The 144179-nt window shown below is 41.0% G+C and overlaps 6 protein-coding genes across 12 annotated transcripts; all 6 read right to left on the bottom strand.

Moving 5' to 3' along the window:
• Positions 1 to 29341: 29341 nt before the first annotated feature.
• On the bottom strand, positions 29342 to 46832 carry LOC131354494 (E3 ubiquitin-protein ligase TRIM35-like). 3 transcript variants are annotated; one of them, XR_009204759.1, is made up of 8 exons: positions 46253 to 46832; positions 45418 to 45513; positions 45098 to 45328; positions 44947 to 44969; positions 44742 to 44860; positions 43857 to 44144; positions 30480 to 35187; positions 29342 to 29509 (listed from the first exon to the last, which is right to left on the bottom strand). XR_009204759.1 is itself a non-coding variant. In XM_058392219.1 (7 exons), exons 1-7 carry the CDS (start codon positions 46649 to 46651, stop codon positions 35087 to 35089), a joined length of 1257 nt encoding a protein of 418 aa, XP_058248202.1. In that variant the 5' UTR covers positions 46652 to 46832; the 3' UTR covers positions 29342 to 35086. The 3 variants fall into 3 exon arrangements, 2 of the variants coding, with proteins under 2 accessions (XP_058248202.1, XP_058248201.1); XM_058392219.1 differs by having other exon boundaries at positions 29342 to 35187; XM_058392218.1 differs by lacking the exons at positions 29342 to 29509; positions 30480 to 35187 and having other exon boundaries at positions 43439 to 44144.
• Positions 46833 to 62280: 15448 nt separating this feature from the next.
• LOC131354496 (E3 ubiquitin-protein ligase TRIM35-like) lies at positions 62281 to 66457 on the bottom strand. Of its 4 annotated transcripts, none has more exons than XM_058392224.1 (8): positions 65825 to 66457; positions 65308 to 65403; positions 64988 to 65218; positions 64837 to 64859; positions 64632 to 64750; positions 63772 to 64059; positions 62520 to 62570; positions 62281 to 62368 (listed from the first exon to the last, which is right to left on the bottom strand). In XM_058392224.1, exons 1-7 carry the CDS (start codon positions 66221 to 66223, stop codon positions 62539 to 62541), a joined length of 1188 nt encoding a protein of 395 aa, XP_058248207.1. In that variant the 5' UTR covers positions 66224 to 66457; the 3' UTR covers positions 62281 to 62368; positions 62520 to 62538. The 4 variants fall into 4 exon arrangements, with proteins under 4 accessions (XP_058248207.1, XP_058248206.1, XP_058248205.1 ...); XM_058392223.1 differs by having other exon boundaries at positions 63792 to 64059; XM_058392222.1 differs by lacking the exon at positions 62281 to 62368 and having other exon boundaries at positions 62387 to 62570; positions 63792 to 64059.
• Positions 66458 to 78267: 11810 nt separating this feature from the next.
• LOC131354497 (E3 ubiquitin-protein ligase TRIM35-like) lies at positions 78268 to 83105 on the bottom strand. Its single transcript, XM_058392225.1, has 6 exons — positions 82518 to 83105; positions 80845 to 80940; positions 80528 to 80755; positions 80377 to 80399; positions 80172 to 80290; positions 78268 to 79642 (listed from the first exon to the last, which is right to left on the bottom strand). The coding sequence occupies exons 1-6, from the start codon at positions 82521 to 82523 to the stop codon at positions 79401 to 79403; spliced, it is 714 nt and encodes a 237-aa protein (XP_058248208.1). The 5' UTR covers positions 82524 to 83105; the 3' UTR covers positions 78268 to 79400.
• A 1295-nt stretch (positions 83106 to 84400) lies between these two features.
• On the bottom strand, positions 84401 to 90006 carry LOC131354498 (eukaryotic translation initiation factor 4 gamma 1-like). 2 transcript variants are annotated; one of them, XM_058392228.1, is made up of 6 exons: positions 89847 to 90006; positions 87065 to 88214; positions 86826 to 86923; positions 86122 to 86425; positions 85768 to 85908; positions 84401 to 85392 (listed from the first exon to the last, which is right to left on the bottom strand). In XM_058392228.1, exons 3-6 carry the CDS (start codon positions 86853 to 86855, stop codon positions 85337 to 85339), a joined length of 531 nt encoding a protein of 176 aa, XP_058248211.1. In that variant the 5' UTR covers positions 86856 to 86923; positions 87065 to 88214; positions 89847 to 90006; the 3' UTR covers positions 84401 to 85336. The 2 variants fall into 2 exon arrangements, with proteins under 2 accessions (XP_058248211.1, XP_058248209.1); XM_058392226.1 differs by having other exon boundaries at positions 86122 to 86923; positions 87065 to 87277; positions 88041 to 88214.
• LOC131354989 (eukaryotic translation initiation factor 4 gamma 1-like) lies at positions 87008 to 92154 on the bottom strand. Its single transcript, XM_058393139.1, has 4 exons — positions 91817 to 92154; positions 91533 to 91676; positions 90938 to 91275; positions 87008 to 87230 (listed from the first exon to the last, which is right to left on the bottom strand). The coding sequence occupies exons 1-4, from the start codon at positions 91865 to 91867 to the stop codon at positions 87008 to 87010; spliced, it is 756 nt and encodes a 251-aa protein (XP_058249122.1). The 5' UTR covers positions 91868 to 92154.
• A 33972-nt stretch (positions 92155 to 126126) lies between these two features.
• LOC131355099 (E3 ubiquitin-protein ligase TRIM35-like) lies at positions 126127 to 133640 on the bottom strand. The gene is made up of 6 exons (XM_058393333.1): positions 132971 to 133640; positions 132467 to 132562; positions 132147 to 132377; positions 131996 to 132018; positions 131791 to 131909; positions 126127 to 127694 (listed from the first exon to the last, which is right to left on the bottom strand). Exons 1-6 carry the CDS (start codon positions 133367 to 133369, stop codon positions 127150 to 127152), a joined length of 1413 nt encoding a protein of 470 aa, XP_058249316.1. The 5' UTR covers positions 133370 to 133640; the 3' UTR covers positions 126127 to 127149.
• Positions 133641 to 144179: the final 10539 nt, after the last annotated feature.

Below are 144179 nucleotides of genomic sequence, written 5' to 3'. Positions count from 1 at the left end.
TGTAGCAGTACTGTGTTGTGTAAAATAAAATTGAAAGGGAAAAATAGGCTGTGCAAAAGTCTGGCCACCCTCTCATTGGTGTGGATTTGAATACATGTAGTCACTTAATACTTGATACTAATTGATTGCAGTAGAAAGGAAAAAAAGAAACAGGTGAAATCAATGATGGAAAAAAGATATTTAAGGTAGCTGATTGGTAGTTGTGCTTTTCCTTCATCTCTGTGGAAAGGTAGCAACATGGGAACCTCAAAAGAACACTCTAATGACCTAAAAACGAGGATAATTCATCAACATAAATTAGGAGAAGGATACAAAAAGTTGTCACAAAGGTTTAAAGTGTCTGTCTCCACAGTTAGAAATATAGTTAGGAAATGGAAGGCCACAGGAACAGTCATTGTGAAGATGAGGCAGACCAAGAAAGATATCTGAAAGGTAAAGTCGAAGAATGCTTAGAATGGTCACGGTCAAACCACAAACCACCTCCAAAGAGCTCCAAGAACATCCTGCTGCTGACAATGTCATTGTACATACATCGTTCTACAGTCCAGCAAACTTTGCACAAGGAACAGCTCAATGGAAGAGTGATGCGGAAAAAGCCTTTTCTGCGTACTGCTAACAAGAGTTTAAGTTATGCAAAGGCTCATCTGGACAAGCCAGAATTGTTTTGGAATAATGTCCTCTGAACAGATGAAACCAAGATTGAGTTATTTGGTCACAACCAGAGGCGCTTTGCATGGCGGAAAAAGAACACTGATACTAACACAAGATACTGTCTAATACTGTTGGGACTGTCTAATACTGTCTAATACTGTTGGGACTGTCTAATACTGTCTAATACTGTTGGGACTGTCTAATACTGTCTAATACTGTTGGGACTGTCTGATACTGTCTAATACTGTTGGGACTGTCTAATACTGTCTAATACTGTTGGGACTGTCTGATACTGTCTAATACTGTTGGGACTGTCTAATACTGTCTAATACTGTTGGGACTGTCTGATACTGTCTAATACTGTTGGGACTGTCTGATACTGTCTAATACTGTTGGGACTGTCTGATACTGTCTAATACTGTTGGGACTGTGTGGGAACCAGTTCTTTTAAGTGATTATTGTCGTGTTTGTGTGTGTGTGTGTTTGTGTTAGGCGCACATTTTTTTAATTGTATATTGCCAAATAAAACAAGTCCAAATAAAATGTCCTTGAGAGAACAATAAAGTATCTTATCTTTTGATCCCTCCATACAACATTTGAACCAATAACAATCCGCATATTATAGTTAAATATTAGAGAGGTTGGAGACACATACTGAAAATTTGAAGCTAGAAAAATGTCTGTGGTTAATTTGAGACTTTCCTGATAACTTGGTTGAACAGGAAGTAAAAAATGCCCCGATTTTAAATAGAGATGTGATATTGCACAGTATAGAAACTGTTTAGACCAGTGGGTGAAGTGTTGAAGGTGTCCGGTGTTATGTAAGTGACCGAAATAATGAGATATCAAAATGTTATAGAATAAAGTTAGACAGCAAATAAACAACAAAACAAATTTTATGTTCTAAACAAAATTAAGAATACAGAGAATGCAGAGACAAAAATATATCCCCCAACACACACACACACAACTGTTACACTAAGGTAAGTCTCAGTGGCAAGCAATTTGTCCGTAAATTACCGTAAATTGTAAAATATTGAGAAATATATAGGCTTCATATTGTGGAGTATGTGATCATTTAATGCAAGGTTCAAAGTAATGCATAACATCTGAACAAGACTGAAAGTAACCTCTTATTAAATTTTAGACTATATTGCCCAAAGTTTTGGGACACCTCGCCAAATCAATGAATTCAGGTGTTGTTTTTCAGGGGTTCACTCATCTATGTCTTTATGGAGCTTGCTTTGGTCACTGGTGTGCAGTCATGTTGGAACAGGAAGGGGTCATCCCCAAACTGTTCCCACAAAGTTGGGAGCATGAAATTGTCCAAAATGTCTTGGTATGAAGCTGAAACATTAAGAGTCCTTTCACTGGAACTAAGGGGCCGAGTCCAACCCCTGAAAAACAACACCTGAACTCAATGATTTAGAGGTGTGTCCCAAAACTTGACAATATAGTGTATATTAAATGTAAATAATACAGTGTACACTTTATTCATGTAGCACATTTTATAAGCTATTTGCACTTGTAAAGCTGTGACATGACAAGCTGCGTTTTTGAACTTAAAATTTTCAGACAGAGAAATATAACAAATGATTATAGCTGTTATAATGTCAGTCACCTAAGTGATCACTGGCGGCGAAGGCGTGGCTGAGTGACGGTTTGTTAATGGAGGGCGGAGTCAGGGGGAACAGACGGTAAGGATCACTCACCTTGTTATTAATCATGCTAATGATGAACAGTGAACACCGGCAAGAGGAGAGAGAGAGAGAGAGAGAGAGAGAGAGAGAGAAACAGAGAGGGAAACAGAGAGAGAGAGAGAGTGAGAGAGAGAGAAAGAGAGAGAGAGAGAGAAACAGAGAGGGAAACAGAGAGAGAGAGAGAGAGTGAGAGAGAGAGAGAAAGAGAGAGAGAGAGAGAGAGAGAGAGAGAGAGAGAGAGACAGAGAGGGAAACAGAGAGAGAGAGAGAGAGAGAGAGAGAGAGAGAGATATTAATACGAAGAATACAAAAAATATTTCAGCAAAATGGCACTTAGGGTGCACCAAACCTGTTTAGCTTGTACAAACACACACACACACACACACACACAGGACAGGTTCTGCATACATTGCATGAATGTCTCTAATGAACTTGTCTGACTTCTAGAGTTTTTTTTCCTGAAAACATTACCCTTGGAGAAATTTGGAGTGAAGTAACTTCAGCAGGTTGTCAGGAACAATAACTTTACTGCAATACAATAACTTTACAGCCGTGTACAACTTCAACAACAGAAACAACATTATGTTTCACAGGAATTAACCTTTACCTTCCTTAGGATAAAGGTCCATCATTAAACTACACTAAAATAGAGAACAGCCTCACCGTAACACTAACAGAGATGAAAGGAAGTCCTTTGGTGCGGTTAATGTGTCTAGCCAAGGGGAAATCCCAAATAATTCCAGATGACATTCTGACATTTGTCTGGCAAAGGGTCAGTAATCTGCTGTTGTTTGACTTCTGAGAAGACATTTAACACAGACATGGCTCTTGGTAGTCTGTGGTCCTTGCCAGTGATAATAATTCTAATAATAATGAGAACAGTAATAATAGGTGGCGTATGAATTTGTGATTTATCTTGGTCCTTCCTGACTCCTTGTGCCTCCTCCTGTTCTGTAGTTTTTTAAAAGCAAAATGTTACTGATTATTATTATTATTATTATTATTATTATTATTATTATTATTATTATTATTAATAATAATAATAACAAGAATAAGAAGAAGAGAAAGAAGGCTTTGTATTTATATAGCACCTTTCTCCAGCTCAAGGACATTCCCAGATAATAGTCCTAGTGGAGAACACTAGTAAAGATCACTACAGTCAGACAGTAACTGAACTAAACCACAGAGGAAGACTAATATAAACAAAAGAGCAATGATAGAAATATTTTAGGTCTTAGGGAAAGAGCCAAAGCAGTGATAAGCAGTGAGGAGACTGAAAGCTAAAGAGCACCTCCCTCTGTAACTGGATACTGGACATCCTGAAGGGAAGACTGTATAGTCAGGATCAGCATTCCTCAGGGCTCAGTGCTTAGAACAGCAGCACACCAGTGTTCCCAGGATAGGCTATGGATTCATCTATGGAAAAATGGATGGATGGATGGATGGATGGATAGTTGGATGGTTGGATGAATGAATGAATGAATGAACAGACTTTGATCTTGATAAGGTTCACTAGTTGGAAATTCTTGTGGTAACCAGCAGAGGGCAACAGAACGAAAGTGAGAGCAGCTGAGAACTCAGTTACCCAGAATTTTCCAGACTGATAAACCTGGCTTGCCTGCACCTGTCAGCTAGGATACTTAAGATCAACTTTTTTTTCCTCATTCTCTATATCTGCTCTTATATATTCTTCTCTTCCAATTAAAATTTCTTCGTATGTTAAAAATTCTGTTGTATTTAACACTTTAAAAATCTGGTATCAATTTAGGAAATGTTTCAAGTTTGTAACTGCTTCTCCTTTAGGTCCATTATGTAACAACCATCTTTTTTCTCCTTCTTGTCTGGATCCTTTTTTTTACACGTGGTATAGCAAAGGTCTACACTGTTTTCTTGACTTGTACTCAGAGGGATTTTTGTAATTTATTGTCATTGTATGGGCTACCTGCCAACCACCTCTTTAGATTTTTTCAAGTTAGGCATTTCGTCCAAAAATGTTTTCCTGCCTTTCCCTCATCTCCTCCTCTCCAACAGTGGGAAAGTTTGCTTACTTTTAAATCACAACAAAAAGGTGCTGTTTCTGAGATCTATAAACATATTCTGGATTTTTGTGATCAAACTTCCTCCAAAACAAAGGCTGCATGGGAGGGGGAACTGGGACTTCAGCTTGGGCTGTGGTGGGATAGTGTTGTGAGTGGTTTATGTCTCATGTGCTCAGCTTGCACTTATCCAGGTTAAGGTCATTTACAGGGTACATTTTTCAAAATATAGACTGTCTCAAATTTACCCAGATGTTGAGGACATCTGTGACAGATGCTCTAACTCACAATGTCACCTGAGTCATATGTTTTTTTCCTGTCCACGACTATATAATTATTGGTCAGGTTATTTTGGTACAATGTCCACTATTCTGGGAGTACATTTGCAACCCTGCCCATTGATTGCTATTTTTGGACTTCCAGATGAAGCATCTCAGTTAAACTGAGGAAAAGGTAGGAAAGAAGTTATTAGTTTCACATCATTGTTGGCCAGACGTAGCCTTCTTCTTCAGTGGAAGTCCTCTGTCCCACCATCTCACTCACAATGGCTAAAAGATACAGCAGTTTTCCTTAAGCTTGAGAAAATTAAATATACAATACGGGGTAATACTTCCAGGTCTTTCCATGAATGGCAACCGTTTATTTCATATTTTACAGGCCTTCAGCTTCTGCTGGATTAGGTTCTCTTCTCTTTTGTAAAATTAAAATGTATGTGTGTTTTATATTTGTCAGTTGGAAACGGCCAGGACCCCCTTGTGGGTTGTTTGTTTGTTTATTTTTTCTCTTTACTTCTTTCTTTTTTATTTTATTTTATTTTATTTTATTTTATTTTATTTTATTTTATTTTATTTTATTTTATTTTATTTTATTTTATTTTATTTTATTTTATTTTATTTTTATTGTCCGATCATCGTTAATCTAGCCATGGGGTCACAGTCCAGTGACTTCTGTGCCGGTTCCAAGCCCAGATAAATAGAGATGGTTGCATCAGGAAGGGCATCCGGCGTAAAACATTGCCAAATTTAACCATGCGAATCGTCAGCACACTGAATTTCATACTGGAACGGTCGAGGCCCAGGTTAACAACGACCGCCATCAGTGACATTGACCTACAGGGCATTGGTGGAAATTGGGCTACTGTTGGTCGAAGAAGTAGAGGAGGGAGGAGAGTGTGCAGACAGAGACAGAAGGGGAAAGGTAAGAGTGTAGGAATGAGAATAGGAACTCTGTATGTTGGTACTATGACAGAGAAAGGTAGAGAGCTGGCTGATATGATGGAGAGAAGGAAGGTGGATATACTGTTTGTACAGGAGACCAAGTGGAAGGGTAGCAAGGCTCGTAATATAGGAGCAGGATTCAAGCTGTTTTATTATGGTGTGGATAGTAAGAGAAATGGGGTAGGTGTGGTCCTGAAGGAGGAGTTTGTGAGGAATGTTCTGGAGGTGAAGAGAGTGTCAGACAGGGTGATGAGTCTGAAGTTGGAGATTGAAGGGATGATGTTGAATGTTGTTAGTGGTTATACCCCACAGGTAGGTTGTGAGTTAGAGGAGAAAGAGAGATTCTGGAGAGAATTAGATGAGGTGATAGAGAGTATTCCCACGGGTGAGAGAGTGGTGATAGGAGCAGATTTTAATGGACATGTTGGTGAGGGGAACACAGGTGATGAGGAGGTGATGGGCAAGTTTGGAGTTAAGGAAAGGAACCTTGAAGGCCAGATGGTAGTGGACTTTGCTAAGAGGATGGACATGGCTGTGGTTAACACTTATTTTCAGAAGAGGGAGGAGCATAGAGTGACTTACAAGAGTGGAGGTAGGAGCACACAGGTAGACTACATCCTATGTAGAAGAGGCAATCTGAAAGAGATTAGTGACTGTAAAGTAGTGGGAGAGAGTGTAGCCAGACAGCATAGGATGGTGGTGTGTAGGATGACTTTGATGGTCTGTAAGAAGAGGTCAAAGATAGAGATAGAGAAGAAAACCAAGTGGTGGAAGCTGAAAAAGGAGGAATGTTGTGAAAAATTTAGACAGAAGTTGAGGCAGGCTCTGGTCAGGTAGTGCTGCCAGATGACTGGGAAACTACAGCAGAAGTGATCAGGGAGACAGGATGAAAGGTGCTGGGTGTGTCATCTGGAAGGAGGAAAGAAGATAAGGAGGCTTGGTGGTGGAATGAGGAAGTTCAGGATAGTATTCAGAGAAAGAGGTTAGCCAAGAAGAAGTGGGACATGGACAGGACTGAAGAGAATAGACAGGAATACAAGGAGTTACAGCACAGAGTGAAGAGGGAGGTGTCTAAAGCCAAGCAGAAGGAGTATGATGAGTTGTACACTAGGTTAGACACTAAAGACGGAGAGAAGGACTTGTACAGGTTAGCTAGGCAGAGGGATCGAGATGGGAAGGATGTGCAGCAAGTTAGACTTATTAAAGATAGAGATGGAAAGGTGCTCACAAATGAGGAGAGTGTACAGAGGAGATGGAAGGAGTACTTTGAAGAGCTGATGAATGAGGAAAATGAGAGGGAAAAAAGAGTAGAAGGGGTGAACTCTGGAACAGAAAGTAGATAAGATTAGAGAGGATGAAGTCAGGAAGGCTTTGAAGAGGATGAAAAGTGGAAAGGCAGTTGGTCCTGACGACATCCCAGTGGAGGTCTGGAAGTGTCTAGGAGAGGCAGCAGTGGAATTTTTAACTAGTCTGTTTAACAGGGTTTTAGAGAGTGAGAAGATGCCTGAGGAATGGTGAAGAAGTGTATTAGTGCCAAGCTTTAATAATAAGGGTGATGTGCAGAGTTGCAGCAACTATAGGGGGATAAAGTTGATGAGCCATGCAATGAAGCTATGGGAAAGAGTAGTGGAAGCTAGGTTAAGGAAGGTAGTGGAAATCTGTCAGCAGCAGTATGGCTTCATGCCCAGAAAGAGCACAACATTTGCAATTTTTGCTCTGAGAATGTTGATGGAGAAGTATAGGGATGGTCAGAGAGTTACGCTGTGTGTTTGTAGACTTGGAGAAAGCGTATGACAGGGTGCCAAGAGAAGAGCTGTGGTACTGTATGAGGAAGTCAGGAGAAGCAGAGAAGTATGTCAGAGTGGTGCAGGACATGTATGAGAGGAGCAGGACAGTGGTGAGGTGTGCTGTAGGTCAGACTGAGGAGTTCAAAGTGGAGGTGGGACTGCATCAGGGATTGGCTTTGAGCCCCTTCCTGTTTGCTGGAAGATGATGATGATGGACCAGTTGTCAGAGGAGGTCAGACAGGAGTCTCCTTGGACAATGATGTTTGCAGATGACATTGTGATCTGTAGTGAGAACAGGGAGCAGGTGGAGGAAAACCTGGAGAGGTGGAGGTTTGCGTTGGAGAGAAGAGGAATGAAAGTCAGTGGTAGTAAGACTGGGTACATGGGGTTAGGGTTAGGGTTAGGAGAAAACTGAGAAACTGACATGCAACATGAAAAAAACTGAGCTAAAGAGCAACTTAAATATAGAAGAAATTAAAACACAGAAGGCTGTAATGAAACAATGAACAATCAGAACAGGGACTTGACATGCGGAACAATGTGGACCTCTAGTGGCAAGAAACGAAATAACAAGCCCAGAATCCTGCCGCCTTCAATGCAGCGTACACGGTACTGTATTAGAAACACCTGTTAAAGCAGTTTCTGAAATACTCAACACCAACATCCATCCTATGATTAAAGTCACAAAGATCAGACTTCATTCTTCCTTCATTCTGATGTTTGATGTGAACATCAGCTGTATGATTTTGTACATTGTGCTTCTGCCACAAGACTGGCTGATTAGATAACTGTATGGATGTACTGGTGTTCCTAACAATGTGGACAGCAAGTGTATAGAAAGAAATTTCAGTCAAATAAACAAGATAAGAATAATGGCTGAGTTTAATATGGACATGCCATCAATAAGGAGCAAGACTGCATTGTCAACTGAACGATTCGGTTGATTTGATAGATAGATAGATAGATAGATAGACAGACAGACAGACAGACAGACAGACAGATAGATAGTCTACAAACCCCTGTTAAGATGGCATGTTTTTGTGATATAAAAAAATTAAACCAAGATAAATCCCGTCAGAACATTTTTTTCACCTTTATTGTAAAACTGCAAACTTTCTATTAAAGTGAAAAACAATAAGAACTATTTTAGGTATAAAAATACGGTACAGTATGTAAATAAACAATATGTTGTACATCACTGTGCTGTGAATGCATCCATTTTCTGTAATTAAAGAGAGCCTGGAGTCTATCGCAGGGCACAATCACACACTCACACAGTTTAGAGATGCTAAACAGACACAATACAACAGAGTACCCAGAGAAAACCCCTAAAATACAGAGATTACTTTCCAATTATCAACACTGTTAGTCAGTGTCATTTTTATTTTGTAAGGACATCAATCATTAAATATTCGTAATTTGGGATTATGCTTCATGCATATATTTAAAACTTCTCTAAAGAGCTACACATCATGGCTCCGCCTCTTTCTTCTCTAGTTGAACCAGTAAAGTTCACATCTGAAATCTTTCAGTTTGATATCGTCCAAGTTTGATCATTTCGTTCACAGACTAGCTCTATGGTGTCAAATCCGCGCCATAAGTATCATACTCGTAAAATAATATCGTACTCGTAAAAAATATCGTACTCGTAGAAAAAAATATCGTACTTGTAAAATAATATTGTGCTCGTAAAAATGAATAAAACACGTGAATCACAAGGATGCTAGTTCGTTCTTTCCAGCATGCTAGTGTTTGTTAATCCAAAAATCACGTGTAGAGTTTTATGCAGATTAGGGGGCAGGATAAAAGTCCCCATTGGTCCACTGCTTCTCAACCTTTGCCCTTCTCTAGCCAATCAGTAAAGTGACGTCACTGATGCGCGACTCTGCGGGTTAGTGTTTGAACCTGTCTTAAGCAAGTGAGAAGATGGGCAATTAGACATTACTACATGTAATTGATATCAATGTATACGTTAGTTAGATGCCCTCGTTGTCCAAGGAATCAGGTGTAATATGTCTAAAATGGTTGTTAAATGACCCCAGTTGTTTTGTGTAGGTGTGGAGGACATGGTGCTTTCTTTCTAGAGGAGCAGAGTACTGGGGTTGTGCTTACAGAGACTGAGTGGACGCTGTGACCACAGGCACAGTTTAGGACACTCACTGACCCAAACTCCCCATCCTGAGACTTTGGAAGAGATCTGTATTTATTAGTTTTAAACTATGTGCAGCAAATTGTGGAATAAATGTGTTTTAATTACATTTATAGCATCACATTGCAATGCATTTAACCCCAAACCCTGCAGCTTTTATGGTGGCATGCAACTCCATAATGATGTTGATCTGTCTCTAACACACAGACAGAAATAATTTCTAATTTAAAGACTTATTTTGAGCTTGACTCTGACAAGAAGCCATCGTTATAATATGAATAAACAGCTCTCTCTCTCTCTCTCTCTCTTTTCCAGATGCGCTGAACGACTTCTACGCTTGGTTTGAGGCACAGAACAACACAACAGCGAGGAAGACCATCCCTCCTCCTAATGACCCAGTGCTCTGTCTCACCACGGCTGACGTGAGGAGAACTCTATGCAGAGCTAACCCACGGATGTCTGCTGGACCAGACAACATTCCTGGCAGAGTTCTCAGGGAGTGTGCAGAGCAGCTAGCAGATGTCTTCACTGACATCTTCAACATCTCGCTGAGCAGCTCCATCATCCCTACGTGCCTCAAGACAACGACCATCGTCCCTGTGCCAAAGAAGTCTACGGTTTCCTGCCTCAGTGACTACCGTCCCGTTGCACTCACACCAATCGTGATGAAATGCTTCGAGAGGCTCGTCATGAGGCACATCAAGTCATAGCTACCACCCTCGCTGGACCCCTTGCAGTTTGCGTATCGTCCTAACCGTTCCACGGACGACACCATCACCACAACCCTCCATCTGGCCCTCACACACCTGGACTGTAAGGACTCCTACGTTCGAATGCTGTTCATAGATTTCAGTTCAGCATTCAACACAATCATCCCTCAGCAGCTGATTGAGAAGCTGAGTCTCCTGGGCCTGAACACCTCTGAACACTGGATCCTGGATTTCCTGACTGGGAGACCTCAGTCAGTCCGGATCGGGAACAGTATCTCCAGCACCACCACACTGAGCACTGGAGCGCCTCAGGGCTGTGTGCTCAGTCCATTGCTGTTCACTCTGCTGACTCACGACTGTGCAGCAATGCACAGCTCCAACCACATCGTCAAGTTCGCCAATGACACGACCGTGGTGGGTCTCATCAGCAAGAACGACGAGTCAGCATACAGAGAGGAGGTGCAACATCTAACAGCCTGGTGCAGAGCCAACAACCTCTCCCTGAATGTCGACAAGACCAAAGAGATGGTTGTTGACTTCAGGAGAGCACAGAGTGACCACTCTCCGCTGTCCATCGACGGATCCTCGGTGGAGATCGTCAAGAGCATCAAATTCCTTGGTGTCCATCTGGCGGAGAACTTCACCTGGTCGCTCAACACCAGCTCCATCACCAAGAAAGCCCAGCAGCGCCTCTACTTCCTGAGGAGGCTGAGGAAAGCCCATCTCCCTCCCCCCATCCTGACTGTGTTCTACAGAGGGACCATCGAGAGCATCCTGAGCAGCTGCATCACTGCCTGGTTTGGGAACTGCACCGTCTCGGATCGTAAGACCCTTCAGCGGATAGTGAGGACAGCTGAGAAGATCATCGGAGTCTCTCTCCCCTCTATCACAGACATTTACACCACACGCTGCATCCGCAAAGCCAACAGCATTGTGGATGACCCCACACACCCCTCACACACACTCTTACACACCCCACACACCCCTCACACACACTCTTCACCCTCTCGCCATCTGGAAAGAGGTACCGGAGCATTCGGGCCTCACAACCAGACTGTGTAACAGTTTCTTTCCTCAAGCCATCAGGCTCCTCAACACCCGGGACTGAACTGTTCTACACTCTCTCACACACACACACACACACACTCACTCAGGATTGAACTGTATATTAACTCTCTGTCTCTCTCTCACACAGATACACACACACTCTCTCTTGACTGTGTGGACGCACACACACACGCACACACATAATTTATATTGTTCATTACTTACTGCACTACCTCGACCTGTCATCCGCTGCTATAGTTATATTTATGTTTATTCTATTTGCACTACCTCAACTGCTGCTGTGTATTTTTGCACAATACTTTTTTTTTTACATCATTTTGCTTTATCATATTTCATTTCACTTACATTCCATTACACATGTTCTTTTCTTTCTTTTCGGCGCTAAGTGTCCTGTGTTCTTTTGTGTTGTCTTTCTTGTATTTATTGTCTTATTGTCTTTTGCACTGTCTTGTCTATGCTCTGTTTGCACCTAGCTGCACACTGTGCACTTTACGTGGCTAAGACAATCTTCTGTCCTAGCTTTGTGGTGTTGTTTTTGTGTTGAACTTGTTGTTGTATGTTTATGTAGCACCAGGTCCTGGAGAAACGTTGTTTCATTTCACTATGTACTGCGTCAGCTATATGTGGTTGAAATGACAATAAAGCTTCTTGAATCTCTCTCTCTCTCTCTCTCTCTCTCTCTCTCTCTGGCCTTAATATGAAACAGTAACACTCACTGCTTTATTAGGGCCTGAGCACCGAAGGAGCAAGGCCAGTGGCGGAAGCCCTATTGTTTTTGTTAGAATTTTATATTTATTTATTTATTTTTTATTTTATTATTTTTTTCTCAAACTTTCGGGGCATTTTAGACCCCTTAACATGCTCAAAAACTCTTGAAAATCAGCAGGCCGGTTGGAATCTGCGGCCATTAGGACATCACTATGGCTCGGCCCTGGGCGTGGCACACATCTGTTACAGCGCCCCCTGGAACATCTTGCTGCATAGCTGATACACACTTACATGTATCCATGTACAACTTGGTACACACTTAGATCTCATTGAACTGAACAACTTTCACACTGCATGTCATTAAGTCTAATCCACAGGAAGTGAGTTATTTTGAGTTGTTTGCAAAACACACCCAATGGAATTTGAAATACTCCTCCTAGGGAATTGATACAACCGCCACCAAACCCAGGCTAATATGATCTCAAGACATTGATACAACCGCCACCAAACCCAGGCTAATATGATCTCAAGACACTGATACAACCGCCACCAAACCCAGGCTAATATGATCTCAAGACACTGATACAACCGCCACCAAACCCAGGCTAATATGATCTCAAGACATTGATAATGCAAAATTGATGAGGGTTAGGGTTAGGGTTAGGTTAGATTTTTGATATCTCAAACGGTTCAGCCGTGAGAAGCCCTTAAACTTATGGCGAATAAAACGAAACAGGAAGTGGCTAATAACTTCTGTGTACGTGATCTACATGTAATCTTAGGATTATGTTAAGCAGTATGTTGATCACACTGATATGACAACTGTGAGTCTCGGTCATAGCGCCACCAACTGGCAGCAGGAAGTGTGTCACTTTTTGAAAACTCCCTTTTTCTCCCTTACTTTCACCTGATTTGGTTCAAAATCAGTCAGGATAATGACAAGAGATGGCTGATGTGAAACTGTGAAGGAATTTTAGATGCCTTGAATCATGTTACTATGGCAATGATTTACATGAGAACATAATAGAAGAAAATGAATCTTCTCATATCTTATGAAAGGCCTAATGTTCCAAAATATTTCACATAGAGAGTGTAAATGGGTATGAGAAAGTCCAGTGTGGCTGGTCCCCGGGCGTGGCACAGGGCTGTCACAGCGCCCCCTGGAACTTTGTCAGAAGTTGAATAGAAGTAGAGAAGAAGTATAGCTGCACAGCTCATCTTCCCTTGCACGTATATGCATGAGACCCGGTATACATTTAGATCTGCTTAACATGAAGTCAGTTATTTTGGGATGTTTGAAAAACACACCCAATGTAATTTGACATACTCCTCCTAGGGGATTTGTATGATTTTGACCAAACAAGGTCCAATATGATCTGAAGACATTGAGGATCTAAAGTTGATGAGGGATTTCTGATATCTCAAACGGTTCAGCCGTGAGGAGCCCTTAAACTTATGGCGAATAAAAGGAAACAGGAAGTGGCTAATAACTTCGATGTATATTGTGTCATGTACATCAAACCTCAAATTTATGTTAAGAGAAGAAAGCTGATCACATGGACATGACTATTGTCAGTGCCAGTCATAGCGCCACCAACTGGCAGCAGGAAGTGTGTCACTTTTAGAAATCTCTAATGTTGTCCCTTACTTTCACCTGATTTGGTTGAGAATCAGTCAGAATAATGGCAGGAAATGGCTGATGTGAAACTGTGAAGGAATTTGTGATATTTTCAATGATGTTGCTATAGTGAGGACATAATGTAAAAAAATAATGAAAAATAATGAAAAAATAATGTTCTTATATCTTAACAGTGGAAAACCCTAATGTTTCAAAAAAATTTTACATAGAAAGAACAACTGGTTCTGAGTAATTCTGCTTAGTTTCATGATTTTGTGATGCTCTAACGGCTCACAACAAATTTTTACATTTATCAGTCCACTGACTGGGCATGGTTTTGGCCTGACTCCTGCAGTACTAGACTATGTCCACTAGAGGATCTTTCCACTTTATTTTTATTTTTTTAAATATGGCTTCATGTTCACAATTTATATATACAGAGTCAGCCAAAAAAATGTATATACACTTCAGGAAAAGAAAAAGTAGACATTTTTTCCTGGGTGACTCTCTCTCTATATATATAAACTGATATAGAATTATAGTTTAGAGGGAGAGTCATTGTCCCTTTTGACATCACTGGACATTGCTATGATCTGTTTCATTACACCCAAACTGTCACTTTTGCCCTTATATAGTTTAGATGGAGAGTTAGTTTTCTTGTTGCCATCAGTGGACATTGCTGTGATCACTTTCATTAGACCCAAATTGTCACTCTTGTCCTTTTGGTATTTCCCATTTTAATGCATGTACCCACTGTGCTCACTGTGTCTGGTGCGCCTGGACGGTGATGGCACCGTGTAGTGATGGCCCATAGTGGGAGGGCCCGTCATTGCTGCTTGCAGCTATATTTAAAAATTAATTTTCTTTCTTTCTTTTTTCAACATAGGACAGAACTAGCAGTAACAGCCCTTGACACAGAATTATAAAAACTTAAAAAAAACTTATTATAAAACTACTGCAGTGGGCAGAAACAGAAGTGCCAAGTCAAATACTTTAAATGCTGTAATGGCAGCCCTGAACATTCAGACTAAAGCTTTTATCTTTCCTGGGTTCTGGAACAGTGTTTATTCTTCTTTTTCCACAGGCAGTCTGCCTCCTGAAAATATCGGGGAAAGAACCAAAATCTGATAAAGAGAAATGCAGCAGACTTTCATATCCTCATATAAAACGGAATATCTAGCTTTTAACGCTCATCTTGAAAACATTGCATGGGGAATCTATGCTTCATTACAGCACCAGCATGGACTTGGCCATGTCCTGATCAGTGCATGTGTCTGTCTCTGATCCTGCAGCCCCTGACCCTGTATCTGACTGACCTGAGCCTGTATCTGACCCTGTATCTGACTGACCTGAGCCTTCTGACCCTGACACTGTATCTGACTGACCTGAGCCTGTGGACATGGTGATACAGGACTCTGATTAAGAGTTAGAGATCAGAGTAAACACAAAATGAATGACATTACTTTAAAGCTATACATTTCATCATGATGAAACTGAACACATGAGCTTAGCGCTGCTAGCGGACTATACTGTTTGAGCAACAATAACGCTAGACTATGATGCTAATGATTGTACAAGGATACACTTGTCCAGTTCATTAAAATACTCTTTAGCATAATAACAGGAAGTTTGATACGATACTACAATAGACACACATATAAGAAACTTTAAACATATTAATTAAATCTTCTCACTTGCTTAAGACAGATTAAAACACTAACCGGCAGAGTCGCGCATCAGTGACGTCACTTTACTGATTGGCTAGAGAAGGGCAGTAGATTGAGAAGCAGTGGACCAATGGGGACTTTTATCCCGCCCCCTAATTTGCATAAAACTCTAGACTACGTGATTTTTGGAATAACAAACACTAGCATGCTGGAAAGAACAAACTAGCATCCTTGTGATTCACGTGTTTTATTTATTTTTACGAGCACAATAATTTTTTTTACGAGTACGATATTTATGGCGCGGATTTGATGCCATATAGTTCCTTCAGTTTGTTCTGAACCACATGTCCCAGTTTGTACAGAATCAGTACCGCTCTCAACCAGTCTCCACACCAAGTCTTATTCAGTAACAAGTGAATTCTTTCAGTATGTCCAACCAATGGACATATAACAATCACATGTTTTACACATGGCCGGTACAAAATTAAAAGATTCATTCATAAACAATGATTCATTTACTTTGAAGATTTGTTCAAATTCACTGATTCATTTACTTTGAAGATTCATTCAACATCAATGATTTATTTACTTTGAAAAATCGTTCAAAAACACTGATTCATTTACTTTGAAGATTCGTTCAAAATCACTGATTCATTTACTTTGAAGATTCGTTCAAAATCACTGATTCATTTACTTTGAAGAACCATTTAAAATCACTGATTTATTTAATTTATAGAATCATTAAAAATCATTGATTCATTTCCATTGAAGATTTGTTCAAAATCACTGATTCATTTACTTTGAAGATTCGTTCAGAATCACTGATTCATTTATTTGTTCAGAAAAAAATTAATTCATTCAAAATCAATGATTCATTTATGTACTTCGATGTACTTCTTTCCTCCCGTGTTACTAATGGCGTACACTCATGTCGGTTTCCTCTGTACAACCTCAGAAGGATTTGGCTATTTTTATCCACACAGGCTACTCAGGTGCTTGTTCAGTCTCTGGTCATTTCGAGACTGGGCTACTGCAGCTCTCTACACTCAGGCACTGCTTGACTGGTCCATCACCTCTCAGTGTAAGACAGGGGCGGACTGGTCATCGGGAGCACCGGACATTTCCCGGTGGCCTGACGGTCGTTCTGGTCGTTCTATCACCTTGACATGCGATAGGCTGGTATGCAGATATGAATGAATTGACAAACCTCTCAATTTACGAATTAGGAAATCAAGGAGTGTAAATGATCACCACAATACCCAACGTCAGCGACGCACTACCTAATTGGCTATTTCCAGAGGCAGGTGTGTTCGAGTTGAAGAGGTGCAATTCAGACAGATCGGTATATGAGGTCAAAGTACCACGAGAGTGAGTTAAGAGTGTACGCTCGAATATGCGCTAAAATCGCTCTCGCGATACTTTTGGTGTCTTCATTTGGCAGATGGACGCTTTCATCCAAAGCAACTTACAATAGATAAAATCAAACCAACAAACGAGCCACATGTAAGTGCTGTGACAAGTCTCGTGTAGTCTAATGCAGTACATATAGCATGTTTTTTTATAATAAATAAAAAGTAGATAGAATAGAGAGTGCTAGTGTTAGTAGGTCAAGATTTTTATATAATAAATAAAAGAAATCAAAGAAGTTGAATAGAGAGTGTAAGTGTTAGAGCGTGAAGATTTTTTTTTTTAATAAATAAAAATTAATTACCTGCACACACGCACATCTACAGCATGGCCAACTGTCGCGTAAGAAGGCCAATTTGTCCAAGCTAATGGTGTTCACAAAACCTATTTTTAAAAAATACATAGCAATAGAAGTTTTAAAAGAGCACGTTGCAACATGTTAGGAAATGACAAACTAGCACACTGTTTTAGAGATGGGGATAGAGAATTTTCTAGTGCCAAATTTGACCAGAAATTTCAGTATGGTTTATGAGATGATCAGTAGTAGGACTGTAATCATGGGGACATACAATTGATGGCGGCACAATTAATATAAGTTTAGATTATTGAATGTGTTTATTTCATATTGCAGAACAACTAGATGTGCAGTGTGTGTGTGTGTGTGTGTGTGTGTGTGTGAGAGAGAGAGAGAGAGAGATTCAGGGAAAGATAAAAGAGACAGTGAAAGCCCTGATAATCCATTTGATTGTTTTGCCAGTCCTCAGTCCAAGCATTTCATTTTATTTACTAGTGCTAATTACTGACTGTTTACTCTTACTGGTCTGTTCTTATGCCATTGAGTTAACATTGTTATCTGTTACTTACACTGTTATAGCTTTTGTTAAGTTTATGTTTGTGTTTCTGATCATTTTGATATACTGTACTCGATCACTGGAAATACATAAAATATATATTTCAGCAGTTGAATGTGTACCTCTTATTATCCCTTTTTAAAATTGTATATTTGTCTGTGGTGTGGTGGTATAGATTTATGTATGTATAGATGTTTTCCTAGTGAGTCTTTGAGGGTTCATTTAGGCCTATTTATTCATTTATAATTTGTCTGGTATAGTCTACCTGTCAACTAATAGGGTTAGCCTACAAGATTAGCAGTCTGCTGGGTTACATGAATAGGGTGGTGGTGACGGCAGCAGCAAAGGTGGCCTGGGATGGAGTCAAATTCCCGGCCTGAATTATTGTCCCAGTCCGCCACTGTCTGGAGGGCATTGTTCCAGTTGAATTGACCTTGTGCTTGAAGGCACTTATAATCAAGGGATACTTTTCACTTGATACCCTTAATCTGGCTATTAAACACTTTCCCTACAACTCAACTCATCACAAAAAAACTTTTCCTCCAAAGAACTGGAGGAAATGGTCACGAAATTGGACACTTCTCCGACTACTGCCATTACTGATTGGTCATCACATTCCTGAGGGGGATGAAAGTTGGGAGGTTTTAATGAACGTAAAAGATGTAGTGGAATTGTCAGTGTCTGCAGGCTTTACAGAGGAAACTGTGTACTTCTTTGAATGCAAGATTGCAGGATATAGATATGGATTTCAGAAAGTTTTCCCAAATCAAAAACTTAGGCCAAAGCACCATCTCATTGAGCACTACCCTCAGGTAATTCAGAAGTTTGGTCCATCATCAGATGTGTGGACAATGCGTTTTGAAAGAAAACAAAACTTTTAGAAAAATTTCAAGAATGTAACTCCTTTTTTAAATCAGCTGTTGAAATGAATCAAGTAAAGTCCGTGATGGTTAGATCATTTCTTGGGAATGTGCAGAACTTTATCCATCACAGTAATGCAAAGCAGAACACAGTTCTTGTGGCATCTTCTGTCTGCATAGATAGCATTAGGTACAGTGCTGATGTGGTCATTTTGGTAGGGTCATGTTCAGGCCTGCCAGATTTCAGACAATTAAGCAAAGATTGTCGTGATCAATGCTAACATACTATTTGTCTGATTGCATGGTATGATGAGCATCTTGAACATGGTTGAACGGTAACCAGTGCTCCTTACAGAGGTACAGGTAAGCAACTATTATTGTCTTAAACAGTGCCTTAACTGCCAATCAAAATGGTGATACCAGAAATCTCAGCGTAGAAGATGGAACATTAACACAGATTCTATTCAGGTTTGAGTATTTGGTTCCACACTCCATGTTTTTTCAGGTGTTTGCTGAGTTTAATAGAATTCCCAGTAAGAATCTTGAGACTTCTTTGAAGCCCTGGACCAGCGCACACTCCGTTTCATTGGAATTGCTAGTCAGAAACTGTCCGAGTTAATGGAGTAAATCACTTGGATGGTATTTTATTAATTTTTAAGGAATCTTTGGTGTCCATTGTAGGATAAAAATGCAATTTTCATAGTTGATGCAGCAACCATTCCTTATTCCAGTAAAGAACAGTTACAAAGAAAATTATTTTCACTACACTTCCAGCTTTTGTTTGTGCCTTGTGTCTCTTAACTGAGATTTCATTAGACACCAGATGTGACTGCCCGGTGCTCTCTTGTTCTTAAAGGCATTCCCATTGTACTTGGTGTTGACTCCAGTGAATTCTACCAAACATGCTTTGTAAGTACTTGTATAAAAAAACTGATTTGTTCTGATTTAAAAAGATATCATTTCCAGTACTTAAATAGATGTTGATCAAAGCTGTAACTCTGTCTATACAGTATTACTGTATAGACAGAGAGTACTATACAGTGAGTTAGGGATGCATGAATACAGTCTCCAATATTATTGGTATTGTGTATAGCGGAATTGTGGAATTGCTACTGGGTCATGTCTGATTGCACATTTTGACGAATTGCTGATTAATTGTTTGATTACTTGCTATTTTCTTCTGGTAGAAATATGGCCTTATTAAGTACTCATACTTTATTTTGACAAATACACAAAAAAGTTCTCATATTCAATCTGAAAAAGTGATACCAGTGCATCCAGAGTCCTCAAAATTGATCTCATTAAGTTTGTAAAAGCCTGTAATTAAAATCACACAGATATTAGGACTAAGCTGACAAATAAATCTTATGCATGAATTTCAGAAAGAGGAGTCTTGATTGAAATGTCAGTCTATAGAAATGTACAGATCTCGTGGATACTTCCTAAGATTTGGGTTATTCGTATATTGCTGTTTTGTGCATTACAATGCACTACCATTTTGTATTTAGATCTTTATTCTCAAGCATTTGCTAACACAAACAAATGTTCATAAAAATAACAAATCCAGTTGGTAGCAAACAAAACATGCTAATGTGTACGTCTTTGCAGGATTCAGCTAGAGATAGGTCCTAGTATCCATCACAGTTGATGTGCTGACTGTGGTCAGTGAAGATGGAGGACACAGTCTTCAACCAGCTCCAAGTTCAGTGCCCCTCCAGCCCATCGGTAATGCCATTATACTTGAGGGAGGGATTGTCATGGACAATATTAGATATTTTCCTCAGGCAGTCTGCCTGTTATTTGGGCTTACATATGCGTTACATTTGGATTACCCAAAGTGCATGGCTAATACACTCAGATTCATACAAACTGTAATGCTTGGACAAGGAAACAAGGCTTGTTGTGTTATTGTAGAGTATATCACAGTTCAGTATGATTTCAGTGTTTAAAATGTCTTTCGTTTCATGAAGTGAACCTGGAACTGAAAGAATAAAACCCTATATTAAGACACGGTTATATGATTTAAATATCATTGAAATTTAGAGATTTTAATATTTCTGTTTGTGGAAAAACTCAGTGAAGTTACAGTTCAGGTAAGTTGTACTGGTTATTAATAATTTTCAATGGATTTTGGACAATCAGAATAAATCAGTTACTCTAACTTACCAGCTTTAATTCTGCTTTCTGACTTTTTTAAGGCAATGAGTGATTTTTTAAAGAAAAGCCAATTTATTACATTTCTCTGTGGACAATCTTCATATGAAGGATGGGGTCAGTCAGTTTGTGCTTGATGAGACACAGTAGAAAATACCTTTTTTATATATATATATATATATATATAAATAAATGGTCACTTGGTGTCAGGTCCAGGTGCCCCTGCCCTGTGCAGGGCTCGAACCCGAACCTTTGTGGTAGCGCGTTCACTTGCACGCCAGGAGAAGACAGACCCACACGCAGGATACAGCAAAGCACTGCTTTTATTTAAACACAAACACAAGACATGGGAACGACAAACCTTAACTCGCGACATAGCGTGGTTGGCCAAAACAAAACCAAGACTTAACTAAACATGAACTTGACTAAACATGAACTTGACTAAACATGAACTTGACTAAACATGAACCTAAACTTGACTAAACAAAACAAAACCAAACTTGACATAACCATGCGACCTCTCCAGGCCTGGCAGGGAACTGTCCAGCTGTTCCTGACACTTGGTGGTCACCATGGTGTTAGAACTGGAATCAGAATACTAATACTAAAATAATCAGAATTAAACGTCATAAAGCAGAATCCTGGGTTTGTTGCCAAGGCAAAGATCAACACTACAATGACCAACAACGAGAGAGAGAGTGAGAGATCATTTTGTGGAAGAAAAGAGCGACGAAGTCATAATTTTGTGGAGAGACGATTTTCTAAGAGAAAATCAGCGAACAAGAGACAATTTCAACTTCTCTTGCTTGTGTAAAAAGGTATTTTAACAGTCCAGCTTGTAACAGATACAACTCGTGTTTTAAAACAAACCGAAAGATTAACGTTTTTTTAATGTTCTTGTCTGTTTTCAGGTCATTAATTTCATTCGTTCTGATATCGATAAATACAGAGAGAGAGATAATGGTTGGTATGTTTCATTAAACTAAATTTTGACAGGTCTGACAGCCAATCAGAATTGTCTGTCACAATGTTCCGCCCCCTTTCAACCAATCAGATTTCATCTACATCATAACGTCCCACCCCTTTGATCCAATCAGAACTCGTCTACATCACAATGTCCTGCCCCTTATCATCCAATGAGGATGATCAACGTTTATCACCTAAAAGTTACATAATAACCCCACCTATTTCTATTGATTAAACATAGAAGTTGGACGTTTATCTCCTGAAGGTTACATAATGCAGCATTCCCAGACCCCCACAATCACCCCCCTAACCCTTACCTTGAGAAACACACGCATACCTGACACACCCCCACAAACCCCTTGCACGTGGAAACACACACATAAGCCAAAGTTTAACTCCTGAAGGTCTCACACAGTCACACCTCTGAATTCCTATGGAAGTTTTGTCCTTGAAGGGGTCGTAAACCATCAACACCCACAATCACCCCACACACACGTAGTGTGCGTTATACTGTATAACTGCGTTATACTGTATAATGTGCTCTGGCCAGAGTTGTACCATGTGCCACCTGGTGGGAATTCTGTGAAGTACCGACTCGCGGCAAACTGCGGGCGGAATCGCGGCATGCCGCGGGAAAAAGCGCGCATTTTTAAATGCCACATCTGTACATCACGACTAATCATAGCTCTATTAGAGAAGGAAGCAGTGTGTACGTGATTTCAGGAACTGTGTTGTTCAGAGACACACTCACATGCTGCTGTACTGCTTCCACTGTTTAGAAAAGATAATGTCATATTTTTAGGTAGATAACATGAACTCACTGTGTGTGTGTGTAGAGAGGTGACAAAGCCATTGCTGCCAATTGGAAAAGCTACTGTGCTGCTGGTTCACATCCTCAACCGACTGGTATGTGTCTCTCTCTCTCTCTCTCTCTCTCTCTCTCTGCCTCCCTAAATCACCCCCCTCTCTCAGTTACTCCCTCATATGAAATGGTCAGTTCTGTTCCTGCCCTGGTTACTGCTGACTCTACACGGGTCTAAAGTCACATGTGAGGCGTCTAGAATGTGAATGGAAAGTTAATATTTTGTCTTGGTTTTATTTTTAGAGTCACAGTAAAGCTGCTGCCTTGTGGATTGATGCTGGACTCAACTGGAAGGACTTCCTAGCTGAGAATGAGGATATCAAGAAGTTTGTTACAGAGCAGGTAACGAGACTGCTTTTATATACCTGTGTGTGTGTGTGTGTCTGTGTGTGTGTGTGTGTGTGTGGGTGTGGGTGTGTGTGTGTGGGTGTGTTGCAGCTTTGTTAAGCTGGTCTTAAAAAGAGAAAATAATCTTTGTGTAAAATGTATTTAGCTTGTGTCTATAATTAGCTAATGATGTTTATTTAGAGCTTCCCTCAGACACTGGTCTGTTTTCACACTGAACCCCCAAATAACAAACAGTTCTTTTATCCAAGCAAAATTCCAATCTGATTCTGAATGAACTTTGTTTGCAGAAAGTGGAGTTTACGCTGGAGAGGAGCCAGAGAAGCCGAGGGAGAAGCAGCTGAGTGCAGAGGAGCTGAGCGATAATATTTAAGCACTTCTCCTTAGTAGAGGATCTGACAATAAAAGAAACATGGAATGAAACATTAAAGAGATTGTGTGGAGAAATGGATGGCCATGTGCTTGTTTTTACTCCATAGACTTGACTTAGAAGTTGAATCGCTCATAAGACCTGTCATGTGCTAACAGTTGTTGGTATGTGAAGAGATAAACTCCATTTCCCACAATGCACCACGGCCTACAAGCATGGCTGCACCAGACTCCGACACCCACAACAACACGGCCTCCTTCATTTTGATCACTTTCTCATAAGGACTTTCACATCATCTTTTCCAGGCACTCTCCTCCTGCAGAAGACTGTGGTCCATCAAGACAAAAACCTCACTCCATAAAAACATTTTCTTTCCCTCAGCAACTGACCTCATGGACAACATGCAGGACCCACCTTGGTCTCTTATCCACCTACTTGGACACACCCCCTTTGTTTTGTTCTTCACATTAACACACACCACTCAGACAGCGATACTGCACCTGCACCTTATTTTACCTTCCTACCTCAAACTCTGACTTTTACACTGGTCCACTAATGTCCACTTAATGTCCACTTAATGTCTCCATCTGCACTGACCGAATGCTAGCACTGGGTCACTTTTTTATACAATATAATACTGCACTATTACACACTTCATATTTCCTCTTGCTGAAAGTCTTCGATTTTTCTTGATATTTTTTCTCTGTATATTTTTATTGTTGTGCTCCAATACACCAAGGCTAATTCCTTGTACATGTAAAAGCAGCAGTACTCCACAATGAAGCTGATTCTGATCGTGAGTCACGTGTGTTTTTAAAGGGACAGGCACACAGGCTGCTGCTATGACAATGAATGACTATTGGGAAGTGGACAGGATTGTGTCCATCATTGACTAGAGCTGCAATCTTTGTGCACATGCTGTACAGGGGATTTCTATCACACTTGCTTTGTTGTGCAGCATAACATGTTTATTGATTGCATCACCACAGGAACACTGTTAAAGAGATACTGCACAGTTTAGTGTCAGGGATGTCCCGACATCATGCTGACTGAATTGACCTGTAACGGAACGTGCAGATCCCGAACACCAGAGGGAACCCTCACCAGAGTTTCATGAACTGACTTCTGCTGCCAGGGTATTTAAACAGCTATCAGCCCTTTAATCCCTGCGAAGTATCAACCTCTCTAAGAGCATACTGAGCGTTTCCACAGATTGTCTTGACTTATTGTGTATGATCCCTGCCTGTTCCTATTCGACTTAGTCTTTCGATTCTGTGATTCGGTTTTGGTTTTTGAGTGTTTTGTTTACTGGCTTTTGACCCTTTTGCTTCCCGTATCGACTACGAGTATTTGCCTGCTGTTTATGAATAAAGTTCTGCAAATGGATTTAGATCAACCCGCCTTGAGTGCGTCCTTACATGACCTTGAATCAGCAGTGGACTATATGAAAGATCTTCTAACACTATGCTATTTGACATTGGATGGAACATTAGACATGTTTGTAGGCTCAAGAACGTTAGCACTATTAGCTTTGATCCCTGGCCATTATTAACAATAAGATAAGAACATGGGAAGATGATATTGGTGAGAGGTCAAGATGTGACCGAAAGCCATAAGGTTTGTTACTCTATAAGAAGCTGGTTCACTACAGTGAAGGGAGATCATCTGAGTTTTGGCATCCTAAACCCTTTTCTTTAGAATTTTAATTAGCAAGACTTTCCATGAAAAGTATTGTCGTATAGCAGCATTTTGGAGGGCACCATTTCCCCTTTGGTTGTCAGGCAGCTAGAGAAACTTTAGAGGAATTCCATAATTAGCCCTTGATCAACAACAGTCCTCTAGTGTAGAGTCCAGCAGCTCATTCTGAATGACTCAGCTCCAGGTAGCGTTATTAACCAGGTTTCAGCAAAACGCCCAGACTAAATACATCTTAAAACTAATCCAAAAAAAAAAAGTTTCTTCTTTTTCTCTGCCTCTGAGTTGAAACATGAAGTTCTGATGTTCAGACATTATTCAGAGAAATATGACAGAAACTCCAAATCTTGCTGAGTGGAAATGGTTTTCACTTCTTGAGATGGTGGTTTAAAACACTAAAACACCAACAGCACACACACACACACACATCAAACATCACACAGAAAACTACACAGCGAATTTACATTGAGGAAAAAAACAAGCCTGTAACAAGCCTTAATAATCCCATAAAACACCAATAACAACAGATTTACAAGAAAAAGCTCCTCCAAGGTCTGTGTGTGTGTGTGTGTGTGTGTCATCTTCTCCTGTGAACATATGTGACATGTCCTCTGTATCCTCCTCAATCACAAGCCCTTTTTGACCTGTTTTCCTTTCTCGAATTTACTAGAAACATGGACATGTGGTCATTATGTATACTATTTTAAGCTACTTCTAGTTAACTTTTGCCATAGCTGATAACTCATAATTATATTGCTTAAGCACAGATAAAGATAAGTGAGATTAATATATGTAAATCAAAATAAGTAAAGATTAAAATTAAAGTCCACTCTGGATTATGGATTAGATTTAATTTAGTTTACCTGAGTAAATTTAATGATTAAAAATGATATTTTGATTTAATGATTAAAGTACATTAGCTTTGCTTTAATGATTGAAGTTGACTGGACTTAGATTTATGGAAAAGGATAATTTTCAGAAAGATTTCAACACTGTCTAGGAAGGAGACTAGGTCTGTGAACCAAACTCGAGCCGGCCAACAAGGAGCCACTAGAAGAAAGTTGACTCGATCGTGGCTAGGACTTCTGGGAGCAGAACTACCGGGGAAAAGGTGTACCGAATGGCATAAAGCGTAAGGACATTCTCAGTATGTCTAGAGCGGGGAAGTAATATTCAGCTGAAATTTGGTAGATTTCATATTTGGCCTAATCTGTAATTGGATCTTCGTTGATGACCTGAGTGCTTAAGAACTTTAGCCAATCAGCACAAAGCACTGCTATCAGAATCTTATTCATATTTGCCACTGGTGCTGCTATTCATATTTGTGCACACAAAAAATATCTATTGGAAAAACATGAGGTGTACCATGAAAATGATTTGTTTTATTGTAGATCAGTGTATCTCACTACTCTTATTAAAGAGAACAAAAATACTCAGATTTTTATTTACATTTCTGGCATTTGGCAGACGCCCTATCCAGAGCGACTTGCATTTTACTTCATTTTATACAACTGAGTAACTGAGGGTTTAGGGCCTTCCTCAAGGACCCGGCAGTGGATAGAATTGAGGACTGTTTGTATGGATCTAGACAAAGTTGTAAGCATCTTCAAGCAAATGTTATGAGGAAATGTGCATAGCCTGGGGCAGAGGTGTCAACAGGGGGTGGAGTAAAGTTTAAATATCTGTTTCTCTGAAACAGAAAGGTGCTGAATTCCTCTGCTGGTCTGAACTGCACCAGATTATTAATTTTCATTTCTTACAATTACAATTAACATGTCATACAATTTCAGAGATTTCATTAGTCTTATCTTTATTATTCTATGTAACATAGAACACAATGCAATGCAATACAATGTTGATAAAAATCACGCAATGCAATACAATGTTGATAAAAATCACGCAATGACAGTGATGTGTTTATGAGTGGATGTGGAAGAGAAACATAAGCACTATATCTTAAGTTCATCTGGTGACTTAAGATTAATGCAAATTAATTTTAAAAAGTAGCTTTGTGCATCAGATTTCCTATTCAAATGTGTCACATCACAGGCACAAGAACAAAGAGAGTCTCTTAGGAAAAATGTAATCTTAGCTTTCCATTTTATAACATTAGCTTTTTAGTTTGTTTTTTCCTATAAATTACTGAAAACCCAACCACCATACATTTCCTCATGAATACATAATGATCTAACATGAATTTATTCTAGAAAAACCAACCCCTATACATTTATTCACAGGTACATGTTTAACATATTATTATTAAAATCAGAAATGTATATAATTAAACAGGTGCTCTAATTTTCAATAAACCAAAATTATTTGTTATATTAAGGCTTAAAATGGATGCTCACAGGGTAATCATACTACATAATATTGAGAATATTCTGAATGATTTATTGAAGAATGCTTCTTGAGGGAGAAATTCTTCTTATTCCAGAGAAGACTGTAGAAGATTTCTCTTTAGGAAAAGAAGAAAATACAATTTTTAACATATTCTGGTTGATGGTGAAAGTGAAGTAGGAAGTGAATGTTATGTAAACCTTTAGTGTTGGTCTTAAAATTCTAGTAATTATTGTCATTATGGCATTAATATTCAAACTAACACAATGCTGGTTAATGTTCTGGATGTTTATTACTCACCTTCAGTAATAGCAGAGGAAATTAAGTTCTTCATTGCAGTCTCTGTTCTCCCAGACTGATGAGTCAAAGTTGTAGGCACCACAGCGATAGGGCTGGATTGGGCATTGAGGCAGTGTTACCAAGCTCCCCAGCAGAGTCCCGTTCACCCAGAACCATTTTCCATCAAGGAAACGCAGGCCTGTCCACACACTGGCTGTTTGCATCTCTATATTAAACAATGTCTCATAATATTTAAGTACTTTTTCTGAATTCACAAAAGCCAAACCAGAGTAGTGGGTCCTGCAGTACTGAAGAGCCTCTTCCCATGTTTTTTTCTCTTTCACCAACATGAAACTCATAGAACAAATGGAAAACATATTTAACTCACAATTAATATCATGCCAGCCATTTAGACTCAGAAAAACACAGTTTTCTCCTTTAGGAGCTATATCATTAGGCTCGCCAAGGGACCACTTTGTGAAATTTGTTTTTTCTCCATCAGTCCACTGCCAGGTGTTTTCATGTGGTGTAGTTCTGATCAGCCCAATCCAAGACCAGTATGCTCTTGTGATCATTACAGCTTTCTGGTGTTCCTCTTCAGTAGTGGTGGTAGCCAAATTCCCATAGTGTTGTCTGCAATATTTCTGAGCTGTTTTCCAGTTCATTATCTGAGAAACTAAAAAGTATTCTCTTATCAGACTTACAGTCATCTGATAAAGGACCAACAGTTGACAAATAAAAAAGAGAGATTTCATCTTTGGTGTTTTGAGTCTAAGCTCTGTAAAACTTTACTTGTTTCTCTGCCAGCTCAGCTTACAGCTTTGTGTCTTCAGCTTGAGATAATTCATTTAAAGCACATGCAAAAAGACATAATAGCGTCATCAGCAATTCAACAAATCCCAATGTGTTTAAGGTTTCGAGAAAGTGATTCTTAAATCCTGAATATCAACTAGACTGATTAACTCTTCATTCATTAATGTTCTGTAAAAATTTGAAGCTTGAACTTCACTCTATTATTTTGCAGTGGTTTTGGAAACAAAATATGTAAATTATTCTTTTTCATTTACTTCTTTTAAAAATCAAGTTTAATGTTGATGTCTTGGTGAAGTGCTGCAGTAATGTAAATGCTAAAATTAGAAGGAAATTATGAAAAATATGTGGAGCAAATTAATTATACCATGAAATATTTTAATCCTTCATAGATTCTGTAGTTCCTCGACCCTTAAAGATATTAGGTACAAGTGGTGGCTTGGGGAGGGGGGGGCAAACAAACTTAAAATCAGACTGTTAGTAATGCAGGACTGTTAATAGCCAATTATCAGGTGATTATGTATCATTACTGCTAAGATAAAATATTGAAAATGTGACTGTTAAAGTCAACTGTTAAAGCAATAAATGTACTATGAATCAGTGAATTTGAGTTCAATGTGGATTTATTATCAGTAATGAAGTAATGAAGGTAATCATTAAAAAAACACACACACAGGAAAGTTGCCTAATCACAGGCCAGTTGTAACGTTTGGGCCATGCAGACTCAAACCCGGATGTCCCTGATAACCATGTGCGCCCTGCATGCCATGGAAATCAGACCCATGTGCAGGATTAAAAGAAGTGCTGCTTAATTGGCAGGGGTAAGACAAGACTAAAACAGAATGTAAAACAAAATAAACCTCCACCTGGGTTGCTGAGCGGTGTCCTCCACGGAACTGGGATCCGATAAAAAGGGAAGTGCCCTCCACCAAACATGGAATCGAGCGATGGCCTCCACAGGACCATAATGTGGAGCAGCCTGTCCCTGAATGCTGAGAAAACAAAAGAGATGGTTATTGACTTCAGGAGAGTTCATTCTCCACTGAACATCGACGGATCCACCTTGTTGTTCACCTGGTGGAAGACCTCACCTGTTCACTCAACACCAGCTCAATCACCAAGAAAGCCCAGCAGCAGGAAGGCTCATCTTCCATCCACCTCCCATCCTGACCTCCTTCAACAGGGGGAGCATCGAGAGCCTCCTGAGTAGCTGCATCACTGCCTGGTTTGGGAACTGCACCGTCTCAGATCACAAGAGCCTGCAGAGGATAGTGAGGACAGTTGAAAAGATCATCTGTCTCTCTTCCCTCTATTATGGACATTTACTCCACATGCTGCATCTGTAAAGCAGACAACATTGTGGATGACTCCACACACCCCTCACACACACTCTTCACACTTCTGCCATCCAGAAAGAGGTACCGAAGTATTCAGACCCACACAGAGAACTGTTCTCAACAGAAAACTGAACTGTGCTGGACATGGACACACACACACACACACCCACACACACACACACATACACACACACATACACTTACACACAAATTTGTCTTGTTTACATGTATATGTCACTTTACATTGACCTTGTTTAAACGTGTCACATTAATATTTGTATCTCTTTGCACTCACTGTCAACACTATTATTTTGCACATGCCCTGTTCTATGTCCTGTTGGTCTGCACTGTCTTGTCATCCTGTGTACTTATGTTGTATGTTTAGGTTCTAAAGAACTGCACCTTAAGTATAGTTTAGCTCTATGTTTGTCTGTGTCACCTGTACTTTGTTTTGTACTGTATAGCACCTCTGGTCTAGGAGGAACGTTGTTTCACTTCGCTGTGTACTGCATCAGCTATATATGGTTGAAGTGACAATAAGGCTTCTTTGACTTTGACTAATTAGTACCTGTCCGTTCACTGACAACCTGCTGAGCAGTAATGAGACTTGTTGACAATGGTCCAATCACATGAGGCCAAATATATAAGAACAATATTGATTCGCTAACAACAAAAGTGGAAGGGTTCAGGGCACAGAGTGCTGCGCCCCAAGGACAATTTAAAAAAAGACAATCAGAACTCAGCCTCAAGTAACATGATTTTCAAAACTTTACAGACCTACATACACACTCGTTTATCCAGCACCCTGCACACCCCAGTGCCCCCTATTGACTGGCCGCCACTGTTACATCATCTTTTTATGCTCTCCTCTTTATCCTTGCCTTATTCTCACCTTTTACAAATATTTTGAAAATCCATAGAGTCTCCACTACCTCAGATGAGAGGCCTTCCTCTAGGAAATGGTCCCTCTAAGGGGTCAGATCCAGAGCTTCCACATCTCTGGGTTGAGGGTGTAGGATTATCCTCGACCTGCTACTGATCTTTCCTGACGGGACTCTCCCAAGAAGTGCTGTCTAGAAGGGAGACTAGGTCGGCAAACCAAACTCGAGCCACCCAACAAGGAGCCACTAGAAGAAGGTTGACTCAATCATGGCGTGCACTGGCTGGAACTTCTGGGAGCAGAGCTACTTGGGAAAAGGCGTACAGGCGGAGCCTCATCCATGTTTATACCAGAGCATCCTGGCCCAGAGGGGCCTGTTGAAAAAGGGAATACTATAGCAGACAGTGCCTCCTTCAAGGTGAACATATCCGCTTCTGCTTGGCTGGAAATTTGCCAAATGCGCCCCACTACCTGCCTCGACAGGCAGTCTGCATCTGCTTTATGTGCCCTTAAAATCAGCCTCAGCGAAAGAAACCTGATCTCTGCCCAGAACAGAATCTGCTCCTCCAATCTGAAGGATGTGAACACAGATAGACCTTATGACTGATAATGATAGGAAACTACTGATGTGCTGTCTGTGTGCACTAACACATGATAGCCCCCTGAGGTGTGGGAGAAAGTGTTTCAATGCTATAAACATGGACCACATCTCCAGGCAATTTATGTGCCATTTTTGCAACAATGATGTGATGATGAGGAACCCAACGTCAGGAACTGGAGTCTTTTATGCATAAGAAGGATACAATGCCCATGGCATGTAACCCTTATGACCCTAAGGGGGTTCCTATGGTGATGGTTTCCGGGACCCCTGAGCCATAGCTGAAATGGCATCATGTGAAGCAGACCCAAAGTATGCTTTGACCCCGAAAGCAAACCTGAGGAACTTCCTGTGCTCTGGCAGAATGCCTGTGTGAAAATAGCCATCTTTAAGGTCCATTGAGGTCCATTAAGGTCTATTGTCACAAATCAGTCCTCAGACCTGATCTCAGAATAAGTTTGAGTGTAAGCATTTTCAGTGCACATTTTAGAGCCCGCAGGTCCAAAATTAGATGCACCCCTTATTCAATTCAATTTTTTTGTATAGCGCAAAATGTCCTAGATGATGGACAAAATCATCCATAGTGAGCAAGCCTGACTGTGGCAAGAAAAAACTCCCTTAGATGGTATGAGGAAGAAACCTTGAGAGGAACCAGACTCAAAAAGTAAGAGTATGATATGAACAATGTCCTTTCTGCAATTATGTTCAGTCAGTTGTGTCATGCAGATACAGCATATGTAGAATGTTAGTGTGTGTATAAATTAGGCTGTTGTCATCCTCAAAGTCCACATAGGGTTGGCAGCCTTGCCTTGAATACCCAAATCCTCATGAAGCAGAACCCAGCTGGAGAACCCATCTCTGGATGCCTCAGAATCTTCATAGTGTTGGCCTCTGTCTACTGGAGCTGGCACAATTTCTAGATGCCTCAGGGTGGGTAGAAAAAGGAAAACAAGTGAAAGGAATTAGCATAGCTGCTGATCATAATATTAGCAAGCACTAGATGATAATGTGCATTTAATCAGATGTACTGGAGTACACGGTTATGGGCTGTATTACGTGCATGCCTGGCTAAAGAGATATGTCTTTAATCTACGTGTAAACTGGGAGACTGTGTCTGAGCCCTGAATACTGTCAGGAAGGCTATTTCAAAGTTTGGGAGCTAATTTCAAAAACGCTCTACCCCCTTTTGTAGATTTTTCTGGGAACTCTGGTTATATGTTCCCATATTTATATGTTCATATTTTCTTGACCTGGTAAGAACTCTGGCGGCTGCATTCTGGACTAACTGTAGCTTGTTTATTGAAGATGCAGGACAACCACCTAGGAATGCATTACAATAGTCCAGTCTGGAGGCCATGAATGCATGAACTAGCTTTTCTGCATCAGATACAGATAAAATGTTCCTATGCTTGGCAATATTTTTAAGGTGGAAGAAGGCTGTTTTTGTAATATTGGAAATATGATTTTCAAAGGACAAGTTGCTGTCTAATATTACACACAGGTCTTTCACTGTAGAGCTAGTAGTAATAGTACATCTTTCTAAATGCAAGGTGAATTGTGAGAGCTTTTGTGTACTGGTTTTTGGACCAATAAGTAATATCTCTGGATTTAGTTATACAAAATTATCGATGATCTAATATTTTATATCTTTGAACACACTCAGTTAACCTAGACAATTTAGATATTTCATCTTTCATCTTCTTGAAAAAACAAAACAAAATATCAGCTGCAAAAACCTGAGCCCCGATCTGGGCAGGGAACATGTTCTATGGCCTCTTTCCTAAAAAGCAAGAAAAGTTCCTCCTGGAGGAATGCTTGCCACAACAGTGGGCAACACACCCTGAGGACGAGAGGCAAATTGGATTCTGTACTCTTTTTCTACGTTATCTAGGACTCACTGAGACACACCTGGGTTTTCACATTGCCAGATTGTCTGAAAGAGGTGTTAGCCCTGTGCTGATCTCTTAGGTACCCTGAAACAGTGAGCTCCCAGGCTCTGACCCAGGGAACAGATTTGTGCAGGAAAAGGTAGTGAGGGCGGACCCTACTGACCCCAAAATGCCAGAGAGAGCAGAGCAGGAGGTAGGGGAAACCACCCTAGGGAGGACACTCCAGGGAACCCTAACCCCTTAGGTGTCTTGGCCCACCTGGCAGATATGACAGTCCTAAGGTCCTCACTTGCCTGATGGACCTGGGCCTGAGTACGCTACAGGCATCCGTAGACTTTGACAGGGGACATGGTCCACAACACTACCCTTCTTTCCGCTTGGAGTGAGCCGGGTGGTGGGTGAGGCTGGAAGACAGTCCAGGGGAGAGTACAAGAGAAAGCCAAGGACCCATCTCTTGTTCTGCTTCCAAAAACCTGTGAACCCCATGATCAAAGCTGTCACGCTGCCTCAGCGGACGGGGGATGTCAGAAGCTTGTTTGGAAAATACAGCCAATTTTTTAAAACAAGTCTAGGTTTTTTGGCTTGTGGAACATGCAAACTCCACACAGAAAGGCCCCTACCTGTTCAAACCCGGGATTCAAACCCAGTGCAACAAAGCAAAAATAGTTTGATGAGCACAACAAGTTTGAGGTGTTGACTTGGCCTTAAAATTCCCCACATCTCAATCCAATCAAGCATCTGTGGGATGTGCTGGACAAACAAGTCCAATCCACAGTGGCCCCATCTCACAACTTACAGGACTTAAAGGATCTGCTGCTAACATCTTGGGGCCAGATACTACAGCACACCTTCAGGGATCTAGTGGAGTCCATGTCTTGATGGATCAGAGCTGTTTTGGCAGCAAAAGGGGGACCAGCACAATAACAGGGTGAACATACAATACAAATAGATTCACAGTGACTAAAGCAGTAAATTTTCACTCTATTCTCCTCTTTTAACAACTTCTGAAAAGCAACTGTTGACTCAAGATCAATGCAAACTAATGTTAAAGTGTAGCTGGCTGCATCAGATTTCCTATTCAAATGTGTCATATGCAAAAGAACAGGTCTCTTAGGAGAAGAGAGTCTCTTCTCAACAGTGGCGGGCCATGCATTTCACACCTAGGCCTTCATTGGCCTTAATAGGGGTACACCCTGGACAGTCCATCACAGCGCCACATATAGACAGACAACCACACACACTCACTCCTATGGGCAATTTAGAATTACCAATCAACCTAATGTACATGTTTTTGGACTGTGGTAGGAAAGCGGAGTACCCAGAATAAACCCATGCAAGCATGGGGAGAACATGCAAACTCCACACAGAAAGGCCCCTGCCTGTTCAAACCCAAGATTCGAACCCAGGACCTTCTTGCTGTGAGGCAACACCACTAAGCCACCATGCTGTGCATATGTAACAATAATAATAATAATAATAATTTTTGTTGTTATTATTAATACACAGATCAACTATATTATGATGACCACTGACAGGTGAAGTGAATAACACTGATTATCACATCATGCCACCTGTTAGTGGGTGGGATATATTAGGCAGCAAGTTAACATTTTGTCCTCAAAGATGATGTGTTAGAAGCAGGAAAAATGGACAAGTGTAAGGATTTGAGTGAGTTTGACGAAGTGCCAAGTTGTGATGGCTAGACCACTGGATCAGAGCATCTCCAAAACTGCAGCTCTTGTGGGGTGTTCCCAGACTGCAGTGGTCAGTATCCATCAAAAGTGGTCAAAAGAATGAACAGTGGTGAACCAGCAACAGGTTCATGGGTGGCCAAGGCTCACTGATGCACGTGGGGAGTGAAGGCTGGCCTGTGTGATCCGATCCAACAGAAGAGCTACTGTTGCTCAAATTGCTGAAGAAGTTAATGCTGGTTCTTATAGAAAAGGGTCAGAATACACAGTGCAGGACAGTTTGTTGCATATGGGGCTGCAAAGCCGCAGACCAGTCAGGGTGCCCATGCTGACCCGTGTGCACCGCCAAAGGGTCCAACAATAGGCAAATGAGCATCAGAACTGGACCACGGAGCAATGGAAGAAGGTGGCCTGGTCTGATAAATCACGTTTTCTTTTACATCACATGGATGGCCGGGTGTGTGTGCGTCGCTTACCTGGGGAACACATGGCACCAGGATGCACTATGGGAAGAAGGCGAGCCAGAGGAGGCAGTGCCATGTCTACAATATAAATAGATTCACAGTGATTGAAACAGTGCATTTTCACTCTATTCTCCACTTTTAACAACTTCTGGAAAAAAATCATGCTAAAATCAAGTTATTCTCTTTACAATGATGTGTTAATGAGTGTATGTGTAAGTAAAATAAAAGCACTATAGCTTAAAAGCAACTGCTGACTCAAGATCAATGCAAACTAATGTTAAAGTGTAGCTGGCTGCATCGGATTTTCTATTCAAATGTGTCATATGCAAAAGAACAGGTCTTTTAGGAGAAGAGAGTCTCTTCTCAAAAGTGGTGGGCCGTGCATTTCACACCTAGGCCTTCACCAAATCGATTTCTTCGTTATTTTATTTAGTTTGTGCGGTTTGCTGCCTCTGACTATGCCAATTATCCAATCAGAGGACGGGAAATTGCTGACGTAATCGTATGCCTGCTAGATGGCCCCAGTGACGCCAACTTGAAATCTGATTGGTTAATGCATAGGTGTCAAACCGTATCCACAAAGGGTCGTGTGGGTGCAGGTTTTCATTCCAACCGAGCAGAAGAAAAAAAAAGAGAAAAGTTATGTAGAGAATAGACTATTGGGAATAATTTAATAAACATTCATGGAAAATATTAAATATATTAAATATATTAAAATGCAAGTCAGTAATAAAGATCTCTGCTGTTTAGGCCAGCAGAGAAGGCCTTTTTTTTCCAAAATATTTGGAAATAGTGAGAATAAGGCAAAGATAAAGAGGAGAGTGTGAAAAGAACAGGCCCTTAGGAGACATCAGGGCAGCTCAAAGCTTTTGTCCCTTTATTTTGTCTCTGATAGATTGCCTCTCTGTGGCAACCAAATGCAGTCATGAAACAGCCAATGGCATGGGCCATCTGCTTTGTGGGACAGAGGGCTAAGTCTGTGGCTTGGCGGAGTTCAGACCTCATTGATAAGATCCTCATCGCAGACAAGCTCCTTTAGCAGGTCAGCTACAGCACATGTGATCACCTCCAGGAGCTTTTCAAACACCACAGAAGTGGTGAGAATTCGACTGCTGCTTGCACCTTGTTGCTCACATTGAGTTCGATGTAGACAGCATTATATCTTCATCTACTGTAGGTTGGGAAAATAGTAAAGCAAGCTCCTGGAGCAGAAGCAGAGATATTAGAGTATAGATGAAAAATGTGTGGAAGAAAAATTTCAATCCTTCAAAGCTTCTGTAGTTCTTCAATTCAATTCAATTCAATTCAATTCAATTCAATTCAATTCAATTTGATTTGTATAGCGCTTTTAACAAAGAGCATTGTCTCAAAGCAGCGTTACATGAGAAACAATATAAGAAAACAACAAATATATAAACAGACAAACAGACAACCAGTCCTAGATGTTATCCCAAGTGAGCAAGCCTGAGGTGACTGAGGCCACTGTGGCAAGGAAAAACTCCCTTAGATGGTATGAGGAAGAAACCTTGAGAGGAACCAGACTCAAAAGGGAACCCATCCTCATTTGGGTACAGCATGTGTATAATGTTATGTAAATCAGTAAGGAGGTTGTTGTCCACAGTGCTGCTTTGAATATCCCAATCCTCACAAAGCAGAACCCGGCTGGAGCTGGTCCATCTCCGGATGCCACTGGAGCAGGCACAGTCTCTGTATGCCTCGGGATGGGTAGAAGAAGGGAAAACAATGGAACAGCATTAGTGTAGCTGCTGTTCATAATATTAGCAGTACTAGATGATAATGTGCATTTAATCAGATGTACTGGAGCACAAGGTTATGGAATATGTTAAATGTATGCCAGGCTAAAGAGATAAGTCTTTAGCCTACATTTAAACTGGGAGACTGTGTCTGAGCCTCGAACACTGTCAGGAAGACTATTCCAAAGTTTAGGAGCTAAATACAAAAACGCTCTACCCCCTTTTTTACCCCCCTTTTGGACTTTAATATCCTGGGAACTACTAGAAGTCCGGAATTTTGTGACCTTAAAGAGCATGGTGGATTGTAATGTGTTAGAAGACTGGTTAGATACGTGGGAGCTAAACCATTTAGAGCCTTGAATGTAAGTAGTGCTAATAGTCAATTCTAAATTTAACAGGTAGCCAATGCAGGGATGATAATATTGGGGTTATATGATCATATTTTCTTGACCTGGTAAGAACTCTGGCAGCTGCATTCTGGACTAACTGTAGCTTGTTTATTGAAGATGCAGGACAACCACCTAGTAATGCATTACAGTAGTCCAGTCTGGAGGTCATGAATACATGAACTAATTTTTCTGCATCAGATACAGATAAAATGTTCCTAAGCTTGGCAATATTTCTAAGATGGAAGAAGGCTGTTTTTGTAATATTGGAAATATGATTTTCAAAGGACAAGTTGCTGTCTAATATTACACCCAGGTCTTTCACTGTTGAGCTAGTAGTAACAGTACATCCTTCTAGATGCAAACTGAATTGTGAGAGCTTCTGTGTACTAGTTTTTGGTCTTATCAGAATTTAGTAATAGAAAATTATCGGTCATCCAATCTTTAATATCTTTAACACACTCAGTTAGTCTAGACAAATTAAATATTTCATCTGGTTTTGATGAAATATATAACTGGGTATCATCGGCATAGCAATGGAAACTAATCCCATGTCTTCTAATGATGTTACCCAATGGAAGCATGTATACCGAGAAAAGCAGAGGTCCTAAAACTGACCCTTGTGGGACCCCATATTTCACTGGCACTACACTGGACAGTTCTCCATTTAAATCTACAAAGTGGTATCGATCAGACAGGTAGGATCTAAACCATTTTAATGCCTGTCCCTGCATACCTATGTGATTTTGTAAGCGATCTATGAGAATGTTATGACCTATAGTGTTGAATGCAGCACTAAGATCAAGCAGGACTAAAATGTAGATGCAGCCTTGGTCTGAAGTTAAAAGCAAGTCATTTGTGATTTTAACTAGTGCAGTTTCTGTACTATGATGGGGCCTGAAACCTGACTGAAATTCTTCAAGGATATTGTTTTCCTGTAGGAAGGAGCATAATTGGGCTGACACCACTTTTTCTAGTATTTTTGATATAAACGGCAGGTTTGAAATAGGTCTGTAATTTGATATTTCATCAGGGTCTAGTTTTGGTTTCTTAAGAAGAGGCTTAATAACTGCTAACTTGAGAGATTTTGAGACATGACCTAGATATAATGAGGAGTTAATAATATTGAGAAGCGGCTCTCCAGCTGCATGTATCACTTCTTTCAGCAATCTAGTTGGAATTGGATCTAACAAACACGTTATTGATTTAGCCATGGTGATCAGTTTAAATAGCTCTTCCTGCCCTATACTGGTAAAGCATTGTAGCTTTAAATGTGGAGCTTTAGGCTGTTCTAGATCACTGGATGCTGTCAAAGGTTGAACATCCAATATTTTGTTCCTAATAAAATCAATTTTTTCAGTGAAGAAATTCATAAAGTCCTCACTACTAAACTGTGCTGAAATACTCTCTCCAGAAATCTGATGCTTTGTTAGTTTAGCCACTGTACTAAATAAGAATCTGGAATTTTTCTGGTTTATCAGTTTGCTCAGATGCTCGGCCCTAGCAGCTTTTAGAGCCTGTCTATAGTTGGACAGACTGTCTTTAAACGCAATTCTAAAAACTTCTAATTTGTTTTTTTCTCCACTTTCGCTCGAGGTTACGGGTTGCTCTCTTGAGGGTGTGGGTATGACTATTGTACCATGGTGCAGGTGTTTTCTCTCTGACCTTTTTTAGTCGGATGGGGGCAACAGTGTCTAGTGTGCTGGTAAAAATAGTGCTTATGCTGTTAGTTACATCATCTAAATCATCTGCATTTAGGGGTCTAGTAAGAAGTTGAGACAGATCTGGCAGATTGCTTGTAAATCTCTCTGTAGTGGTCGGAGTTATAGCTGATAACGTGGAGAGACTAATATGTTCTACAGGTAGAGTGTACACTAAGAGATGATGGTCTGTGATGTCATCGCTTTGAGGTAGAATGGTTATATCAATAACATCAGTCCCATGTGATATAACTAAGTCGTGTATGATTAAAACGATGAGTTGGTCTGTTAATGTTTTGTTTAACCCCAAAGGAATTTAGTAAATCTATAAATGCGAGTCCTAATGCATCGTTAGCATTGTCTACATGAATGTTAAAGCCTCCTACAATTAATACTTTGTCAAAACTAATCAAAAGATCTGAGAGTAAATGTGCGAACTCATTAAGAAAATCAGTGTAGGGCCCCGGGGGTCTGTACACGGTGGCCAGAGCAAGATATAGTAGGGATTTTTTATGTATGTCAGTGAGTCCAACATTAAGGATAAGCACTTCAAATGAGCTAAACCTGGGTCCTGTTTACTGAGTAACGATAAGAGAATTGTTATAGATGGTTGCAACACCACCACCACGACCTGTCTGACGGGGCTCATGCTTATAGGAATATCCTGACGGAGTAGACTCATTCAGACCAATGTATTCATTCATATTCCACCAGAATTTTTATGGCATTCATATGCATTTGCAATGGGAAATATTAAACAGTACTTTACTCGAAAACAACAGCTGCACTAACTAATAAGAGATGTCTACAGCTCATGCGTCCTCAATCTTTATGCAGCAGGATAGATTTATTCACCATTTTTACTTTGGCAGCATCGTAGCTTTATTCCTAACGCTTTCAAAAGCCCAGCGGCTTCCAAGTTGAATGGATCTGCCATGTGTTTTCTTTAACACAGTGAGGGGAATCAGAGAAAAAAACATCGAGGGAGAAATTCAAGAACATATTTAAGACTCACAGAGGCGTAAGCAAGAAGACCCAAGAAAAAAGACTTTATGTTTATGCTGTATGATGACCTGTATCATTAAATTCTATTTTAAAGTTACTAGTTTAAGGTAAATATTTTTCTTACTAAGCCACATTTGCTGTAGTAAATGGTGCCTCAGTTATGGGTCAGCAAGAATATGGATATTTTGAAGCTTCACACATTAAATCTGTTATTTTTTCTCCTTGTTCCAGAAACCTGACATATCTGTTGGAAAAAAGAAGAAACAACTTCTTGTGCCAGTCAACATTTGGGACAGTGACTCCTCATCAGATTAAACTGATGGGTGTATGTGGAGTAAAAACAAAAAATAAAAAAATTAACAAAACAAAAAAAGAGCAAGCTGGTCTTAATGTTGAAATTTCAAATGACTCAGGGGTGTGTGATGAATTGTCATTTGAGCCCTATCATTTGGGGATGGGGGGGGGGGGGTTGTGTAACTTCTTTTCTGTCACCCCACAACTTTGTACTGCAATGAATGTATATTTTGGTTCTTTTTTATCAAATAAACTGGGAGCGATTTTGATTCATAAAAACTTTCCTTTTATCTTAGAACAGACTGAACAGGATTCTGAAGTTGGATTTATTCTTATTACTGGTCACATTACAGGGAAACCCTTAATTGTCCTGAATGTCTATGCCCCAAATGAGGACAGACCTGACTTTATATCAAAGATGGTCCTATCATCAGTGTAATGGTCTGGGGATTATGGCTGGGGATTTCAATTGTCATGGACGATAGGTTGGACAGGATTCTAAAAATTCGAGCACACTTAAAAATATGTGTCATGCTTCAGGTTTGGTGGATATATGGAGGGAACTAGATCCAGGTGTTAAAGACTATACCTTCTACTCTTCTCCCCATAATTCTTATTCCTATTTATTTTTGCCTTCCAGGTACAATAACTATGTAAGATCCTGTGAAATTGTCCCTATTGCTCTTTCTGACCATAGCCCTGTGTACTTAGGTTTATCTGAATTTTTAACCCCAAAATCGTCTATTTGAAATTTAGTAGTTCTCTCATTAACGACAACTTTTTCCGCCAGTTCCTTAAAGAAAAAACATCCTATTACTGGCAGGGATGCAGCTAAGGTCACCTTAAGAGGCCACATTATCTTTTTTACTACCTGGCATAAAAACAAAAGTTGGAGAACAGGAAAAAAATTGGAAAAAGAGGTCTAAAGATCAACACCAACACATGAAGATCGTGAAGGACCTCAGCCACCCCAACAATTGACTTTTTTCTCTCTGTTGAGGTCAGGGAAGCACTTCCACACCCTGAAGAACAAAACAGAGAGACTGAGGAGAAGCTTCTTCCTGCAGGCTATACAGTCTCTCAACCAGAACTCCACATAGGACTCAACTGGACTTGCTATGTTTCCTTCACACGTGTTGGAACACACCAAACATTTGCACATTGCAGGACTGAAGTACACAATACATAAAACATATATTTTGCACATTTATGCTCCTGTTTACACATAAAGAGGACTATTGTGCACATCTGCACTTTAAGGATGGACAATAACACTGCTGCTCATCATTTCATTTCACTCCATGACCACCCCGAACTGCTGCTGTAGATTGTGCATTCACACACTTTATCTAGTTTGTTATTTATTACAGTTGTACTTTTTACATTTTTATACATATTTTACAGATTTCTACTTATATCTTACCTTATTTTCATATTCATTATTTTCAATTCATATTTTATTTATATTTTATTTTACCTACTGTAAAAATTTTCTAACTCTAGTTTTTATATTTTACTCTTCTTTAATTCTGTCCTTATTCCTTTTCCCTTTTCAATGGTCAGAACAGTCGTGTAAGTGTATTTCACTGCATATCATACTGTGTACGATGTGACAAATTTGAGTTTGATCTTGGCTTTTAGTAGACTCAGGTGTGGATTCTGCTCGGTTGGAATGAAAACCTGCACCCACACTGGCCATTAGTGGATAAGATTGGACACCCCTGATTTACAGAAATGAATAACATTAAGTAGGAAAAGGTTTTATCAATATGGAAATAAACCTAGTTATCTTTTAGCATATCAGAGCCACTGTGAATGAGCTGAAAGGTCCAGTACACCTCTATAAAATGTACCCAAATGTATTTCAGCGGTGTTTTAAATGTAGACCAGAAATAGGAACATGGATGCATTTATTCTGGGACTGTAAGAAAATGAATTCTTTTTGGTATGAGGTACATGAAATGGTTCAGAAAATATTGGATAGAAAATTCACTTTGTCTTCAACTATATATTTGTTAAATATCACTAGATCTTCCTCATAATTCACATTGTTTATTCAGTTACTTATCTGGCAAAGAAATATATACTTATCTTATGGTCATCATCTTGTGTACCAACTCGATGTGTTTGGCATTTCCCTTTGGAAAAACTTACATATGACTTATCGAACAAATCCGAACTATTCTGGTGGATATGGGCTCCTTTGTGGGATTTACTTGAACAATCAAGATCCTAGTCCTGACTATTTTTCCATTTTTTTTTTTTACTATTTTCGCCCTATATTTTTTCTTTCAATGTCTTGCCCATTGGCTTTTCCATGGTCACGCTTTCATACTAACAATATATTGTTTAACGTGTCTAAATGTTTGCTGTGGGTGTCGATTGTATATTGTATATTTGATGTGGTTCTGTTGTAATGGTGTTAATAAAAAACAATAAAAATATCTTTAAAAAAATTCAGATGACTCAAGAAATTTGAAGACAATTTAATTAAAATAGTTGAGATTTTCTAATTTATTAGCACCTTGGAGCAGTGCCCCAGCAGAGTGAAATCATCATCATAGATTCCTCCTTCACTAACCATATAGAAATAATAGCAGGAATAAGAACTTAAAACTAGCTTAAACCACACTCAGAACGAGACTTAACACACAATCTTTGATGACTGTTGTGTAAGAATGAGAACAAAATAAACATAAATCTCTACAATTAGTCTAAATATAAAAACGACTAATAGACAGTCAGACTATAATAATTCTCACTTGTGTTTAACTCTCACTCTTAGACATCTATTTCAACCCCACATCAAGATGCTCCAGTATCTCCACATCACCCAGTTTCTCTCAGTGATCACACCAGTTAATGGATGAACAAGATCAGTAGCTAAAGGAGATACACTCATGAATATCTATCTATCTATCTATCTATCTATCTATCTATCTATCTATCTATCTATCTATCTATCTATCTTAATGAGTCTCCTCCTGCCATCCTATAGTTATTTAAACTTAATATCATATTATCTTGATTTAATAACTCTTTATCTCAACAGAGTAGATCAGTATTTTAACTTAAATTCAACTTTTATATCATTTAATAACCTGAAATTTCAGAATATATTAAGATTCTACATATAATGTTTAGTAATCAGTATAAGATATTCTATCAATATTTCCAGTTTTCACATTATTTTGATTTCACTGACAAGGTGAGCTGAAATAACATCACAGCACTTCAATAAACTTTTCACAATGAACTGTTCAGTGCTTCTGTAAAAACAAACTTTCACAAAGAATATGAATCTTTTAATCTGCAATATTTCATGAATGATCTGGAATAAAACTATCAGCTCTAACTGATCAGATTCACTCTTACAGAGCACTGAAGTGGCAGGATCTTTAGAGGAGATTCTTTACCACCAACAGCTAGATATGGCAGTAATTTGTCAGTAAATGTGTGTGTGAAAGTGTGTAAGTGTGTGTTAGTGAGAGGGTCAGAGAATGACAGCTTTCCTCTGTCCCAGTCCAGTTTCACTCTGATCCCCTGGATTTTCTGTTCTACTGAGAGGTGAGTGAATGTCTGTGGTGTAGACCACGCCAAATATTTACCATCATAATACTCCACAAACCAGATTCCACTTTTGGAGATTATCTTCCCCTTCCTCTGAGCAGATTCTGTCATCACACCCACATTCCAGAATGTACAGTCTCCAACTTCAACATCCCAGCAGTGTGTCCCTGAGTTAAAGCCCTCAGAGCCCAGGATACACCGATATTCATCAATTCTCTCTGGATTATCAGGAAGTTTCTGTTTCTCATCACTGCATCTCACACTGGTCAGATCATCAGATACAATGAGATAACGAGAAACAGTGTTGGGGTCCAGAGTTACAGGTGCTGAAAACACACACACACACACACACGATGGAGCTAAGCTAACTTCAACATTACATTCTCAGGGAACTAGCTAACATTTACAGAAACCAAGAAATGATAACTGTAATTACAAAATTAACAACTTGCCTTATGCAGTTTTCAGAATGTGTTTAAATTAGAGATGTAACCAATCATTATAACAATTCTAATTCTATGATAACTCTAAAACTTTTATAAACCACTGAAACTCCATGTTTTCACTTAGACCCTCTGCTCACTCTTCAAACACTGAACAGTCTGACGGCAATAGAAGATAAATAAAAGTTCAAAATAAAAGTTCCCTAACATTTCACAAAAGTGATTCTAGTGATATTAATATTATAATAACACATTAATAATAAAATAATAATAATAATAATAATAATAATAATAATTATTATTATTATCATTATTATTATTATTATTATAACAATATCAGTAGAATCACTTTGATTTAACAAATGAAGGGGAAAAAACAGAAAAAAATTATTACTGATTAATAAACATGAACACACACTTTCTTAAAGAAAGAAAGAAAGAAAGAAAGAAAGAAAGAAAGAAAGAAAGAAAGACTCTTACTGTATTGGACAGTGTCCTGCATCTTCTCCCAGACTCTGAACTTCAGGTTGGCCAGATGTTTTGCCACATGGATCAGTGCTCCTGAAAGCTCCTCTGGATGCTGCAGTGTGCACTGGGCTCTGCAAAAACATTCAGGAGTCAGTGTTGCTGTGGCTTTGGATTCAGAAACACAGAGAACCAGAGAGACAGGAACCACATCATTCACCTTTTCACTGTGGCCTTGTAGTTCTGGAAAACAACAAAGCAAATATCAGTGGATATGATTTACATTTTTACACCACTGAAATGTGACGTTTCTGATGATGGAAAGAAGTTTGACTTTCTCACAGCATAAATACTGACTAAATGATCCTCACTTGTAAGAACAGGACGTCTTCAGCTCTCATCTCCTCTTCTATGGCTCTGATTGTGTCTGAAAGAGATGATATGTCTCTGCTCAGCTTCTCAATCTTCTCCTTCATCATCTGACTCTTCTGCTCCTCTTCCTCTCTCAGTGCAGTGATCCTGACTGCCTCTTCATCTCGTAGAAACTGGTGAAGCTTCTCAAACTGCTCCTTAATCTGACGCTCTGTGTGTTGGGCCTGAATCTGCAGTGAAGAGGAAATCAAATGAAATAGAACTGATTTTACAATGATGGAGAATAGAATTCTATCAAAACCATGTTATTGATTGTAACCTTTATATGTTCTGCAGTCTGACTCCAGTTCAGTTTACAGTCTTTAAAGATCTTCAGTTTCTCCTGTAGGGGCTTCAGTGCAGTTTTGAGCTCCTCCTGAAACAAATCAACACACTGCATGGAGACTCTGTGTTTCAGCTCTTATTGTACACATCATTAACTCAGACACTGTTTATTAAGAGGATTTAACTGTAAATATGTTCAATATGAGTTTATAAATAATCTGATAATATTAGCTACAGTATATTCTCCTTTAACAAGCACTGAATGAAGATTTTAAAATACACCAAATGCAAAAGAACATTTCATACATTATATATCTGCTCCTGTTTATGAAGGTGACACTTCAGATGGTCAAATTTGTATATGATGGAATGGCTGACTTATAGATTTGATAATTACATGAATAAACTGGGGCAGTACGGTGGCTTAGTGGTTAACACTGTTGCCTCACAGCAAGAAGGTCCTGGGTTCAAATCCTGTGTTGGCAGAGGCCTTTCTGTTTGCATGTTCTCCCCGTGCCAGTGTGGGCTTACTCCAGTTTCCTCCCAGAGGTTGACTGGTAATTGTAAATTACGTGTGTGTGATTGTCTATATGTGGCCCTGCGATAGACTGGTGACCTGTCCCTGCCGTTTGCCCTATGTGCACTGGGATAGGCTCCAGCAGACTCCCATGACCCTAATTAGGAATAAGTGGGTATAGACAATGTATGAATGATTGAATAAACTGTTCAAAAACCAAATGTAATACTGAACCTATAGATGTTGTTAGGTAATATAACCTTCTATCTTATTTTTTACATGATGCATGACCTCAGATGTTCATTTTATTTACCTTACAGTCTGTTACTGCCTCCTCAATGGGGCAGAATTTGTGGTTGGTGTGTTTTCTTGAGTCCCGACACACCCAGCACACCGGCTGTTGATCATCCAGACAGAAGAGTTTGAGTTTCTCACTGTGCAGACTGCAAACTGTTTCAGACCCTGATGAAGAGCTCTGATTTCTCTCCTGTAAGAAAGTCTCACACAGGTTCTTTAAGGCCAGATTAATGGGAGGTTCAGCCATAGATGACTTCCTCCTACATACAGGACATTCTTTGGATTCTTTGGCCTCCCAGAACTGCTGCAAACACACTTTACACACACTGTGAGTGCAATGCAGTAAAACAGGATCCTTGAAGAGTTCACAGCACACAGGACAGGAGAAATCCTGCTCTGAAAACTTAGAAGCCATTTTATTTTACTGCTGCTGTTGTTCTCTCCAGTCCGAACACTCAGAGTTTCACTTTCACTTTGAAAAAAATTAAACTCTCCCTTTGTAGGTCCAGGTAGTAATCACTTCCTTTCAAAGTTATAAAACTGAGACAGATTTCTCCATAAACTGAGAATAAACCTAATCTCACCAGAGCAGAACACTGCAGACTGTTTATGAAGGACTGCAGTCGTCTCAGACTCCACACTTCCTTAATAGGAGGAGTTTTACAGAGACATGTTATAACCTGTTACAGTCATCAGTTACATCAGAAACAGCACACAACACCTACTTAAAGGAGCAGTAGTCCATTTTTTATTCCTTATAGCCTGAAACTTATCTACAACGTGATTAAAATAACAGATTAAACAGATTAATGAATGGCTTTAGCACAAATGTATTAAATCACTGAGAAAACTGTTTTGGAAAACTGACTTTTGGTCTTGTTTGTGTTTTAATGTGCCTCCTGTCACTTATTTTATAGGCACTGTACTCTAGGTTCTGTGGGCGGAGCTTCATGAGCATGGGTTAAACCATTCAATTGTCAAACCCACTGATACCTAATCTTACCTAATGCACCTGTCAGAAATCACTGGGACAGTTCCCTGCCAGACCACTGGAGGGAGTGCTGGCAGGTGAAGTGGTGGAGTCTGCTTTTTCTGTTTGTATTCCCTTGTACTTTTTACCTTGATGTTTTGCCCTATATATATATATATATATATATATGAGCCCTTGTGTGCCTGTCTTTGCCAGTCATTGTTTGTTGTGTGTTTCCACGCTCGCCGGTCCGTATGAAGGACTGTTTATGTTTAGTTTACATTTTGTTCAGTACTGTTTTTCTCCTGTGAATAAAGCAGTGCTTCATTTCATCCACAGAGCTCCGGGTTTGAGCCCTGTGGGGTGCGAGTGGCCTGGATGTTACATCACCTTTAACCACTAACTACAGATGAATTAACAGCAATTTTGTTATAAATTAATGCAGTGATGAATCTGAGTTTTCTGATCTGAGAATAATGATTTATTTCATGCAATCTGTTAAATCTCTCTTACACTAGATCCAAAATATTCTAATTCCCAGTGGGATGAACTGGATCTCAGACAGAAGAGCCATTCTTTCCACATTTTACTGAGCATTAACACCTGATTAATTTTTTGTTCATTGTGTAAGTGAATTAAAAATCTATCAGTGTGTTTCTGACATAACTATCTGTAAAAAAGTATAAATTACACCAGGAATGCCCAGGGAGGTCACTGGGGTCATCATGTGTTAGTATTATCTTGATCTCTTATTTAAAATGATTTTGCATTCATACAGTAGAAACAGAGAGAGAGAGAGAGAGAGAGAGAGAGAGAGAGAGAGAGAGAGAGAGAGAGCGTTGGTCACATTATCTTTGTAGGTGCACCAGTGGCATTATAATTTAAGAATCGTATGCACAGAATTGCGGAAAGTTCTGGATCATACACACCACTTTATTAACATTATTAAGAGCTTCAGTAGCATTCAAACATCACCAGTGTTTATTACATAACTCTGTGTCTGGAACATTGTCTTCCAGTTTGGCTTCATGGCAAGGAGCAGTGTAGAGTAAGAGCTTCCAGACAAACATGTTATACTCCCTGAATTGAATTCATTATACTCGTTGAAAATAATTAGTGGGAGGGGGAGAATCAACAAAAGGCTAGAAGCAAATTATCAGGTGTTGGGCTACTGCTTGTAAGGTTGTGAGTTTAAATCCCAGGACACCATGCTGCTAGTGCTGGGCCCCTGAGTAAGGTTCTTGCCCTTCATTTGTATAATGGAGATAAACACAAGTTGCTCTGGATAAATATAATATATGATTTTAAAAGCTTCTCTGAGTTCTTGTTAAATGAAAATATACTGTAGTTAATATTGTCCCATTATGTATAAACCAGTGGTGGGTAAGTATCTTTTTCCAGGATCTGTCCTTTTCTAAATTTTTTTGGAGACTTTTTACTTTTACTCCACTACATTTTGAAGTAACATATTATAATTTCTACTCCTCTACATTATCTCACATCTCTCCTTACTTTTATTTAAAAAAAGAAAAGAAAAATAAATTGTCTAATTACAGCACAGCAAACCAAGATACAGTGTGCATTATTGTTGAATAAATCTTTTTTGATTTCATTAAATGCAGTGAGTGTAAACGGTTCAGTAGAGCATTAAAACTGCAGTGTCACAGAGTGTAATACTGTAGACTATGATGGCAGAAAACCCTGACCCCATCCCTCCACCTGCACACCCATGGCCTGTGGCCTGACCTGCAGGATTTGTTTTAAGTTGTAGAAAGGAAGAACGTCTTTAATATTCAGATTCTTGCTCTGCCTCCTCAGTAACATACGATTTCTTCTTACAAGAATTCAACATCATATTTGTGAAGATAGAGGTGAGCATGTCCTGTGGTCATCATAATGGCCATTTTCTATGCAACAGAATCAAATCTAATGTTAGCTCTCAACAGTGAAGGATTTTATTGTGTATGTGAATAAATCTGTCATAAATCTGTCATTCATAGCCAGTTAAGATTTAGTTAGCTTAGTAAGCTAACAATCAGTATCTCTTGAGTAGCATTCTATATTAACGTTACTAATGTTTTACAGCAACCCAATAACCAAATAGCTCAACTTTTATTGTTGATATTTGACCAGTCACTGAGTAAAATGTATTTTTCTTAGTTTTTTAATGTAAAGCAGAATAAAATTAGTGCACAAATACTGTAATTGCTCATCACTCAGCAAAGCATTACTTACTAAATACTGAAATATTGACTGTGCTGAATTTGAACTTTTTCCTCTTCTGGATCTGCAGAGCAGGGAGTTTCTGTTAAAGTGAATCTGCTTAGACCCTCGCTTGTCATATGTTTAAAACGGATTCCACAGGACAGAGGAGTGTCCAGCACACATTAATTATTCTATACGAGTTACCAAGTCAGACTGTCCCATTATAGTACTTAATATGTTCTACAGACCTCTATAGTACAGAGCTCTACAGAGCTGTACAGAGCTGTACAGAGCTGTACAGAGCTCTACACACACACACACACAAACACAAACACAAACAAATGTGTCATTTCAATATCTACATGGTAAAGGTTTTTATCAGGTTTTTATATGTTACTATCTTAAGTATAACACACGTCCTCAATCTTCATGCAGCAGGATAGATTTATTCACCGTTTTTACTTTGGCAGTGTCGTAGCTTTATTCCTAACGCTTTCAAAACCCCAGCAGCTTCCAAGTTGAATGGATCTGCCATGTGTTTTCTTTAACACAGTGTGGGAAATCAGTGTAGAAAACACTGTGGGAGAAATTCAAGAACATATTTAAGACTCATAGAGGTGTAAGCAAGAAAACTCAAGAAAAAAGACTTTATGTTTATGCTGTATGATGACCTGTATCATTAAATTCTATTTTAAAGTTACTAGTTTAAGGTAAATATTTTTCTTACTAAGCCACGTTTGCTGTAGTAAATGGTGCCTCAGTTATGGGTCAGCAAGAATATGGATATTTTGAAGCTTCATACATTAAATCTGTTATTTTTTTTCTCCTTCTTCCAGAAACCTGACATATCTGTTGGAAAAAAGAAGAAACAACTTCTTGTGCCAGTCAACATTTGGGACAGTGACTCCTCATCAGATTAAACTGATGGGTGTATGTGGAGTAAAAACAAAAAATAAAAAAATTAACAAAACAAAAAAAGTGCAAACTGGTCTTAATGTTGAAATTTCAAATGACTCAGGGGTGTGTGATGAATTGTCATTTGAGCCCTATCATTTGGGGATGGGGGGGGGTTGTGTAACTTCTTTTCTGTCACCCCACAGCATTCAAGTACTTTGTACTGCAATGAAACATGTCCAACCTGACTAGGGTGGTCACATGGAACATGAAGGGCATGGGCAATGCAGTTAAAAGAAGGAAAATTTTAACATTCTTGAAGAAGGAAAAGGAAACTCTTACAGGAGACACATTTATCAGAAATGGAACATATAAAGCTCAAAAAAAATTGGATTGGTCAGGGATATTTTAGTTCTTTTTTATGAAATAAACTGGGAGCGGTTTTGATTCATAAAAACGTTCCTTTTATCTTAGAACAGACTGAACAGGATTCTGAAGGTGGATTTATTTTCATTACTGGTCACATTTTGGGGAAACCCTTAACTGTCTTGAATGTCTATGCCCCAAATGAGGACAGACCTGACTTTATATCAAAGATGGTCCTATCATCAGTGTAATGGTCTGGGGATTATGGCTGGGGATTTCAACTGTGTCATGGACGATAGGTTGGACAGGTCATCTTCTAATGCCTCTAAATCGAGCACACTTAAAAATGTGTTGCTTCAGGTTTGGTGTATATATGGAGAGAACTATGGAGGGAAGACTATACCTTCTACTCTTCTCCCCATAATTCTTATTCCAGACTAGACTGTTTATTTTTGCCTTCCAGGTACATTAAACAGGTTAAAACCTGGCCAGCAGGAGCCATCTCTGCTGTTCAGGACTGTTTTGAGTGCACTGACTGGGACATGTTTAGGGAGGCTGCAACCAATGGCGACTCTATTGACTTGGATGACTACACGGCATCACTGACCGGCTACATCAGGAAGTGCATCGATGACGTGACCGTCTCCAAGTCCATCACCATTTGCTCCAACCAGAAGCCGTGGTTGACCGCAAAGGTGTGTGCGCTGCTAAGATCCAGAGACTCTGCCCTCAGAGCTGGAGACAAGGACGCCCTAAGAACAGCATGGGCTAAACTGTCTTGAGCCATTAGAGAGGCAAAGAGCGCCAAGTCCCAGAGAATCCACGGCCACTTCCAGAGCAGTGGCGACACTCGGCACATGTGGCAAGGCATCCAGTCCATCACCAACTACAGGCCAGCTCCACCTGCCTGTGACAGTAATGCCTCCCTTCCAGATGTGCTGAACAGCTTCTACACTCGGTTGAGGCACGTAATGACGTGACAGCGAGGAAGACCATCCTTTCTTCAGAGGACCAGGTGCTCTGTCTCACCACGGCTGACGTGAGGAAAACACTAAGCACAGTTAACCCACGAAAAGCTGCTGGACCAGACAACATTCCTGGCAGAGTGCTCAGGGAGTGTGCAGAACAGCTAGCGGATGTCTTCACAGACATCTTCAACATCTCCCTGAGCAGCACCGTCGTCCCAACGTACCTAAAGTCAACCACCATCATTCCCGTGCTGAAGAAGTCTCCAGTGTCCTGTCTCAATGACTACCGTCCCATTGCACTCACACCCATCATCATGAAGTGCTTCGAGAGGCTCGTCATGAGACACATTAAGAACCTGCTGCCACCTTCACTTGATCCCATGCAGTTTGCATATCGTCCAAATCGCTCCACAGACAATGCCATCAGCACAACCCTCCATCTGGCCCTCACACACCTGGACAATAAAGACACTTACCTACAAATGCTGTTTATTGACTTCAGTTCAGCATTCAATACGATCATTCCTCAGCACCTGATCGAGAAGCTGAGTCTGCTAGGTATCAACACCTCCCTCTGCAATTGGATCCTGGATTTCCTGACTGGGAGACCTCAGTCAGTCCGGATCGGGAACAGCATCTCCAGCACCACCACTCTGAACACTGGAGCTCCTCAGGGCTGTGTGCTCAGTCCACTGCTGTTCACTCTGCTGACTCATGACTGTGGTGGGTCTCATCAGCAAGAACGACAAGTTAGCATATAGAGAGGAGGTGCAACAACTAGCAGCCTGGTCTAAAGTTAATAACCTGTCTCTGAACATCGACAAGACTAAAGAGATGGTTGTTGACTTCAGGAGAGCAAAGAGTGACCATTCTCCACTGAACATCGATGGGTCCAGCGTGGAGATCGTCAAGAGCACCAAATTCCTTGGTGTTCACCTGGCGGAGGACCTCACCTGGTCACTCAACACCAGCTCCATCACCAGGAAAGCCCAGCAGCGTCTCTATTTCCTGCAAAGGCTAAGGAAGGCTCATCTTCCACCTCCCATCCTGACCATCTTCTACAGAGGGACCATTGAGAGCATCCTGAGCAGCTGCATCACTGCCTGGTTTCGGGAATTGCACCGTCTCGGACCGCAAGACAATTCAGCGTATAGTGAGGACAGCTGAAAAGATCATTGGAGTCTCTCTTCCCTCTATCACGGACATTTACTCCACACGCTGCATCCACAAAGCTAACAGCATTGTGGATGATCCCACACACCCCTCACACACACTCTTCACCCTGCTGCCATCTGGAAGGAGGAACCGAAGCATTCGGACCTGCACAACCAGACTCAAACAGTTTCTTCCCTCAGGCAATCAGGTATCTCAACAGAGAACTGAGCTGAACTGGACACACACACACACACACACACACGTACAACCAAGATCTGATCTCAAAGGAGAACTGAACTGTGCTGGACACGGACACACACACACAAATACATAACACACACGCACAAAAAAAGAACTGAACTGTGCTGGATATAGTCAGACACACACACACACTAAATTGTCCTGTTTGCATGCACATGTCACTTTACATTTATATATATTTATATTAATCCTGTTTACGTGTCACTTTAATATCTGCAATCACTGTATAAATTGTCTTGTTCATTGCACAAAGTCGGTCTATATGTTGTTTGTCTGCACTGTCTTGTCATGTCTTGTCTTCCTGTGTACTTCTGTTATATGTCTAGTTCTTAAAGACTGCACCTTAAGTATAGTTTAATTTTTTAGTTTAAATTTAATTTTTAAATTATAGCTTAATTTTATTATCTCTGTGTTATAGCTCTATGTTTGTCTGCGTTACTGTACTTTGTCTGTGTTATGTGTAGCACCTCTGGTCTAGGAAGAACGTTGTTTCACTTCACTGTGTTCTGCATCTGCTATATATGGTTGAAGTGACAATAAAGCTTCTTTGACTTTGACTGCAAAGTACCAAGCTCCCTGACCTGCACTCAATCTACAACAAGCGGTGCTGGACCAAGGCCAAGATGATCATGAAGGACCTCAGGTTTTATCAATATGGGAATAAACCTAGTTATCTTTTAGCATATCAGAGCCACTGTGAATGAGCTGAAAGGTCCAGTACACCTCCATAACATGTACCCAAATGTATCTCAGTGGTGTTTTAAATGTAGACCAGAAATAGGAACATGGATGCATTTATTCTGGGACTGGAAGAAAATTCATTCTTTTTGGTATGAGGTACATGAAATGGTTCAGAAAATATTGGATAGAAAATTCACTTTGTCTTCAACTATATATTTGTTATCATACATATCACTAGATCTTCCTCATAATTCACACTGTTTATTTAATTACTTATCTGGCAAAGAAATATATACTTATCTTATGGTCATCATCTCGTGTACTAACTCGATGTGTTTGACATTTCCCTTTGGAAAATCTTACATATGACTTATCGAACAAATCTGAACTATTCTGGTGGATATGGGCTCCTTTGTGGGATTTACTTGAACAATCAAGATCCTAGTCCTGACTATTTTTTAATTTTTTTAAACTTTTTTCCCCCCTATATTTTTTCTTTTAATGTCTTGCCCATTGGCTTTTCCATGGTCACGCTTTCATAATAACAATATATTATTTAACGTGTCTAAATGTTTGCTGTGGGTGTCGATTGTATATTGATGTGGCTCAGTAGTAATGGTGTTAAAAAAATCAATAAAAAAAAAAAAAAAAAAAAATTCAAATGTCTAAAGAAACTTGAAGACAATTTAATTAAAATAGTTGAGATTATCTAATTTATTAGCACCTTGAAGCAGTGCCCCTGCATAGATGGGCATAGATTCCTACTTCACTAACCATATAGAAATAATAGCAGGAATAAGAGCTTAAAACTAGCTTAAACCACACTCAGAACGAGACTTAACACACAATCTTTGATGACTGTTGTGTAAGAATGAAACAAAATAAACATAAATCTCTACAATTAGTCTAAATATAAAAACAGCTAATAGACAGTCAGACTATAACAATAATTCTCACTTGTGTTTAACTCTCACTCTTAGACATCTATTTCAACCCCACATCTAGATGCTCCAGTATCTCCACATCACCCAGTTTCTCTCAGTGATCACACCAGTTAATGGATGAACAAGATCAGTAGCTAAAGGAGATACACTCATGAATATTAATGAGTCTCCTCCTGCCATCCTATGGTTTGGAAATTTGTGTCAAATCCATCTGATGTTTGTAAAACCACAAAGTGCAGGTGGAGTGAAACAGAGCTTGAATTCTCCTCCACTGTACAGTTTCACACATAACACACACAGCCAGCTAAACATTTCACCCAAGATTAAAGCACGCCGCCACTGGACTCTAGAGCAGTGGAGACGGGTTCTCTGGAGTGACGAATCGCGCTTCTCCATCTGGCAATCTGATGGACGAGTCTGGGTTTGGCGGTTGCCAGGAGAACGGTACTTGTCTGACCGCATTGTGCCAAGTGTAAAGTTTGGTGGAGGGGGGATTATGGTGTGGGGTTGTTTTTCAGGAGCTGGGCTTGGCCCCTTAGTTCCAGTGAAAGGAACTCTGAATGCTTCAGCATACCAAGACATTTTGGACAATTCCATGCTCCCAACTTTGTGGGAACAGTTTGGAGCTGGCCCCTTCCTCTTCCAACATGACTGTACACCAGTGCACAAAGCCAAAGTCAAAGTCCATAAAGACATGGATGACAGAGTCTGGTGTGGATGAACTTGACTGGCCTGCACAGAGTCCTGACCTCAACCCGATAGAACACCTTTGGGATGAATTAGAGTGGAGACTGTGAGCCAGGCCTTCTCGTCCAACATCAGTGTGTGACCTCACAAATGCGCTTCTGGAAGAATGGTCAAAAATTCCCATAAACACACTCCTAAACCTTGTGGACAGCCTTCCCAGAAGAGTTGAAGCTGTTATAGCTGCAAAGGGTGGACCGACGTCATATTGAACCCTATGGATTAGGAATGGGATGTCACTTAAGTTCATATGTGAGTCAAGGCAGGTGAGTGAATACTTTTGGCAATATAGTGTATGTCATTTCCATACCCGTTACACTCACCCCCCTAGAATTACACAAAATTGTGAGAACATGGAAAAAAAAAGAAAAAAAAGCCCCTGAGCACAGGTCATAAGAATCACTTGGTCTACACTTCTTGGGGAAAAAAAAAAACGGTGCAGACTGACAGCATAGAAAGCTACCCAACCATGGGATACAAATATGAAAGAAGTTGGCCAAACCTCTACACGTGTTGTAGGCATAAACAAAGTGCCCATTACACTTTGAATAACTCAGACCATTTGCTTAAACAGAACCAATAAAACAATATACATGAGAGAATACAGGAACTGACACTGAGTATCAGACAATGCAAAACAATAAATAGACCTAAACATGAATAACAGGGGATCCAGGCTCTATACCAAGTAATTTCTCAAGTTGAACCATTGACTCAGTTAGCCTAAGTACAGGTCTAAGTACTCTACCAAACCTGGTAGTGTAGTGATCACTGGAGTCACCATTAACCACAGGATCATGTGAATGGTTAGAAGAAGGAACAGTAGGTGAAGAGGCACTGGCTATGGTGTCAAAGTCAACAACAGAAAAATCAAGTGCCTCAGAAACTGTTTGAGAAGAATGGGATGAGACCCAAGCAGCAACAGGATCATCATCACAAACAGCTACATGAGAAATGACAGACAGGGACTCCGCATGTGACAAATCATCAGGGACTGCTATTGCTGAACCTGCCAGATCACATACGGATTGAGAAGGTGTGGGAGATGGACCCTTATCAACACTTCCACAGATAGCGAAATCAAACTCAGTGGTGGGCAAAGGGAGAAAGTTAACTGGCAATAAGAGATTCCGATGCACTACTTTCTCACGACCAGATCTGTCACGGATCTTATAAATGTGCAAAGATGGGTTGGAAGAAACAACTGAATATATGGTGGGCTCCCATTTGTCAGCAAGCTTCCGTTTACCTCTACAGCCTTTGTTAGCAACAATAACATGACAGACCCCTGACTCTCTTATCGTATTGATCAGACTGATGTTTTTGTTCTGCAGTAGAGTTCTTTTGAGCCAGCACCATAGCAGATTGCAGATCACTGACAAGAGATTGAACATAATCATCATAGTCACAGATGGACTCGTCACGAAGTACACTTTGAAACATGAGGTCAACAGGTAATCTTGGCACCCTCCCAAACATCAGGTAAAAAGGGGCAAATCCAGTTGTTTCATGGGCAGTGCAGTTATACACGAATGTCAGTGTTTGCACTAACTGTGGCCACTTCAGTTTTGATCTAGGGGGAAGGGATCGTAGCATGTTACCCAAAGTTCTGTTGAACCTTTCAGTCCCACCATTCCCCATCGGATGGTATGGGGAAGTTCGTGACTTATCTACACCGGCGAGGTTGAGAAGCTCTGCTAGTAGCTCGCTCTCAAAATTGGCTCCATGATCTGAATGGAGACGCTGAGGAAAGCCATAGATGCAGAAGAAGACATCCCATAGTTTCTTAGCAACACTCTTAGCAGATTGGTTTTGGCAAGGAAAAGCATGTGCTAGCTTGGTGAAATGATTTGTGATTACCAAGACATCCACAGACTTATTGTCTATCTTCAGCAGCCCAAAAATCAATACAAACGAGCTCCACCGGGGCAGTGGTCTTGATGCTCTCCAAGGGTGCTCTTGCTGATGGCTCTGGAGTTTTACTCAGGACACAACGTGTACAAGTCCTGACGTAATCATGCACATCACGTTCCACACCAGACCAATAGAACTTCTGGCGAGCTAAGGACAGGGTACGCGGCTGACCTTGGTGACCAGCTAAGTCATGAATACCAGAAAGAGCCTGCTGTTTAAGGGAATCAGGCAGAATGAACTGAAACTTCTTATGCTTGGTGAGAGGATCTTTAATGGCTCTGTAGAGAATGCCATTAAGCAAAAACAATTTGTCCCACTGTTTTAACAATCTCAAAACATGCAAATCCTCATTCTCACGCTCCCACCTGGAAGGTCTGCGCTTTCTGTTGACGTAAAAGGCCACCGTTGAAATAACTGCATCACCATGCTGCTGACTCTGCAATTCGGACAATGAAAAAGCACGGGTTACATTTTGAAAATCAGGAATCAAGGAACTCAAATGATCAGCCAGTGATGTCGCTCTGGACACTGCTCCTGAATCCCAATCACCACAAGATGACAAGATAGACAACACATCCTCAGCAGTCATGGAAACATTCCCCTCAGAGCTTTGGTTCAGTTCAGCGTCACTTCTCTGTGTCTGACATGTAAGATGGAAAGTTTTCTGCACAGAATCATCTTCCAAACAGTGTGCATGTGTCAGCAGTTCAGAGTAATGTTCAGATAGAAGACGTTGACTCACCGGCTTGATGAACTGGTCACTTCTGAGTGCATCCGCCACAACATTCAGCCTTCCAGGGATGTACATGATCTCAAAATTGTACGGAGCAAGCTTTGAAACCCAGCGTTGCTCACATGCGTCTAGCTTAGGTTTGGACATGATATATGTGAGCAGGTTGTTATCAGTCCATACAGTGAACTCATGGCCTTTAAGCCAGTGACTGAACTCGTCACAAATGGACCACTTGAGAGCAAAGAACTCCAATCTATGCGCAGGGTAATTGACTTGGCTGCGGCTCAAAGACTTACTGGCGAAGGCTATGGGACGTGCTTTATTCTCACCACTGGGTATTTGAGAAAGCACTGCACCTAGGCCATCTAACGATGCATCAGTGCAGAGAATAAAGGGGCGCTCAAAGTCAGGGTGAGCGAGCACAACACTCTGGATAAGGGCTCTTTTCAACTCCTTAAAGGCAACATCACAAGCAGGACTCCAGTCTTGGGGAGACAACTCCCGGAAAGTGCCAGCTCTATTACGACTGCTTGTGCCTCTCGTCAAATGTTTTTGGCCAGCCGCCAAATTGAACAGTGGCTTTGCAAGTCGTGAACATCCAGGGATGAAGCTTTGGTAGTAAAGAACCATGCCCCAGAACGATCTTATTTTCTTTGGCGAAGGCGGGGAGCCATCCTCTTTCATGAGATCTTTCTTCTAAAAGGCAGAAATGACTGCTACCTTGTCTTCATCCACAGAAACTCCAAAACTGCTGATCACATGGCCCAAGAATTTGATGAGGTGCCTGAGAAAGTGACATTTTTTTTGAGCCAACTTCAGATTACTAGTTCTTAACCTTGAAAATACCACTTCCAAGTGTGTCAAGGCCTCCTGTTCGGAATGGGAAAAAAACATCAAATCGTCAAGATAGTAAAGGAGGCTAGAAAAATTAAGGTCTCCAAAAATGCTGAGCATCATGCGCATAAAGGATGCCGAACTGTTACACAGGCCCTGGGGAAGGCGGTTATAGTCATACAACCCCATGGGTGTCGTGAACGCTGTGTAATGCCGATCAGACACATGGAGAGGGATGTTATAAAATCCTGATGTTAAGTCCATCGAGCTGAAAAGAAGATTTCCACCAAGAGCAGCCAGGCAATCTGCCTGATGGGGCAAAGGATGAGGATCCTTTATAGTCCTTGTGTTAAGCCAGCGAAAGTCAGTACAGACTCTCAGAGATCCATTCTTCTTCCAAACCATGACCGAGGGAGATGCATATTCACTGACAGATTTACTAATAATGCCTTTCTCTTCCATTTCAGAAAGAACCTCTCTCAACTTTTGGTAGTGGGCAGGAGGGATTCGGCGATAGGGCAGGTGGAATGGGCACTCATCACACAAATGAATTTTGTGCACGAAGTCTTTCGCCTCTCCACAATCAAGTCTGTCTCTGGAGAAGACATCTTGATAGGACACTATAAGTCTCGCCAACTCCTCCTTCCATGACTCGGAGACTTCACACCCAATGATATCAATGTCCTCCAAACCATATTCATACAGCAACTGCACTGGGTCAACAGACCGAATGGGCTTGGGGAGGGCTGAATCAGTGATATCAGGTTTGCACATGCCTTGCAAGAGAGAAACATCTTCCACCGTCAAACAAGGGGACACATCCGCCAGCTTGGTGTTACGTCGAAGAGTTATTGGGGACTGGGTAGGATTCAGAATTTTCATCGGCACCCATTGATTACCCCACATAGGAGACACCACACATCCAACCAGGACATGGTGGGGTGCTGAACGTGAAGTAGTAGGTTCAATGATGACTGTGCTACCTGGGGAAATATGAGTGTTAGCAGGTAATTTTCCCCACACGAGGTGCTCACATCTGGGGAGCAAAGTGACTGCTTGGTAAAGCTTCACTGAGCCAAGTTTATCAGGCTGATGGGAATCAGACCAACGGGAAACACAGCTCAAAAGCTTGGGAAACTCTTCACACTCCGGGTTGCTGTTGTGACAGGAAATGAGCTCCCAGTACTTCTTTTCAGTCTTCATCCTCCGAAGCACACATTTGATAATGTTACTGCCTATAATGAACTTGTCCTTCTGCCCAGGTACTACTAAAGTAGGTACAATTAACTTAAATCCATAGACTTTGACTTCCAGGTCATATGTGCATTTAGGCTGAATAGTAAGACCACCACAGCCAACGAGGACCACATTATCAGGAATCACTGAGGATTGTGGGAGAACTCCATCTGCACGCAGCCTAGATTCACCTTCCGTACTCAGGGTGCAAGCCATGCTGCCTGAATCAAGTAAACCATTTAGTATGGACCGGCCACCAACAGTCACAGAGGCATAAAACAGATCACTAGCTCCAGCAATTTTCTGAGATCCCATATATAGCACTGTTTTGTTGGGTGGCAGCAACTTGCAACTATTTACAAAAATTTCTTGTGGGTCTAACTCATCCTTTAGGGGAAGTTCACCACAGCCCATGCTAACCCCCTCCACACATGGGCTTTTTAGTTTAACTGAGCAGTAGGAGAAAGTTGGTCAAGGCCTGCCGCCTCGGGACAATTACTCTTAAAGTGTCCAGGTTTGAGGCAGTTACGACAAAGCCTGTGGCGCATACAGTGAGCATATGTGGTGTGCGCTCTAGACTGACACACTGTACATGCTGGGCTCACACTGGATTTAGGACACAGGTAAGTAACGAGGAGTTCTAGCATAAGCTCTTTTTAGGTTTCTGCGGTGACAATCAAATCTCTCTTGAACCTCAGCAGCGCTCCACTGTTCAGCAGGCTTGAACTGAAAAGACAAAGCAAGGCCAGGATCTGGACAGTGAGAGACAAACATCATAACAGCTTCTGCTGCAGGGTCTTCGACGCACTTATTGTGCCTACGCAAACACTTATCAGCCACATCAATTGCCTTATTCAATCGTATCCAGTAGTCCATTGGACTCTCATCTGCCTTAGGGAGGGTGTTGTAAAAGTCAGCCATAGGCATGTTGGAATACGTCAACTCACTGAAGTTCCGTTTCAGAATGTCAAACACCGTGCCAGGGAGCACTGTAGCGGTCGGCCCTGGGAAACTGCGCAAGGACACTTTGACTACATCATTTGCTTTTCCTGCTAATCTACTCAAAATGAAATCAGAGGCTTCAGTATCATCAGTGCATTTCTTACTGTTTAAATAACATCATGTCTTCCCATTCATGCACGGTAAATGAATCACTTTGATCACCTCTAAAGAAAGGTGGAGGTGTAACATCATGCTGGACAATGACTTTCAAATTAGAAGAATCAACACATGTATTTGATTGCTTCACAACTGACTTAGACTGCATTTGGCTGGGCTGTTGTGCTAAACTGAGACCGGCCGAAATGCTTTGACCAATTTTCTGTGCCAAATCAGAAATAATAACCCCTAACGACTCAGCAGTAATGACATGATCAGCATTCGGACGTATAAACGGGGTAGAACAAGCAGCCGGGCTTCCTGAAGTACCAATTGCTGAATCAGACAAGTGTGCATGGTCAGCTGCATTAAAGTATGCCCTCCCTCTCCCAAAACACTGAGGTGAAACATCAGATATTTTGTCAGTGTACTGTACTCTAGGTCCACTACCCCTGCCTGCTGGGAACATTGCGCTGGGTTGTTGCACAGGACTAAGATTCTCCTGACTAACAGTGTCCTCAAACATGACTCAGTTAAATAGCAAACACAGAAAAACGTAATAACTGCCTCACAAAATGGCAACAGAAACACTTAAAATCACAAACTAGAATGCAGATAATATATATACTTTGAAGAGACGCTCAATAAGGCTCCTTGAAAACAAATCGGCATGAAAACAGAGTTCAGAAAGTTCAGTATGAAGAATACGATTCTCGACGGTCCTTATCATCAAGTCTCTCTCACGAGTAATACGCTTCGACGACGAACGAAAGTCTTCCGGAGAAAAAGTCAATGAGGAAGTAAATGCAGCTCTTTACCGTACCTTCAAAAAGCAACAGGCTGTCCCGCGATGACACGCGTTGTTTGTGTCACACACGCGCGCCCTCCTTGTGCGTGTGCACAAAGCTGCCACGGGCGACATCGTTGAAGAAGAACGGGAGAGGAGAGGCGAAGCAGGCGAGCCGTCACGCAACCACGGCGATCTGCGAGGCACTGATCTGATGACCCGAAATGGTCACGGCACCACGTGTAACTGGTGTTGTCTGCGTTGCATCTTTTTTCTTTTCTCTGACGGTTACCAGAATAACCATGCAGACATCAGTTGACGGTTCGACTCTTCCTTTATTTTCTGATAACACAGAAATAATTCAGATTAAGTGTATCCGCCCTTTTTTTGTTCCTCTCCCATGCAGAGACAGTGCAGAAAGGGCGAAGAGCAGAGGAGCAAAGGAGACAGTGAAGCAATGAAATTAATTTAACATTTTTAACAAACATCATACCTGATAACACAGAAATAATTCAGATTAAGTGCATCCGCCCTTTTTTTGTTCCTGTAAAATGAATGCAAAGTGCAATGCAATTAACATGTGCTTCAAGTTCACGGAGGACAGAAGTGAACAAACTTGATAAAAATACAAAAATCAAATATTCATGAAAAATAATATCACATATGTTTAAGATGACAGAATTAAATACAAAAGTAATTTAAAAAGGAAAAACATGCAACTGGATTGATCAGAGCTCATTTGAAACCCACTTCTCCCATGCAGAGACAGTGCAGAAAGGGAAGAGGAGGAGCAAAGACAGGAAATTAAAACCAACATTACAATCAGAAATTTAAAGGGAAAGGTACACACAGGCATATCAGGTGCACATTTGAACATTTTTTTGTGTAATTCTACATAAATATATGTAACTTCCATACCCGTTACACTAACAAGTACAAATACAGTAAAGACATGAGCTTTCAAAGTCTCAGTTTATTTCAAATGATTTAAAATACATCAATAAAATTAAATCATCTATTTCAGATTTCAAATTCTACATTTAAAACAGACTTATTATTTTAATTTCCTCCTGTGGTTTATTTGTGTGTTGAAGCCCTGAACTGAAAGCTGTGGAGGAAAAGGTTCTATGTAGTTATTTAAACTTAATGTCACATTATCCTGATTTAATAACTCTTCATTTCAACAGAGTAGATCATTATTTTAACTTAAAATCAACTTTTATATCATTTAATAACCTGAAATTTCAGAATATATCAAAATTCTACATATAATGTTTAATAATCAGTATAAGATATTCTATCAATATTTCCAGTTTTCACATTATTTTGATTTCATTGACAAGGTGAGCTGAAATAACGTCACAGCACTTCAATAAACTTTTCACAATGAACTGTTCAGTGCTTCTGTAAAAACAAACTTTCGCAAAGAATATGAATCTTTTAATCTGCAATAATTCATGAATGATCTGGAATAAAACAATATCAGCTCTAACTGATCTGATTCACTCTTACAGAGCACTGAAGTGGCAGGATCTTTAGAGGAGATTCTTTACCATTAACATATAGATATGGCAGTAATTTGTCAGTAAATGTGTGTGTGAAAGTGTGTAAGTGTGTGTTAGTGAGAGGGTCAGAGAATGACAGCTTTCCTCTGTCCCAGTCCAGTTTCACTCTGATCCTCTGGAGTTTCTGTGCTACTGAGAGGTGAGTGAATGTCTGTGGTGTAGAATGTGTTCCATATTCACCATCATAATACCACACACACCAGATTCCACTTCTGGAGATTATCTTCCCCTTCCTCTGAGCAGATTCTGTCATCACACCCACATTCCAGAATGTACAGTCTCCAACTTCAACATCCCAGCAGTGTGTCCCTGAGTTAAAGCCCTCAGAGCCCAGGATACACCGATATTCATCAAATCTCTCTGGATTATCAGGAAGTTTCTGTTTCTCATCACTGAATCTCACAGTGGTCAGATCATCAGATACAATGAGATAACGAGAAACAGTGTTGGGGTCCAGAGTTACAGGTGCTGAAAACACACACACACAAACACACACACACGATGGAGCTAAGCTAACTTCAACATTACATTCACATGGAACTAGCTAACATTTACAGAAACCAAGAAATGATAACTGTAATTACAAAATTAACAACTTGCCTTATGCAGTTTTCAGAATGTGTTTAAATTAGAGATGTAACCAATCATTATAACAATCCTAATTCTATGATAACTCTAAAACTTTTATAAACCACTGAAACTCTTCATGTTTTCCCTCAGACCCTCTGCTCACTCTTCAAACACTGAACAGTCTGATAGGAATAGAAGCATTTCAAAATAAAAGTTCCCTCACATTATAACATAAAAGTGATACTAGTGAATTTAATATGATAATAAGACATTAATAAAATAATAGTAATAATGATAATCGTATTATTTTTATTTTTATTTTATAATAATTATTATCATTATTATATCAATATCAGTAGAATCACTTTGATTTAACAAATGAAGGGGAAAAACAGAAAAAAATATTAATTATTAATAAACATGAACACACACTTTCTCAAAGAAAGAAAGAAAGAAAGAAAGACTCTTACTGTATTGGACAGTGTCCTGCATCTTCTCCCAGACTCTGAACTTCAGGTTGGCCAGATGTTTTGCCACATGGATCAGTGCTCCTGAAAGCTCCTCTGGATGCTGCAGTGTGCACTGGGCTCTGCACAAACATTCAGGAGTCAGTGTTGCTGTGGCTTTGGATTCAGAAACACAGAGAACCAGAGAGACAGGAACCACATCACCCACCTTTTCACTGTGGCCTTGTAGTTCTGGAAAACAACAAAGCAAATATCAGTGGATATGATTTACATTTTTACACCACTGAAATGTGACGTTTCTGATGATGGAAAGAAGTTTGACTTTCTCACAGTATAAATACTGACTAAATGATCCTCACTTGTAAGAACAGGATGTCTTCAGCTCTCATCTCCTCTTCTATGGCTCTGATTGTGTCTGAAAGAGATGATACGTCTCTGCTCAGCTTCTCAATCTTCTCCTTCATCATCTGACTCTTCTGCTCCTCTTCCTCTCTCAGTGCAGTGATCCTGACTGCCTCTTCATCTCGTAGAAACTGGTGAAGCTTCTCAAACTGCTCCTTAATCTGATGCTCTGTGTGTTGGGCCTGAATCTGCAGTGAAGAGGAAATCAAATGAAATAGAACTGATTTTACAATGATGGAGAATAGAATTCTATCAAAACCATGTTATTGATTGTAACCTTTATATGTCCTGCAGTCTGACTCCAGTTCAGTTTACAGTCTTTAAAGATCTTCAGTTTCTCCTGTAGGGGCTTCAGTACAGTTTTGAGCTCCTCCTGAAACAAATCAACACACTGCATGGAGACTCTGTGTTTCAGCTCTTATTGTACACTTCATTAACTCAGATCACTGTTTATTAAGAGGGTTTAACTGTAAATATGTTCAATATGAGTTTATAAATAATCTGATATTAGCTACAGTATATTCTCCTTTAACAAGCACTGAATGAAGATTTTAAAATACACCAAATGCAAAAGAACATTTTATACATTATATATCTGCTCCTGTTTATGAAGGTGACACTTCAGATGGTCAAATTTGTATATGATGGAATGGCTGACTTATAGATTTGATAATTACATGAATAAACTGTTCAAAAACCAAATGCAATACTGAACCTATAGATGTTGTTAGGTAATATAACCTTCTTTCTTATTTTTTACATGAAGCATGACCTCAGATATACATTTTATTTACCTTACAGTCTGTTACTGCCTCCTCAATGGGGTAGATATAGTGGTTGGCGTGTTTTCTTGAAGTCTGACACACCAAACACACCGGCTGTTGATGGTCCAGACAGAAGAGTTTGAGTTTCTCACTGTGCAGACTGCAGACTGTTTCAGACCCTGATGAAGAGCTCTGATTTCTCTCCTGTAAGAAAGTCTCACACAGGTTCTTTAAGACCAGATTAATGGGTGGGTGTTGTAGAGATGACTTCCTTCTACATACAGGACATTCTCTGGATCCTTTGGCCTCCCAGAACTTCTGCAAACACACTTTACACACACTGTGACTGCAATGCAGTAAAACAGGATCCTTGAAGATTTCACAGCACACAGGACAGGAGAAATCCTGCTCTGAAAACTTAGAAGCCATTTTATTTTACTGCTGCTGTTGTTCTCTCCAGTCTGAACACTCAGAGTTTCACTTTCACTTTGATAAAAATTAAACTCTACCTTTGTAAGTCAAGTTAGTAATCACTTCCTTTGAAAGTTATAAAAATAAGACTTTAAGAAGATTTCTCCATAAACTGAGGATAAACCTAATCTCACCAGAGCAGAACACTGCAGACTGTTTATGAAGGACTGCAGTCGTCTCAGACTCCACACTTCCTTAATAGGAGGAGTTTTACAGAGACACGTTATAACCTGTTACAGTCATCAGTTACATCAGAAACAGCACACAACACCTACTTAAAGGAGCAGTAGTCCATTTTTTATTCCTTATAGCCTGAAACTTATCTACAACGTGATAAAAACAATAACATATTAAACAGATTAATGAATGGCTTTAGCACAAATGTATTAAATCACTGAGAAAACTGTTTTGGAAAACTGACTTTTGGTCTTGTTTGTGTTTTAATGTGCCTCCTGTCACTTATTTTATAGGCACTGTACTCTAGGTTCTGTGGGCGGAGCTTCATGAGCATGGGTGAAACCATTCAATTGTCAAACTCACTGATACCTAATCTTACCTAATGCACCTGTCAGAAATCACTGGGACAGTTCCCTGCCAGACCACTGGAGGGGGTGCTGGCAGGTGAATTGGTGGAGTCTGCTTTTTCTGTTTGTATTCCCTTGTACTTTTTACCTTGATGTTTTGCCCTATATATATATATATATATATATATATATATATATATATATATATATATATATATATATATGAGCCCTTGTGTGCCTGTCTTTGCCAGTCATTGTTTGTTGTGTGTTTCCACGCTTGCCGGTCCGTATGAAGGACTGTTTATGTTTAGTTTTGTTTTACATTTTGTTCAGTACTGTTTTTCCCCTGTGAAAAAAGCAGTGTGTCATTTAATCCTGCACAAGGGTCTGATTACCATGGCATGAGGGCACGGTGTCCACGGAGCTCCGGGTTTGAGCCCCACAGGGTGCGGGCAGCCTGGACGTTACAGCACCTTTAACCACTAACTACAAATGAATTAACAGCAATTTTGTTATAAATTAATGCAGTGATGAATCTGAGTTTTCTGATCTGAGTATAATGATTTATTTCATACAATCTGTTAAATTCTCTCTTACACTAGATCCAAAATATTCTAATTCCCAGTGGGATGAACTGGATCTCAGACAGAAGAGCCATTCTTTCCACATTTTACTGTACATTAACACCTGATTAATTTTTAGTTCATTGTGTAAATGAATTAAAAATCTATCAGCGTGTTTCTGACATAACTATCTGTATAAACGTACAAATTACACCAGGAATGCCCAGGGAGGTCACTGGGGTCATCATGTGTTAGTATTATCTTGATCTCTTATTTAAAATGATTTTGCATTCATACAGTATGAATTTTGCATTTTATATTTATTGTCACGGGCTCGCCTACCTCAACCGCACCCCCGCGCTCACAGTCACCGGACTTTTAATCAGCACCACCTGCACACTATTTTCACTAGTCTATTTAAAGCACTCACTCGCCAAGGGCAGTGGCGAGTATTAAGACTGTTTAGTTCAAGTGCTGAAAGTGTGTATGTTCTGTTCCGTCTGCCTGCTTACCTGCCTTACCAATTGCCTTAGTTACGTTCTACCTGCCTATTTACTTTCTGAAAGGAAAGGGAAAAAAGGGAAAGTTTGGATTCTCTCTCTGCCTCCGAGTCTGGTTGTGACATTTATACAGTAGAAATAGAGAGAGAGAGAGAGAGAGAGAGAGAGAGAGAGAGATTATTCATTATATTGCAAATAATTAGTGGGAGGGGGAGAATCAACGAAAGTCTAGAAGCAAATTATCAGGTGTTGGGCTACTGCTTGTAAGGTTGTGAGTTTAAATCCCAGGACACCATGCTGCTAGTGCTGGGCCCCTGAGTAAGGCTCTTGCCCCTCATTTGTATAATGGAGATAAACACAAGTTGCTCTGGATAAATATAATATATGATTTTAAAAGCTTCTCTGTTAAGTTCTTGTTAAATGAAAATATACTGTAGTTAATATTGTCCCATTATGTATAAACCAGTGGTGGGTAAGTATCTTTTTCCAGGATCTGTCCTTTTCTAAATTTTTTTGGAGACTTTTTACTTTCACTCCACTACATTTTGAAGTAACATATTATAATTTCTACTCCTCTACATTATCCCACATCTCTCCTTACTTTTATTTAAAAAAAGAAAAGAAAAATAAATTGTCTAATTACAGCACAGCAAACCGAGATACAGCGTGCATTATTGTTGAACGAATCGTTTTTGATTTCATTAAATGCAGTGAGTGTAAACGGTTCAGTAGAGCATTAAAACTGCAGTGTCACAGAGTGTAATACTGTAGACTATGATGGCAGAAAACCCTGACCCCATCCCTCCACCTGCACACCCATGGCCTGTGGCCTGACCTGCAGGATTTGTTTTAAGTTGTAGAACAGAAGAAAGTCTTTAATATTCAGATTCTTGCTCTGCCTCCTCAGTAACATACGATTTCTTCTTACAAGAATTCAACATCATATTTGTGAAGATATAGAGGTGAGCATGTCCTGTGGTCATCATAATGGCCATTTCCTATGAAATAAAATGAAATCTAATGTTAGCTCTCAACAGTGAAGGATTTTATTGTGTATGTGAATAAATCTGTCATGATCTTAATTATGTCATTCATAGCCAGTTAAGATTTAGTTAGCTAAGTAAGCTAACATAATCAGTATCTCTTGAGCAGCATTCTATATTAACGTTACTAATGTTATACAGCAACCCAATAACCAAATAGCTCAACTTTTATTGTTGATATTTGACCAGTCACCGAGTAAAATGTATTTTTCTTAGTTTTTTAATGTAAAGCAGAATAAGATTACTGCACAAATACTGTAATTGCTCATCACTCACCAAAGCATTACTTACTAAATACTGAAATATTGACTGTGCTGAATTTGAACTTTTTCTCTTCTGGATCTGCAGAGCAGTGAGTTTCTGTTAAAGTGAATCTGCTTAGATCCTCGCTTGTCATTTGTTTAAAACGGATTCCACAGGACAGAGGAGTGTCCAGCACACATTAATTATTCAGTATGAGTTACCAAGTCAGACTGTTCTGTTATAGTACTTAATATGTTCTACAGACCTTGTCTTCATATAAGGGTCTTTTTCTCGTCTTCTTTACACACACACACACAAACAAATGTGTCATTTCAACATCTACATGGTAAAGGTTTTTATCAGGTTTTATTTTGTTACTATCTTAAGTATAACATAAATTTTAACAGGAAAACCTAATTGATCTCAAGTCCTGCTGTTTTCCAGCCCCATGTTCCCTTTGAGCTCCTTGACTTAGAATAATGTTAACTGACATCTGGATTATTTCTCAGACCTTGTATTAAAAGGCATATGTGAGTAGAGACAGATTCATCTCACATAAAATGAATAGTTAATTACAAAAAATGACAACATTAGAGCTAAGAGTAAATTTTTATACAAGTAGTTTTGTACGTTAACTCAAGCAGGAATTCAGATTCTCCCTATTTCCGATTTGGAAACATCTGGAGCTGTTCCAGGGTGGGGGGTGGGGTTCATCTGTAACATCCACTACTAGTGTTTCTTTTTGTTGTTAGGTTCAGTACTTCATTGCACGTCTGTTTAATGTTTATTTTGTTTGTTTTGTTTTGTTTGTCCTAGTCTAAGTTCAGTGTTTGGCATCCCCAGGGGCATTTCTAAAGTTTTAATGTATGGGGATTTAGCCCCAGACACTTCACTTAATGTTTTTAGCTTTCTAAAATGCCTGTTTTCATATTGGTGTCTTTCTGGATTAATCATAATGAAACCTTGAATGATGAATGAAAATCAGGATTAGCTGATACCGAAGAACAATAGTGAATCCTTTGGATTTCTCCCTGTGCTGGTTTCAGTCAGAAGGATGTTACACTGTAAAGGAACATTAATAAAAACATTTCTATAATAAAGATAAAACAATACAGTTGCCTAATGTGGAATAAAAATTCTACTCTACTCACTACAAAGATCTGACCCCAGCTCCACACTGACCCGACAGCTCAGTCTGAGCGAGACTCACAATTAATTAGGACTCCTAACTAAATAAGCCAATCAAGCAGACTAGATGAATGCAGATAAGAGATTTTATTTGTAATCAGCGCTGATACAAGAATTGAGATGCTCACGTATGAACGTCCCAACAACCTCTCCCAGGGGAACTCCAACCACAGCCTTTATATACATTCTCCTTATCTCTCCAAATGTAACACGTCACTGGTTCTTTGCTGAGACAATCCCACCTATTTTTCTTTTTTGGAACTTTAGGTTCTTTTATACACCATTATCTTTGAATTTACAATTTCTCGAATACCATTATAATTAAACTTTCCTGAATTATTATATTAAAAAATTGGGCGTTTCCAGCCCCACCAGTGGGATTGTCTTCAGCCTCACTCTCTCCAACACCTCATTCTTTCTCAGGAGACAGCATGGGTAAGTTCTCAGTTCTTCTGGGGCCAACACCCCTCTTTACTTTTTTTCCACATTACGCTCTACATTCCACAGCTTTATGATTTATCTGCTGTCTTCTACATATGTAATCTAGATATTTCACCTGGTACCACCATCACCATCCAGCACGCGCTGCGTTTACTTCATAATGAGATCCTTGCCGCTCAAGGTACCAGTGGAGCGAAGATGGGCCAAGATGATCTAGGGTGCATCTCTGCCATTGATTGGTCCAAATTTGGAAAGCCTGGTACCGCTGAGAAAGCTTGCCAGACTGACATCATTGATGCAGCTGCTTGTTCTCTAAAGCCCTTGCAGACTTTGCGCAAGCCCCACGACCGAGTCGCGTTAAACCCTATATTGTTCTGAAGCTCAAACGATCTGTCAGCACTCACTCATGCTGTCCCCTGGTTATTTCATATCAAGCACACTGCATACATATATCCTTAATTACAAAATTATCTCCCACACTACATACTATCTGTAGAATTCTTGTTCTTCCACAGGCCTAATAATAATGTGGAAAGCTGCTGTCTTGTCTGACTGCCATCTACATCTTGACCTGTCTAAAGAGAACAACAAGAAAATAAAAAGGCACAAATAATATTGAATATGGATTGTGTGTTAATATTTTGAAATATTAATACAGACCACATTTAAAGAATCTGTATTTAACTTAATAAAGCAATGTTCAGCATTTTACTATTTTACAGTACTGTGCTGCTGTGAGGACACAGTGTTTTGACAATTAGAAAACAGAAACAAAAAAACACATAAAACAGTTCAGTATTTCTGTAAGATTGTATTAGAGCACTTCTTACCACCTCAATGTGCACAAAGAATTTGCTCTACTCGACAATGTCTGATCTGAAAACATAGAGTTATTTAATAAACACTGATGAGGTTGTGAGAGGAGGTTGTCCCCTCCCTGAACCGCCACCTTATCCTAGGTGACGGGTCAGACTAAGAGCAGTTCAAATCCCCCTCATGAAGAAAAAGAAAGCAAGGACCTGGAGCCAGGCCTGGGGCTGGGGCACGCAGGCGAGCACCTGGTGGCCAAGTCTTCACCTATGGGACTCAGCTGGGCATAGCCCGAAAGAGCGACGTAGGCCCGTCTTCCTGTAGGCCCACCACCCGCAGGAAGGAGCATAAGGGGCTGGTGCGATGTGTTTTGGGTAGCAGTCATGGGCAGGGGCCTAGATGACCCAAACCTTGGTTAAAGAATCTGGCTCTTGGGACATGGAATGTCACTTCACTGGGGGGGGGGGGAGCCTGAGCTAGTGGGGGAGACTGAGCGGTACCGGCTAGAGATAGTCAGGCTCACCTCCACGCACAGCCTGGGCTCTGGAACCCAACTCCTTGAGAGAGGTTGGACCCTCTACTACTCTGGAGTGGCAGTGGGCTGGGGTGGGCCTGCTTATAGCCCCCCAGCTCAGCTGCCATGTGTTGGAGTTTTCCCCAGTAAACAAGAGGGTGGTTTCCCTGCGCCTTCGGGTGGGGGATAGGGGCCTCACTGTTGTTTCGGCTTATGGGCCGAACAGCAGTGTGGAGTACCCAACCTTCTTGGAGACTGTGGGAGATAATTTTGTAAATGAGGATATATGTATGAGGTGTGTGTTTGATGTAGTGTGAAATAATCAGGGGACAGCAGGAGTGAGTTCTCAGGTAAGATTTATTCGTTAGGTCGTTTGAGCTTGAGAACAATATAGGGTTTAACGCGGCATGTTGCTCTGTCACAGGCCTTGCATACAGGCTGCAAGGGCTTTGGAGAACAAACAGTTGTATCGATGATGTCAGTCTGACAGGCTTTCTCTGCGGTACCAGGCTTTCCAAACTTGGATCAATCAATGGCAGAGACGCACCCTAGATTATCATGGTCAATCTTCACTCCACTGGTATCTTGAGCGGCAGTGAAGAAGCGGCATCATGAAGTAAACGCAGCGCGTGCTGGATGGCAATGGTGGTACCAGGTGAAATATCTAGAGTACATATGTAGAAGACAGCGGATAAATCAGAAAAGCCGTGAAGTGTAGAGTGTAATGTAGAAAAATAAAAAGAAAGGGTGTTGGCCCCTGAAGGACTGAGAACTTACCCATGCTGTCTCCTGAGGAAGAATGAGGTGTTGGAGAGAGTGAGGCCGAAGACAATCCCACTGGTGGGGGCGGAAACGCCCAATTTTTAATATAATGATTTAGGAAAGTTTAATTATAATGGTATTCGAAAAGTTGTAAATTCAAAGATAATGGTGTAAAAAAAGAACCTAAAAGGTCCAAAAAAAGAAAAATGGGTGGGATTGTCTCGGCAAAGAACCAGTGACGTGTTACATTGGAGAGATAAGGGAAATGTATATAAAGGCTGTAGTTGGAGTTCCCCGAAGAGAGGTTGTTGGGACGTTCATGCGTGAGCATCTCAATTCTTGTGTCAGCGCTGATTACAAAATAAAATCTCTTATCTGCATTCATCTAGTCTGCTTGATTGGCTTATTTAGTTTGGAGGCCTTACTAACTGTGAGTCTCACTCAGACTGAGCTGTCGGGTCGGTGTGGAGCTGGAGTCAGATTTTAGTAGTGAGTACAGTAGAATTTTATTCCACAAGACCCTACGAGGGGTGTTGGAAGGTGCCCCGACTGGGGACTCCATAGTTATACTGGGGGACTTCAACGCCCATGTGGGTAACGACAGTGTTACCCAGAGGGGCGTGATTGGGAGAAACGGCCCCTCTGATCTGAACTCGAGTGGTGTTCTGTTATTGGACTTCTGTGCTAGTCACAGTCGCTTGCAGAGGAGGATGCCGGACAGACTTGGCAGACCCAAACGTATTGTGGGGGTCTGTTGGGAACGTCTGGCTGAACCCTCTGTTAGGGAGGTCTTCAACTCCCACCTCCGGGAGAGTTTCGACAAGACTCCGAGGGAGGTTGGGGACATTGAGTCTGAGTGGACCATGTTTTCCTCCTCCATTGTTGATGCAGCTACCAGGAGCTGTGGCCGTAAGGTCTCTGGTGCCTGTCATGGTGGCAATCCCCGAACCCAGTGGTGGACACTGGAAGTAAGGGATGCTGTCAAGCTGAAGAAAGAGTCCTATCGAGCCTGGTTGGCTCAGGCAACTCCATAGGCAGCTGATGAGTACTGGCAGGCCAAGCGAGCTGCAGCCAGGGTGGTTGTGGAAGCAAAAACTCGGGTCTGGGAGGAGTTCGGGGAGGCCATGGAGAAGGACTATCAGTCAGGCTCAGGGAAATTCTGGCAGACCGTCCGGCGCTTCAGAAGGAGTAAGCAGCTCTCTGCCAGCACTGTGTATGGTGCTGGTGGAGAGTTGCTGACCTTGACTGGGGATATTGTAGGAAGGTGGAAGGAATACTTCGAGGATCTCCTCAATCCTACTGACACACCTTCCGTAGAGGAAGCAGAGGCTGAGGACTCAGAGGTAGATTCATCCATTACCCAAGCTGAAGTCACTGAGGTAGTCCAGCAGCTCCTTGGTGGCAAGGCACCGGGAGTGGATGAGATTCACCCTGAGTACCTTAAGTCTCTGGATGTTGTGGGGCTGTCTTGGCTGACACATCTCTGAAACATAGTGTGGCAGTCAGGGACAGTGCCTCTGGACTGGGCGACCGGGGTGGTGGTCCCTCTTTTTAAGAAGGGGGATCGGAGGGTGTGTTCCAATTATAGGGGGATCACACTCCTCAGCCTCCCAGGGAAAGTCTATTCCAGGGTACTGGAGAGGAGAGTCTGACCTTTAGTCGAACCTCGGATTCAGGAGGGTTTCGTCCTAGTCATGGGACACTGGACCAGCTCTATACCCTTCACAGGGTGCTTGAGGGTTCATGGGAGTTGTGGAATAAAAATTCTACTGTACTCACTACTAAAATCTGACTCCAGCTCCACACTGACCCGACAGCTCAGTCTAAGTGAGACTCATAGTTAGTAAGGCCTCAAAACTAAATAAGCCAATCAAGCAGACTAGATGAATGCAGATAAGAGATTTTATTTTGTAATCAGCGCTGACACAAGAATTGAGATGCTCACGCATGAACGTCCCAACAACCTCTCTCCGGGGAACTCCAACTACAACCTTTATATACGTTTCCCTTATCTTCCCAATGCAACACGTCACTGGTTCTTTGCCTAGACAATCCCACCCATCTTTCTTTTTTTAGACCTTTTAGATTCTTTTTTACACCATTATCTTTGAATTTACGACTTTTCAAATACCATTATAATTAAAACTTCCCTAAATCATTATATTAAAAATTGGGCGTTTCCGCCCCCACCAGTGGGATTGTCTTCGGCCTCACTCTCGCCAACACCTCATTCTTCTTCAGGAGACAGCATGGGTAAGTTCTCAGTCCTTCAGGGGCCAACACCCTTTCTTTTATTACACTCTACACTTCACGGCTTTTCTGATTTATCCGCTGTCTTCTACGTATGTACTCTAGATATTTCGCCTGGTACCACCATTGCCATCCAGCACGCGCTGCGTTTACTTCATGATGAGATCACTGCCACTCCAGGTACCAGTGGAGCGAAGATTGACCATAATAATCTAGGGTGCATCTCTGCCATTGATTGGTCCAAGTTTGGAAAGCCTGGTACCGCAGAGAAGGCCTGCCAGACTGACATCATTGATACAACTATTTGTTCTTCAAAGCCCTTGCAGCCTGTGTGCAAGGCCCATGACAGGCCAACATGCCGTGTTAAACCTTATATTGTTCTTAAGCTCAAACGACCTAACGAATAAACCTTACCTGAGAACTCACTCCTGCTGTCCCCCGCTTATTTCACACTACATCAAACACACACCTCATACATATATCCTTATTTACAAAATTATCTCCCACAGAGTTCATATCCAACCAGTCCACATGTGTTTTGTGGACTTGGAGAAGGCATTCGACTGTCCCTCATGGCATCCTGTGGTAGGTGGTCTGGGAGTATGGGGTCCATGGCCCTCTGTTAAGGGCTGTTCGGTCTCTGTATGACCGGAGCAGGAGCTTGGTTTGCATTGCCGGCTGTAATTCAGATCTGTTCCCAGTGCATGTTTCATCTCTGCTTTTTGCAGATGATGATGTCCTGTTGGCTCCTTCGAGCCAGGACTTACAGCGTGCACTGGGACAGTTCACAGCCGAGTGCGAAGCGGCTGGGATGAGGATCAGCACCTCCAAATCCGTGGCCATGGTTCTCGACCGGAAAAAGGTGGTTTGTCCCCTCCGGTTTGGAGGGGTGTTCCTTCCTCGAGTGGAGGAATTTAAGTATCTCAGGGTTTTGTTTACAAGTGAGGGAAGGATGGCGCGTGTGATTGACAGACGGATTGGTGCAGCGGCAGCAGCAATGCAGTCCATGTACTGGTCTGTTGTGGTGAAGAAGGAGCTGAGCCAAAAGGCAAAGCTCTCGATTTACCAGTCAATCTATGTTCCTACTCTTACTTATGGTCATGAGCTTTGGGTCATGACCGAAAGGACAAGATCCTGGATACAGGCGGCCGAAATGAGTTTTCTTCGCAAGGTGGCGGGGCGTTCCCTTAGAGATAGGGTAAGGAGCTCTGTCACTCGGGAGGAGCTCAGAGTAGATCCGCTGCTCCTCCACATCGAAAGGGGCCAGTTGAGGTGGCTTGGGCATCTGTTTCGGATGCCTCCTGGACGTCTCCCAGGGGAGGTGTTCCGGGCATGCCCAACCGGGAAGAGACCCCGGGGAAGACCCAGGACATGCTAGAGGGACTATGTCTCTCGGCTGACCTGGGAACACCTTGGAATTCCCCCGGAAGAGCTGGAGGAAGTGGCTAGGGAGAAGGAAGTCTGTGCATCCCTGCTTAGACTGCTGCCCCCGCGATTGAATGAATGAATGGTAAGGTTGTTTGAAATCTACGGAAACTTTTAATAATGGTAATGATGTGGTGCATATGTAACAGAGTTAAAATAATCATTAGTTAAATCCTTACATAAATTTGGAAAACTGGCCATTGGTTGTTAATGCTTACTGCATTAGGGGGCAGGGCTATGTAATCAGCAGCAGACTTGTGAAGCCTTGCTGCTGGTAAGTTGCTTTGATGGGCACTCTGTCCTATTTACTGTTTTTGCATTGTTTTGAACACAAAACTGGACTCTTATGTTTCACAAATTGTTACCATTTTGTCTGTTAGCTCCTAGTCCTCTTATTTTTGAGTCAAGATAAAATTGTGTTGTAAAAAAAAAAAAGTGTGCTGCTTGTAAATGTCAGAACCCAGAGCCCCTCTCTGGGTGGACACTTCAGGGTGGCCTTGGAGCCTTTTTCAATTACCAATATTATCAAAAGTCTTACAGTTCAGATCAAAAAATGCAGGAGAAACAAAGAAATAAAGAACTCCTTCAGGCTTGGATGAGAACAAGCAACTGGTTTTATTTAGAAAAATATCACCGAAAAATGGCACTCAATTACACAGATTCACAGGTCAAGTGCGCCCCCTTTCACTAATCCCCCAGTATATATACCTTCTAGCCCAGATACCTAAACTTGCTGGGGTCAATTTTTTCTATGGATTGTTTTGACATTCACTAATTTTTCCCCTCAAAAACAGCCCCACCTTTCTGTGGCCTTCATACAGCCTATGCGTCACAAGTTTTCATTTTAACACGTATTAGTTGTTGATCTGTCTGGACTTCAGAACTTATTTAAACCAAAAACACATTTATTTCATTACACATTCATTTTACCACTTATATTTTAACCTACATAACCCACATGTTCCATATGTTTGTTGTTCCTGTGTGGTTCATGGTGATTGCCTGGCAATTACTTTGGGATTATGGGAATATGGATTTTTACCATAATGCTACCCTTATTTTACTTTAGTTTTCACTAGTTGCCTATGGGATAATGATAATATGGTGAAGGTAAAAGGGGTAAAATGTCTGCGGTCTTAGTTTAGTTTGATTTACGTTGAGTTTATTTATTTAGGTTAGGATTAGTCAGTTTATTTTAATTTAATTTAATTTTTAAATCTTCTCCATTGCCTCAAGCCCTTTAACCCTTTTAAATCTGTATTTTTCCATTACACTTATTCTGTGTTTTCTCCCTATGTTTATATTAATAATAATAATAATAATAATAATAATAATAATAATAATAATAATAATAATAATATTTTGCTTGCTGCTCCTGGCGCTTCAATAACATCTTCTCCAAACACACTTCTGTCTCGGCACCTGTTGTTTTGGTGATTTCGCAAAACTTGTCGGTGACTGAAAATCAGGGCTAAAATCGTGTAGTGTGAACTTGGCATATGGGAGATACTCTCATGAATATTAATGAGTCTCCTCCTGCCATCCTATGGTTTGGAAATTTGTGAGAATTCCATCTGATGTTTGTAAAACCACAAAGTGCAGGTGGAGTGAAACTGAGAGCTTGAATTCTCCTCCACTGTACAGTTTCACACATAACACACACAGCTAGCTAAACATTTCACCCAAGATTAACAGCATAGTGCTAACAAGTACAAATACAGTAAAGACATGAGCTTTCAAAGTCTCAGTTTATTTCAAATGATTTAATAAATACATCAATAAAATTAAATCATCTATTTCAGATTTCAAATTCTACATTTAAAACAGACTTATTATTTTAATTTCCTCCTGTGGTTTATTTGTGTTGAAGCCCTGAACTGAAAGCTGTGGAGGAAAAGGTTCTATGTAGTAATTTAAACTTAATATCACATTATCCTGATTTAATAACTCTTCATTTCAACAGAGTAGATCATTATTTTAACTTAAAATCAACTTTTATATCATTTAATAACCTGAAATTTCAGAATATATTAAGATTCTACATATAATTTTTAGTAATCAGTATAAGATATTCTATCAATATTTCCAGTTTTCACATTATTTTGATTTCATTGACAAGGTGAGCTGAAATAACATCACAGCACTTCAATAAACTTTTCACAATGAACTGTTCAGTGCTTCTGTAAAAACAAACTCTCACAAAGAATATGAATCTTTTAATCTGCAATATTTCATGAATGATCTGGAATAAAACAATATCAGCTCTAACTGATCTGATTCACTCTTACAGAGCACTGAAGTGGCAGGATCTTTAGAGGAGATTCTTTACCAGAAACATACAGAAATGGCAGTAATTTGTCAGTAAATGTGTGTGTGAAAGTGTGTATGTGTGTGTTAGTAAGAGGGTCAGAGAATGACAGCTTTCCTCTGTCCCAGTCCAGTTTCACTCTGATCCTCTGGAGTTTCTGCTCTACTGAGAGGAGAGTGTCTTTATGTGGTGTAGAACCTGCTCTATATTTACCATCATAATACCCCACTGTCACGGATCAGCAGGACCAGTGACGTCACCTCGCCCTAGTCACCTGAGTGCTGCCGATGCACCTGCAGATAATTAACATTAAGACTATTTAAGTGCAGTGCTCGCCAGAGACAGCGGCGAGTATCAGTTAGTGTCTTTGAGTGGTGTGTGTCTGATGTGCTCTGTTGTAGGCCTCCCGAGTTTCTTTAAGAGCGCATCTTCCGGAGTAGTTCTAGCTTTTTCAGTTCAGTTATATTTATGCCTGTGGGATAATAAACCCTATCTGTTGTGTTCCTAACCTGCTTCTCCTGGCTCTTCTCTCGACACCCACACACCAGATTCCACTTCTAGAGATTATCTTCCCCTTCCAGATTCTGTCATCACACCCACTAACCAGAATGTACAGTCTCCAACTTCAACATCCCAGCAGTGTGTCCCTGAGTTAAAGCCCTCAGAACCCAGGATACACCGATATTCATCAAATTTCTCTGGATTATCAGGAAGTTTCTGTTCCTCATCACTGCGTCTCACACTGGTCAGATCATCAGATACAATGAGATAACGAGAAACAGTGTTGGGGTCCAGAGTTACAGGTGCTGAAAACACACACACACAAACACACACACACGATGGAGCTAAGCTAACTTCAACATTACATTCACATGGAAGTAGCTAACATTTACAGAAACCAAGAAATGATAACTGTAATTACAAAATTAACAACTTGCCTTATGCAGTTTTCAGAGTGTGTTTAAATTAGAGATGTAACCAATCATTATAACAATTCTATTTCTATGATAACTCTAAAACTTTTATAAACCACTGAAACTCTTCATGTTTTCCCTCAGACCCTCTGCTCACTCTTCAAACACTGAACAGTCTGACGGCAATAGAGGCATTTCAAAATAAAAGTTCCCTCACGTTATAACAAGTGATTCTAGTGATATTAATATTATAATAACACATTAATAAAATAATAGTAATATTATAGTAGTAATAATAATAATAATAATAATAATAATAATAATGTCAGTAGAATCACTTTGATTTAACAAATGAAGGGGGAAAAATTATTAATTATTAATAAACATGAACACACTCAAAGAAAGAAAGACAGACTCTTACTATATTGGACAGTGTCCTGCATCTTCTCCCAGACTCTGAACTTCAGGTTGGCCAGATGTTTTGCCACATGGATCAGTGCTCCTGAAAGCTCCTCTGGATGCTGCAGTGTGCACTGGGCTCTGCACAAACATTCAGGAGTCAGTGTTGCTGTGGCTTTGGATTCAGAAACACAGAGAACCAGAGAGACAGGAACCACATCACTCACCTTTTCACTGTGGCCTTGTAGTTCTGGAAAACAACAAAGCAAATATCAGTGGATATGATTTACATTTTTACACCACTGAAATGTGACGTTTCTGATGATGGAAAGAAGTTTGACTTTCTCACAGTATAAATACTGACTAAATGATCCTCACTTGTAAGAACAGGATGTCTTCAGCTCTCATCTCCTCTTCTATGGCTCTGATTGTGTCTGAAAGAGATATGTCTCTGCTCAGCTTCTCAATCTTCTCCTTCATCATCTGACTCTTCTGCTCCTCTTCCTCTCTCAGTGCAGTGATCCTGACTGCCTCTTCATCTCGTAGAAACTGGTGAAGCTTCTCAAACTGCTCCTTAATCTGATGCTCTGTGTGTTGGGCCTGAATCTGCAGTGAAGAGGAAATCAAATGAAATAGAACTGATTTTACAATGATGGAGAATAGAATTCTATCAAAACCATGTTATTGATTGTAACCTTTATATGTTCTGCAGTCTGACTCCAGTTCAGTTTACAGTCTTTAAAGATCTTCAGTTTCTCCTGTAGGGGCTTCAGTGCAGTTTTGATCTCCTCCTGAAACAAATCAACACACTGCATGGAGACTCTGTGTTTCAGCTCTTATTGTACACATCATTAACTCAGCCACTTTTTTAAGTTTAAGTTTGTTTATTAAGAGGATTTAACTGTAAATATGTTCAATATGAGTTTATAAATAATCTGATAATATTAGCTACAGTATATTCTCCTTTAACAAGCACTGAATGAAGATTTTAAAATACACCAAATGCAAAAGAACATTTTATACATTATATATCTGCTCCTGTTTATGCAGGTGACACGTCAGATGGTCAAATTTGTATATGATGGAATGGCTGACTTATAGATTTGATAATTACATGAATAAACTGTTCAAAAACCAAATGTAATACTGAACCTATAGATATTGTGAGGTAATATTACATGTGAGGTAACCTGTTACATGACATGCGTGAACTGCAACTGAACAAAATAATGATAATAAATTAAACAAAACATACTTTATCTGTCTCAATTTTTCTTTATGCTTGCATGTGGATTTAATCTACCATTTCTTAGCAAATGGCTTTCTCTTGCCACTTGACTTCAGCCACCTCCCCACAGCTTCAGTATGGGGAGTTTGCTTCCAGTCATCTAATCCAAATTTTGACATTGAGGATTGAATGCAGTCAGTCACACCATCAGCATGAGCATGTGACAGCTCTGTGACAGAGACTAGATGATTTAGACATTTTCACTTTATTTGGCTCTGTATCCTGTAAATCTGTGGAAATATTTGAAATGAGTTCAGCGCAGCGGACATCATTATAATATGTTGGGGAAATGTCCAGGCCATTTTTTTTCTGCAGCATAATTAGTGGCTTCATCTGAGTCTCAATTCCTCCTTTGCAATATAATTTGCTGTATTCATTTTTACAGAAAGAAATCTCTCTGTGCTGTCACTTTTTAGTTGGAGTTTGAAACCCTTTTGCTATCACAGATTTCTCAGGGTCTTGGCTTGAAGCCATTATACTATCACGACAAGATGCATGTCATTTGCTGAGTGCACTGTGAGATTTTCACATTTGAAACTGCGCGACTCTGACACAAAGTCCGTTTTACCGGCTGAGCTCGGTTTTTTACTGCAGTATTTACATGTCATAACATTTTTCTCCTCATCATACAAAAGCCAATCAAAATCTGACAGTCACCGAGTCTGGAACTTTCGATTTTCCAATAAACCTTTTGATTCGGAATGCTCAAGCTTTCGCCGGTGCATTCACTGTCTAATATCTGCACAGAACTGGACTCTTTACTCTTCTTTGCACTTGAAAAAAAATCAAGCGTTTTCTGATCAGACTGGACTTTTCGCTTTTTGCATCCACAGTAAAGAAAGAACACGATATAATGCATCAATTCTCTTTACACAGCATGCGTGGCCTCTCTCTCTCACGTTGAGTGCGCGTATGACAGAAAGCAAAACAGAGCGCTTCATGTGGACTGAGCAGGCACCTCAATTATATCTGCGCTAAATGTATTTTTTGCATATAACAATCACAGGTGAGTAAAATCTTAACATTTACTATCCATTGGCTAATTAAGGCTATTTTTTAGTCACATAGAAGGAAATTTACTCGCATTGTAGAGGGTTGCAGATATAGTGGTTGATGTGTTTTCTTGAGTGACGACACACCACACACACCAGCTGTTGATGGTCCAGACAGAAGAGTTTGAGTTTCTCACTGTGCAGACTGCAGACTGTTTCAGACCCTGATGAAGAGCTCTGATTTCTCTCCTGTAAGAAAGTCTCACACAGGTTCTTTAAGGCCAGATTAATGGGTGGGTGTTGTAGAGATGACTTCCTCCTACATACAGGACATTCTCTGGATCCTTTGGCCTCCCAGAACTTCTGCAAACACACTTTACACACACTGTGACTGCAATGCAGTAAAACAGGATCCTTGAAGATTTCACAGCACACAGGACAGGAGAAATCCTCCTCTGAAAATTTAGAAGCCACTGCTGCTGTTGTTCTCTCCAGTCTGAACACTCAGAGTTTCACTTTGATAAAAATTAAACACTACCGTTGTAGGTCCAGTTAGTAATCACTTCCTTACAAAGTTATAAAATTGAGACAGATTTCTCCATAAACTGAGAATAAACCTAATCTCACCAGAGCAGAACACTGCAGACTGTTTATGAAGGACTGCAGTCGTCTCAGACTCCACACTTCCTTAATAGGAGGAGTTTTACAGAGACATGTTATAACCTGTTACAGTCATCAGTTACATCAGAAACAGCACACAACACCTACTTAAAGGAGCAGTAGTCCATTTTTTATTCCTTATAGCCTGAAACTTATCTACAATGTGATTAAAAAAAAAAAACAATAACAGATTAACAAATGGCTTTAGCACAAATGTATTAAATCACTGAGAAAACTGTTTTGGAAAACTGACTTTTGTTTGTGTTTTAATGTGCCTCCTGTCACTTATTTTATAGGCACTGTACTCTAGGTTCTGTGGGCGGAGCTTCATGAGCATGGGTGAAACCATTCAATTGTCAAAGCCACCGTTAGATACGTAATCACACCTAATGCACCTGTCAGAAATCACTGGGACAGTTCCCTGCCAGACCACTGGAGGGGGTGCTGGCAGGTGAAGTGGTGGAGTCTGCTTTTTCTGTTTGTATTCCCTTGTACTTTTTACCTTGATGTTTTGCCCTATATATATATATATATATGAGCCCTTGTGTGCCTGTCTTTGCCAGTCATTGTTGTGTTTCCCCACGCGTGCCGGTCCGTATGAAGGACTGTTTATGTTTGATTTACATTTTGTTCAGTACTGTTTTTCTCCTGTGAATAAAGCAGTGCTTCATTTAATCCTGCACAAGGGTCTGATTACCATGGCGTGAGGGCGCGGTGTCCACGGAGCTCCGGGTTTGAGCCCCACGCAGTGCGGGTGGCCTGGACGTTACATCACCTTTAACCACTAACTACAGATGAATTAACAGCAATTTTGTTATAAATTAATGCAGTGATGAATCTGAGAATAATGATTTATTTTATACAATCTGTTAAATTCTCTCTTACACTAGATCCAAAATATTCTAATTCCCAGTGGGATGAACTGGATCTCAGACAGAAGAGCCATTCTTTCCACATTTTACTGTACATTAACAACTGATTAATTTTTTGTTCATTGTGTAAGTGAATTAAAAATCTATCAGTGTGTTACATATGTCATGTCTGACATAACTATCTGTAAAAAAGTACAAATTACACCAGGAATGCCCAGGGAGGTCACTGGGGTCATCATGTGTTGTATTACCTTGATCTCTTATTTAAAATGATTTTGCATTCATACAGTAGAAACACAGACAGACAGACAGACAGAGAGAGAGAGAGAGAGAGAGAGAGCGCGCATTGGTCACATTATCTTTGTAGGTGCACCAGGGGCATTATAATTTAAGAATCGTATGCACTCATGAATTGCGGAAAGTTCTGGATCATACACACCACTTTATTAACATTATTAAGAGCTTCAGTAGCATTCAAACATCACCAGTGTTTATTACATAACTCTGTGTCTGGAACATTGTCTTCCAGTTTGGCTTCATGGCAAGGAGCAGTGTAGAGTAAGAGCTTCCAGACAAACGTGTTATACTCCCTGAATTGAATTCATTATACTCGTTGAAAATAATTAGTGGGAGGGGGAGAATCAACAAAAGGCTAGAAGCAAATTATCAGGTGTTGGACTACTGCTTGTAAGGTTGTGAGTTTAAATCCCAGGACACCATGCTGCTAGTGCTGGGCCCCTGAGTAAGGCTCTTGCCCCTCATTTGTATAATGGAGATAAACAAGTTGCTCTGGATAAATATAATATATGATTTTAAAAGCTTCTCTGAGTTTTTGTTAAATGAAAATATACTGTAGTTAATATTGTCACATTATGTATAAACCAGTGGTGGGTAAGTATCTTTTTCCAGGATCTGTCCTTTACTCAAATTTTTGAGTCTGAGAAACTTTACTTTCACTCCACTACATTTTGAAGTAACATTATAATTTCTACTCCTCTACATTATCCCACATCTCTCCTTACTTTTATTTAAAAAAAGAAAAATAAATAAAATAAAGAAAAATAAATTGTCTAATTACAGCACAGCAAACCGAGATACAGCGTGCATTATTGTTGAATGAATCGTTTTTGATTTCATTAAATGCAGTGAGTGTAAACGGTTCAGTAGAGCATTAAAACTGCAGTGTCACAGAGTGAAATACTGTAGACTATGATGGCAGAAAACCCTGACCCCATCCCTCCACCTGCACACCCATGGCCTGTGGCCTGACCTGCAGGATTTGTTTTAAGTTGTAGAAAGGAAGAAAGTCTTTAATATTCAGATTCTTGCTCTGCCTCCTCAGCAACATACGATTTCTTCTTACAAGAATTCAACATCATATTTGTGAAGATAGAGGTGAGCATGTCCTGTGGTCATCATAATGGCCATTTTCTATGAAATAGAATCAAATCTAATGTTAGCTCTCAACAGTGAAGGATTTTATTGTGTATGTGAATAAATCTGTCATGATCTTAATTATGTCATTCATAGCCAGTTACGCTTTAGTTAGGCAAGTAAGCTAACAAACAGTATCTCTTGAGCAGCATTCTGCAGTAGGATAGAGCAACTAAATAAAAAGACTTCAACTTTTGAACGAATTTAAAAGATAATTCAAACCATTTCATAAAGTTTAAATGAATTAAAATACGATTTTATAAAATGAATATTCCATATAAATTACTGATGAATTAATAGTAGCTTTAATACTAAGACATTGGTACTAACTTTACACTCAGTAATTAATGATGCACTTCAATCTGTTAATACCTTTCCTGTCCAGCCCTCGGTCTCGGTCCTGGGGATCTCTGTGCTTAGAGTCCAGTGAGGATGAGGAGGACGTGGATGAAGGGCCTGACTGCTGAAGAGCTGAGAATGGGTTCAGATTGCACATGGCCGGCCATCCTGCATCTTTAACAGTGAAAAAAATCAGCGTGAGATTCTCTGGTCTGAGAAACATGTATTTATATGAAGAATATAAAGAGAGAAATAATAAAAACAGTGTTGATTAGAACGCTGCTGTTAGGAAAGAGCTAAATGCGCAGCCAGTATAAAGCACTCGGGTTAGCAAGCACAGAAATGATCAAAACATGAAATAAAATAATCAGGAACTAACAGTCGAACCTTGTTTAGTGCTGGTTTTGGCTCCAGGTCCACTGCTGCTCCCTTTACCACAACTGCCCCATGATCCCTTTCCTCCAGGGGCAAGAAGCAGATTGGGCAGTTTCTGGGTGCTGATGGGTACCGTGTTCCAGCCCTCGTCCTGAGGCTGATTCATTTCTCTTCGTCTTCCTCGACTCAGGTCTTTCATGGACTGAAGCAGCTGCTGCACTTTAATCTGCTCTCTATATTCCTCCAGTTCTGCCTTTTTATGGATCTGCTTGATGGTTTTAGGGCCCTGGTCACCTCGCCAGAGAACCCAGTTATTCTGTACACACAGAAAAGACCAGGAGGATCGGAAGCAGGAGAATGTGAACAAACTCCAATCCTTCGGGCTCTCTCGGATATCTGATCCACCATTTTCTGGCTTGGATCGGGTCCGATAACGATCCTGCATGTGGATTCGGTGCCACCTCTATTTACACCACAAGCAGTGTAAGATGAATTATTACACCCTTTCTAATGACAGAACATACAAAACAGCCCTAATGTTTTATAAAAACAAAAAAGCAAAAGCTCTGAAAAACACCAGCTTAAAAATATGGCTACTTTCCTCTTTAAAAGAACAACAAAAGTGCTTAAAAAAGTAGGAGAATTAAAGGTAAAGTGATGAAGTGTGAGAGTCTGTTTTAAAAAGTCTGAGGTCAAATAAAGAAAATGAAATTTACTCTTCTCAGGTCCAACATGTCCTGCAGCATGAAGCGGATCCTTGATGTTTCTCTTTTATTATTGTTTCCATTTGGTGGAAGTACTGGTCCATACAGGGCTATAGAACACACACACACACACAATTAACACTGCAGCAGTGCTGAGGTTCTAAAAGTTTCTGCTCTTATTTCAGCTTCAACACTTAACATGACTGAAGAGAATTAGGCAGGGTTTGTGTGTGTGTGAGAGCACTAGTTACCTTTGCCTGCTTGAGGTCCAGGTTCTTGCCGATGGTGGACAGGAGTCTGCAGAGACACTCGAGACTCTCCTCATCGTGGTTCTTCAGCAGCTTGACGATGCAGGTGTGCATGATCTGCTCCTTCAACACGTTCAGCTTAAACAGCTCTCCGATGAACCTGATGTTGCTGAGGGAACGGTGGAGGGCTTCATTTAACTGCTGCTCAACTTCCTTCTGAAGGAAAACATCAGCGCTCAGTCATGGTACGCTGGTTACCACATTATCAGTGGAAGATTTACATATATGGCTTATTTTCTCCATGGTCTGAAACATGCTTTATATAGAAAACATCTGAAGATTGAGAAAAAAATAGGCGATTTAAAATCCTAATGAGAATCTCAAAGACAAAGCAAGAACATAATCCCTCCACCAAACAGATCCCACCACTGGGATCGAAGCCTATTTTAACCAGTAGATAATTGTGCAGTTTCCCAGATGATCATTGTAACCTGCACTGTATGCAATTAACTCAAAGTAGTACAATACAACCCAATGGACCAGCGTCTCAGAATATGCTCACTGCTGAGAAAGATGCCACAACAGCGACCACACCAGACTCTGAAGATTTGGGTTCACTAACAGTTTATATTTTACAAAAAAAAAAAACTGGTAAGATTTAAGAATTAATACAAGACAATGGGGGAAGAGAAAAAAAAAAAAAAACAACAACAATGTTAACCAAAAATGTTCTTATTATCCCTCTGTTTTAGATTTCAAAACCTTTTTTCTTCCTCCAGCAAGGTAAGTTTTCTTTAACACACACAATAGTCAGTATACAAAAAAAATAAAAGAAAATGAATACATCTGAATTTGACTACTTATTTTCTTTTATAACTATTTGTACCCTTCAGTTCTTTTCAGTCCTTCAAAAACAGTTGAAGTATCTGTAGGAAAAATGTGAATGTTTCTTTGTGTGAACAAGGGGGGAAAAAATTACCTCCATCCGAGTAGAAAAGTAAACGCCATTCCATTTCCTACCATTCGCAGAGTTCACAAACTGGTCTTTTATTTCACAGAAAAATCCAAGAACAGACTCAATGGTTCGCCAGTCCAAACCTCCTCAGAGTCAATCGAAGGCCAGGACAATCCACACCAAAAACAAAAACCTGACCTTGAACAGACAAGGTCACAAAACAATCATTAATACTCCCATTACATCATTACATAATAAAATGTTAACTAAAAAATAATCTAACCACTGTTCAGTATACGTTTCACAGATATCCTGAATATTGTCAATACGTTATGTGGCAGGTCATTGCGCTCATCAAGTTTCAGCCAATCAGAAGATGCCCTGGAGCGCTTTAGCATTGTATGCCTCATCATTGGTGGACCATGACGTCATCGACGTGCTATTGTTTGGTGCTAGGAACCACTGGTGGACACGAGAGACGTTTTGTAGGGAGGCTTGTATGTCCAGGCGACGGGTTGCCTTTTGTTTCATGCTAGAGGAGCCTGCTGTCTGTCCCTTTACTATATATCCAGGAAGCGCACAACGGAGTGCAAGAGTTGAGTTCCACATACCTGGGTGCTCCACGTTCCACATTGGGTTTTATACCAGCGTCCGAGTGTGTGGAAGTGCGCCACATGGACAGTATCATTGTTTAGCCGACATGCTGCTTTAATACATGCCTTGCTGCTTAATCGACACGCGAATTGAATCTGATCCTCAAAGTTAACGTGATGCTAAATTAAATGGGGATTGGTACATCGGCTTTAAAAAGGTGAATTCCTTGTTTGTGCAAAACCCTCATAACCAGTGACTGAACTGTAATACTCTTTTAAGGAGCTTCTAATTCTGACATTAGTGTTGCTGTTTCACATTTTACTTTTTTTTGTTATTTTTATTAAGATTAATTATTTCCCTTTTTTGTTATATTTTCCTGTATTTGAGGTTGTTTCCTTTTTTTGGGATTTTGTCTCTTAGTAGACAAATCCCATATTGTAGTTAATTTCTTTATTTCTATATGTATGCTGTATATTTCTGTATAGTGGGTTTTGGTTAGTTATTAACTGAACGTTAGTTTTGTCTCTTGTTAGTTTGTTTTGGGGTGGACAACCAAGTCATTAACCAAGTTATCCATCTGTTGCACCGGTGTTGGTTTTCTTTGTTTTAATTTGTATCTCTTGTGTTGGCAGGGATCGTGGCTCTTCTTTGGTTCCGTGCTTCCTACACGGGTGCCGTGCTCCTTGGGAGGTGGTTGTGAGTGCACTGGGTGTATGTGTGTATTAATAATGGAGACTGAAGTGTTCTATCTTACTTGAGAATAGAGCCTGTCTGTGTCCATCTGTCATTAAGAGTGTGAAATCAGTGAATGAACTTGGTTTTATTGTTTTACATTATATTTTCTCTCCCTAAATAAACTATAATTCTTGTATGGAACCTTACGGTCTCTGACCCTGTGTGCCAAACGAATCTGTGTGAGCCTTGTTGGGCTCAGCTAATTTTCTCTGTTTTGTTACCCACCACGGGCGCCACAGTTACATGCATTCTTCAAATAAACAATATTTTTTCCCCCAGACATGCAGTGTCAGTGACTGTCTTTTTTCCCCACATAACACACTCATATAGAACTGAGCACTATGTATTAATAAATGATTACACAGTTAGCTGCCATTTACCGAATACAGCATCACACATCTATAACATACATAATTCACTCATATGTAAGTTATCTTGTTTTTTGCTCCAGCTTAACAGAAATAGCATAACTATAACCAATAAAATGGCAAACTGACTTACCAAGGAAATCCTTAAACTTAGAAAACTCCAGAAATCCTTTTCTTTCTCATGGATCTATCGACAAAACTCACTCAGAAAGATGTTCTTTTCTTCCGCGGAGCACCAACGAGCACTGTTCTAGTTCAGACGTTCGTGTGCGCGCGAGAAAAAGCTAATTCCAGTTCCCATGCTAACCTCGTGTACAAACCGGAAGTATTTTTTTTTTCTTATATCGCATGCTGCACACCCATTGGCCGTTCTTCCATTGGAGACGACTCGCTATTGGCCACATCATTAACCAACTATGAATACGCATTCATGTAAACGTAACATTTTATTTCAAATTATACTTATTTACTTTCAATATCTTTCACGTTAATATGTTCTAATATAATATATAATTGTATATATATTTTTTTATTTATTTTTATAATTGTATATATATTTCTTGGTTACATCATGGTTTATTTGTAATTTACAAAATATAAATATTGGCTGCTGCAGTGCATCCTGAACCCTGCAGAGTATATGAACACAATTCTAAACTACACAGATGGTTTCATTATCAAGAAAAGCCACAAGATGGAGCTCTTTTACATTCCAGAAGCCAAATGGAGACTCATAATCTCGCCAGGAAGTGTTCTGTCTCCCCCGTGTGGCCTGATCAAGCTATTACAGCAGGAAAACAGTCCAACTTGAAACAATGTGAAACTCTTACCAAACGGAAATGTCATTTTAAGCCAAAAGACACTTCTGTATATGCATTAGTGTTCTTCACGTTATTTTCTAACTCATGACAGAATCCTAACAAGTGAAAAACAATTGAAATGTTTAATTAAAACTGAAACGCTGTGACTTCATCAATTGGCTTGGCTTGTACTTTTAATCACTGCACCAAATAAAAGACTGATCAACTCTCAGATCCACAAGAGTTTAATGCTGCAATTAATAAAACTATCTGGTGTTTAGAAGTTCCTTTTGTGAGACTTACAGGTCCTCAACCTGCTCCAAAGCGATAAAAACAAAGTCCAGTAATATATTGGCCTGACACTTCATAGTAAGTACATCACTGCCCTCCTACAGAGCGTCCCATCACTAACGGTCATGTTTACCTTGTCCGCATGCTGGCACTGACGAACCGCAAGCTCAGCATGAATTCCCGATCGTACATCTTCCTCTCTTTTGGATCACTGGGAGATGCAGTGGGACGAGGCCCTGAGGGCTGGACCTCAACAGAAGCCGGCTCAGGAGTGTTGTCTGGCTCCACCTCTTTAAGGGGTGTGGTTTGTAGAGAGACAGCAGCCTCCACAGTGTCAACCCCTGTAGGTGTCAGGTAGTCAGACAGGAAATCACCATAAACAATGTTGGCTTTCTTTGCCTCCTCTTTCTCTTCTTCTGTCAGAGGGATGAAGAAACTGACCAGTTCCCTGGGCTTTTTCTGGGATTGAGTCTGAGGAAAAATACACACAGGATCAATGTAATGTTTCTAAACTACAATAAAGTAATAGTCCAAGCTGCAGCACTAAAACTACTGGACTAAATTAGGCTTTAGTATTTCCCAGTGTTAGGTCATTCAGTATTCAGACAGGTATTAAGTTAAACAGGTGACACAGCAGAACACATGAGACTTGTTCCTAAAGTAATGTGTATATATTCTTGATAAAAGTCACTACAAAGGATAAAACTAGGATAGGAACTCTGTTCTACCTTCTGCACCTCAGTCGTGTTCTGTTTCTTTCTCCTCTGTGTGTTGACTTTCTCCATCTTCTGCTGCTGTACTTCCTCCTCTGGAGGGATGGAGAAGAGGAGCAGGCCTGGTCTCTTGAGGAGATTTTGTTCTGATTGACGAGGCTGAGAGACAACACACAGAGATTCATCATGTTTCTAAACTGAAATAAAATAATATTACACACAACACCACTTAAACAGCTGGAGTGAAATATGTTCATGTTATTTCTACAGAGTGTCCCGTCACTGACGGTCAGCTTTACCTTGTCCAGAACGACGCCAGGGATGTCTAGAAGGCCCACGGGTTTGCACATGCTGGCACTGACGGACTGGAAGGCAGCAAGACAAGGCTCTGAGGGCTGGACCCCGGGCTGGACCTCAACAGGAGCCGGCTCAGGAGTGTTGTTTGGCTCCTCCTCTTTTGGGGGTGTGGTTAGTAGAGAGACATGAGCCTCCACAATGGCACCCCCTGTAGGTGTCAGGTGGTCAGACAGGAAATCACCGTAAATGATGTTGGCTTTCTTTGCCTCCTCTTTCTCTTCTTAATTTTGTGAAGTTCACTAAAACCTTCCACATAATACATGTTCATGAAAAAAAGACAATCAACACAAACGCAGGTGAAAACAATAACACACATGGAGCATAAAAATAAAAAAATACTATTAAAATCTAAATAATAAAACGTCCTCAGCTACACTCACTGCATTTAATGAAACCATAAAGATTCGTTCAACAATAATGCACGCTGTATCTCGGTTTGCTGTGCTGTAATTGGACAATTTGTTTTTCTTTTCTTTTTTTAAAATAAAAGTAAGGAGATATGTGGGATAATGTAGTGGAGTAGAAAGTACAATATGTTACTTCACAAATGAAGTTACTTTACAAATTAGGGACAAGGGCCTTGCTCAAGGGCCCAGCACTAGCAGCATGGTGTCCTGGGATTAAAAATCACAACCTTGCAAGCAGTAGTCCAACACCTAAAACCACTCTGGATTTGGGGATAATTTGCTTCTCCCCCTCCATGTTTGCTAATTATTTTCAACGAGTATAATGAATTCAATTCAGGGAGTATAACATGTTTGTCTGGAAGCTCTTACTCAACACTGCTCCTTGCTCTGAAGCCAAACCAGAAGACAATGTTCCAGACAAGTTGTAGATAACTTTCAGGCTATAGGGAATATAAAATGAACTACTGCTGCTATAAATAGGTGTTATGCCAAAATGAAAATTGTAATTTCAAGTTGTTATTTTTTTAAGGAATAGAAGTAACCCACTGCATGTGTGAAGATTACATACTGACACTTGACCACACTTTTCAACTGGTGTGGAAACAGCAGGAGGCTATGGAGGTCATCACTAAGCTGGAGAAGGAGAAATTTAACCTGATACCACCAAATGAGGACAATGCAAGACAAGTATCAGAAGTCTGAGCACCATGAGATGATGGAGACTCTGACAAACAGTGAAAAGTTACTGAAGGTAAATATTCTCGTAATGCAAATATGACAGCTGTTGTAAAATGTGTGTGTGTGTGTGTGTTCTCCAGTTTAAGATATAAAAAGGAGATAAAGTCAATAATCCTTAATTGTTGTTCTTTTCAGGTCTCCCTGGCTGAAGCTGAGGTGAAACACCAGAAGGCTGTGGAGACCATCACTTAGCTGGAGGAGGAGAAGTCTGACCTGACAATCCAGGTGAACACATTGCAAGACACACTGGAGGACATGGGGAACCAGCTGTGTGATACTCGCTTGCAGTGTGAGTGAGAGCAGGAGGCTCACAGGCTTCTGAAGTTAGAGTACCAGAAGATTGAAATTGAGATTGAGTCTCTGATAAACAGTGAAAAGTTACTGAAGGTAAATATTCTTGTGATGCAAATATGACAGCTGTTGTAAACTCTCTGTGTGTGTGTGTGTGTATGTGTGTGTGTGTTCTCCAGCTTAAGATATTCTCATGAGTAATGAGTCAGTATATAAAAGTATCTGAATGTGTATGTAAAAGGGAAATAAAATCAATAAGCCTTAATTGCTGTTCTTTTCAGGTCTCCCTGGTGACTGAAGCTGAGGAGAAAAACCAGAAGACTGTGGAGACCATCAGTCAGCTGGATGAGGAGAAGTCTAACCTGATAGTCCAGGTGAAGACATGGGGAGCCAGCTATGTGATATTCATTTGAAGTGTGATGAGCTAAAGAATGTAAGTGAGAAGAAACTCTTTCGTTAAGCACCTCCTTTTAATTGAAGTGGACTGTATGAGGACTTTTCATGTTTATGCTGCATGCTGAGGCTCATTCAATGTGTCATTTTAGGAGTGTGAGTGAGAGCAGGAGGCTCACAGGCCTCTGAAATCTGAGTACCAGGAGAGGATGGAAACTCTGACAAACAGTGAAAAGTTACTGAAGGTAAATATTCTTCTCATGAAGCTACGACAGCTGTTGTGAACTGTGTTTGTGTAGGGATGTGGTAGCTTAGTTATTAAGTCATTGGAGTACTGATTGGAAGGTTATGAGTTCAAATTCCTAGGTCCATCAAGCTGCCACTGCTGTGCCCCTGAGCATGGCCCTTAACCCTTACTTGTTCAGTTGTGTAAAAAATGTGATAAATTCTAAGTTACTCTGGATATGGGCATCTGCCAAATGCTGTAAGTGTGTGTGTGTAATAGTAAATAAAATCAATAATGTTTTTTCAGGTGTCATTGGCTGAGGCTGAGGAGAAACACCAGAAGACTGTGGAGATCATCAATCAGCTGGAGGAGGAGAAGTCTGACCTGACTAGTACAGGTGAAGACACAACGAGACACACTGGAGGACATGGAGAACCAGCTCTGTGATACTCATTTGAAGTGTGAAGAGCTAAGGAATGTAAGTGAGAAGAAACGTTTTCATTAAGCAGCAACTTTTAATTGAAGTGGACTGTATGTGGACTTTTTATGTTTATGCTGCATGCTGAGGCTCATTCAATGTGTGTGTTTTAGGATTGTGAGTGATAGCAGGAGGCTAACAGGCTTCTGAAGTCTGAGTACCAGGAGAGGATGGAGACTATGACAAACAATGAAAAGTTACTGAAGGTAAATGATCTTCTCATGAAGCTATAACTGCTGTTGTGAATTCTTTGTGTTGTGACACTCACTGCAGCACTGAGTCTAAAACACAGGCAGAGAGTACGCATGGCATTAGGCACCACCTGGGCTCCCTCCAAAAGTCCCCCCCCCCAGCTCCAAGCCTCCGTGTAGCAGCTGTCCCATGCAGTGTGTAGCTGCGGGACAGGCAGTCTGAGTTTCTATGCTGGATACCTGCTCTGTGCTTAACCTGACATGAGAAGTCTTGCAAAGAAAGAAACCATCAAGTCTTTCAAAGAAAGAAACGACCAAGTTACACGTCTGTTGGTGTCTTTTGCCATCCAATACAGTGGCACATTGTTTTGAGTGCATTGGTGTGCACAATGAACGGAAGCTCAAAGTCGGTGTTCCTCAGAAGGGTTTAGTTAACTAGCGTTTCCTCGATTTTTAGGAATGCTGGCTCCATTGGGCAAATCTGAAGGGGGCAGGCTATAGACTCAGAACTGCATCTACCTGCTTATTCGTTGTGGGTCTCAGTACTCTTTTATGGCCTCAATCATCTTGTGCCTTCAGTAACCCCAGAGTGATGAACTGTGCCTCAGTCAGCCCCAGGTGAGATTTTGGGGGGGTTTCTGTTAGACCCACCTTCCAGAGAGCTCCAAGATGAAATAAGTGATCTGACCACATATAGTACTGGATAATCACATTATCCAGGTACAACACTGCAAACTGACAATTGAGAACTATGTCCATGAGGAGCTGGGAGGTTGCAGGTGCACTTTGAAGCCCGAACAGTAGAAACTGGTACTTCCAGTGACCGCTGGAGGTGCTGACGGCAGTGCTGAAGTGGTTTTGATCTCATGTTGATCCAGCTGTGTGAGCCCTGGGACTGATGAAAAGATTTCTGCAAATTGGTCCACAAGTTCTGTAAAGTCCTGATGTTGAGCTGGTGTGAGATCATTCCCGCTCCATATCAGGGCATACTCTCTGGGATCTGTGACAGGAGAGGCAAACATAGACACAGCAGGCCCAGGAGCTTTCCACTTTTTAAAGAGATTTATATGGTAAAGTTGAGTGTCTGCACACTTACCTGGTTGTTGCAGTTTACTGGACCCATTCTCTTGAGGACTGTGTATGGGCCCTGCCACCTTGCCAGGAATTTGCACACTGTGCTGGGGACTTGATTGCCTGGGTTGGGCATTTGTAGACATGGTGCTGTTCTTGATGGGTGGCCCCCATATACTGCTTTACAATGGGAGCCACTCTGTCAGTTCGCTCTTTGCATATCCCATACAAATCTTCCTGTTGGAACACAGATGAAATGGGATTAGATATATTACAAGGCTCACCTTGGGAGAAGTTTCAGACATGATGCGCTTGTGCTTTGGCTTTTTGAGGGGCCTGCTTCTTTGTCAGACAGGCGATTGCAGCCTCGCAGCCACATTCAGATCCGCTGGCCATGGTGCTGAAGTGCAGCTGTTTCTCCAGCACCGCTGTTTCTTTAGCACCGCTGTATAAGAGCGGTGAGGAATGGTTTAGTTGTATTCTCAAGAGTAATGAGTTTTTAAAACATCTGAATGTGTGTAGAAGTAAAAAAAAAAAAAGCCTTAATTGTTCTTTCAGGTCTCCCTGTCTGAGGCTGAGGAGAAAAACCAAAAGGCTGTGGAGATCATCAATCAGATGGAGGAAGAGAAGTCTGACCTGACAGACCAGGTGAACACACTCCAAGAAACACTGGAGGATATGGGAAACCAGCTTTTTGATACTTTCAGACAGTGTGATCAGCTAAAGAATGTAAGTGAGAAGAAATCATTTCATTAAACATTTAAATTGAAGTGGACTGTATGAAGACTTTTCATGATACACTGCATAGTGAATAGAAGAAGCCCACTGCATATGTGAAGATTAAGCACTGAAGTTTGACCTCTTTTTCAACCATGTATGTATTTCAGGATTATGAGTACCTGAAATCCGAGTGCCATGAGATGATGGAGTCATCCATCATCAACATCCACTGACCAACAGTGGAACGTTACCACAGGTTTGTGTGTGTGTGTGTGTGCACTTGTTTTTAGACACATTTTCCCCAGTACATTTCCGGTCACCGGTCTCCAACCTTTTTACCTCTGTACCCCTCTATGTACCCTGGCACATACCCTGATGGCCTCAGCAAGACTGAAAATGACCTTCTATATTGAAATCAATATTATTTTGAAATCAGAGACCTGACATTGTATTAGACTTCATCTTATTAAATAATAAAATTTTTATGGCATTCATATGTATTTGCAATGGGAAATATTAAACAGTACTTTACTCCAAAACAACAGCTGCACTAACTAATAAGAGATGTCTACAGCACACGCGTCCTCAATCTTCATGCAGCAGGATAGATTTATTCACCGTTTTTACTTTGGCAGCGTCGTAGCTTTATTCCTAACACTTTCAAAACCCCAGCAGCTTCCAAGTTGAATTTATCTGCCATGTGTTTTGTTTAACACAGTGCAGGGAATCAGTGCAGAAAACATTGAGGGAGAAATTCAAGAACATATTTAAGACTCATAGAGGCATAAGCAAGAAAACTCCAGAAAAAAAACTTTATGTTTATGCTGTATGATGACCTGTATCATTAAATTCTATTTTAAAGTTACTAGTTTAAGGTAAACATTCCTCTTACTAAGTCACATTTGCTGAAGTAAATGATGCCTCTGTCAGGCATGCATTTCCGGGTTCCATGTTGCTACTTCCGGTTCTGGGACGCAACTTCCAGTTTCGCGATCTCATTTCCGGTTTCTGCCATTTTATGCTCCTCAGTCCTATATAAGCTAGCGAGCAGTCCATGCTCCTTGCCAGATGGTCTCTTCAGTCAGCCTTGAGCTTCTGAGACGGCATCCTGCCCTTTTCTTCAGTTCCTGTCTGCCTGGTTTGTCTCTGCCTTCCTTCAGTCAATGACTCTGCCTGTCCTACGTTTAACCTGCTCTCTGGATTTTGGATTATTGGATTGTATGCTGTTAATGTCTCTGCCGATCCTACATTTAACCTGTTCTCTGGATTTGGATTATTGGACTGTATGCTGCTAATGACTCTGCCTGTCCTACGTTTAACCTGCTTTCTGGATTTTGGATTATTGGATTGTATGCTGTTAATGTCTCTGCCGATCCTACGTTTAACCTGTTCTCTGGATTGTGGATTATTGGACTGTATGTGGTTATTTCTTTTACTTATTCTACCAGCCTGCTGTATCCTGGTTTTTTCAGTTTTTGCTATTGAAGTTGACTGAGAACTCTGCCATTTTTTGTGCCTTCTTAATAAAGACTCTAAGTTTGAACTCGGACTGTGTTCTGCATTTGGGTCCTCACCTGCCATCCCTGACAGCCTCAGTTATGGGTCAGCAAGAATATGGATATTTTGAAGCTTCATACATTAAATGTTATTTTTTTCTCCTTGTTCCAGAAACCTGACATATCCGTTGGAAAAAAGAAGAAAAAACTTATTTTGCCAGTCAACATTTGGGACAGCGATTCCTCATCAGATTAAACTGATGGGTGTATGTGAAGTAAAAACAAAAAATAAAAAAATTAACAAAACAAAAAAAGAGCAAGCTGGTCTTAATGTTGAAATTTCAAATGACTCAGGGGTGTGTGATAAATTGTCATTTTAGCCCTATCATTTGGGGTAGGGAGGGGGGAGGGTTTGTGTAACTTCTTTTCTGTCACCCTACAGCATTCAAGTACTTTGTACTGGAATGAATGTATATTTTAGTTATTTTTTATCAAAAGCTTTCCTTTTATCTTAGAACAGACTGAAAAGGATTCTGAAGGTGGATTTATTCTTATTACCGGTCACATTACGGGGAAAGCCTTAATTGTCTTGAATGTCTATGCCCCAATTGAGAACAGACCTGACTTTATATCAAAGATGGTCCTATCATCAATGTAATGGTCTGGGGATTATGGCTGGGGATTTCAGTTGTGTCATGGACGATAGGTTGGACAGGATTCTAAAAAATCGAGCACACTTTAAAATGTGTCATACTTCAGGTTTGGTGGATATTTGGAGAGAACTACATCCAGGTGTTAAAGAATATACCTTCTACTCTTCTCCCCATAATTCTTATTTCAGACTAGACTATTTATTTTTGCCTTCCAGGTACATTAACTATGTAAGATCCTGTGAAATTGTCCCTATTGCTCATATTGACCATAGCCCTGTGTACTTAGGTTTATCTGAATTTTCAACCCCAAAATCATCTTATTTGAAATTTAGTAGTTCTCTCATTAACGACAACTTTTTCTGCCAGTTCCTTAAAAGACATCCCATTACTGACAGGATAATGAATGTTGTCCAGTAAATAGTGCCACCAAATGGGATGCAGCTAAGGTCACTTTAAGAGGCCACATCTCTTTTACTATCTGGCATAAAAACAAAAGTTGGAGAACAGGAAAAAAATTGGAAGAAGAGGTCAAAAGATTTGAATTGCGTCATAAAACTTCATCCACATAAAACAACTGGAATCTTTTAATCAGTGCCAGATCTAAATAGAACTTGGACTACACAGATCATGTACAGCAGGGGTGTCCAATCTTATCCAGAAAGGGCCGATGTGGGTGCAGGTTTTCATTCCAACCAAGCAGAAGTCACACCTGATTCCAACTGGATAATCAACTGATCAACAGCTTCAGATACCTCAGTGTCCACATCACGCAGGACCTGTCATGGTCCTGTCACATCAACACAGTGGTGAAGAAGGCCTGGCAGCCTGAGGTCTCTACCACCTCAGACGCTTGAGAGACTGTAGACTGCCTGCTAAGGTGCTTAGGAACTTCTACTCCTGCACCATAGTGAGCATCCTGACGAGAAACATCACAACCTGGTTTGGGAACAGCACCCTGGAGGACAGACAAGTTCTACAGAGAGTGGTGCGATCAGCTGAGCGCATCATCCGTACCAAGCTCCCTGACCTCTACAACATGCGGTGCTGGACCAAGGCTAGCAAGATCGTAAAGGACCTCAGCCACCCCAAAAATTGTCTTTTTTCTCTCTATTGAGGTCAGGGAAGCACTTCCACACCCTGAAGGACAACATAGAGAGACTGAGGAGAAGCTTGTTCCTGCAGGTTATATGGTCTCTCAACCAGAACTCCACATTCAAGTTTCAAGAAGCTTTATTGTCATTTCAACCACATATAGCTGACGCAGTACATAGTGAAATGAAACAATGTTTCTCCAAGACCTGGTGCTACATAAACATACAACAACAAAGAGTTCACACAATAAAAACACCACCACAGAGCTAGGACAGAAGTTTGTCTTAGCCATGTAAAGTGCACGGTGTGCAGCTAGGTGCAAACAGAGCATAGACAAGACAGTGCAAAAGACAATAAATACAAGAAAGACAACACAAAAAACACAGGACAATTAGTGCCGAAAAAGAAAGAAAAGAACATGTGTAATGGAATGTAAGTGAAATAAAATAAGATAAAATGCAGTGATGTAAAATAAATATTGTGCAAAAATACAACAGCAGCAGTTGAGGTAGTGCAGATAGAAATAAACATAAATACAACTATAGCAGCAGATGACAGGTTGAGGTAGAATAGAATAGAATTTTTATTGTCATTGTACCATTTGCATGTACAACGAAATTTAAAAGTGCCAGCCAGTCAAAGTGCAGCAGTCATACTGTCACAGGCACAAACACCTCAGCCGCACCCCCGCGCTCCCAATCACCGGACTTTTAATCGCGCCACCTGCACCCAATCACATGGCGCCTACTTAAAGCCCTCACCTGCAGAGCACAGTGGCTAGTATTGAGACTGTTTACGAGAAAGTACCGAGTTACTGCTCTAGTATTTCGAGTTGGATATTTCCGTTCGTCATATTGCCTTTTTTCCCCCTGCCTTAGTTATTAAAAGCCGTGTTGCATCTGCTCTCTGTCTCCGTGTGTGTTGTGACAGAATACTAGCCCCACAAACAGCGAACTACGAGATCTTACCAGGAAGATGGAAGGTCAGCACGTCAGCACACCCCCTACAGCAGCTCAGCCGCAAACCGACCCATCTGCCGCCCCGGTTCTGCAACAGCCAACAGCCGAACCGCGTTCCCCACCAGACCCTATCACTGCTCTGGCGGCCTCACTACAGCAAGCAGTACTGTCCGTGGCGACACCACAAACCTGTCTGGTAGCCAAACCAGCATTATTCTCGGGCGGTGTGGCCGAATGTGCCGGTTTCATTATGCAATGCCAGCTCTATTTTGAACTGGTCCCTCAGTTGTTCCCCAATGACCGCGCTAAAATAGCCTTTATCCTGTCGCTGTTGTCCGGTGAGGCCCGACGCTGGGCAGAGGCCTTGTGGACATCGGAGAGCCCAGTGTTCGTGTCCTTAACGAACCTTCTGGCCCACTTCAAGGCAGTTTTCGGTGCGGGCGCTTCCTCCCTCTCGAGACATGACGAGCTGTTCACTCTGCGGCAGGGTAGAAACACCGTCCGCGAGTATACGCTGCGCTTCCGCACGCTGGCGGCATCTAGCAGATGGAATGAGATGGCTCTACTCGCGGTGTACCGGTGGGGGTTACAGCCCGAGATCCGACGGCAGATGGCCATATATGAAGACTCCAGCAGCCTGGAGGCCTTCCTGTTGAAGGCTCAGACAGTGGCCCAACATCTCATCGTGGTTCCGGGTGGAGGGAACCACCGTTCCGAGGCTTCACCCAGTGAGGAGTTCTCCGCACCAGAGCCTATGCAAAACGGACGTGTACCATCTATCCGCGGACGAATGGCAGAACCGGCTTCAGCATGGGCTCTGCTTCTACTGCGGAGAATCTGGTCATTCCATTTCTACCTGTCCCGTCCGTCCGGTCCACCCAGCGGTGAGTACTATCCACCTCAGCTCAGTACTCTCTAATCCTCGGTATCATGATGCCACATTAATGTTTGACTCTCACTCTTATTCTGTCAGCGTGCTCTTTGACTCGGGTGCGTCCGGGAACTTTATCTCCACTCACATTCTCTCTGCATGCCATATCCTACGACAAAGGAACCCAACGCGCTATCTCATTACAACCATCCGAGGAAAACCGCTGGGTCGAGGACTGGTGCAGTGGCGGACGCCGGAATTGACTCTGCGCATCGGCTGTATGCATGAGGAGGTGCTCTCGCTGTTGGTGTTGGAGGAGGCCAGGGTGGACATTGTTCTAGGACGCCCATGGCTGGCGCAACATCAACCCACGATTCGGTGGAGCACAGGGTGCATTGAACAGTGGAGCAATCATTGCCTCAGCTCGTGCCTACGCGCACTCCCGTGCCCTCCGCCTAGATCTGTTCTCCTGGGGTCGACGAACATCAAGAGCCCCCCTACTGGCCATGAGGTGGACCTCCCAGGAGAGTATCAGGATTACACGGAGGTGTTTAGCAAAGTCGCCGCTACAAAGCTCCCACCACATCGATCCTGGGATTGTGCTGTGGACCTTCTGCCCAATGCTAAGATGCCCAAAGGGCGCATCTATCCCCTGTCTGTCCCGGAGCATAAGGCCATGGAAGAATATATCAAAGAGGCACTCTGCCAGGGGTTCATACGCCCTTCGACCTCCCCGGCGGCATCCAGCTTCTTCTTTGTGGCAGAAAAGGATGGCAGGCTTCGACCGTGTAACGATTACCGGAATCTTAATGCCCAAACGGTGAAATTCTCCTACCCCTTGCCGCTAGTACCAGCTGCTCTCTAGGAGTTACGTGGAGCTCGTATCTTCACCAAGCTGGACCTGAGAAGTGCATATAACCTCATCTGCATTCGTCAGGGAGATGAGTGGAAGACGGCGCTCATCACACCTTCTGGGCACTACGAATACCGGGTCATGCCATATGGGCTCACAAATGCCCCAGCGGTATTCCAAAACTTCATGAATGAAATCTTCCGTGATATGCTCCACCGGTTTGTCATCGTATACATTGATGACATCTTAATCTACTCTTCCACCCGGTCGGAGCACATCCACCATGTCCGTCAGGTACTTGACCGCCTCCGCCGTCACCACCTTTTCCTCAAACTTGAAAAGTGCGAGTTCCACCAAACTGTTGTGCAGTTTCTGGGTTACATCATCTCCGCTGCTGGTATTAAGATGGACCAGGCTAAAATAGACGCAGTGATGAACTGGCCGCAGCCAGAGACAGTCAAGGAGCTGCAACGGTTTCTGGGGATTGCGAATTTCTACCACCGCTTCATCCACAACTACAGCCAAATCACTGCTCCCCTCACTTCATTATTATGTGGACAGCCTAAGACACTCACCTGGTCAAAATTAGAGGTCGAAGCCTTCCAACAGCTAAAAACTGCCTTTTGTTCCGCTCCTACATTACTGCATCCTAATCCTAGCCAGCCCTTTGTAGTCGAGGTAGATGCCTCTGAGCTAGGAGTAGGAGCGGTGCTGTCACAACAAGGAGGTAAGCCCCTGGCACTCCATCCATGCGCCTTCTTTTCAAGGAAACTAACCCCGGCGGAGCGTAACTATGACATTGGAAACCGTGAGCTGTTAGCAATCAAGTTAGCACTGGAGGAATGGTGGCACTGGCTGGAGGGGGCTGTCCATCGCTTTGAAGTCATCACTGATCACAAAAATCTACAATACCTCAAAGAAGCCAAACGCTTAAACCCACGACAAGCGCGCTGGGTGCTGTTCTTCACGAGGTTTCGATTCACAGTCTCCTATCGTCCCGGTTGTAAGAACACAAAAGCCGAAGCCCTATCCAGAATGTATTCACCAGACCCTCAATCCGATGCATGTGAACCGGTACTACCTCCAGATCTGTTCATATGCCCCATCCTCTGGGCCGTCGACGAGGAAATCCGTGCCGCCTCCGCGAATGAACCCGCTCCGCCGGGGAGCCCAGTAGGCAAAACCTACGTTCCAGTGCCCCTCCGTCTTAACCTCCTGGACTCTGTACACTCGTCTCTAGGCTACGGCCATCCGGGCAGACAACGCACACTCTCACTCCTCCAGAACAGGTATTGGTGGCCAAATATGAGTAAGGATGTAAACCAGTTTGTGAAAGGTTGTTCCGTTTGTGCCGTGATTTCCACACCCCGCCGCTTACCGGAAGGGAAACTCATGCCACTCCCTATTCCCCACCGACCATGGTCCCACCTGGGAGTGGACTTCATCACCGACCTGCCCATGTCGGAAGGCTTCACCACCATCCTCGTCATAGTAGACCGATTTTCTAAAGCTTGTAAACTCATACCCCTCAAGGGCCTACCCACTGCCCTGGAAACAGCTAAAGCCCTCTTCCACCAAGTGTTCAGACACTTCGGCATTCCCAAAGATATTGTGTCAGATAGAGGGCCCCAGTTTATCTCCAGGGTATGGAGGGGTTTCTTAGGACAACTGGGTACATCTGTAAGTTTATCCTCTGGTTACCACCCACAATCTAACGGCCAAACGGAACGGAAAATCCAGGAAATTGGGCACTACCTCGGCCATGAACGCCAGCATGATTGGAGCCAATACCTGCCCTGGGCCGAGTATGCACAAAACTCACTCCGCCAAGAAACCACCGGACTCACCCCTTTTCAGTGCATACTCGGCTATCAGCCACCTCTGTTCCCGTGGACTGGCGAACCTGCTGAAATACCTTCGGTCGATCACTGGTTCTGAGAGAGTGAGAGGGTTTGGGGATCGGCGCATGTCCACCTGCGTGGCAAAGAAGCACCGTGCTACCATCCAGGTGACCGAGTATGGCTTTCCACCCGGGACATCCGCCTCAAACTGCCCTGTAGAAAACTCAGCCCCGCTATATTGGTCTCTTCAACATCCGTAGGCGCATAAATGATGTGTCTTACGAACTCATCCTACCTGCGCACTACTGAATCTCACCCACCTTCCATGCGTCTCTTCTGAAACTATACACTAACCCTGTTCTCCCTCCTTCTACAGAGTCTGAGATCTCGTCGCCGCCCCAGATCGACGCAGACAACACGGTCTACCAGGTCCGAGAGATAATGAACTCCAGACGACACGGCGGCCATCTACAATATCTGGTCGACTGGGAGGGGTATGGTCCCGAGGAAAGATCATGGGTGGACCGGGATGACATCCTCGATCCGGCACTGCTCACCGACTTCCATCAGCACCACCCAGACCGACCCGCTCCCAGAGGACACCCCTGATTTACAGAAATGAATAACATTAAGTAGGAAAAGGTTTTATCAATATGGAAATAAACCTAGTTATCTTTTAGCATATCAGAGCCACTGTGAATGAGCTGAAAGGTCCAGTACACCTCCATAACATGTACCCAAATGTATTTCAGCGGTGTTTTAAATGTAGACCAGAAATAGGAACATGGATGCATTTATTCTGGGACTGTAAGAAAATGAAATCTTTTTGGTATGAGGTACATGAAATAGTTCAGAAAATAGTGGATAGAAAATTCACTTTGTCTTCAACTATATATTTGTTACATATCACTAGATCTTCCTCATAATTCACATTGTTTATTCAGTTACTTGTCTGGCAAAGAAATATATACTTATCTTATGGTCATCATCTCGTGTACCAACTCGATGTGTTTGGCATTTCCCTTTGGAAAAACTTACATATGATTTATCGAACAAATCTGAACTATTCTGGTGGATATGGGCTCCTTTGTGGGATTTACTTGAACAATCAAGATCCTAGTCCTTACTATTTTTTCCATTTTTTCCATTTTTTTTTTTTTTTTACTTTTTTTCTCTCTATATTTTTTCTTTCAATGTCTTGCCCATTGGCTTTTCCATGGTCACTCTTTCATACTAACAATATATTGTTTAACGTGTCTAAATGTTTGCTGTGGGTGTGGATTGTATATTGTATATTTGACGTGGTTCTGTTGTAATGGTGTTAATAAAAAACAATAAAAATATCATTAAAAAAATTCAAATGACTCAAGAAATTTGAAGACAATTTAATTAAAATAGTTGATATTTTCTAATTTATTAGCACCTTGGAGCAGTGCCCCAGCAGAGTGAAATCATCATCATAGATTCTTCCTTCACTAACCATATAGAAATAATAGCAGGAATAAGAACTTAAAACTAGCTTAAACCACACTCAGAACGAGACTTAACACACAATCTTTGATGACTGTTGTGTAAAAATGAGAACAAAATAAACATAAATCTCTACAATTAGTCTAAATATAAAAACGGCTAATAGACAGTCAGACTGTAACAATAATTCTCACTTGTGTTTAACTCTCACTCTTAGACATCTATTTCAACCCCACATCAAGATGCTCCAGTATCTCCACATCACCCAGTTTCTCTCAGTGATCACACCAGTTAATGGATGAACAAGATCAGTAGCTAAAGGAGATACACTCATGAATATCTATCTATCTATCTATCTATCTATCTATCTATCTATCTATCTATCTATCTATCTATCTATCTATCTATCTATCTATATTAATGAGTCTCCTCCTGCCATCCTATAGTTATTTAAACTTAATATCATATTATCTTGATTTAATAACTCTATCTCAACAGAGTAGATCAGTATTTTAACTTAAAATCAACTTTTATATCATTTAATAACCTGAAATTTCAGAATATATTAAGATTCTACATATAATGTTTAGTAATCAGTATAAGATATTCTATCAATATTTCCAGTTTTCACATTATTTTGATTTCACTGACAAGGTGAGCTGAAATAACGTTACAGCACTTCAATAAACTTTTCACAATGAACTGTTCAGTGCTTCTGTAAAAACAAACTTTCACAAAGAATATGAATCTTTTAATCTGCAATATTTCATGAATGATCTGGAATAAAACAATATCAGCTCTAACTGATCTGATTCACTCTTACAGAGCACTGAAGTGGCAGGATCTTTAGAGGAGATTCTTTACCACCAACAGCTAGATATGGCAGTAATTTGTCAGTAAATGTGTGTGTGAAAGTGTGTATGTGTGTGTTAGTGAGAGGGTCAGAGAATGACAGCTTTCCTCTGTCCCAGTCCAGTTTCTGAGGACAGAGGAATCTGTCCCAGTGCATCTTCTCCCAGACTCTGAACTTCAGGTTGGCCAGATGTTTTGCCACATGGATCAGTGCTCCTGAAAGCTCCTCTGGATGCTGCAGTGTGCACTGGGCGCTGCACAAACATTCAGGAGTCAGTGTTGCTGTGGCTTTGGATTCAGAAACACAGAGAACCAGAGAGACAGGAACCACATCACTCACCTTTTCACTGTGGCCTTGTAGTTCTGGAAAACAACAAAGCAAATATCAGTGGATATGATTTACATTTTTACACCACTGAAATGTGACGTTTCTGATGATGGAAAGAAGTTTGACTTTCTCACAGTATAAATACTGACTAAATGATCCTCACTTGTAAGAACAGGACGTCTTCAGCTCTCATCTCCTCTTCTATGGCTCTGATTGTGTCTGAAAGAGATGATATGTCTCTGCTCAGCTTCTCAATCTTCTCCTTCATCATCTGACTCTTCTGCTCCTCTTCCTCTCTCAGTGCAGTGATCCTGACTGCCTCTTCATCTCGTAGAAACTGGTGAAGCTTCTCAAACTGCTCCTTAATCTGATGCTCTGTGTGTTGGGCCTGAATCTGCAGTGAAGAGGAAATCAAATGAAATAGAACTGATTTTACAATGATGGAGAATAGAATTCTATCAAAACCATGTTATTGATTGTAACCTTTATATGTTCTGCAGTCTGACTCCAGTTCAGTTTACAGTCTTTAAAGATCTTCAGTTTTTCCTGTAGGGGCTTCAGTGCAGTTTTGAGCTCCTCCTGAAACACTGCTCCTGTTTATGAAGGTGACTGTAATGAAGCACGCGAGGCTCACATAGTAGAATCCATTCGCAGATCTTTATTCACAAAGTCGGCAGGCAAAGACTTTATCGATATGGGATAGCAAAAGGGTCAAAAACCGGAAAGCAAACACACTGTAAACGAACAAAACATAAAACCGAACTCGTAGTCAATAAGCAAGGCAGGCAAGGATCATACACGAGGTAAATCATACAGCAATAACTCATGGCTTGGTACATGACACAAGGAAATGATACTTCATGCTGCTTAAAAGCTCTAGAGAACCGGAAATGAGTTCATGGCAGTCAATATTCGGGCGACGGCTCCCTCTGGTGTTCTGGCTCTGTGTGGGTTGTGACAGAACCCCTCCCTCTAGGAACACCTCCAGGTGTTCGACGACGAGGGAGCCCCCTTTGGCGAGGAGCAGGCCTGCTGGGGAAGTTTCTATGAAACTCCTCTGTGAGTGCTGGGTCCAGAATGTAAGCAGCATTAACCCAGCAACGTTCCTCAGGACTGTAACCCTCCCAGTCCTCCAGGTACTGGAGGCGGTTTCCTCGACAACGAGAGTTGAGAATGGCATGAACCTGATAGGCGAGGGAACCTTCACTGTCCAGGGGAGGGGGTGGTTCATGGGCAGTGAAACTCGTGGTGCGGGAGTCATGGCAGGACTTAAGCAGTGAAGCATGAAAGGTGGGTGAAATACGTTACGATGCAGGTAGCTCTAGGCGAGACAAGACAGGGTTAATCTGGCGAATGATTCTGAAAGGGCCAATGAATTTGGGGCTGAGTTTACGGCTGGGTAATTTCAACTTCAGCTTGCGTGTGGATAGCCACACTTTCTGGCCCACCTGGTAGGCTGGGTGTGGGCGTCGCTGGTGGTTGGCCTGGATTTCCAGTCTCTGAATTGCTCTCTGAAGGCACACATGCACCCTTTCCCAGACTTCTTGGCTTCGGCTATACCAGTCGTCTACTGTGGGGACGTCAGAGGGTTCCCCGGACCATGGAAATAGTGGGGGTTGATAGCCCAGCACACACTGAAAAGGTGTTAGACACGTGGAGGAGTGGAGCAATGAGTTTTGGGCATACTCGGCCCAAGGGAGAAACTCACTCCAATGATGCTGTTCGTGGCTGCAATAAACCCTCAGGAATCTTCCCAACTCTTGATTCAATCGCTCAGCTTGACCTTTAGATTGGGGGTGGTATCCGGAGCTGAGACTGACGTTAATATCGAGGTGCCTGCAGAACTCCACCCACACTCTAGAGGTAAATTGTGTGCCCTGATCTGAGACGATATCCTCTGGGAGGCCATAGTTTCGGAACACGTTCTGGAAGATGGCTTGGGCGGTCTCCATAGCAGTGGGTAAACCTTTCATGGGTACAAGCTTACAGGCCTTAGCAAACCGGTCAATCACCTCCATAATAGCTGTAAAACCATGGGATTCTGGGAGGTCAGTGAGGAAATCGACGGACACGTGAGACCAGGGGTGTCGTGGGATCGGTAGAGGTTCTAGCAGACCCTCTGGTAGCTGGCGGCTTGTCCGGGATTGGGCACAGGCTGAACAAGACTGGACATAATCCACAATATCATCATGGTGAGAAGGCCACCAGAATCTCTGTCGTAACAGCTGGGAGGTTCTGTGGATGCCGGGGTGTCCAGAACTTGGATTTTCGTGGGCCCACTGTATTATTCTTTGGCGGAGAGTGGAGGGAACATATAACTTGGAAGGTGGAGTGTTCAGGGGAGGAGCTTCAGTTGAGTGAGATCGTTCAATCTCCTCCACTATGTTCCATTGTATAGGGGCCACTAACACAGATGGAGGGAGGATAGTGTCAGGGCACGTGGGTGTATCGAGAGTCTCATGAATCCATGATAGGGCATCAGCCTTCCTGTTCTTGGAACCAGGATGATAGGAAAAGGAGAACCTGATCCTGGTGAAAAACAGGGCCCACCTGGCTTGGCGGTTGAGGCGTTTGGCTTCTCAAAGATATGCGAGGTTTCGGTGATCCATGAGAACCAGGAATGGATGGCGGGCCCCTTCTAACCAGTGTCTCCATTCCTCCAAGGCTGCCTTTATGGAAAGCAGCTCCCTATTCCCCACATCGTAGTTGGCCTCAGCTGGTGTGAGTTTACGGGAGAAGAAGGCGCATGGGTGGACTTTTCCGGAGTCTGGTTGGCATTGAGAAAGCACCGCCCCAATACCACTATTAGAGGCGTCAACTTCTACAACAAATGGGAGCTCGGGAATAGGATGGCAGAGAATGGGAGCAGAGGAGAAACTTTGCTTGAGTCTTTGAAACGCCACTCTGGCTTGATCAGTCCATTTCAGTGTCTTGGGCTTGCCTCTTAAAAGGGAGCCCAGAGGGCCTGCTGCAGAACTGTAATGACAGATGAATCACCGGTAGAAATTAGCAAATCCCAAAAACGTTGCAGTTCTTTGATGGTGGTGGGTTCTGGCCAGGACGTAATGGCCAATACCTTTGCCTGATCCATCTCCACTCCTCTTTGAGAGATCAAATATCCCAAAAACATGATAGAAGAACGATGAAATTCACACTTCTATAGCTTGACATAGAGGTTGTGTTCAGCTAGGTGGTGAAGGACTGCACGAACATGCGAGATGTGTTGTTCTAGGTTGTTAGAGTAGATCAGGATGTCATCAATGTGAGCTATGACAAATCTGTGGAGCATGTCTCTGAATACCTCATTAACAAGTGACTGGAAGACCGCCGGGGCGTTTGTAAGTCCATGAGGCATGACCTGGTATTCATAATGTCCGTGAGTCGTATGGAATGCAGTCTTCCATTCATCGCCCTCCTTTATCCGGATCAGGTTATATGCGCTGCGTAGGTCTAGTTTTGTGAATATTCTCACCCCCTGTAACTGTTCGAGGGCCACTGGAACCAAGGGAAGTGGATAAGGATAGGGAACTGTTATGGAGTTCAGACCTCAATAATCAATGCATGGTCGAAGGCCCCCATCCTTCTTCTCAACGAAGAAAAAGCCCGCTGCAGCAGGAGATGTAGACAGATGGAAGTATCCAGCTGCGAGGGCTTCTTCAATATACTCCTCCATGGCGCTTTTCTCAGGGAGTGAGAGGGGGTAAATGCGGCTCTTGGGTGGCATGGCATTAGGAAGAAGTTCTATGGTGCAATCCCATGGCTGATGAAGGGGTAACTTGGTGGCTCTTTTTTTACTGAAGACTTCTTGGTGATCACTATACTCTCTGGGGAGTGTTATTGAGGGGGATGACTCTGGACTCTCGACGGATGTAGATAGGCATGGGCGTGATAAATGCATGTGAAAGCAGTTCTCTTGACAGAAGGTGGACCATTTTCTTAATTCCCCCTCTTTCCAGGAGATAACAGGGTCATGGAGCTGTAGCCAGGGAAGGCCTAAGACGATGGGGTTAGATGGTGAAGTGATGACAAAGAATCTTAGTTTTTCACGATGAAACAATCCGATTTGGAAGTCCAAGAGTGGGGTTTGGTGAGTAAGGAGGCCTTCTCCAATGGGCTGATCATTGATGGTGGTTACTTTCAATGGTGGGGTGCATGGAATGGTGGGTAAGTGGAGTTCATGTACCAGGCTGCTGTCTATGAGGTTGACTGCTGAACCAGAGTCACTTATCGCTGAAACTGGGAAACGAGAGTCATTCAGGAACATGAATGCTGGTAGGGAGACTTTAGAAGCCAGTTTAACAATCTCTACCTGTGATGTGGTAGGTTTCTTCCCTGGGGCTGTGGAATTTCATGAGGGGCGTGGCTTAGAACATGAAGGCTGGAGGTCGGTGCTGACGTCAGAGGTTGTCAAGCTGAATGATAGTGGAGATGTACTGGGACAGTGTCACATTATTCTCCCGGCACGCCATTTCCGCTTTCAGATCCGGATTGGGACTTTCGCGAAACACCACCATGAGTGCTGTCTTGTTCCACCCTGACTGAGCTGACAGCGTGCGGAATTTAATGGCAAAATCCGCCGCTGTATCCGACCCCTGACACAACTCAAGCAGCTGCACGGAAATGTCCTTTCCTCCAGCAGGATACCCGAAAACTTCCCTGATCAGATTGGTGAAATAATCAGCCGAAGTCTTGACTTGAGGATCAGAATCCCAAACAGCTGAAGCCCAGTCTAGCGCTTTGCCCGTCAGTAAAGAAAGCATGCATGCACACCTGATGGTTTCGTTGCAGTAGATTTCCGGCTGCTGCGCGAAGAAGTTGTCACACTGGCGTAAGAATCCGCGGCAGCGATCGGCAGAGCCATCAAACTTCTGTGGTAGGGAAAATCGGGGTAATCCACTGCATGATGGTGCTGCTGGTTCTGGTGAATCGGCGGCAGCTGGAGGCTGGAGCTGGGTGTTGGCGGCTTGTAGCTCTGCCACCTGATCCTGATAAAAACGAATCATGTGTCCCTGGTGGACAATGGATTCTCGACTGGTGAAGTATCCTGTAATGAAGCGCGCGAGGCTCGCGTAGTAGAATCCATTCACAGATCTTTATTCACAAAATCGGCAGGCAAAGACGGTATCGATATGGGATATCAATATGGTCAAACACACTGTAACCAAAACCAAAACACAAAACTGAACTCATAGTCAATAAGCAAGGCAGGCAAGGATCATACACGAGGTAAACCATACAGCAATAACTCAAGGCTTGGTACGTGACACAAAGAAACGATACCTCGCGTGGAACAGAGGGAGCATGCTGCTTAAAAGCTCTAGAGAACCGGAAATGAGTTCATGGCAATCAATATTCAGGTGACGGCTCCCTCTGGTGTTCTGGCTCTGTGTGGGTTGTGACTGACGCATCAGATGGTAAAATTTGTATATGATGGAATGGCTGACTTATAGATTTGATGATTACACGAATAAACTGTTCAAAAACCAAATGTAATACTGAACCTATAGATATTGTGAGGTAATATAACCTTTCTTATTTTATACATGACGCATGACCTTAGATGTACATTTTATTTACCTTACAGTCTGTTACTGCCTCCTCAATGGGGTATATATAGTGGTTGGTGTGTTTTCTTGAAGTCTGACACATCAAACACAATGGCTGTTGATCGTCCAGACAGAAGAGTTTGAGTTTCTCACTGTGCAGACTGCAGACTGTTTCAGACCCTGATGAAGAGCTCTGATTTCTCTTCTGTAAGAAAGTCTCACACAGATTCTTAAAAGGCCAGATTTATGGGTGGGTGTTGACTTCCTCCTACATACAGGACATTCTCTGGATTCTTTGGTCTCCCAGAACCTCTGCAAACACACTTTACAGAAACTGTCACTGCAGAGCAGAACAACAGGATCCTTGAAGATTTCACAGCACACAGGACAGGACAAATCCTCCTCTGAAAATTTAGAAGCCATTTTATTTTACTGCTGCTGTTGTTCTCTCCAGTCTGAACACTCAGAGTTTCACTTTGATAAAAATTAAACACTACCGTTGTAGGTCCAGTTAGTAATCACTTCCTTACAAAGTTATAAAATTGAGACAGATTTCTCCATAAACTGAGAATAAACCTAATCTCACCAGAGCAGAACACTGCAGACTGTTTATGAAGGACTGCAGTCGTCTCAGACTCGACACTTCCTTAATAGGAGGAGTTTTACAGAGACACGTTATAACCTGTTACAGTCATCAGTTACATCAGAAACAGCACACAACACCTACTTAAAGGAGCAGTAGTCCATTTTTTATTCCTTATAGCCTGAAAGTTATCTACAACGTGATAAAAAAATAATAGATTAAACAGATTAACGAATGGCTTTAGCACAAATGTATTAAATCACTGAGAAAACTGTTTTGGAAAACTGACTTTTGGTCTTGTTTGTGTTTTAATGTGCCTCCTGTCACTTATTTTATAGGCACTGTACTCTAGGTTCCGTGGGCGGAGCTTCATGAGCATGGGTGAAACTATTCAATTGTCAAACCCACCTGTTAGATATCTAATCTCACCTAATGCACCTGTCAGAAATCACTGGGACAGTTCCCTGCCAGACCACTGGAGGGGGTGCTGGCAGGTGAATTGGTGGAGTCTGCTTTTTCTGTTTGTATTCCCTTGTACTTTTTACCTTGATGTTTTGCCCTATATATATATATATATATATATATATATATATATATATATATATATATATATATACATATATATATGAGCCCTTGTGTGCCTGTCTTTGCCAGTCATTGTTTGTTGTGTGTTTCCACGCTTGCCAGTCCATATGAAGAACTGTTTATGTTAAGTTTTGTTTTACATTTTGATCAGTACTGTTTTTTTCCCTGTGAATAAAGCAGTGCTTCATTTAATTCATTTCATTTAATATCACTTAGCATATTCAAGCAGCAAAGAAGCATACAAAGCCCACCCCCTCCCCCACCTTGGACTCTCTGACCATGTCACCATCATGCTCAGACCTGCGTACAGACCGAAGGTGAGAGTCATCAGACCAACCAAGAAGGAGGCACATGTGTGGTCAGAAGGCGCCCAGTCTGCCCTACAAGACTGCTTTGACACTACAGACTGGGACATCTTCAAAGAAGCAGCTACTTACAATAACCACACGGACATAGAAGAATATACTGAGGCTGTTACTGCATACATCTTAAAGTGCACAGACGATGTCACACACAGGAAAACTGTCACTATTCGAGCTAACCAGAAACCATGGCTGACAGGAGAAGTGTTAAAACTTCTGAGGGCACAGAATGCAGCCTTTAGAGCTGGTGACACTACAGGACTAGCAACTGCAAGAGCCAACTTGTCCCGGGGAATCAGGCAAGCGAAACAACAATACGGCAATAAAATATCCGAACACTTCAGCAGCTCTAGAGACACACAGAGTCTCTGGCGAGGCATTCAACTCTTATGAACTATAAACCTATATACCACGGACCTGTGACAGTGACATGTCTTTACTTGACAGCCTCAATGAATTCTATGGCCGTTTTGAGATCTACAACAACACACAGGCACAGAAGATCTCACCTCTCCCACACGAGCAGGCTGTGTGTCTGACCCCAGACAATGTGGAAAAGACCCTCCTGAGGATAAACCCACACAAGGCAGCCGGACCAGACACCATACCTGGTCGTGTTCTAAAGAATTGTGCTGCAGAACTCAAGGATGTACTAACTGACATCTTCGTCTTGCTGAGTCAAGCAGTCGTCCCCAAGTGTCTCAAGGCTACCACAGTAATTCCAGTCCCAAAGAAGCCTCACCCATCCAGCCATAACGACTACAGGCCCGTTGCACTGACCCCCATCATTATGAAGTGCTTCAAGAGACTGATCATGCGGCACATAACATCCATTCTTCCTCCCTCCCATGACCCGTTCCAGTTTGCATACAGAACCAACAGGTCCACTGAAGACGTCATCTCAACCGCCCTCCATCCAGCCCTTACACACCTGGACTCCAAAGACTCGTATGTGCGTATGCTATTCCTGGACTTTAGCTCGGCGTTTAACACAATTATCCCCCAGCAGCTCATAAGCAAACTAAGACACCTAGGAATCAACTCCCCACTCTGTAACTGGGTTCTGGACTTCCTGTCAGAGAGACAGCGGAAAAACGTCTAAGACCATCACACTGAGCACAGGGTCACCACAAGGATGCGTGCTCAGCCCACTGCTCTACACCCTGTTGACCCACGACTGTGTACCCAGCTACAACACCAACCACATCATAAAGTTTGCAGACGACACAACTGTAGTGGGCCTCATCACCAACAACAACAAAGCCAACTACATGAGTGAGGTGAGTCATCTGGTCCAGTGGTGTGCCAACAACAATCTCTTCCTCAACGTGGGGAAACCCAAAGAAATTGTCATTGACTTCAGGAATGAATACATTTTGAATACATTTTGTTCAGTACTGTTTTTTCCCTGTGAATAAAGCAGTGCTTCATTTAATCCTGCACAAGGGTCTGATTACTATGGCGTGCGGGTGCAGTGTCCACGGAGCTCCGGGTTTGAGCCCCGCGGGGTGTGGGTGGCCTGGACGTTACAGCACCTTTAACAACTAACTACAGATGAATTAACAGCAATTTTGTTATAAATTAATGCAGTGATGAATCTGAGCTTTCTGATCTGAGAATAATTATCTATTTCATGCAATCTGTTAAAGTCTTTCTTACACTAGATCCAAATCATTTTAATTCCCAGTGGGATGAACTGGATCTCAGACAGAAAAGCCATTCTTTCCACATTTTACTGTACATTAACACCTGATTAATTTTTTGTTCATTGTGTAAGTGAATTAAAAATCTATCAGTGTGTTTCTGACATAACTATCTGTAAAAAAGTACAAATTACACCAAGAATGCCCAGGGAGGTCACTGGGGTCATCATGTGTTAGTATTATCTTGATCTCTTATTTAAAATGATTTTGCATTCATACAGTAAAAATAGAGAGAGAGAGAGAGAGAGACAGAGAGAAAGAGAGAGAGAGTGCATTGGTCACATTATCTTTGTAGGTGCACCAGTGGCATTATAATTTAAGAATTGTATGCAGAGTAAGAGCTTCCAGACAAACATGTTATACTCCCTGAATTGAATTCATTATACTCATTGCAAATAATTAGTGGAAGGGGGGGAATCAATGAAAGGCAAATTATCAGGTGTTGGACTACTGCTTGTAAGGTTGTGAGTTTAAATCCCAGGACACCATGCTGCTAGTGCTGGGCCCCTGAGTAAGGCTCTTGCCCCTCATGTGTATAATGGAGATAAACACAAGTTGCTCTGGATAAATATAATATATGATTTTAAAAGCTTCTCTGAGTTCTTGTTAAATGAAAATATACTGTAGTTAATATTGTCCCATTATGTATAAATCATGGTGGATAAATATCTTTTTCCAGTATCTGTCCTTTACCAAATTTTTACTTTCACTCCACTACATTTTGAAGTAACATATTGTAATTTCTACTCCTCTACATTGTCCCACATCTCTTCTTACTTTTATTTAAAAAAAGAAAAGAAAAATAAATTGTCTAATTACAGCACAGCAAACCAAGATACAGTGTGCATTATTGTTGAATGAATCGTTTTTGATTTCATTAAATGCAGTGAGTGTAAACGGTTCAGTAGAGCATTAAAACTGCAGTGTCACAGAGTGAAATACTGTAGACTATGATGGCAGAAAACCCTGACCCCATCCCTCCACCTGCACACCCATGGCCTGTGGCCTGACCTGCAGGATTTGTTTTAAGTTGTAGAAAGGAAGAACGTCTTTAATATTCAGATGCTTGCTCTGCCTCCTCAGTAACGTACGATTTCTTCTTACAAGAATTCAACATCATATTTGTGAAGATGTAGAGGTGAGCTAGATGTAGATGTTACTATCTTAAGTATAACATAAATTTTAACAGGAAAATCTAATTGATCTCAAGTCCTGCTGTTTTCCAGCCCCATGTTCCCTTTGAGCTCCTTGACTTAGAATAATGTTAACTGACATCTGGATCATGATCATTTCTCAGACCTTGTATTAAAAGGCATATGTGAGTAGAGACAGATTCATCTCACCTAAAATGAACAGTTAATTACAAAAAATGACAACATTAGAGCTAAGAGTACATTTTTATACAAGTACTTTTGTACTTTAACTCAAGTAGGAATTCAGATTCTCCCTATTTCCGATTTGGAAACATCTGGAGCTGTTCCAGGGTGGGGGGTGGGGTTCATCTGTAACAACCACTACTAGTGTTTCTTTTTGTTGTTAGGTTCAATACTTCATTGCACGTCTGTTTAATGTTTATTTTGTTTGTTTTGTTTTGTTTTTCCTAGTCTAAGTTCAGTGTTTGGCATCCCCAGGGGCATTTCTAAAGTTTTAATGTATGGGGATTTAGCCCCAGACACTTCACTTAATGTTTTTAGCTTTCTAAAATGCCTGTTTTCATATTGGTGTCTTTCTGGATTAATCATAATGAAACCTTGAAAGATGAATGAAAATCAGGATTAGCTGACATCGAAGAACAATAGTGAATCCTTTGGATTTCACCCTGTGATGGTTTCAGTCAGAAGGATGTTACACTGTAAAGGAACATTAATAAAAATATTTCTATAATAAAGATAAAACAATACAGTTGCCTACATACTATCTGTAGAATTCTTGTTCTTCCACAGGCCTAATAACGATGTGGAAAGCTGCTGTCTTGTCTGGCTGCCATCTACATCTTGACCTGTCTAAAGAGAACAACAAGAAAATAAAAAGGAACAAATAAATACGTGGTACAAAGTAAGGAATGTTGTAATTATTTTATGGCACATATGACCATCATCATATTTATTTTTACTTTTATTTAAAATCATTCTCTAAGGCAGAGATTCCCAAACTAGACACTGTGTCCACATGTAGCATCATTTGATGTGTAAATTATAGTTAGAAAAAGTCACCATATCCTCTATTGTTTTATACAATTCTTCTTCTTCTTCTTCTTCTTCTTCTTTTTCTTCTTCTTCTTCTTCTTCTTCTTCTTCTTATGATTATTATTATTATTATTATTATTGAATATGGATTTTGTGTGTTAATATTTTGAAATATTAATATGGATCACATATAAAGAATCTGTATTTAAATTAATAAAGCAATGTTCAGCATTTTACTATTTTATAGTACTGTGCTGCTGTGATGACAGTGTTTTGACAGTTAGAAAACAGAAACAAAAACACATAAAACAGTTCAGTATTTCTGTAAGATTGTATTAGAGCACTTCTTACCACATCAGTGTGCACAAAGAATTTGCTCTACTCGACAATGTCTGATCTGAAAACATAGTTATTTAATTAACACTGGTGAGGTTGTTTGAAATCTACTGAAACTGAAAGGTAATGATGTGGTGCATATGTAACAGAGTTAAAATAATCATTAGTTAAATCCTTACATAAATTGGGAAAACTGGCCATTGGTTGTTAATGCTTATTGCATTAGGGGGCGGGGCTAATCAGCAGCAGTCTTGTGAAGCCTTGCTGCTGGTAAGTTGCTTTGATGGGCACTCTGTCTTATTTACTGTGTTTTTGCATTGTTTTGAGCACAAAACTGGACTCTTATGTTTCACAAATTGTTACCATTTTGTCTGTTAGCTCCTAGTCCTCTTATTTTTGAGTCAAGATGAAATTGTGTTGTAAAAAAAAGTGTGTTGCTTGTAAATGTCGGAACCCAGAGCCCCTCTCCGGGTGGACACTTCAGGGTGGTCTTGGAGCCTTTTTCAATTACCAATATTATCAAACGTCTTACAGTTCAGATAAAAAAATGCAGGAGAAACAAAGAAATAAAGAACTCCCCCAGGCTTGGATGAGAAAAAGCAACTGGTTTTATTTAGAAAAATATCACCGAAAAATGGCACTCAATTACACAGATTCATGAATCGATGCAGTCAAGTACGCCCCCTTCACAAATCCCCCAGTATATATATACCTTCTAGCCCAGCTACCTAAACTTGCTGGGGTCAATTTTTTCTATGGATTGTTTTGATGTTCACCAATTTTTCCCCCTCAAAACCAGCCCCACCTTTCTGTGGCTTTCATACAGCCTACGTGTCACAAGTTTTAATTTTAACATGTATTAGTTGTTGATCTGTCTGGATTTCAGAACTTATTTAAAACAAAAAGCACATTTATTTCATTACACATTTATTTTACCACTTATATTTTAACCTACATAACCCACATGTTCCATATATTTCTGTACTTGTTTGTTGTTCCTTTGTGGTTCATGGTGATTGCCAGGCAATTACTTAGAATCCTGAGGATTTTTACCATAATTTAAGGAAAGGGTGCTACCCTTATTTTACTTCAGTTTTCACTCGTTGCCTATGGGATAATGATAATATGGTAAAGGTAAAAGGGGTAAAATGGCTCTGTGATCTTAGTCTAGTTTGATTTACGGTGAGTTTATTTATTTAGGTTAGGATTAGTCAGTTTAATTTAATTTAATTTAATTTAATTTAATTTAATTTAATTTAATTTAATTTAATTTAATTTAATTTAATTTAATTTAATTCTAAATCTTCTCCATTGCCTCAAGCCCTTTAACCCTTTTAAATCGGCACCTGTTGTTTTGTTCTTTACTTTTGCCACAAGGAATTTTACCATTCTTCCACTTAACTGGGTAACCTACTTCTTAATTGCGTAGGTGGTGTAATATAAGTTCTGTACATTATATGAAGTTTATATTAACTTTAATTATTTTTTAAAAAATGACCTTACGCTTTCTCTCGAACGTGTCCGATAACCCTTTTATGGTGTTCTCACCCTTAATCTCAAGGATTCTGAATTTTCATCAACATGTTTTTCTGTCTCAGTGGAGTCAGCTCCATGACATGATATAATATGCTAGCTTATGCCCTTATGTTGTTTACGCCAAAGCCAGAAGATAGACGCCAGAAAGTTCGGGAATAATTCTAACTAACCCACTAACGATGACTCAGCCAGATTTGCTCATCTCTATTTTTGTGGTTTTATATATATATTTTTTTCCTTTTTTTCCCCTATAATGAACCAACTGGTTCCTTACATGGTTTTACATCTAACAACCTATTCAAATTCTGTTTAAGTTTAAGGTGAGGTGTGGTCAATAAAGCGTTGTTGGTTGTACCAGATGTAGTTGAGTTTCTGTGCATATGGGGTAAGAAAATCAGCAGTGCAAGTGACATAGATTCTTTGAGCGCTCGGTACTCCTCAGGGACGCCCAACGGCATTCCCTTCCAGTCTATGTAAATTTCTGGATCTGGGCCATATCTTGAAACCATGGACATATTCTCTCCGCTCAAGTAAGTGTTCAAACTGTCCTTTGATGGAGTTTCTGGAACGCTACATGTTGCAGGTATGCGCTGTGGAACTGAATCAATTATTGTCTGAAGCTGAATGTCATTTAGCTCATAAACAGTTAAATCTTCCATCTAGCAGCACAGCAGTGCACATGAGTGCGGAAGTACCTGAAACGCCTGTGTGCCCCCACAATACCAAAAAATATCAGCAATTGGAAGTGTTCCCAACCTAAGGTCTGGCAATTGCATTTTGACAGGGGTTAATGGCTCACATCCATATTCAGATGCCTTACATGAGGATTTAACATTTACTACAGGATGTCTAGCATCTAATATATCCTGATATGCGATTTCAGGAAGTGCTCTGACAGATATTATACCCCGTGAGCACACACACAGCGGGAAAGTTTGCTCAGGCTGCATTTGCATATCTGTTATAGTCTGTGTGGCGCTGGGAAGAAAAGTGCAAGAACTGCTTAAATTACGCATCCAGTCAGTGCCATGGGTTTGTGCCGCTGATCCTAAAAGACACAATGGTGGGCAAAGGTATGAGCTGTTATAAGGTGTATAAGGTGTATAAGGTGTATATTTGCATTCATGTACCCCTCTAGTGGGCATTACTCATCTGGGTTGACGTGAGCGATTATGACATATAATGCATGTGCTGTTAGTGATGACCTGACGTGCTGAATCATGAAGCCATTGATGGTACAAATTAGGTACAAACTCTTCAGTGTTAACATCAACGTGACTTTTTGTGTGAGTGAGAAGTTAACCCTCTAATACTTTCATGACGTTCAGTAACTGCGCCAACTCTTAAAACTGAACACTTACGAACACTAACGGTCACATGTAGCACAAAACTCCATTTCTGCCTGACTAATGCCTATATCAGGCTTCTACATCGGTGCATATATTTTAGCTTTACAGTCACTGGTGTAGTTTTCTGGTGTTAACGTGCGAGGACCATTTATACTGAAATAAATTAGGGGTTGTATTTCATTACAGTGAGCATTAAAGGGATTGCCTTTAATAATCACGCTCACGGAACTAGTCAGGGTCAGGTTTCTTACTTTAGGTACTTTGGTTTGTATTTTCAAAGAAGGGGAATATTGTGTGTTTATGTTATCTGCTAGGTTGTGTGTGTTACCCCTTGGTGTACCTGTATACGCAAGTGTGTATGTCACAAAATAATTACGGTTATAGCACAGGTCTGTGGATTTAAGTTCAATTCCATGTAGCAGTAGGCCTAGTGCACATCTCATATGATTATGTACTATCGCTTCTGCATGAGCCAAATCAAGGTGCGGGAACTGATTAGATGATGCTCGCGTGTCATGTATCACTTGGTCGTTCATATACGCTTGGCCCACTCCCTCTTGCCGTTTTACTCTCTTCATGCCTGTAGTAGTATTCTTTAGGGTAGTATTCAGTGTTTCATTGTAAGGGAGAGGCTTGTCTTTCTCCTTCACTCAATAATCCACAGAAATCAACCAGAGAATCCTCACATATATAGTCACCAAACTAGCCCCCATAATACAATAGTGGCCGCGTTGCTGATTCATTATTATGGTGTAGCGTTTACCTGTATTATGATTTTACTGAGGGGATGCTTTTATCCAGGCTCTAGTGTTTTGTGCTGGACCTCCTGCTACTGGGTCAGGCTTATCAGCGTCGCTGTCTTCACTTTCGGTGATTAGCCCAGGTTCTGTTTCTTTACGCTTTATGGGCTTCTCTTTTGAGTCTTTCCCTGTTGCTCAACAACAATGATTAAGATGAAACCAGTGCTCTTTACCTTCAACTTTGATGGCAGTAGGTGTTGTAAGTATCACCTTAAAAGGGCCTTCACGTTGGGGCTGCTTCCAGTGTTTACGTTTGAACACTCTGATATACACGTAATCTTCAGGCTCCACCTGACGTGGCTGCTTCTCCACCTCAGTACGGCTTCACCAACCTGTGAACACAAAGTTCTATGGATCTGGGTTAGATGTTTTACATAACTTGACATTTCACCTTCAAGCTGTTCCAAGGTTGGGCCCTTATAGGGTCCCTGTGTGAACGCTACTGGCATTGGTCTGCCTGTTAACATTTAATGTCAGACTTGTGAGCTCTGCACTTAACCACAGCCAACTTTCTAGGTAATCTCATCGCATTTACAGTTCAGATAACGCTGGACCAAGAGAAATTGCACTTCCATCAGCTCTTTTAAAGCTTCTCTGTGCCCATATTGGCCCAAACACATGACACACTCGCATAAGCAGAATCAGTATATATAGTATATATCTTATCTGCTCCTAACTTACACACTATGGTAAGAGCCTTTATTTCTGCCAGTTGAGCTGAATGAGGCTGGGAAACTGTTTCAGCACTAACTGTTGTAAATTTACCTATGTCTGCATCATACTGTACTACTGCATAGCCAGCTCTATTCCTCTCATCAGTTCGGTAACATGAACCGTCAACAAACAGAACAAGCTGAGCGAACGCCAGAGGCTGTGTTTCTAAGTCATCTCTTAATTTCAAGAACTTTTCAGATTCTTCTGAACAGTTATGCGGTATTCCCTCTGTTGGTAACCCTATTTTATCTGCAGGATTAATGGTAGTGCACCTTTTAATAGTTAACTTGGGAGCTGAGAGAATTACGTCATAGCCTGTGCGCCGGGCATTGGTTAACACAAATGAGTGACTTGTTAACAACGCATGTAATGCATGTGACATGTATAATGTTACTGGATGACCCATTGTGATCATGGAAGCTTTCTGATAAGCAAATGCAGCTGCTGCTATTGCACGATAACAAGGAGGCATACCCTTCTCTACATTATCTAAAACTGTGCTAAAATATGCTATTGGCTGCTTTCCCACTACATGTTGTTGTTGCATGAGAACAGCTGATACAAATCCCCTTTATTCAGATACATACAGCTGAAATGGTTTGCTATAATTTGAACTAGCTTGCGCCGGTGCAGATGACATCGTGGTTTTTAACAGTTCAAATCCCGTCTGTCCCTCAGCTGTCCAGGTTAATGGTGCAGAGGGTTTTGTTTGGTTTGCATTTTTTATCATATCAAGAAGTGGTTGCACTTTCATTGTGAAATCACATATCCTTGGCTAAATCCCGCCGTGCCCAGGAATGACAACATTTGTCACACAGTCTGTGGTTGTGGTGTGTTTAAGATAGTTTTTACATGAGAGGGAGATATTTTCTGCATGGTCCCTTCCAAAACTATATTAATACTCACTATGCTTTTGCACTGTGCTTTTGTTTGACTGCAGATTAGAATGTCGTCCACAAATGTCAAGACCTTGCTTACAAGCTGCAGATGAGCTAAATCCTGTGTCAGCACTTGATTAAATACTGAAGGGCTTTCACAGTATCCCTGTGGTAATCTTGTATACATGAACTGCTGGTTTTCATAAGTAAATGCAAATAATGGCTGAGACTCAGGATGCAGTGGAATGCTGAAAAATGCTGAACATAAATCAATTACTGTGTACCATTTTGTGTCTTCTGGAATGTTGGAAAGCAATGTGTGGGGATCCGGAACCACAGGAGTTTCCTCCATCGCCACTTGATTTATTGCCCGTAGATCATGAACTAGTCGCCATTTGTCTGAGTTGGGCTTCCTGATCGGAAAAATTGGGTGTTGCACCAGCTCTAAGTTGGAATTAGTACTAAAAAATAATATTTATTAATATATTTTCTAATGTCTTTACTTGCATCCATGTGTCTCGCCATTATAATTCCAGCAGGTGTGAAAAAACTTGTCTCCATTGTGTGACTTAGTGGGGTTAAATCCTTTATGGAAAGTTTTGAAAATTGATGGAAATCTTGAACTTGAGTTTTTGTTTAAACAAGTCCCCTTTCACTGATTCTGTTATAATCCACAGATGTGGTACAAACCAAAAATAATGCTATAAGCCACAAGCGTATTACAATCTACAAATGTGTTGTAAATAATGCTGTTGTGCTATACCTAGCATAACAGGTATGATGAACAAGCATAAGATGCCTATGTTATAGAATAATAAAATAAATAAATAAAATAATAAACTTAAGGCACTACCCTGTATGTCCCTAATTGCTTAATTAACCAGTCTAATTTATCCTTACTAATCAATAGTAAGCATGTAACGTTAGTAGATCTCTCCAGAACCAGTAAAAAGGTGTTTTCAGTGTGGAGCATGCCAACCTGGAGTTGAATTGGACCCACACAGTAACAGACTCTTCCACTGCCAATGGGATTTCCTGTGATAGAGTGGATATGATATTCAGTGGTATTTACTTTCTTCTTGAACCCAAGTTGGTCACAGAGGCTTGAGGAGATGAAATTGCCAGCTGACCCAGAGTCAAGGAGGGCATGGACTGAAATAGCAGCGAGCGAGCATTGTAATATAAACCTGTTGCAGTCCTCTGCTGAACCAGCGTAGGGCGCTGGATTAACCATGGGACTGTTGGAGTCTTGGAGCGCTATAAGAAACAGAGGTGGAAGCGGCAGGTGGCGGAAAAGTGGTGGTAGGCGGCTGTAAAATCCTCCGTAACGACTCCACCGGCTCTTGAAAGGGGCCCGAACCCGCTGGGTTCATACTTTTGGTTGTCTGGTCTTCCGTAACGTTAACCAGAATAGACACAGATGTAGTGCAAAAACCCAAACGGGTATGTTTATTGAAAAACACAAAACGGGAAGAGAGACGGAAGAAGGGAATACCGGAACTAAGAAGACAGGCTGGAAAGGAGTAGCAAAGCGTAGCATAGCATAATGCAAGGTAGAGAGTCTTGGCGTATTCAACGTATTTCCTGAAGGAGACCAGACAGTGAGTGAGTGGAAGGAGTGCACTTAAACAGAGAAGTGGGAGTGATTACGTAACTAGGTGCAGGTATGCTGGATTAATATTCGGGTGATTGGGCACGTTGGTTGGTGAGGGAGTCTGGTATACCCGTGACAAAGCAAGCATGAGCATCACTGTTTCTAGCATTAGCATTTCGCTAACATTAGCATTAGCCATTAGCTAGCCTCAACATTTAGCATTAGCTTTAGCATTGACCAACATTAGCAAAAGGCTAAAAGGCTAAATAGAGAACAATAACTTAGCAACTAGGCAACCAAGGTCAAGGGTTATCTGGAAAGAAACAATTTAAAATTCCACCTAAGGCATGGGAAAAATCAACACCCTAATTAATAATAATAATAATTGATAATAATAATAATAATAATAATGAATTAATAATAATTAACTAATTGATAATAATTAACTATTAATGATAATTAATAATAATAATTATTATTAATAATTAATAATATGCAACACAAATCATCTTAATAAAGATAAACTTGAATAATCAATCACCCAATGTCTCCCAATGCTGGGAGCTCCTCAGTCACACACTCTGGTCAGCGGGACCCCGATCTGCCCGTCCCACAGCGCCACTCAAATGATGGCCAGGGGCGGTACAGTCAAAATCCAGTCAACTCAGAGTTTGGTCATGCATTCACACACGTGCAGTCTAGCAAACGCAGTCTAGTAATACTATTAATACTGTACAATTAGTAATGTCCAGCTATTTATATTAGTATCAGCTATTATCAACTTAGGTAATCTGGTTTAATTTGTGCAAGGAAACTGTGTTTCTGTGTGCCTCTAACTCATGGCCTTGACTATCCACACACACTTACACATACATATAACTCGGACAATACACAATAACAAACACGCATGCGTCACTGCACCATACAGTGTACTCTGGGTCCCCCTAGCGGCTGTATGGTATAATACACCCCAGATAATACACAATACCCTGACGTCTTCTTTAAGTTAAATACTTCAGGTTATATTTCTATTTACTTTATAAACATAATACCATTCATATTACCTTCTTCTCTAGTAACCTTACAACACAACACTCGCTCTGTATATTACTCTAGAGCTTACTGATCAACATTTGTTTATTTTTGCATTAAACATACCATTAATGTGTTATTGTTGTAACATGTCACAGTTTCTTACTTCTTCACATCAAATGTCAGAATATTCATTACTCTGTTGTGTTTATAACCAAATCTGGTCACATAACACATTTAACATGATAAAAACACTAACAGTACTGACACACTGACAGTATGTAATCGTACACTTTAATTTTTTCCATCTGTTCAGCAGGCTTGATCTCTCTGTCTGATTTAGTGATGGTAGATTTCATTGCATCAGTTCTGCTGGTAAATCAGAGTCCATACGAGGCTGAGCTTTCAGTGGTGATTGATTTGCTGATTTCGGATAAAATCGTGCAGTGTGAACTTGGCATATGGGAGATACGCTCATGAATATAAATGATTCTCCTCCTGCCATCTCCTCCACTGTACAGTTTCACACATAACACACACAGCCAGCTAAACATTTCACCCAAGATTAACAGCATAGTGCTAACACGTACAAATACAGTAAAGACATGAGCTTTCAAAGTCTCAGGTTATTTCAAATGATTTAAAATACATCAATAAAATTAAATCATCTATTTCAGATTTCAAATTCTACATTTAAACAGACTTTTATTATTTTAATTTCCTCCTGTGGTTTATTTGTGTTGAAGCCCTGAACTGAAAGCTGTGGAGGAAAAGGTTATATGTAGTTATTTAAAATTAATAACACATTAATCTTGATTTAATAACTCTTTTTTTCAACAGAGTAGATCATTATTTTAACTTAAAATCAACCTTTATATTATTTAATAACCTGAAATTTCAGAATATATCAAAATTCTACATATAATGTTTAGTAATCAGTATAAGATATTCTATCAATATTTCCAGTTTTCACATTATTTTGATTTCATTGACAAGGTGAGCTGAAATAATGTCACAGCACTTCAATAAACTTTTCACAATGAACTGTTCAGTGCTTCTGTAAAAACAAACTTTCACAAAGAATATGAATCTTTTAATCTGCAATATTTCATGAATGATCTGGAATAAAACAATATCAGCTCTAACTGATCTGATTCACTCTTACAGAGCACTGAAGTGGCAGGATCTTTAGAGGAGATTCTTTACCATTAACATATAGATATGGCAGTAATTTGTCAGTAAATGTGTGTGTGAAAGTGTGTAAGTGTGTGTTAGTGAGAGGGTCAGAGAATGACAGCTTTCCTCTGTCCCAGTCCAGTTTCACTCTGATCCTCTGGAGTTTCTGTTTTACTGAGAGGTGAGTGAATGTCTGTGGTGTAGAACCTGCTCCATATTCACCATCATAATACCACACACACCAGATTCCACTTCTGGAGATTATCTCCCCCTTCCTCTGAGCAGATTCTGTCATCACACCCACATTCCACCATGTAGGGTCTCCAACTTCAACATCCCAGCAGTGTGTCCCTGAGTTAAAGCCCTCAGAGCCCAGGATACACCGATATTCATCAAATCTCTCTGGATTATCAGGAAGTTTCTGTTCCTCATCACTGACTCTCACAGTGGTCAGATCATCAGATACAATGAGTTTAGGAGAGACAGTGTTGGGGTCCAGAGTTACAGGTGCTGAAACACACACACACAAACACACACCCACACACACACACACACATGATGGAGCTAAGCTAACTTCAACATTACATTCACATGGAACTAGCTAACATTTACAGAAACCAAGAAATGCTAACTGTAATTACAAAATTAACAACTTGCCTTATGCAGTTTCCAGAGTGTGTTTAAATTAGAGATGTAACCAATCATTATAACAATCCTAATTCTATGATAACTCTAAAACTTTTATAAACCACTGAAACTGGTAATAATAATAATAATAATAATAATAATAATAATAATAATAATAATAATAATAATAATGCATATGGATTTAGACATGCACGCTTCCAGTGAGTCCTTACAGTAATGTATACAATCATAGCTATAACAATCATAATTGTGTTTAAATTACTAGTGATAATTGTAGTTGTCTAGTAATCCCATGTGCAGATATTTATTGAAGACAGCAGGCAGAATCGTAAACAGGTAAGCAAGCAAAGAGTCAAAACCCAGAAAAGCAAAACACTAGCGAACAAAACAGAAACAGAAACCGAAACTCGTAATCAAGGCAAACAGGCAAGGATCATACACATCAAAGACTAAGCAGGCAGTAAACAAGGCTTGGTACGTGACACTCGGAAACGATACTTCGTGTTCAATAGAGGGAGCACGCTTTTTTTTTTTTTTTCAACATGGCGGCGTGCATGGACACAGCGGCTAGAGGCTCTCCACAACCGTGCACTTTCTTGTATTTTTATTTGTATTTTCAGTTGTTTTTGTCCCTTTTTGCCACGGCTATGTCTACAGCAAACAAGACTTGATAGGTATAGGATTACAGTCAAAAATGGAAATAACCTGGGCCTATACAAGGACTCACAATATCCCACGGGAAATAGGGAGACCACCAGGAGCACCGTGGATTGTTTTCGGGTCAAGCAGGCGACGGAGGCGGCACAGAGAGAGAAAGCAAAAGCGGGGATGTAGAGCAGGCTCACTAGCTCAGCTGAGGAAGCAACCACGCAAACCTCCGCTACCTTCTATCTTCCTCACTAATGCCAGATCCCTCGCAAACAAAATGGATGAGTTACAGTCACAGATCGCCTACAACCACCTCGTCCGTGAGTGCTGTCTGCTGATTGTGACGGAATCCTGGCTACACCCTCAAATTCCCAATGCTACGGTGGAGCTAGCAGGCCGGAGTATACATCGCCAGGACCGCAACAAAGCCTCCGGTAAGAGCAGAGGAGGGAGGCTCTGTGTGTATGTGTTTGAGAACTGGTGCTCGCACAGCAAAATAATAGACAGCCACTGTTCACCGGACTTAGAGGCCATGTCTGTCCAGTGCAGACCGTTTTATCTGCCACGAAAGCTAACGGTGGTCATTGTTACTGCTGTCTACATCCCGCCAGATGCTAACGCTAGCATGGCGCTCGGACATCTCCGACACATAATAAACAAACAACAGATGGCGCATCCTGACGGTGTACACATCATTGCCGGTGGGTTTTTAACCAAGCATGCTTAAAGACTGTGCTCCCCAAATTCTATCAACATGTCAAGTGTCCAACTAGGGGGGAAAACACACTTGACCATGTCTACTCTAACATTAAGCATGCCTACAGAGCTAAACCCTTTCCTCACCTAGGAAAATCCAACCATCTCTCCCTGTTTCTTATCCCAGCCTACACATCCCTTAGGAAGAGATCAAAACCAACGAGTCAAACCATCAGAAGCTGGCCTGACAACGCTCTCTCACAGCTCCAAGACTGTTTTGCCTGTACGGATTGGAGCATATTCCAACAACAGGACTTACAACAGACACATACAGAGACTGTACTTTGCTACATAAGCACATGTGTAGGAAATGTCACAATGGACAAACGCATCTGGATTTTCCCAAACAGGAAACCCTGGATGACAAGCGAAGTCCAGATGCTGATCAGAGCTCGTAACGTGGCCTTCCAGTCAGGGGACATCTCATTGTACAGTACTGCCAGGGCCGATCTGAGGAGAGGCATCAAACGCGCCAAGGAGTCGTATAGGAGGAGGATGGAGGGCTACCTCACAGACAACGACCCACAGCTGATGTGGAGGGGCTTACAGGCCCTGACCAACTACAAAGGCCAGGGCCCAACAAACATGGTCAGCAGCAGCACTCTGGCAGAGGAGCTTAACAGCTACTTTGCTCGCTTTGAGACCACCAGACACCGACACCTGCACACACTGCACCACAACGACTCCGACTCCAACTCCACACCTCTCTCTTTCCAGGAATATGAGGTGAGGAGGATGCTGAGAGCAGTAAACCCCAGGAAAGCTGCTGGACCTGACGGCATCCCGGGCGCAGTGGTTAAAGCGTGCGCAGATCAGTTGGCAGGGATACTCACCAAGTTGTTTAATCTCTCCCTGATACATGCCATTGTCCCGCATTGCCTGAAGGCTGCCACCATTATCCCCATCGCAAAAAAAACAAACATAGACAGTCTCAATGATTACAGACCTATAGCCCTTACATCCGTCATCATGAAGTGTTTTGAGCGATTAATCTCTCAGCACATCAGAGACTGTCTCCCGCCCTCTTTTGACCAACACCAGTTTGCTTATAGAGCAAACCGATCCACGGAGGACACTGTCGCCATTACACTTCATAGAGTGCTGTGTCATCTAGAAACCCGAAAGAGCTATGTGAGGATGCTCTTCGTGGACTACAGCTCAGCGTTCAATACCATCATCCCGGACATACTGGTCGCCAAACTGTCCACTCTTCGGGTCCCCTCCCCCACCTGCACCTGGATTAAACACTTCCTCACAAACAGACCACAGTCTGTCAGACTCGGCCCCTACCTCTCCACCACGCTCACACTCAGCACTGAATCCCCTCAGGGCTGTGTGCTGAGCCCTCTATTATATGCCCTGTACACCTATGACTGTACTCTATCCCACCTAAACAACACTATCATCAAGTTTGCAGATGATACCACAGTGGTTGGGCTCATCTCCGGAGGGGATGAGACAGCATACAGGGCTGAAGTAGAGAACCTGTCCGCCTGGTGCTCACGGAATAATCTGACATGCATAAAACTAAAGAACTAATTATGGAGTTCAGGAAAAACAGACCGGACCATGCCCCCCTTTTCTTCAATGGAGAACGTGTGGAAACTGTCTCCAACATCAGATTCCTGGGCACCCACATCTCAGCTGACCTCTCCTGGACTCCCAACATCAAGGCCTTGGTGAAGAAAGCTCAGCAGCAGGTGCATTTCCTGCGGGTCCTCAGGAAGGACAACGTGGACAAAAAGCTGCTGATGGCTTTCTATCACACCTCCGTGGAGAGCACACTGACATACTGTCTGGGTGTGTGGTATGCAGGCTCCACAGCTGAGGACAGGAAAACTGTGCAGAGGGTGATAAACACAGCTCAAAAAATCATCGGCTGCCCTCTGCCCTCCCTAGATGACATCCAGGTCTCGCTGCCTCGGGAAAATCAAGGCCATCGCAGGAGACTCCTCACATCCTGCTCATCACCTGTTTGACTTGTTGCCGTGAGGACGGTGTTTCAGGTCAATAAAGGGTCGCACCACCAGACTAACAAACAGCTTCTTTCCCTGGGCCATCCGGACTGCAAATAATCACTAATCACTGAACACCAACACACACACACATTTTACACACCCTACCTCATTAAATGTATGTATTGTAAATTTTGTATGCTCTTTTTAATTGTTTATTAGGTTAACTATTTATTTGCATCTTATCCATTTTATTCAATGCACTGGTTTTGAGAAGAGTAACCACAGTTTCGTTGTACTTCTTGTGCAATGGCAATAAAGTCTATTCTATTCTATTCTATTTTTAAAAGCCTTAGAACCGGAAACCAGGTACGCACAGTCAATATTCGGGCGAGGGCTCCCTCTGGTGGTCTGGACTTGTATGCACAGTGACAATATCAATATCAGTAGAATCACTTTGATTTAACAAATGAAGGGGAAAAAACTGAAAAAAATTATTACTGATTAATAAACATGAACACACACTTTCTCAAAGAAAGAAAGAAAGAAAGAAAGAAAGAAAGAAAGAAAGAAAGAAAGAAAGAAAGAAAGACTCTTACTGTATTGGACAGTGTCCTGCATCTTCTCCCAGACTCTGAACTTCAGGTTGGCCAGATGTTTTGCCACATGGATCAGTGCTCCTGAAAGCTCCTCTGGATGCTGCAGTGTGCACTGGGCTCTGCAAAAACATTCAGGAGTCAGTGTTGCTGTGGCTTTGGATTCAGAAACACAGAGAACCAGAGAGACAGGAACCACATCACTCACCTTTTCACTGTGGCCTTGTAGTTCTGGAAAACAACAAAGCAAATATCAGTGGATATGATTTACATTTTTACACCACTGAAATGTGACGTTTCTGATGATGGAAAGAAGTTTGACTTTCTCACAGTATAAATACTGACTAAATGATCCTCACTTGTAAGAACAGGACGTCTTCAGCTCTCATCTCCTCTTCTATGGCTCTGATTGTGTCTGAAAGAGATGATATGTCTCTGCTCAGCTTCTCAATCTTCTCCTTCATCATCTGACTCTTCTGCTCCTCTTCCTCTCTCAGTGCAGTGATCCTGACTGCCTCTTCATCTCGTAGAAACTGGTGAAGCTTCTCAAACTGCTCCTTAATCTGATGCTCTGTGTGTTGGGCCTGAATCTGCAGTGAAGAGGAAATCAAATGAAATAGAACTGATTTTACAATGATGGAGAATAGAATTCTATCAAAACCATGTTATTGATTGTAACCTTTATATGTTCTGCAGTCTGACTCCAGTTCAGTTTACAGTCTTTAAAGATCTTCAGTTTCTCCTGTAGGGGCTTCAGTACAGTTTTGAGCTCCTCCTGAAACAAATCAACACACTGCATGGAGACTCTGTGTTTCAGCTCTTATTGTACACATCATTAACTCAGACACTGTTTATTAAGAGGATTTAACTGTAAATATGTTCAATATGAGTTTATAAATAATCTGGGAATATTAGCTACAGTATATTCTCCTTTAACAAGCACTGAATGAAGATTTTAAAATACACCAGATGCAAAAAAACATTTCATACATTATATATCTGCTCCTGTTTATGCAGGTGACACGTCAGATGGTAAAATTTGTATATGATGGAATGGCTGACTTATAGATTTGATAATTACATGAATAAACTGTTCAAAAACCAAACGTAATACTGAACCTATAGATGTTGTTCTTTCTTATTTTGTACATGACAAATGACCTCAGATGTACATTTTATTTACCTTACAGTCTGTTACTGCCTCCTCAATGGGGCAGAATTTGTGGTTGGTGTGTTTTCTTGAAGTCTGACACACCAAACACACCGGCTGTTGATCGTCCAGACAGAAGAGTTTGAGTTTCTCACTGTGCAGACTGCAGACTGTTTCAGACCCTGATGAAGAGCTCTGATTTCTCTTCTGTAAGAAAGTCTCACACAGGTTCTTTAAGACCAGATTTGTGGGTGGGTGTTGTAGAGATGACTTCCTCCTACATACAGGACATTCTCTGGATTCTTTGGCCTCCCAGAACTGCTGTAAACACACTTTACAGAAACTGTGACTGCAGAGCAGTAAAACAGGATCCTTGAAGATTTCACAGCACACAGGACAGGAGAAATCCTCCTCTGAAAACTTAGAAGCCATTTCATTTTACTGCTGCTGTTGTTCTCTCCAGTCCGAACACTCAGAGTTTCACTTTCACTTTGATAAAAATTAAACACACGCTGATTTCAGGATTGTTTAGGTCCAGTTAGTAATCACTTCCTTACACAGGGCTGAAAATGAGACTCAGATTTCTCCATAAACTGAGAATAAACCTAATCTCACCAGAGCAGAACACTGCAGACTGTTTATGAAGGACTGCAGTCGTCTCAGACTCCACACTTCCTTAATAGGAGGAGTTTTACAGAGACACGTTATAACCTGTTACAGTCATCAGTTACATCAGAAACAGCACACAACACCTACTTAAAGGAGCAGTAGTCCATTTTTTATTCCTTATAGCCTGAAAGTTATCTACAATGTGATAAAAAAAATAATAGATTAAACAGATTAATGAATGGCTTTAGCACAAATGTATTAAATCACTGAGAAAACTGTTTTGGAAAACTGACTTTTGGTCTTGTTTGTGTTTTAATGTGCCTCCCGTCACTTATTTTATAGGCACTGTACTCTAGGTTCTGTGGGCGGAGCTTCATGAGCATGGGTTAAACCATTTAATTGTCAAACCCACTGATACCTAATCTTACCTAATGCACCTGTCAGAAATCACTGGGACAGTTCCCTGCCAGACCACTGGAGGGGGTGCTGGCAGGTGAATTGGTGGAGTCTGCTTTTTCTGTTTGTATTCCCTTGTACTTTTTACCTTGATGTTTTCCCCTATATATATATATATATATGAGCCCTTGTGTGCCTGTCTTTGCCAGTCATTGTTTGTTGTGTGTTTCCACGCTTGCCGGTCCGTTTGAAGGACTGTTTATGTTTAGTTTTGTTTTACATTTTGTTCAGTACTGTTTTTCTCCTGTGAATAAAGCAGTGCTTCATTTAATCCTGCACAAGGGTCTGATTACCATGGCGTGAGGGCGCGGTGTCCACGGAGCTCCGGGTTTGAGCCCCACGGAGTGCGGGCAGCCTGGACGTTACATCACCTTTAACCACTAACTACAGATGAATTAACAGCAATTTTGTTATAAATTAATGCAGTGATGAATCTGAGTTTTCTGATTTGAGAATAATGATTTATTTCATGCAATTTGTTAAATTCTCCAAATTCTCTAAATTATCCAAATCATTCTAATTCCCAGTGGGATGAACTGGATATCAGACAGAAAAGCCATTCTTTCCACATTTTACTGTACATTAATACCTGATTAATTTTTAGTTCATTGTGTAAGTGAATTAAAAATCTATCAGTGTGTTTCTGACATAACTATCTGTAAAAAAGTACAAATTACACCAGGAATGCCTAGGGAGGTCACTGGGGTCATCATGTGTTAGTATTATCTTGATCTCTTATTTAAAATGATTTTGCATTCATACAGTAGAAATAGAAAGAGAGAGAGAGAGAGAGCGTTGGTCACATTATCTTTGTAGGTGCACCAGTGGCATTATAATTTAAGAATCGTATGCACCGAATTGCAGAAAGTTCTGGATCATACACACCACTTTATTAACATTATTAAGAGCTTCAGTAGCATTCAAACATCACCAGTGTTTATTACATAACTCTGTGTCTGGAACATTGTCTTCCAGTTTGGCTTCAGAGCAAGGAGCAGTGTAGAGTAAGAGCTTCCAGACAAACGTGTTATACTCCCTGATAGGGATGCCACAATACTCAATATAATATTGAACCGTTCGGTACGACCTCCACGGTTCAATACGCATAAGTGAACCGCGTTTTTTCGGTTTTTCCTTAAAACAATAATAACCATGCGTTTTATTACTCTCTGAACAGCCTGTTTGTGTTTGCCTGTACTGTATGTCTACGTGCTGAGACAGACACGCCTCCCCTCGAGTAAATATCCAATCACTGAGCGCTAAAGTTAGGGGCGGTAACCATGCTTGCGATGCTGGTGTCAGATTTCACTCTAACCCTGGAGAGCGGTGAAGTGAGACAAATACGAGGAAGCAGCGCTGTCTTTCAGATCTGTGGTGTGGGAACATTTTGGATTTGTTGTGGACTATGATGCCAATGAAACAAAAATGCTAAACAAAAAAAATGACTGTGTTTAAGCAGTGTTACACACGAGTTACATACTGACATGGAAATACTTCCAACATGACCACACAATTGCAGCTCCATCACCCAGAGATATCACTGTGTGGAATCAGGAGGGCAGAGCAGGTAACACAGGAACCCAAAAACAGTCCCCTATTTGATTCCTTCCAGCATTCAGACACAAGTGGTTCTGAGAGACACAAAAAATAATTATAATATAATAATTGCTAAAGATTTGCAGCCGTTTCTGTGATCGGTGATGTAGCGTCTCCAGGTCGGCTCACTTGTTCATGGGGTCCATTGCATCCTTCTCAAAAACTCAATTAACTATTACACAGCTCACAACTGAGCTATCACTACTTATAGTCGTTTCATTATACCTCAACCGACATGCTGTAACTCATGGGAGCCAGGCTCCGGGATGTCTGATGGCTCTGGATAACCAATGACCCGAATTGACCCCCCCCCAACGAGACTGGAGACAAATGCCTCCATGAATGTTGGAGTTCTGCAGACCATCAGTACTGATAGCCCAGCCTCACACCCCTGGGACTTCCCATCAACTTGTGACCTTAACATGCAAATCACCCTGCGCCTAGCAGTTTTACTGCCGTTAAAGTCAACAAGAATTCCCTAATCTAAACCAAATCAATGCCTTGACCGGGGGATGACCAAAGTTCTGACTGAAGACACACATACACACACACACACACACACACACACACCCAAAGTGTCTGGAAACGCTCATCCTGACCCCCACACACACACATAAGGAGAGTTCCTTGATTCAAGGTTCAATAAAACAATAGTAAAACCCTACCTGACCCATGCCTAACACACCTGTATATGTATTCCCCTTTGCCTTTATATTTGTATGGTGGTATTACCACTCATGACCTGTTGTTCTGTGTTTTCATGAAATAGAACATGTTTTATAAGATAAGAATGTATGTTTTAATTGCTTATACCCGGTTTCCTTTCCTCTCATACTGTCTCTTTCGTGTCTACTATCAAAATGATCCTCTTTTACTTTTATAAGCAATAGTGTAGGCCATGTGTTCATCCAAGTACATAATATGAGCCTACGATACTTTAATTGAAACTTTATCCATTCCTGACTTCACCATAAAGTATGCAAATGAGTGACCGAGCAGAGACAAAGAAACTTTTCCCTCCAAAAGTTTCAGGTATTGGATTGGTCACTCTGAAAAACTGGGCGCGAGCAAGGGATCAATAAAAACCCTAAGCACCCATCTATCGTGGCTTTTTTAGCTCAGCTTTTGTTGCTCAGCTTTTTGCTCTGCTCAGCTCGGTCTGGCCCCTCGGGGGCCAACCCCCTCTCCGCTCTGCTGTCGGGGGGCCCCCTGTGCGCCTTTTCTTCCCAGCACGACCTCTTCAATCGTCGCCCGACTCGACTCCGATCTTTCTTCGGGACAAGACTTTCACTTTCTTCTGAGACTTTGCCGGCAGCTTCAATTGAAGAACATTTGTTTGCACCACCGAAACATTTTTCGTCTCCAGCAGAATCTCTTGCTTACCCCGAGGACTTTGAATCTCCGAACCTCCTTGATCCACTACATCAGGACTCTTATCAACGAACCAATGCAAGTAAAAGTTACTAATTACTTTAAATCCGCAATTTTAAGCTGAAGCCCCTTTATTAAGGCAAATCCTAATTACCTTGACGATTCTCACACGGTTGTAATCAAAACTCCATCTGAAACTTGCCATATTTGATCTTTTCTCTAGTTCCTCTCTTTCTCTCTCTCGCTCTCTCTCTCGTTCTGATTTCCTCCGTATTCTCTTCCTTAATCTCCATCTCTTTGCCTACTTATCTCCTCTCTATGATCCTTAACCTGTCTTTTATGTATGTGTGTCATAGTTAGTATGTGTTGTGTTTTTCTGTTTTATTAAATGCATTTTATTCACGAGTGATTGTCTCTGTGCTTTGCTCACAGTTTCAGGGTCCCTGAACATTGCTCTTGCTACGTGCTAAATTACAGCTAGTACTTTATAAGTAGTTATTCTTTCGTGGCCAGGAAGATAACTTTCCCTGGAATTAATACGTAATTATACTGTCTGTTCGCTGGACGAACAAATCAAATAATTGTGTTATTGATTCTCTGACCATTAGTTCTAAGAACCCCCATTTGAATATTCATAATTAATTATAACCAGTTATAATTACACTTAAATATTAAAATTTTGAGCTAAATTCGCTACAGTGATGTGGGCTTTATCGGCAACTTATAAAAGTGCTCGAACCGCGTTACACACTACCGACACGGACTTTTTCCAGACCTCTACGAAAAAACGCGCAAAAATTGAAACCGAATCGGCTAATGCGCAAAGCCTCGCAGATAGTTGGACCTCATGGGTAACAGAGAGTTCTCTCACCATTACTGTTCATTACAGAGTGGATTAGGAAAAAAAGAGCGCCGTCCCCTGTAATAAAGTCATACAAGCACTAATTTTTATCTCACTATTTTCAGTACACTATGAATGTGTACAAGTGGATTTTTGCATTTAAGTAAAATAAAGAGAATTGCAACTAAAACCAGTTTCTTCTTAACATACTTACTGTTCCTGTCACCTAAACAAAGAATAATGGAAAAAAAAACTTTAATTTGCCAAGCCATCTGAACCGAACCGAATGTATTGAAACGTGGGTTAACTGTATTGTTGCATCCCTACTCCCTGAATTGAATTCATTATACTCGTTGAAAATAATTAGTGGGAGGGGGAGAATCAACAAAAGGCTAGAAGCAAATTATCAGGTGTTGGACTACTGCTTGTAAGGTTGTGAGTTTAAATCCCAGGACACCATGCTGCTAGTGCTAGGCCCCTGAGTAAGGCTCTTGCCCCTCATGTGTATAATGGAGATAAACACAAGTTGCTCTGGATAAATATAATATATGATTTTAAAAGCTTCTCTGAGTTCTTGTTAAATGAAAATATACTGTAGTTAATATTGTCCCATTATGTATAAACCAGTGGTGGGTAAGTATCTTTTTCCAGGATCTGTCCTTTTCTAAATTTTTTGGAGACTTTTACTTTCACTCCACTACATTTTGAAGTAACATATTATAATTTCTACTCCTTTACATTATCCCACATCTCTCCTTACTTTTATTTAAAAAAAGAAAAGAAAAATAAATTGTCTAATTACAGCACAGCAAACCAAGATACAGTGTGCATTATTGTTGAATGAATCGTTTTTGATTTCATTAAATACAGTGAGTGTAAACGGTTCAGTAGAGCATTAAAACTGCAGTGTCTCAGAGTGAAATACTGTAGACTATGATGGCAGAAAACCCTGACCCCATCCCTCCACCTGCACACCCATGGCCTGTGGCCTGACCTGCAGGATTTGTTTTAAGTTGTAGAAAGGAAGAACGTCTTTAATATTCAGATGCTTGCTCTGCCTCCTCAGTAACATACGATTTTTTCTTACAAGAATTCAACATCATATTTGTGAAGATGTAGAGGTGAGCTAGATGTAGATGTTACTATCTTAAGTATAACATAAATTTTAACAGGAAAACCTAATTGATCTCAAGTCCTGCTGTTTTCCAGCCCCATGTTCCCTTTGAGCTCCTTGACTTAGAATAATGTTAACTGACATCTGGATCATGATCATTTCTCAGACCTTGTATTAAAAGGCATATGTGAGTAGAGACAGATTCATCTCACCTAAAATGAACAGTTAATTACAAAAAATGACAACATTAGAGCTAAGAGTACATTTTTATACAAGTACTTTTGTACTTTAACTCAAGCAGGAATTCAGATTCTCCCTATTTCCAATTTGGAAACATCTGGAGCTGTTCCAGGGTGGGGGGGTGGGGTTCATCTGTAACAACCACTACTAGTGTTTCTTTTTGTTATTAGGTTCAATACTTCATTGCACGTCTGTTTAATGTTTATTTTGTTTGTTTTGTTTTGTTTTTCCTAGTCTAAGTTCAGTGTTTGGCATCCCCAGGGGCATTTCTAAAGTTTTAATGTATGGGGATTTAGCCCCAGACACTTCACTTAATGTTTTTAGCTTTCTAAAATGCCTGTTTTCATATTGGTGTCTTTCTGGATTAATCATAATGAAACCTTGAAAGATGAATGAAAATCAGGATTAGCTGATACCGAAGAACAATAGTGAATCCTTTGGATTTCACCCTGTGATGGTTTCAGTCAGAAGGATGTTACACTGTAAAGGAACATTAATCAAAACATTTTCTATAATAAAGATAAAACAATACAGTTGCCTACATACTATCTGTAGAATTCTTGTTCTTCCACAGGCCTAATAACGATGTGGAAAGCTGCTGTCTTGTCTGACTGCCATCTACATCTTGACCTGTCTAAAGAGAACAACAAGAAAATAAAAAGGCACAAATAAATACATGTTACAAAGTGAGGAATGTTGTAATTATTTTATGGCACATATGACCATCATCATATTTATTTTTACTTTTATTTAAAATAATTCTCTGTGCTGTAAAATATGTTCTCAATGCTGTGTCCACATGTAGCATCATTTGATTTGTAAATTATAGTTAGAAAAAGTCACCATATCCAATTATTTTACTTATTATTATTATTATTATTATTATTATTATTATTATTATTATAATTATAATTATAAATATTGAATATGGATTTTGTGTGTTAATATTTTGAAATATTAATACGGATCACATTTAAAGAAGCTGTTTTTAACTTAATACATCAATGTTCAGCATTTTACAGTACTGTGCTGCTGTGAGGACAGTGTTTTGACAATTAGAAAACAAAAAAAAGAAAAAAAAACACATAAAACAGGATATGTGTCCTAACTGTTGTTCTTCCACAAAATCCAATAACATTATGTCGATTTTATTTAAAGTGTATAACATATAAAGATAGAGCTGCATAAGTGAGTCTGGAGAGATCTTCAGCCTTAGAGAGCAAAATTCTTCCCTTTAGAGGTAAATTTCTACTTCATTTAGTAGTTTCCTGGCTTGGCTCACAGTCTCCGCTCTAATTCATCCCAAAGGTGTTCTATGGGGTTGAGGTCAGTCAAGTTCCTCCACTCCCAACACTCTCATCCGTGTCTTTATGGACCTTGCTTTGTGCACTGGTGTGCAGTCATGTTGGAACAGGAAGGGGTCATCCCCAAACTGTTCCCACAAAGTTGGGAGCATGAAATTGTCTAAAATGTCTTGATATGCTGAAGCATTAAGAGTTCCTTTCACTGAAACTAAGGGGCCAAGCCCTATTCCTGAAAAACAACCCCACACCAGTGACAGCATGCTTTACACCACTACATCCAACACTTTGCAGTGCACTTGGTGATGTAAGGCTTGGATGCAGCTGCTTTGCCATGAAAACCCGTTCCATGAAGCTCTGCACTGTTCTTGAGCTAATCTGAAGGCCACACGAAGTTTGGAGGCCTGTAGCTATTGAAGCTGGTGACTTCTGCACACTGTGCTCCTCAGCAGGAGCTGACCCCGCTCTGTGATTTAATGTGGACTACCACTGTGGCTGAGTTTCTGTTGTTCCCAATTGCTTCCACTTTGTTACCACTAACAGCTGAGCATAGAATATTTAGTAGTGAGGAAATGTCAAAAATAGACTTATTGCATAGGTGGAACCCTATCATGGCACCATGCTTGAATTCACTGAGCTCCTGAGAGAATGCAGCTTATGACAGCAATTACCTTAAAAATGACAGTGCAAATGACAGGCAGGCTGAGGATGTTGCACAGCAGATTAGCCAGCAGGAGGGTCAGTCAGTGGGCAGTGTGCAAGAGGTAGCCTCCAGGCAGTCATCAAAAGTGGCAAACACAACCTGGATGAGAGAGAAATACAAGTGGTGAGGACAGAATAGAGGACACAGAGTGTGGCCGGTGTGGTAAAACAGGACATAAAAACATCAGAAAACGTCCAGCATTACATAACGAGTGCATAAAGTGCAAAAGAAAAGGACTGTGGGTGAGTGGACATGAGCAAAAAAGAGCATTCCGTAAACTTAAGGATGTGGTCACTAAAACTCCAGTCCTGGAATATTACGATCCAGAAAAGGAAACAGTGGTGTCGGTGGATGCCTGGAGCTCCGGCTGATAGATTCAGAAACGAAGTACGGCCAAATCAGGATTTTCAGTTTGAGGGTACAGACTTGCTTGTGAAAAGTTTCAAAAGGATCTAGTGGGCACGGGCACTTTCAAATTGGTTTACAGTGAAAAGGAGGCAGGGAAAAGGAGAAATCTCAGATGTCAAGGTATTGTGTTATCTCGGGTGTATTATACCATACAGCCGCTAGGGGGATCCAGAGTACACTGTATGGTGGAGTGACGCATAGAAGAGTAATAATGTTTATAATGCTGGATAGAGTGAAATTCTCTTGGTTTTCTCATTAAAGCTGTAAAGATAATTAATGCCTCAGTGTAAATGCCTACAAGACATAATCTTGTAGTTGTTGCTATTGTACATTAATGACAACCAAAGTTCAGCTATAATTACAATAGGAGACGGCTAAATAAAATTATAGAGTAGAGCAGTGAACAGTGTGTGTTGTATTATCCCCTGGGGCAGTGAGAATCACCTGGATATCTCCATGTCAAAACCAGCAACAAAGTCATATATATCACTGTGTTTCTTCTAGCTTTATACACTGCTCTGACCTCAACACCTTGGAGGTACCTGAGTTACAGCTTGTGACTATGATCAAGGTTATAGGTACCCTCTGCTCCAAAGCTGTAATTCATCTTCATATGTCATGCTCCTTCAACTACAGCAGGGTTGGGCAAATAATTGCTACAGGGGGCCACATAACAAATATGAACTGTGTTGGAGGGTCTAAACAACGATAACTTGAACTTAATTCTGCTCAATATTAATTTTATTAATATTAATTCTCCCATTCTAAAAGCAATAAATTATGTTTTGATTAGCTGCTGCTGGTAATCAGAAGAATAAGGATATTCTTTAAATATTTATGTAAATTTATTAATTGTTGTGTAGGTCAAAGAGGAAAATAATCCTATAGAAGTAATAGAGTTTAAAACAAAAACAATCATTGCATCACTTTCATTTTATTTTAACTTGTTAATCTTCACAAATACTGAAAAGATGTTTTGCATTATGTTAAAGATAAGCAACTGCTCAAGTTCATTTAAAAAGCAATAAGTGCTTGTTTTCACTTCATTTTACTTGTTCAGTGAGAAAAATCCAGGCTGCCTTGGGCTTGAACAAGTGCACTGAAATCTGGCTGAATGTCTGAGGTGGCTATGCGAAGGACAGCTGAGAGGTGATCAGTGATAGAAGATCTGTATCTGGATTTGTTGAACTTCATCACTGAAAATGTCTGTTCACATATGTAGGTAGATCCAAAGAGGACTAGAATCTTCTGAGCATGCCTCCTCATGTGTGGAAAGTTCTCCTCTTTGAGTGAAGAGTAAAAGTCAAGCAGTGAGACTGACCTAAAGAGCTCTGCTAGAAGTGTGTCAGACTGCATATCAATGAGTTCCATCTGAACATCACTGGGTGCATTATCCACACTGCAGGTGAAGGGAGAGGAAACCATGTGCATTTCATTCTCAATTGTTTTGAAGTCTTGAAATCGCCTTGAAAACTCACCATGCAGTGCTTGGATGAATATATGAATAATAAAATGGATGAATACCTGTGGAGGTGATCAGTTGATGGTGTGGCTTCCTTCAGTGTTGGCATGTGGGTGATAATGTTGTCCCCCATTTGGCTTGAGAGAAGCTGCAACTTTCTCATGAAAGCCTTCACTGTGCTGTACATTTCATGCACAAAAAGGCACTTGCATTGCAGTTTGACATTCAGTTCATTCATTTGAGCAGTCACATCTACAGCAAAACCAAGGTCTGCCAGCCAGTCTGCATCTGAAAGCTGAGGGATGTCATTTCCCTTCTTCACACAGAACTCCCGGATCTCCTCTCTCAAGTCCCAGAAACCTTTCAGCACTTTGCCCAGGCTGAGCCACCTAACAGCTGTGTGGTATATTATGTCACAATGTTCATTCTCATTTTCCTCCAAAAGTGCAGCAAACTGTCTGTGATTCAGTGCTCTTGCTCTTATGAAGTTAACTGTTTTAGTTACAACATCAACACCATGACTCATTTTAACACTGACTTACACAACACTTCCTGATGTATAATACAGCAAAAATGTCCATTTCTGCTCAGGGTTAATTTCTGTCACTTTATCCTGCATTCTCGTTAAAAGTTCAACATTTTTCCCCACCAGATTTGGACAACCATCAGTTGTCACACCTGCCAGCTTGTCCCATTTCCCATGTAAAATGTTCCATTGGAGGTCGGCAGCTTTTTTGGTTAACAGTGGTTTATAAAGTGCCCTCCACTCTGGTTTAAAATCATCATCAAAACCATGTACATTTCTCCATGGGGTGTCTACCCTCTCACTCAGCTTTTTCTTATTTAAAACCTTTACACATGCTTTGTAGAGCAGCTTCCCTGACACTGACCCAAAGTCCATCTCCCCTTCGTCCCGGCACTCCAGGAGGGGGCCTGCACACCTGTTGAAGTCAGGAGCGATGTTCAGCTGGGGAAAGGTTTCGTCCTCTGCAGGACCTGTGTGCTGATAGTCCATGAGCTGAACATGCTCCTCTGATGTCAATGCAGATTTCCAGCGGTGTAGGAGCTGATTGACAACACGTAGGGACCGCAGTCCCATACGCGCTGCCAGGTCCTCTGCCCTTGACAAGTCTGACCCCGC

Source organism: Hemibagrus wyckioides, linkage group LG06 (assembly GCF_019097595.1).
Source record: "Hemibagrus wyckioides isolate EC202008001 linkage group LG06, SWU_Hwy_1.0, whole genome shotgun sequence".
Taxonomy (NCBI): domain Eukaryota; kingdom Metazoa; phylum Chordata; class Actinopteri; order Siluriformes; family Bagridae; genus Hemibagrus; species Hemibagrus wyckioides.
Note: the sequence above shows the minus strand (reverse complement) of the source record. Positions and strands in the feature narration are given on the sequence as shown.

What these genes read in the sequence shown, in the direction of transcription:
- LOC131354494 (XM_058392218.1), bottom strand. Translation starts at nt 46,651, where the DNA reads ATGGCTTCTAAGTTTTCAGAGCAGGATTTCTCCTGTCCTGTGTGCTGT. An exon ending in TACAAGGCCACAGTGAAAAG is followed by an intron (nt 44,861 to 44,946) that starts GTGAATGATGTG and finishes ATGTTTTTGCAG; the next exon opens with AGCCCAGTGCACACTGCAGC. An exon ending in GCAGGACACTGTCCAATACA is followed by an intron (nt 44,145 to 44,741) that starts GTAAGAGTCTTT and finishes GTGTGTTTTCAG; the next exon opens with CACCTGTAACTCTGGACCCC.
- LOC131354496 (XM_058392221.1), bottom strand. Translation starts at nt 66,223, where the DNA reads ATGGCTTCTAAGTTTTCAGAGCAGGATTTCTCCTGTCCTGTGTGCTGT. An exon ending in AGGCAGTAACAGACTGTAAG is followed by an intron (nt 65,404 to 65,824) that starts GTAAATAAAATG and finishes GATTTGTTTCAG; the next exon opens with GAGGAGCTCAAAACTGTACT. An exon ending in TACAAGGCCACAGTGAAAAG is followed by an intron (nt 64,751 to 64,836) that starts GTGGGTGATGTG and finishes ATGTTTGTGCAG; the next exon opens with AGCCCAGTGCACACTGCAGC.
- LOC131354497 (XM_058392225.1), bottom strand. An exon ending in AGACTGCAGAACATATAAAG is followed by an intron (nt 80,756 to 80,844) that starts GTTACAATCAAT and finishes TCTTCACTGCAG; the next exon opens with ATTCAGGCCCAACACACAGA. An exon ending in GCAGGACACTGTCCAATATA is followed by an intron (nt 79,643 to 80,171) that starts GTAAGAGTCTGT and finishes GTGTGTTTTCAG; the next exon opens with CACCTGTAACTCTGGACCCC.
- LOC131354498 (XM_058392226.1), bottom strand. Translation starts at nt 86,554, where the DNA reads ATGCAGGATCGTTATCGGACCCGATCCAAGCCAGAAAATGGTGGATCA. An exon ending in CAAAACCAGCACTAAACAAG is followed by an intron (nt 85,909 to 86,121) that starts GTTCGACTGTTA and finishes TCACTGTTAAAG; the next exon opens with ATGCAGGATGGCCGGCCATG. An exon ending in CCGAGGGCTGGACAGGAAAG is followed by an intron (nt 85,393 to 85,767) that starts GTATTAACAGAT and finishes TCTATTTCATAG; the next exon opens with AAAATGGCCATTATGATGAC.
- LOC131354989 (XM_058393139.1), bottom strand. Translation starts at nt 91,867, where the DNA reads ATGTGCAAACCCGTGGGCCTTCTAGACATCCCTGGCGTCGTTCTGGAC. An exon ending in ACACGACTGAGGTGCAGAAG is followed by an intron (nt 91,276 to 91,532) that starts GTAGAACAGAGT and finishes ATTTTTCCTCAG; the next exon opens with ACTCAATCCCAGAAAAAGCC. An exon ending in AGTGCCAGCATGCGGACAAG is followed by an intron (nt 87,231 to 90,937) that starts GTAAACATGACC and finishes CCGTTCCCTCAG; the next exon opens with CAACATCAGGTTCATCGGAG.
- LOC131355099 (XM_058393333.1), bottom strand. Translation starts at nt 133,369, where the DNA reads ATGGCTTCTAAGTTTTCAGAGGAGGATTTCTCCTGTCCTGTGTGCTGT. An exon ending in AAGACGTCCTGTTCTTACAA is followed by an intron (nt 132,019 to 132,146) that starts GTGAGGATCATT and finishes GTTGTTTTCCAG; the next exon opens with AACTACAAGGCCACAGTGAA. An exon ending in GCAGGACACTGTCCAATACA is followed by an intron (nt 127,695 to 131,790) that starts GTAAGAGTCTTT and finishes TGTGTGTTTCAG; the next exon opens with CACCTGTAACTCTGGACCCC.